The sequence below is a fragment of the Arctopsyche grandis genome, chromosome 5 (assembly GCF_051622035.1).
Source record: "Arctopsyche grandis isolate Sample6627 chromosome 5, ASM5162203v2, whole genome shotgun sequence".
In the NCBI taxonomy this organism is placed as follows: Eukaryota; Metazoa; Arthropoda; class Insecta; order Trichoptera; family Hydropsychidae; genus Arctopsyche; species Arctopsyche grandis.
Window position 1 is genome coordinate 10,092,450 of NC_135359.1, and position 144,179 is coordinate 10,236,628.

At 31.4% G+C, this 144,179-nt stretch overlaps 2 protein-coding genes across 5 annotated transcripts; one reads left to right on the forward strand and one right to left on the reverse strand.

The window, feature by feature from the left end:
* Positions 1-2,097: 2,097 nt before the first annotated feature.
* Dh44-R2 (Diuretic hormone 44 receptor 2) lies at positions 2,098-97,377 on the reverse strand. 3 transcript variants are annotated; one of them, XM_077431015.1, is made up of 11 exons: positions 97,005-97,377; positions 61,145-61,674; positions 22,117-22,306; positions 12,205-12,298; positions 11,818-11,911; positions 11,663-11,743; positions 10,789-10,871; positions 10,598-10,717; positions 8,209-8,394; positions 3,910-4,076; positions 2,098-2,958 (listed from the first exon to the last, which is right to left on the reverse strand). In XM_077431015.1, the coding sequence occupies exons 2-11, from the start codon at positions 61,356-61,358 to the stop codon at positions 2,946-2,948; spliced, it is 1,242 nt and encodes a 413-aa protein (XP_077287141.1). In that variant the 5' UTR covers positions 61,359-61,674; positions 97,005-97,377; the 3' UTR covers positions 2,098-2,945. The 3 variants fall into 3 exon arrangements, with proteins under 3 accessions (XP_077287141.1, XP_077287142.1, XP_077287140.1); XM_077431016.1 differs by lacking the exon at positions 97,005-97,377 and adding an exon at positions 62,007-62,098; XM_077431014.1 differs by lacking the exon at positions 2,098-2,958 and adding an exon at positions 3,006-3,314.
* Positions 47,669-51,317, forward strand: LOC143911918 (uncharacterized). 2 transcript variants are annotated; one of them, XM_077431018.1, is made up of 3 exons: positions 47,669-47,735; positions 50,032-50,785; positions 51,150-51,313. In XM_077431018.1, the coding sequence occupies exon 2, from the start codon at positions 50,319-50,321 to the stop codon at positions 50,781-50,783; it is 465 nt and encodes a 154-aa protein (XP_077287144.1). In that variant the 5' UTR covers positions 47,669-47,735; positions 50,032-50,318; the 3' UTR covers positions 50,784-50,785; positions 51,150-51,313. The 2 variants fall into 2 exon arrangements, with proteins under 2 accessions (XP_077287144.1, XP_077287143.1); XM_077431017.1 differs by having other exon boundaries at positions 47,681-47,735; positions 50,032-50,789; positions 51,150-51,317.
* Positions 97,378-144,179: the final 46,802 nt, after the last annotated feature.

A 144,179-nucleotide genomic window follows, 5' to 3' on the forward strand; every position in this document is an offset into this window, starting at 1 on the left:
CGAAAAAAACTGTCTACCAATAAAATAAAAATAAATAAATTTTAGTTGAACTATTTATTTTTATTATCAATCACTTTAATTAACTCGTCACTCTAAAATAAATGAAAAAAAAGTAAACAATTTTTTAAATTTAGTAAATAAAGGCTTTCTGTTTGGAAGGGATGGTTTTTAGCTTTTAAATATTATATTATAATGTATTCAAATAATTGTCGGGTGAAAAATTAGGTTTTTGAAAAAATCGGAGGCTTCTATTTGTTTACCGTAAGCTATAAATCAATATATGAGCCATTAAATTTGAAAATGTCATAAGTCTATTTTAATTCATTTAGAGAAATATCCAATATAATACTAAATATTTATTTATTTATTTAAAGTTTGGACCATTGTAGCATTACACGAATTCCTAATGCGCCACAATGGTCAAAACTATAACAAAAAAGAAAAGTTATTAAAAATCGTTATTTAAAAATAACGACGGCCTGTAATACGTTTATTCTGCTTTTCCGAAATTCTCTACATATCGAATTAAAAGTGATAGCAAATTGTGAATTAAGTCAAACGGAAATAGTGATTTTGGAACTGAAAATTGGACTTTCAAATATAACGGCTCATACAATGTACATATGTATGTATTCGGAAATTGTTTCAGGTATAAGTCTGATATTTTAAGCATACTTTTAATTTGAATTTGAATTTATGATACACTGAGCAGCTTCTTTGAATAGTATATCAAAAAAGGATGTTGACTGTTGACTAATTCTTCGACTAGCTTTAGGTCATCGACTTTAGACAGTCTTTAATTAATATTATGTACAGTGCCGGCCTTACACCCAATGGCACCCTCGGGCAATTTTTTCTAAACACCCTTAGAAAAAAATTTCGCCTTTGGCGTTCTAATCTAAAATTTTGTATGGCTTTTAGCGCTCTAGATTTAAATTTTAAAGCGTGTTTGGCGCATCGAGCGGCGCCCTAATTTATTTGGCACCCTTGGGCGCCGCCCGACCCAGCCCCCCCCTAAAACCGGCACTGATTATGTATTAGATGTATTATGAGCATTTATAAGAATTATAAATAGGTTTTTGAGCTCTTTTACTTATTATTCTGTACATTAACATTAGAAATATATAATACTATGATTACTAACAAAATTAATTTAAAATTGTAAAACAGAAAATGATCAGTAGATCAGTAGCTATTAAAATAGATATAAGATGTATTGTGAACATAATTTAGTAATAATAAAAAGCATTTAAAAATCAAAATCAAAATTCTTCGACTAAATCATACAAACTATGTAAATCGATAAAACGTTTTCTTCTAAATTCAAAACAATTCAACTGAAATTAAAATATTTCGGTACTACGGGTAGTCTATTTCGGTACTACCAGAAGAACCGAAGTTGACAAAACTGGCTTCGGTAGTACCGGTATTGGAATCCCTAACTACATAACATACACGCATTCATAAGTTGTGTCAATGAAACTTGGTTTTATGAATATGTGGACTCACCTGCAGCAGCTTGGGACTAATGGAATTCGACGGCCTAGATACCATGGTGGTTTTGATGGTGGCCGGAAGGCCTACCAGGGTAGTTGTGGTGGTTTCGGAGGCCGTCGACTCTCTCTTGTGATAAATGTTTGTCGGCTGACTGTACAGCCTGTGCAATGTCACAGTAACAGGACGGTTAGTTAGTGGGCTAACTCACATGTTAAAATCGAATGGATCGAGACAAATTCTCCGATTCGTAAAATAAAAACAAACAAAACCAAAAAATAAAAACATAAGTTTATTCATAAACTTGATAATTATATCAATTTTGTACAACAATTTGTATATATTTGGCATATGAATTACATATAGTACATCTTACAGTAGCACATAAATACACATAAATATTAATTATATTATCATTAAGAAAAATGCCCGGTACAAATATGAGCGATTATCGCTACCTGATCCAAATCTGACAGTTTTGGACTGAGGCCTGTTTTTTTTAACTTTAGACCAATTCAAACATATATTATATACATACGTATATATTATTGACATTGTATGTATCGTTCAGCAGACGAATTATATTTTATTTTCGCCACTTAAATTATTAAAACATCTATTTTAGTCTTAGTGCTAGAATTGTTTGATCATGCAACCTATTAATTAAACGTGCATTATTTTATTAAAAAATCGTTAATTTTGTACGAAGACCTTCGAATGAAGGTAGTGCGTTCAAGCTTGTAAAAGTGTGCATTAAAAATTCAATAGTAAATATTGAAAAATAAATAAAAATATACGTTAGAAATATGTATATTATAAATTTATAATCGCTCATATTTATCGTGTTTCAGCAACAGCAAAAGTGACACAACGCGACACTTTCCATGGCCTTCCTCTTTGCGAGTCTTTGTTCTTTAAACCAATTAACTGGGGTCTGAGATACCCTTCTTACCCTCGTCTAGACCTCGTTGACAACATTGAATTATGCATATATTCCAAGCGAGAGGGTCATACACTCATATGTATAATATATGCGAATTGAACGGAACACAATGGGACACGTGTCAAACAAAACACACTTGGCCATTTTGGAGGTTTGATTTTGTATAGGAAATGAAAGATTTAAAAAATAAACCTTATATTAATTAATTCAACGTAGTCTAGATTATATAGAAACAATAAACATGAATAGATTTATAATTTATAGCATAGACCAAATAACTTTGATATATGAAAGATCCATTTTATATAGCCAAAAAAGTTTTGAATATAAAATAAAATTTGTACCATAAATTAGATTGATAAAGTGGGTACATAAAAAAGGTACATATATTTGTAATTAACAATATTGTGGAAGATTTTATCTCTTTGTTTAAATAATTTCAGCAACACAATAGATAGACATCCTGTGGAAAATCTTGTGGAATGAAGTGAGCAGATGGCAGCTTCGTTCAAAAGGAGAGCCTAAGGAAAAGCGTTCGTTTTTGATAAAAGAATTTAAACATTTTTCAATTTCACACATGTATTTATGAATGTCTTATTTTCCTTGCTTTTTTTGAAATTTAAATACAATTCTTTTGATGTTAAATTTTAAAAATGCATAATTTTTCACATTTAATAATACAAGCATGTTTTAATAGTATAATATTATCTTTCATGCTTTTTAAACACATAAACATGCACGGTAATAAAAGTAAAGGAAAAATTGTGATTTTTTTCATTAGAAAGTTTTCTTTTTATATATTCAATATATTTTGAAATCTTAACATTTATGAACGTCTCCCCTTTCTGCCTCGTGTTTATTATTATTTGCTGTCAACCTAAAACATATACAATTCGTTTAACCATTCATTGTATGTCATTTAAATAAACATTGGACATTTGTTTTAATATATACACATTTTATCATTGACGGTTTGTACACATTTCGAGGATTTCTTAGAAATTGGCGGTGAAATTCTTTTGTAATTCAACACAACACGTGCGCTCATTTCAGATATTTCAACGCCATACATATGAAACGTGTATATAGATAATGTAAATTTCTTTCTCAACACCTGTTGTGCTGAAGGATTTCATCAGAAACCCCATAGGTACTTTTCCTATTGTAAGCCTTTGACGGCCGAGCTGCCAATTGTGCCTCGTAACGCGCATTCACGCCATTTTACTCGTGTGAGAAATGAACATTTGGATGTATATGTATACATACGTACAAGTATATGTATGTATATGTACAGGGGTACACGAAAGCGTCGAGCTTTTTCACGCAGAGTTTGAGTGGATGAAAGCTTCGCTTGTTTGCGAAACCCCTTTTAGTTTTTTTTTATATTGCGTCACCCTCGAATACTATGACCACTTTCGCACATGCAAATACGTATTTTTTCGTAAGTTTGACTAAAAAAATATATTCAGTACCTTATGCTTTCCGTTCTGGATCTAGGAGACCAGTCTTTGGTGTAGTTGTAATTGTATCTCCTTCCGCCGCCTACAGATCGCTTAGCTTTCCACCTCTCAATATGGTGTCTCATCGTATTTTGAACTTCCGTGTTGAGGAAACAGTAGAATAGGGCCACCGTGAATCCCTGAATAACAAATAAAACAACAGGCATATTATAAATGAGACCACATTTAAAATTAATGCTGGATTCTAGACGAAAGCTCAGATGATTTTCGCATGTGTAAGCACATTGTTATCGTTGCCCTAGAGACGGTTGAATAATCCCTTATATAGGCTACTTATGCTGGAAGCTTAATTTTGAATTTGTTTAGGCCGCCTGTTAAATTCAATAATGTAAAAGTTTTGGAAAATATTCTCGACTTAAATGTAATACATATTTATTTTAAATGCGGGTCATTGCGGAATTACATAAAATTAAGCAATAGATAAGCAGCTAAAAGTACATATAAATATGTTATTAAATAATTAATAATAGCTAAGTACTATATATTAAAAGTACTTTGTTTTGTATAATCCAGGGCTGTAGATTCGGAGACGGAGTCGTCAAAAATCAACAAACTCCGAATCCTTTTTAGTGTATTCTTTATTACGGTATGTGTCAACTAGAAACTCCAATTTTTTTTTAAATAAATTCACTAATAAATTGAAAGCTTATAATTTCTTTATAAAAATCATCAATTTAAATTACATCTCTGTATAAAAAAATTCGGGTGTGACCAACCCATGACTTTATCTATGTATTTGAGGAATATAACAAGGTTACAAAACAAAATTCGATATTGAACTAACAACTATGATAGCGATACAAATTGAGCGCAAATGTATGGAGACTTGCACAAGACAAAAGTTCTACATCCGGTTGTCGGATTTTGTTCAAATTTTTTTATTATTTAAAATCAGTATAAATATTATACACATCAAATGTCAAGAGGATAAAAATAATTTAAAAGGGCAAAATAAAATAATGAAATATTGTTTTAAAAAAAAATACTACTTCCGGTTTACGAATTCTGACCAAAACGTTAGCAACTCTAAGTCAGTACATAAATAATACAAATATAAATTTTCAGCTTAATACGTCCAGGGGCGTGGACAGGATCCAGGCGACAACATTTTTGACCTTTCTAAGAGGAGAAAATTCCACTTCCGGTTTATTAAATTTTGTCATTTTTTTTATTTTCATCACATTAATAGAATAATTATACTTAATTTTTTTCGTGAACATCACACGTGTATAAAGGGTCGAAAAATATAGTGGAAGAAAAATCGAACAAGAGTAAACTGCCACTTCCAGTTGAGGGATGCTTACTAATTTTTTTACATAGCTTGATATTACGCTTAAACTTCTAGATATGAAATTTCAGTTCAATAAACTAAAAGGTTTGAGAAAAACATAAAAAATCTTGATTCTCTAGAGTAAAAGTACTACTTCCGGTTCAGATCAAAATATTTAAAAAATATAAGGTTATAAAAATTATTATTTCTATTACATGTAAAAAAGATTTAATCCGAAGAAGTTAGCGGTTTGGGAGATAATCGAATTCAAAAACTTAAAAAAAAGAGGATACTTATAAGGGGAGGTACCATTTTCGGTCAACTTAAAAATTTGAAAAAAATTTACGTCATGTCGATAAGAATTTCAGTAACCGATACTAAGTTTCGGTTTGATAGGAATAACGGTGTTCAAAAAATCCCCAAAATACACAGACACACACACATTTTTTCTAGATCATGAAAATGTGATCAGTTATCGATTCAGTCAAAATCTCGAGTTAGAATTTTCGCATGATCACAAAACTTCATCTATTGTTACTACGTATGTATGTACATAGATAAAGTAAAAATGAATGTCTGTTTGTCTGTCTGTCTCGTATAGGCTCCTTAACCGATTACAATAGGACTTTCAGGATTTGTTGTACATATACATGCCCGGGAAGCTTACTGTAAAAAATCGCCCAAAAACGGGAACAGAAACGGGAAAAACGGGAAAGAGTGGCATTGCAACGCAATAATTTCAAATGTTTTCGCGTCGCCACCTCCGTTGTTAGGCATGAAATAAACAAACAATTGAATAATTTTAAATGCGTTCGCTGCCTGCATTTTTCTGAAAAATGGGAACGGGAACGGGAACGAGAATGCAACGGGAACGGGAACGGAACGGGAATTGCCTGCCTTATTTTGGCATTGCAACACATGCCGGGTTCAGCTAGTTATAAATAAAATCAATGAATTCACGAATTCACGAATGTGTTTTGGCTAAAAACAATTGTTTTCTCCGTATCATACTTGATGCTATAACGGCTTCCATAGTGGAATAGCTAAGTGGCAGGGGTTTCAACTCTTGCTTTGTGTATAATCATTGTGTAATGATTGGTAGATACATATGTACAAAAGTTTGATCTTACATAGGTAAACCACATGCTCGGGGCTAATATTTAATGGATAAATACATATATAAATATATAGAAAAATGTATTAGTTTCCATGTTTTGAAAAATTATTGTATGTTACCGTTTTTCATAAATAAATAAATGAAGAAATACTCTGATTTTCAAATATATAGAAACACTAGTAAATGTACAAGTGTTAGCGCGTTTTTAATTTGAAACATTAAATGTCCAAGTTTTTATATTTGTAACAAGTTTTTAATTTGAAACATTAAATTTCCGAAGCTCAATTGAAAATGGATACTTTCGTCATTTCTCGCTTGAACGAGGTCGCAATTTAATTAATGAAGATATTTTTTTGGTATTTTAACAAATTAAAGTTCAGTGTAATAACAAAATATTTTTAATGTTTTGGTGAGAAACGAAGCTGGTTTTTTGCCGCGAGATTAAAAATAGGGTCCGTTGGAGAAACATCAAAATTTATTACATTGTTATGGAAGGAAAGAATCATTTCCACCTGAGGCGGTTTAATTTTGAACGAATTGCGCTCCATCTGTCACAACGTCAGTCGGGGAAAACAAGAGGAAACCACAGCCAATTATAAACTTCGCATGAGGAGTGGGAGGTGCTTAAGAGGAAAGGAGGCAGTTTCGTCTTACAAAAAAAACCGTAACCAGATACAGCGACGACGTTGGGAAATTCGCCGGAAGAAAGGGAAAAAAGGGGATGAAAGCTCTTGCCTAGCACCGGTCCAAGAGCGTTTAATCACACCGGAGATCGAGTTCACTAATTTCGGCGGTAATTGTGTGAAAATTGAGGAAAAATGATTTTCTTTCGTTCTCTTTTCCTTCGACGAATCAAACCGGCCAATATCTTTCCTATTCGTATCGAATTGAAAGTGTTCTCTTATGTTTTTCTATCATACTTTATTTATTAGAGACAAGCCAGTGTTTACAAGTGAAAAGGTTGATAGCTTAAATCCCGACCGGAATCGAGTAATTATTCGATTTATATAAGATCTGGATAGTTTTAAATCCAGATCGACCCTCTCTTGTTTGAGTTTTCCATTTTATCTAACTTAATTTCTATGTCCGATTCAATATAAATAAACATCCTTCTTTCATTTCTCGCGAATTAGTCAGAAATTTGAATTTGTTGATTGTTAAAATATAGAATTAAATCTTAGAATTTACTTAAAAATACATTGAAGAAGTATTAATGTACAAGTTTGGCCATAGGTGTTACTTTAGGGCAAAGGTTTTGAATGAAGTAAGCAATTATGCTCCAATCGAAAAATAAGTTTTTATCGAAATCGTTATTTAGTTTTTGGTTGTCTAATAATACGTCTGTAAATATGTACTATTTTAAATAAAGATAAATGTTTTTTGGCCATTTTAACCACCAGGTACCTATTATTAACAACTTTTAGCTTCGTTTTTCGTCGGGAAATTCTATTACCCTTCGATTTTATTTGAATTTAAATTTTCGGCGCCTGAATGCGGTAGAGCTTTGCGTCATCATTTACTTTTCCAACCTATTTCTGCGAAAACGTCTGCTTTCAATAACTCGTCTCTTGTAAAGGCTATCCGGTTCCTTAATGTGATTGATGAGCATTTGGACCTGTTCAATTATCATGTTGATGAGCTGGTTAGGTTCTTGAGAATTAACACGAGACTATTTGAATGAGATGAATGATTGGAATTTTTATTGTTTTTATTTTGTTATTTTCGTTCTTTTGTTTTGTAAAACTAGTGTGACGCTTTGGGGCAACCTATCAGGTCACACTGGTCATTTTATTGTTATTATTTTTATAAATAAATTAGTGAGTAATACGTAGTATAGTTTTTAATTTATTACATAAAAACTCACCTGAGTAGATAAAAGTACGGCTCGGGTATAGTCGAATATTTCCGAAATGTATCCAGAAGTGGGTCCGTAGAATACAAGCAGGTTAGTGATGCCCAAAAGTGGAATGAGAACTAGAAGAGCCTTGGTTGCTTTTCGATATTGCTGGGTCTCCAGTGTATTCGCCGATCTCAGTTTCGTTATAAGCACCTGGTAAAACATGAAACAAATATGTAAACTGACGATTTAATCAACTGTCAGTCATTAACTAAAACAAGATACTAGATTTGCTTGGGTGTAGAGATTAATTTTGGCCGATGGCGTTGATTGATCGCGGCCTTTGTCGCACGAAGACGACACTAGTTGACGTTTATTAAATCAAATTTCACTAATGAGGTTAAGGTCAACATAATCTTATACTACTACGATAATGACCCACTTTCGAGGTCCCGAATTATCCCCCAAGTAACAAGCGAATCGCCGTGTAAATTGACTTCGTATGGGTTTGGCAGTCTAAATTTACGTTCACCTAAACTTTTTTATAATTCTATACTTAGATATACAATATGATTTAAATATAGGGTTCACAAAAAAACGTAATAAATATATGGCATTCCAAATTTAAGTATTTATTTTTAAAAGCTTGCGTAATGAATGAAACAATCACGTGTTGGGTTATAAAAGTTCCCGTAAAAAAATTCCAAATATAATTTCAGGAAATAAATAATAGGAAATGATATAAATACTCTCTGAAAATATGATCAACATATTAAAAGTGCAATGGCTTGATATTTTTTAAAGAGATGGATGCAAATTATTCATTACATATGTATGTATATATCAAATTTACTTTTCATGAATTATTATACTATGTATAAACTAATAACGAGATAGAACGAAATACGTGGGTGAAAAATATGACAAAGGTAGTGGATATATATAGAGGAAAGAGTGAAGAGGTGGTGGACAAAATAAGTGTGGACAAAAGAAGTGCTAGAATGGAGATAATTTAATAATTTAAAGGGTGGAAAGAAGATTGTAAGTAGGAAATTAAGAAGATGTGTGGGGTGAGATAAAATAGAACAGAATATGTGGTTGAGAAGCGTGAAAGAGTAATGGATAGAATGAAGAGTTTGAAATGATAATGGACGTAGCTAAAAGAATAGACAAAAGGTGGAATAATGGGTGATAGAATGGTACCTGAGAAAATATAAAAAGGTGAAAGGAAGACCGCAAGGTAGATGGGTATAAGAAATTAAGAAAATTTGTCGGATGAGATAGATGAGAGTTGCGCAAAACAGAGACGAATAGAAGCGTTTTGGAGAGGCCTTCATCCAGTGGTGGATAGTGAGTGGTTGTATATAATAATGATGATGTATAAACATAGTTTATAAATATATAAAGCATGAAATAATACATTGTATTTACTTAATGCACTTCAAAGGAAAACGGTATGCTCTATACAAGGTATACTATAACCCTCTTTTAGAATTTTCTGTGTTCGTCAATTTGTGTACTTCTATCCAATTTTGGAAAATAAAAGTGTCACGTTACAGAATACGCACTTATAATACAACCTTGGACTTAAATTCTCGTGTAAATATGTGATTATAGAAAATGTTTAAACGCAAAAAGTGTGTTTAATGTTTCGTTAGAATTTAGTTCACGCCATACAATTTTCTTCCGTAGATAATTAACGATCCATTATCGACGGCTTTTCCCTTTCGTCGACGGAAGAGAATTTGTTTTTTCAAGACTTAAACTTCGCTTCAATCACCCGGGGCTCTCTCTTCTTCATAAAACACTTTATTCGTTGCTGAAATGATGTCTGTCCGTTGGTCCGTGCCCGTGAAAACGAAAGAAGTTATTAATGACTGTAAAGTTTTGCACGAAGAGCTTCATTTTGTTCCACTAATTGAAATACGCGAGCGATTCTTATTGTTTTTTTTTTATATTGGAAAAGTTTGACTATCTGCGCGTTATGAAGTTATGAGCATCTCAATGTGGGTGTCTCATTCAATTTGACATTTCCCTTGAAAGATTGTCGTGGATACATGCATAATTATGAATGTTTTGATTTAGCCTTTAACGTCTCGACTCATTCAATAAAGCGACCATAATAATATATTTTCGCACGCCAAAATCAAGGTCTATTATACTTCAAATACATTTTTATATGTTCTAAGAAATCCACAGGATTCAAAGTCTAAAAATTAATTAGTGTAATACGGAAAATGTTTTTATTGTACGAGGAAATTCTAAGCCGAGACCTTTGTTCTGTTAATACTACGCTAAAACAACTACAACTCGACAGTCTATTGTGTAGAGTAAACAACGAATTTGCTTATGAGAAATGACTTGGATTATAGTATGAAGATTCTCGAAGAAAAACGTGACATGTAAAGTTACTGACCCACATTATCCTGACGAGGAAAAGCAAGTTCAAAGACAGTCCTGCCATTGCAGCTCCTTTATAAATCCAGTCGCATGGATTCTCTCGCATCCAAACGCACACCATTGATAAACCACCAAACTAAAAGAAGTATTGAATTCATGAAACATGCAAAGCAGATTTATATTATGATGGAAAATTTTTAACAATACCTCGTGTAGTTCCGGGGCATCTGGGTCCGACGGAATGAATATTCTCGCAACGGTCCATATGGTGATAAAAATGGCCGGAGCTCCTGAAAGATTTCATAAATATTATACGAGGTTATTCGAGTAGCAAAAATTTGTTGATCAAATATTAATACGAAGCTGCGCAAATTGCGTAATAGCGAAGGTGAGTTTAAATGAAGTTAATGCTTTCTTTATGGAGATTTTTGTCTCGAGACTGGTCCAAGCGAAAGAGATGATGCTATCTCGTATCTCGGATATTCGCTTTTATCACGGGATACCGACAACGTAAAGGGGTTTTAATTAAAAGAGATGGGAAATTTCAGCTACTAGTGGTGGGCGAAATGACCTTCGAGGGAATATGTTGACCGTGTCAATTTTGTTTACCGTAATCATGTTGTGAATTGATTACCTATTAAAAATTCAGCAGATGAAAGTTAAAGGTCGCCACAGTTCAAGGATTTTTTTTACATAATCGAAATAGTCTCAACTCGCTATAGAATAAAATAAAATGAAGGAAAGCGTTATAAGATTCGCGAAAAAAATCGGAAGCAACACGAAAATATTTAAGATGAAAATACGAATGTAATGGTTTGGTAAAATTTCCACCAGTAAATTTACTTGCAATACGTATTGTGTGAAATCGTGCGAAAATAACGAAATTGAATGAGAAAACTCGATAGCAATTCGACAATTTACTTAGATATACATATGTACATATGTGTGTATATATGTATGTATATGTAGGATGCCTTTACATTTGCGATCAAATTGATTTTTTAGACGTAAAAAATTGTAATGTATAGTATAAAATAATATGATTGAAGCATGTTCTTAAAATCAAATATTAATAACTTACCCCAGCCGATTGTTGCATATACCCTTAGTTTAATATTTTCCCCAGTGAACGTCTCCACAACTAACATGTACAGATATAGCCCTGAAATAAAATATAATTGGTTATTAATTTTTAAAGGCTGCAACTTTTTTAACATAAAAAAAAGAAAAACTCACCTTCGACTAACATCCAGAAGAAATTCGTCAGGTAAAAATATTGAACGAACACGGTAAGTATCAGACAAGAGACGTCTTCTCTTTCCACCACGAGCTGGAAGATAAACGAACATTTAAGAATACTTGCCTAGTATAAAAACATAATACATATTATATAAACATATCTCTATTTGGAATAGAGAAAAACTTTTTCTATTACGCGAACGAATCCCGCAGCCGTCTTCCGCTTGACACGTAACGAAATACGATATTTTGTATACGTAAATGTCAAAAATGATATTTCGCGCTATAATTTCGCAACAGACCTACGTGTATGTAAAAAATGATGGGAAATATTGTGCGAATGTGTGTGACATTTAATCAAGCTCACCATCGAACGAAACTCACCTGTATTGTCAGATTTAGAATCCACAAAAAGCTGAATAGAATATAAGTACACATCAGATTGGTGTGGATTGTGTTTCTTAAACAGCGCAAGTCTCTGTAACAAAAAACGCGTTAATCAGATTAATTTTCAATTCAAATGAATATATGGATCACTACTTATACTTAAATACTAGTAACTGTAATAATATTTATTTATTTATTTATTTATTTATTTATTTATTTAAAGTTTGGACCGTTGTAGCATTACAGGAATTCCTAATGCGCCACAATGGTCAAAAATATAACAGAAAAGACAAGAAACAAAATAATAAATTAGACATAACAAAAACAAAACATATATATACACAAACAACTAAAAATAATAATAATTATTATTATATATCGTTATAATATAGCATAAGGAATGCCTTGCACCTACAGCCAGTTTCAATAAATATGTAAGAAACAACTACAAATACAAAACATCCCTGTAAGGCCCAAATGGGAGAGAGTTAATCAAAATTTCACTCATAAATCACAATCAATCATGAAAACAATGATGAGCGCAGACTACCAGATAAATGGGTTAGAGTAATTTCCGACAATTTACGCTCACTAAGGTGGAAAATATCACATTCAGTCTCGGCAGCAACGATTTCATTAAGAAGACGGATAGCTCTTGGAATAGGAGCCATTCGAAAAAGGACTGTGCGGGCAGGAGGTACAGCCAGCAAATGATGATGTCTACCACGCACATAGTGATTAGGGACATAAAGCCCCAACTGCTCCAGCAACAACGGGCATGACGTATTACCACGTAAGAGCAGGAGAACGAAACGAATTAATGAGAAGTTTCTCCGAAGTTCAAGGGAATTATACCCAAGCATGCCCAAAAGAAAAGGAGTGGGGTAGAGATATGGGTAATACCCATATTCTTTCCTATATAGGAAACGAAGAAATGCTTTTTGCACTTTCTCAATCATCAGAGAGTAATTTGCTTCATGCGGATTCCACACAATCGCATTATACTCCAGCTTACTTCTCACAAGCGAATTGAAAAGTAAGCGAGAAGACAAAGGATTGGAGAATAATCTTGCATATCTCAAAACAAATCCAAGTCGACGAAAGGAAACGTCAGCGACTTTTTTGATATGGTTGTGAAAGGTGAGCTGAGGATCAAAGGTGATACCCAAATCGACAATAGATTCCACACGCTTCAACAAGACGGATCTAATGGAATATCCGTGACAATAGAGTGAATGTGCACGTCCATAGCTCATAATTGCACATTTGTTTAAATTAAGTTCAAGGCCTAAACTAGAACTGAACTCCAAGACAGCGTTAATATCAACTTGAAGGAGAGAGGCTTGCCTCTCATCCTTGACAGCAAAAAATAATTTAACGTCGTCAGCAAACAAGAGACATGATGCATTACATAAAACTCTAGGGAGGTTATTAATAAGAATTGTAAATAGTAATGGGCCTAAAGTGGACCCCTGAGTAACACCAGATCGAGTAAAAAATGAAGGAGATTCATAAAGACCATATCTAACAAATTGCTTCCTATCACTAAGATAAGAAGCAAAGAGTTTAAGAAGACGCGTTGAAAAACCCACTTCAGCTAACCTGATCAAAAGAGCGTCATTATTGACTTGATCAAAGGCTTTACGAAAGTCAAAGTAGGCTACATCAACTTGCTGACCAATGTCAACTTTAGACATGATCAAATGTGTGAAGCAGGCGAGATTAGTGGTAGTGGAACGACAGGGTGTAAAACCATGTTGCTCATCACACAATAATCTTTTAAACTGCGCAAGAATCAAACGGTGAAGGATGATGTCAAAAATTTTGGGAATAGCCGAGATAATAGCAATAGGTCTATAATTTTCAACCTCATTTTTAGAGCCACTCTTATGAATAGGATTGACTCTAGATAATTTCCATTTTTCAGGATAATTACCAGAAGCAAGAATAAGGTTAAAAATAAACTGAAGAGGCTCTAAAAGCGAATTACAGCATACCTTTAATACGTCAGGGGGCACACCGTCAGGCCCAACAGACCCCTTCAGCTTCATAATAGCCATCCTAACATCTCCCAGCGATACCCGCGGAATGTCTATACCGACACCCTCAGTACCAATTTGTGAAGCCAAACTAGCATTAAGGGATGGTTTTCTCTGGTCAAAGACAGAGCTAAAAAATGAAGCAAAAGCATTGGCGATCTCAGGACCGTCAAAACTTTTATTACCAAATGAGAATGAATGCTCAAGACCATGTGAAATATGCTTACTCTTAATAAATCTGAAAAAGTGGTTAGGATTAACCGCAATAGCACTCTCCATCTCATTAAGATAGACAGTATATCGCTCACTCACACCACGTTTCACGATCTTCCTAAGAGCCCGGAATTTCTCATAGTCACAAAATGATTGGCTACGTTTCCATCTTCTATGAGACAACCATTTTGCACGAACATCAGCTATAAGTTTGCACCCAAACCACGGCGGAAATACCCGCCGATGTTGTTCCGAATTAGGATAACTGATGAACCGAGGAACATGACTGTCAAAAATATTATAAAGTGTATAATACAAATATTCAACAGCATCACCAGTATTCATGAGGTACATTTGGCGCCAGTCAATTGAACGAACCTCATTATAAACCAATTCAGAATCAACACGAGCAAAATTCCATCGCAGTGAGGAAACCCCAACCGATGAACAAGCTGAAGCAGCTCTCACAGAAGAAATAAACAAAAGCTCAATATGTAATGCATCATGATATAGGTCCTCAGGGATGATCGCAGTTCCTTTTGGGCATTGGATCATCGTTGCTGACACAACGATGATATATAAATGATGATAATAAATAGTATGTATGCTAATAGATATTATGAATGTAAATATGTATATGTATATTAATCACAGCGTAGTGCACGGGTAGAGCTATTGAAAACCAGTAGAGAGGTCGTGGGTTCAAGTCCCGGTCAAATACGCTGCTGGCAAGATGTTGCGGTTATTAAAACTCAGATAGACCGTCTCTTGTTTGAATTTTCCGATTCACTAAGCTTAATTGTTGTGACGGATCCAATAAATTGTTATCCTTCCCCTTAATTTCTCATCAAATTCTAGTTAGAAGCATCTCGAATTTGTTGAATCTTATGAAATCTACTTACATAAGGTACTTCTCAAAAATTTTCTGTGTATTAAAAAAAATGGTTTTACCCGGCTTCGCTCGGTATTTTTAACAAAAGCTGCTTAAACTTCCTAATCTAATAGTAAACATTCATTTGTTTGTTTTTATTAAATTTAGTTGAATCCAAAAAAAAAAAAATTTAACATCAGCCAATCAGAAACGAATGGTTTTTTATTTATATATTGTATAAGGGAATCGGAACTGAAATTTGATACGGGAATTGGAACTGAAATCTGAATTGGAACTGAAAAAGGAATCCGGACTCGGAACTGAAACAGGAGTCCGGATCCAGAACTGAAAAAGGAACCGGGATTCGAAACTAAAACAGAAATCTGGATCCGGAATTGAAACAGGAACTGGGAACCGGAACTGAAAAAGGAATCCGGATATATATGATGATATGTAAGATATGTATGTACATATGTAATGTTATGTTTGAAAATTTGTTAGTACTTACATTTGTACAAATATAATCTAACCATACGAATCGGTATATTATATAAAAATGGTATGAATACAAATCGTTGATTTTTATTATGGAAAAAAATACTGAATTGAAATTGTAAGTTTGTTATTGTGATATTACCTTATTTCATAATTGTATGCATTTATTCAATTTCATTTGTTTATTTTAAAATATTTGTATGCAGTGAATTCTTGTACAGAAATGCTTTTCTAGTTTATTTAATAAAAGCTCTTGCTTTAATATGCTATATTTCTTTTTTGTGCATAAAACCGTAGAAACTGAGTTGCGAATAAAAATACTCGGAATACGCAAGTCGAGGGAAATTGGAGTTTGCGTTTAATTTTATGATTTACGTCTAAGTTTTCATTATGTGCTGGAAAACTCAACGACGAACACCCGCGTGTTCAAATTCTCCACAATTTCACGAGCATATTTATAATTTAATAAAGTTAAAATCTCTCAAGAATGTTTTCAAATATTGAAACTGATGAAGAAGGGTAAAATTTGAAGAATTAGGAACTGATTAAGTTGAGGGATGCAAGCGCACGAAGCGAGCATAATTCAAGAGGATGGCAGTAAAAAATAGAGAATAAAGTACGATAAACGGAGCTTTCAGGTAAAGAAGAGAATATTTAAAGGAGATGAAAGCCATAATCTTCTTCTCAAATAACCTCTAAAACGTAATAAGATCTTTGACGTTTGTTGTGAGCTTGCCTTACAAACGAAATTTTCAGAAAGTCACACTTTTTCCACTACATAGATTTTTTTGTATGAAAGATATAATAAATTTAAACAAAATATGCGGAATAATACAAATACTTAATTTGACAACAGGTAGTGGATTATTAAGAAATCTACGATAAAATAAAAGCTTCTAAAAAGTATTCCATTCTCAAGTACATTTTAATTTGGTAAATACAATGAATAAAAATAGAATTGCACTATGAATGCTATTATTTTGATGCATCTTATACATTGTATTTTTTTATCATCTCCGGCATATATTAATATAAACAACAAGATGCATTTTTAATATAAATATATTATATTTCAGATACTAATCATAAATTCTATAGAAATTCTATTCATCTTTATAAAATGTGTCTCGGGGCTATATTTGGCATATTTTATTATATCACAAAATACATACATATATACGTGGGTATTAAATATGTATATCTAATTTTAGTTATTCTGAATGGGATATAAAATTCTCATCTCACATTCAATAAAGAATGCGCATACTACATACCGGAAAAAATGTTAAAAAAGTTAAAAAATATTATATGTCCTCGTAAAATTGTAAATTTTGAAAGGATTTTTTTCGATGAAATGCGTTTCAACATCGAAGTGCTCAACTAATGTAGTTTGTGGACAAGTTCGCGGATAAATTGAATTACCATAAACGGTTTTGCTTTTCTGCATTTCTAATGTTTGAATAACAGAAGTCACTTATGTAAATTCAAAAGGCAAGCAGATCGAAGCACTCGTAAATTAATTTAAATTCTCAAATGTTTGCATGCAGATATGATATTATCAACCTGGATGAGACAGCAAAATTAGAAGCACCAATCCAATTTTAATTGATTTAAACGGCACTATAATATAGAGTTTATATATAAATATATTTGTAGTAAATTCTAGTATAACACAAAGGATTAATATTTCGAAATCTTTTTACATCAGCAAGTTTTCACAGTGCTGCTGTCGTTATTGTAAGATGCGAAATTTCAAAATTTGTCTTGTAAAATTTTTTAGGTTTGTCATCCGAAACGGTATTTATTAATCTGCGAAAAGCTTTAAAAGTGAGTCGCTGAAACTTTCGTCATTACCGACAAAGAAATGAAATATATTTACAACTCGAATTGTATAACTTTTTCATCCGGCTGCAAATTTTCGCTTTGTTCCAAAAGTTGAAACGATTTTCTTGAATTTACAGACGAGCTAAGAAAACGCCAAACTATGCGCTTTGCTTTTACCTCATTTAAATAAAACAAACATAAACCTAGAAATTACTTACACGTAGAACATTCTTGCAAAATCACCATTTGTGCCAACGACCACTTTCCAACACATGTCTATTAAATAAGAACGTTTGTTTGCAAAATGTTAGGGAGCTTCTAACTTATTATACAGTTGGGTTTAGTTAAGGGGAAAGTTTTCCTTTGGAGTTTCAAAGTTCAATGCAAATTGGCAGCTGCACGTTCTCAAGCTATTCATTAAATTGAAATGCAACTAAAACTAGAAATTTGAGTCACTTGGGATGTACATAGATGTACGTTTGTAGCTCTCGCCTCAACGTAACAGGGTGAATCTGAGTGGGTTCGTGTCTTTTGAGCAATGGCAACCCAGGACAAATGATCTCAATTGCATTCAGGTTCGTCAATTGCATCCAGGTTCGGAGAATGCAATATACGAGAACACTACTGAAACACTATTTGTCACCTGAAGTAGTGTTTGTGGTTTTCCCGATTTGCAATGATCGAACGCTCGGTCACACAAATTGGATTTGCCGTTCCGTATAATCAGGGATAGACAATTCTGAGACAATACTATATTAACTTAAGGTAGTGATATCTACGTATGTACATAAAATACATATGCATATAAACATATGTATATGTATAAATGTATGTAAACTAAGCCGCAGCGGAAAATGTAAATTTTGGATATCTCACGATAGACTCACATAGTATCAAGAAAACGTTAAATAAAAAAGTCATCGATTTTAAACAATGTCCTGTGCCGTCAACCAATCGATTTATCTCGGCATAAATTTCGAATTAGTTTTAAAAAAATGCTCAATAGTAATGTATTGAGGTTTAAGTGGCTCGATTATGATTATTTTAGATTGATTAACGAGAATTCAAAGTCAACATTTTGCCTTATAAAGCGAGCTACGCCCAAAATCGTCATTTTTATGGTGGAAACGGTTTTTTCCGAAAATCGTCATCTTTTTTTCTTGTTGCCATCATTATTTTGAAAATAAAAGTTGATAAGAGCATTCTATTTTTTAAAATAAAAATAAACATACGAAGGAAGTTTTCCAATAGGTCCATTTTTAGAAATCCAAATTTCTCATTTTTCGCTTCGATCTAATGTACAATACGTACACACATAGAAATCTCCAGACGAGTGCTTTTGCGCCAAATTGAATTCTGTCCAATTTAAAATACATTTCTATAGTATTTTATATTGCGAACGATTGAAAGAGTAACTTTATTTTGAACAAAAGAATAGAACATAAAAATCTGGTCTATTAAAAACTTTTTGAATGTAATATTATGTAATTTTAATTCAATCAAGAAAAAAATACATATCTATATCAATTGAAAAATCATTGACAAAAAGAATATAATATGTACTTGTTTTTGTTTACGAATAACTTTGTTTGTTTTCATAGACTATATATTATTGTTTGTTTTCATAGACTATATATTAAATAAAATCATCATCATCATTTCCAGCCATTCGTCATTAACTATCGGATGAAGGACTCTTTATCACGCTTCCAGTCGCCTCTGTTTGGGCAGCTCTCACCAATCTCATCCCAAAATATTTTTCTGAATTCATCCACCCGTCACCCCTTTGGTCTTCGTTGTATGTATCTTTTACATGCTCTCAGGTACAATTCGAGCACTTCTTACGTCCATCTATCATTCGTTATTTTAGCTACGTGACCCGCCCATTGCCATTCCAATCTCACAATTACATCAACCACCTTTGTCATATTTCTCACCCACGTATTCCGATTTATATCTTTCCTCTTTGCCAAATATACAGAATTTAATACTTCTTTGTGCACTGGACTTTATGCATGCAGCGTTCAATGCCAAAATTTCACATCCATCATCACTGGCAAGACACATTGTTCAAAGATCTTTTTCTTCAGGCACAGTGGGGTTTTAGATTTGCAAACGGCATTCATTCGCTCAAATTTATCCCATCCTAAGCTCATATATTTTTATTTCTTCTTTATTACCGGTCGAGCAAGCTGGATTTACTAAAGGCAGGGGCACACGAAAACAAATTTTAAATATACGACAAATAATCAAGAAAATTCGAAAATTGAAGGTTCCCGTAATACGTTGCTTCATATATTACACAAAAAAATTGAGTGCGTCAATTTGAACTGTCTATGGTATGTAAGTTGTAGAAGAGATGGGTGTCCCAAAATAATTAATAACACCTAATAATGAGTTTCTTACGGAAAAATAAGAACAAAAACATAAAAGAGGTTTGTAAAGAGGAGTCCGACAAGGATGCATTCTGTCTCCTGATCTTTTTAATACATTTATATATGTACATATGTATATGGGGACTACATAATGAGAAAAGTACTCGACGGCTGGGAAGGTGGAATAACAAAAGGTGGCAAAAAAAATGTCTTACATAAGATTCACGGAATACACGACCTTAATGGCGGAACTACTTCGTAGAATAGATGTGAACATATATAGAGTAGACACCTAGGTCTAAAGATAAAAAAAATAAAACAAAAACCCTATTCGTTGACAAATTTGAAACTTTCATTAAATCTAACGCCCTAAAATACTATGAGTAAGTTGACGACTTTTAAGTTGAGTAGGAATGGCGAAAACGGCGATAGTAAGTGTGATAAAAATATGCAAGAACCGCTCTATTATGAGTAAAATGAAAATACGTCTGTTACGATTTCTAGTGTTTTAACGAGACGCACTAACATTTCCATCCTCAAAGAGCTGGCAGTCTCATAGAGACTCTCCACAATATCTAGGAAAAGGGTTTTTTCTTACTTTAGCCACATGGCCATGAAGAATGTAGAGAGTCTGGCTGACACCGGAACGTTGGAGGGAAGGCAAGCGAAAGGACGGTCTCCCAAGAGATGGTCAGACCAAATCAAAGAACTGATGGGATCATCCCTTAACGCTGCCTTCAACTTGGCAAAAATGCAACCGGTAGGAGTGGAGGCATTCAATAGATTCCAGACACCAATGGATACCCCGAATTTTGCGATAGACAAAAGCGCCTCGACATAAACGCCTTGACATTACCGCGCGGGGACAAAACCACCCCAGCAAAAAGCGCTCGGCGACAAAACCACCCCAGAAATAATGAAAATATTAAAATATCAATTTCAACTTTATGTCTCTCGAGGTTTTGTCACCGCGCGGTAATGTCGGGGCTGCTATGTCAGTGCGCTTATGTACCGAGCGGTTTTGACTGGACACCCACCACTGACCACGATACTTAGCATTGAGGAATAAATCAGCTGATAACTAAAAATAATTTTATGTGATGTATGCATGTAAGCTTATTGTAAAAAACTAAATGTATGTAAGCTTATTGTAAATCATATTAACAATTAGATACAACATAACTTATTATTGAATACTTATCTCGCAGATAAAATCCAGTGAAGAGATATACTTTTAGCCGTGAAATGTCAAATCTGACATATTTGGCCCAAAATCAATATATATCGTGTATTACCCTACAAGAAGCTACACGCCAAATTTGAAATTTATATATACATATGAGAGTCAAAAGTATAAATATTTATATATTAGAGATAACGAGAACCAATAGAGAATTTTAATAAAATATAGAGTGAATTATAGGCGTTTAAACAATTAAAATCTTATATCGCCATATCAAGGCGAACAGGTTGGAAGATACGGGACGAACGCTTATTAAACGTCAGGAAGATTTACTTTCCGCGTGTTTAAAACGCGTTGTATACGATATTTTATCTCCAACGTAATGGCAGACGATACATTAACGTGTATTGATGACCAAAATGAGCAATATGGCAAAGTATGAAAACGATCGGATAAGAGATAAAAATGACCACTGACACGAAAGCCATGTGAAACGTAAAGGAGGTATGTAAAAATAAGAAGAATCACCAGAAATGTCAATGATTTGACCCTAGATATAAATAATACTAAAATAAACTATGTACTTCAAATGTCATATTGTCTAATGTAATACTATCGGGAATGCATGTACATATGAGTATTTTTTTTTTAATTTTACGTATTATAAGCATTTGTATTGTATGCTTTTTGAGTTCCTAAGAATGATACTTGAAGTTTGAATATACATATGTATCTACAAACATGAATGTGTGTGTATATTCTTGGCCGTTTCTAATATTTGTTTATAAACAAATTAAATTTAACCAATGTGTGATTGAAATAAAAATTTTAGTAGCATGCATACATATGTTATACCATTAACATGATAAAGAAAAAAGCAATCCAAATATGTTAAATTAAGAAACTTACTTGAAATAGACGAAAATGGTGACTGCCAAAAGTAATGCCGCTAAACTGAGACTGTATCCAGCCAAATACAGGTGGCTCGTAAGTTCTGTACTGGGTCCAACGATGGTCGGATGAGTTTTCTCTTCGCATCGCGAATAATCAGTATAATTATCCCATTCTCCATTTTCCGAACAGAAGCGGGTTGCATTCTCTGTAAAACAAAAAGAAAAATTAAAAATAATATATATGTAATATATAAACACCGTATTTAACCCCTGACTAGGGACAGATCACGGCCAAAGATAAATGTTTGAATCGGGCTTATTGAATACGGGGATATGACATTAGATACCAGACAATATATAATACGAGCCGCTTTGACATTGTACCTATATTATGACGCAATTGAGAGGGCGGTTAAAGGGTTGGAATTGGAATAGTGCCGACTGATTAGAAATATATGCCGTATATATTATATGTATGTATATCAAATTTTTGGATCGATATTACTTTAATTGACGTAATAAATCTGGCATTATTTTTTGTATAGGAATATAATAATACTATAATATATTGTTTTATTTCGTTCAAATCATTATATTAAATACAGAATTCTAGCAATTAGGAACGTACACGAGAAACGCGTTAATTGTGTGCCGTTTCTGAACGCTCTGGTAGACGTGTTCGTACAAAGCATTAAGTAGAACCGAGGCAGCCGCGATTATAGGGTTGAAAGCTTCGGGACCCACAAACGCAGAAATGTGGCACTTCGGTTCATTACAGTGCCGTGTGAAAAACGAACTGTCATATTTCACGGAAAACCTGCGCATGTATGTAGCGAGAATGTTGGATGCTGGGTACATTAATAAATGCGACTCGCGTATACCTCCAATCAATGCTAACAGAACGTGTGACACGTGCAAATGTGTAAATGTACACGTGGCGAGTGAATGTCGAGACGATTCCTCCTACTGTAATTGTTTTGTTTTTATTTCGTCGAAATTAACCTACTTTCGGCTATTAGAGCTAAAAATAAATCACAGAATGTTGTATTGATTATACCGCTAAATTAAATATTTACCTCGATGTGATACACTTATGGCAGTGTTTCGAATATTGACTTAGCTACTGATAATATGATACTATTAGAATTATTTTTGGCTATATATAATATGGGTGTACCTCACGGGCCGGAATGTGAAATTACCGAAAACGCAAATATCGGAAGGCAAAGATCGAAAATCAAAAGATCTTAAGTCGAAAGATAAAAAAAAAGGGTGCATGGTAAATGGTACATACTCACTTAATTTGCGCGAGCAGGATACAACAGGAACAAGAGGAACAGGATTTTCCTCCCGTTTTCTGCGCGTGCACATTGATACGGGAGGAAAAGCCTGTTCCTCTTGTTCCTGTTGTATCCTGCTCACGCAAATTAAGTGAGTATGTACCGTTTACCATGCACAGGAACAAGAGGAACAGGATTTTCCTCCCGTTTTCTGCGCGTGCACATTGATACGGGAGGAATTTTAACATACATATGTATGTGATGCAACATATTCTAAAATTATATATTTATAAATTTATGTATGATCATATGTACATACGAGTATTTCGAGATATTTGTATTTGTTAGTTTGTCCATTTTGTAAATTACAGTTTTAATTTAAAAACACAAAATTTAGTATACAATTTCATAGTATATATAATGGTATGCAAAATTTTCTGTTTCATTTTTAAGTCTTTCTCTTATTTTTTTTTCCGATGTTACTCTGAGCAATTCCAGAAAGTTTTATATAAAAATAAAAGCAAAAGCCAGTTTTGTTGTCATTCATCATTTATGAATGTCAACAAAATATACGTATTTTAAATTATCTACAAACATACGAGTGTATTAAGGATTCAAAAAATACTGAAATTTATACCTACTGATTTTTTTTACCGTTTCTATTTGTAGTGGTATCTACCGGTTATTGATTTATTTAAGCAATTTATTTAATTAAATTAATTATCAATAAAATTTTAATTAATTATATGTAGGTTAATTAAAAATGATTTAAATCAATTAATTTGTAATTAACTACTTTCTTAATTACAGAATAATGTGTCGAGTCCTTCTACATAGCCTTAATTATTGACAAACGAGTGTCTAAAAAAGGCATTCTTTTTATGAAGATTTTAGTGGAAGGGATGATTTTATTCGTATAATTTAGAATAAATCGGAAGGTAATGAGGCTATTGTTAAAAGTCTGTTATATAGGTATATCTATTATACATACATGTATTCGAAAATAGTCTCGGGTAAAAGTACAATATTTATGGTTTACTTAATCTTTGATTGTAAATTTAGAATATACTTAGAGGCTCTTTTGAATGGCAAATCAAAAAGGATGTTGAATGTTCACTCATTTTTCGACTATTCAATACAATTCAACTAACATAAAATTGAAATTAATATATTTCGGTACGAACGGTAGTTAGTAGTGAATGACGACTTTTGACTAAAAGTTGATAGAACCGGTTTTGGTAACTTAGAGGCTCTTTTGAATAGCAGATCAAAAAGGATTTTGAGTACTGACTCAACTATGTACATAATCCATAATAATTAACCGACGTAACATTTCCTTCTAAATTCAAAACAAATGTTCAAATTTCTGTCAAAACAACTGACATACATTTTAAATTATTATATTTCAGTACTATTGGTAGTACCAAATGTCGAATTTTGACCCAAAAATTGGTGGAACTGGTTTCAGTAGTAGCAGTATTGGAATCCCTAATGTGTATGTGTGTTATGCAATAGCAAGGATCAGCTTAATTTATTTTTGATATCTCAATTTGGTCGATTTATTCATTCTATATATACCTATAAGTATATATCAACAAATAATAGTTCATAAAAAATTCCAATACACACGTGATTGAAATTTTTCCTTACTTATGTTGAAAAATGTTCATAGTATAATCAAATAGCTGTTTGAAAAGTATTTGTACTGAAAATCAAGGTCTTTCATATATATTTTTTTTGATTGACAACTGTATTGCAATTTGTCTGATGGAAATTTTTATCATTGTAGTATACATAATAGAAATTTTTTAATATATGGTAGAAGGTTAAATAATAATAGCCGTTTTATCTGCCGCGCCTTTAGCTAAATGACCCGAAAAATATACCTACAGGAAATTTTTTACAAAAAGCTACATAAATTTCACACATCAGTTGATGTATATATTTTTCAACGTACGCTTTTTATACACACATTAATCAGATTAATGTGATCTTGCGTTAGATAGCACTGTTTATCTTTAAAAACGAATGCGTGGTTTCATATAAAATAAAAATTTGAAAAAAATTTACGTCCTATCGATAAGAATTTCAGTAACCGATACTAAGCTTCAGTTCGATAGAACTAACGGTGTTCAAACAATCCCCAAAATACACAGACACACACATATTTTTTATAGATCATGAAAACGTGATCAGTAATCGATTCTGAGTTCAAATCAGTCAAAATCTCGAGTGCGAATTTTCGCATGATCACAAAACTTCATCTATTGTTACTACGTACAAAGATAATGTAAAAAATTGTCATCTAAAATTAAAATACACGAATAACACTTTTTAATCTTACATATATTTGTTAAGCTCGGCACAAGGCACACGAGTCTTTCCGGGATTTCCCGACGATAATTTCCACAACGTGATTTTCCCAGGGAGTACAAAGTTGTTGAAACGAACATTTTAATCCACCGCACGCATTGTCCGCACAAAACCTTTTATTTTTTTGACAAAGGTACTCAACAAATTTGAGTAAAGCGAAATGTGGCAAAGCTCTCAGATTATTATTAAGTTGGACATAATGCGGATAAGCCTGTTTTTCAATATGGATAATTTTATTTTGGATTTAATTAAGTTCAGACTTCAGATTAAATACACACAACTACATATGTATGTAGTTAATGTTTGAACAATTACCAGAAACAAATTATTATTCATCTCTTGTACAAACACATATGTATATACGACTCCGTTTGATGATAAATTAATACCGGATAGGGAAAATCACTAGCCCGGAAAATTGCTGTGAATCACTGTAGCACAACGAACGTTTAACGGTCCCTAAGGACGCATGACTTAAATTGTGTTGCAACCTAAGGCTAGAAAAGCTTTTGACATAAATCACCATCTAAATGCATTCAATAAAAAATATTTTTAATTTAAATTAAAATTTGCTTTGATTCTCTTCTATTCTATATGTACATATGTATGTGAATGTTACAGTCCAAGTGTACATTTCTTTCATTCAGGAACATACCATTTTTTTCATACACGAACGAATCTGGCTATTTATAGTGTACACAAAAGCACAAACTATGTTGTTTTTTTATGCATAAGTTTGAGTATTCTCAATCAAAGTATTATGCTTACCCTGGGTTGCAATATTTTTAATATCAGCGGAAACAGGTATTATGACAACACTGTGATGTGGTTTCCATAAGATTTCCCTTTGAAATTTTGACAGCTCAAAAGTTTTGATAGCTAAAAGTTTCATGCTACACTGGTGAGTCTATTTGAAGATAGCTTTTGATGGTTAGTTATATATTGTATTATTGTTATTGGTTTGTGTATACTAAAATCAATGTTTGTATATATATTTTTTATTAATATACATATATCCCAGGAAAGCCTAACAGATAAACTCTTGTGCGAATTTCTGGCCAATTGCATAGTGACAATTATACAGTATCATAGACACAGAGTGGGTATTATTTCAAAATGTCAGCAAATTCAAGATGCTTATAAACTCGAATTTGCGAGAGATAAATAAGATGGGTTTTATGTACATTATATATATATACAAAAATACATAAAAGAAACATAATATACATATATGTACATATACATATACAAATTCATATATTCTATTTATTTTTTAAAAACGTTGTCATACATTTATTTATCCATTATATTTTACTAGTGTTGTACCCGATGGAATATCATTGCATGGTTGTTGGCATATTAAAATAAAAATAAAAATAAAATAAGAGAGAAAAAAAAGTAAACACGAAACAGAAATAAGATATTGAGAAAGAAGAATTACAGAAATTATTTAAGTTTAAGAAATACATCAAGCTTATTCATTGGGAAGACTATTCCAAACTGAAACCACTCTGTTTGAAAAGACGGAATCTCTGAACAATTTAGTAGATTTTTCTTTTTGGAATCTAAGCGAGTGTCCTCTGAGGTGATTGTTTTCGTTGAATGTAATAAGATTGGACATTTGATATTTATAATGATTATTTAGTATTGTAAAGACTTCGATTAGTCGCCTCTTATTCTTCTCGTCTCCAGTGTAGTGAGATTCATTCTTTTCAATATTTCGTTATAAGAAAGTGAATTAAGTTCAGAAGGAATCTTTGTAATTCTCCTTTGAACCCTTTCGATACATGTAATATATTTTATAAATGAGGATTCCATACGCTAAAAGCGTATTCTAGTTTAGGTCTGATAAAAGTTTTGTATATTTTTGATAATATACATAGTTATGTTGAGAAAATGGAATACACGTTTTATTACATACAAACACTTTTTCACAATATGGTTAATATGAGAGGACCATTTTAGGTCGCAAGTGGTGATGATACCAAGGTCTAATTGATGTTGGACGCAATTGATGAAATGGTTGTTTATTTTGTAGAAAAGATTTGGGTTATTTTTGCCTAGGTATAGTATAGAGCATTTTTTAATATTTAAAGTTAAAATCCAAGCTTTTGACCACGTGTCAATTTTAACCAAATCGCTTTGTATAGGGTTGTTACCTTCTGTGTTGGAAGGAAAATAAAGTTTAATGTCGTCGGTGAAAATAGAATATTTACAAGTGAGGTCGTTGGCTATATCATTAATAAAAATTAACAAAAGAATTGGGCCTAAAACTGAGCCTTGATCAACGAAGGCAAGATCTTGATCAAGGCCTTGATCAAGGCTCAGTTTTGATCAACGAACAAAAACTTACATACATACAAAGTCTTTTTCGAAATTATATATTAGATTATATATGTATTAATGGTCTAACTCAATAATGCTACTGCTACACTCAAATCAGCCAGGAAGGTCAACAGTTCCAACATTTCAATGACAGTCAAACTACAAAATGTTGACATTATTGATGGTAATTAGTAATTGCGAAACACTAAAGGTTTTATTCAATTGTTGAATGAATTTTTCACTATCACGTATGATACGATTATATGAATGAACTATGTAGTATTTTCATGAATGAACCGGAGTGAAAATTTGGACTTTGTCATATTTATGTACATACATACATAATTAAGTATCCGAGTCTGAAGAGAGATGAGCCTCAAAAACTAATCTTGCGTGCTGTTCCCGAAATCGGATATGGAGACGGATGTAAATCAAAATTGTTTTCTCGTATTGTGGAATTAGATGATACGCGTTTATTTCTCGTCGAAAATGTTTGCGTTCCATTACAAGACAATGCTGAAAATTATTTAACACGTGACGAGACCCTGAGCGTATCGGAAAAGTAAATATTTGCACGCAGATCGTCCGATATTTGTTTAAGGACAATCGCACCGATTGAATTTTCCATAAAGCAATTTCGTTCATTTGTTCTACCGGGTGAGTGTGAGATTTTATTTGGTGCGCCTTTGATGTAATCGTTCGATTTTTCCATCCCTTATTTATTTTATTATCGTATTTGCTTTTTAGAAAATGAAAACAACATAAGTACATATTTACAATGAAAATAATAATAAAAATGTATTGAATATATAAATTGGCGTTATATTTTCGCATTTAATTATATAAGTTCTTTAATTACTTTTAAATTACAAGTTAAATTTAATATATGTATATATATAAGACCTATGGCAATTTTAGCATAATTACTTACAAACTTACTTGACTAGTTCTCTTTGAACGGAAGTGCTTTTTGATAAAATTTATTTTAGTAAAATTGTATCTGTGTAGTTCATTATTCAATTATTTATTACAAAGATTTAATCATATTTTCTTTAACTTCACTTCAACTGAAGGCTGTGGGAGCAAAAATCTTATCTTTTGTACATTATAAAATGAACATTATTCACGGAAGCAGATTGCGCCGAGTAATTGCTTCCACATTAACAAAGTTCTTAATAAAATATTTACGCTAAAATACTGAGAATACACAGCAATATTTTCACTAGAATGACTTATAGAATATGTATTTTTTTTCTATTTAAAAATAAATTGAATAAAAATATATTTTCATATACGACATAATTTAAATCATTGGGTTGGAAAAAGCATTGGATTGAAAAAATTGACAACCAGCATTTTAAATGAAATTATATGTATTGAGTTTTCTTATTATATTATATATTCTTGATACTATATTTTCACATGAAGTACAAATTATATATATAATACATATATGTATGTAGATATTGATCCAATTGGGTTTGGTTTATCGCAAGCACAAAAGCTTCAATTTTATTGTCTATTATGAATATTTTTTGTAGCACAACTTAGGTTTCACAATGCAAATTTTGTGCTACTATCTCAAATAGACGTACATACATACATATATACAACTATAATTTTTATTTTAACAATTAAAATGATTTTTTTTACTATTTAAAATATAAATGTATAAATACGTAAATATTACCTGAATGTGAATTCAATGTAATACATTAGAGCAAGAATATTTTTCTTTTTATTTTTTATTTATTTTTGACAGGAAGACCGCAATGCACCTTCCTTGATAATTAATTACAAACAATGCAGCATTTTATTATTAAATAAATCACTGTATTTCCAGAAGCTGAAGAACACGATTATTTAATTAATTAATTTCAGAATTAATCGATTGAGACATCTATGGATTTTAGATTTGTACAATTTTTTTACAAATTGTACATACAATAAATACAGAAGATTGGTGACAACAGGAAAGATGATATTTTCCAATTTTGAGGAACCGTGTCAACAATGATCAGATAAAATTGGCAAACTCTGATAAGAAACGATCGATTTGGAGTCACAAATACCCCCAAATCTAACCAGCAGTATAGCGGATCTAACCTACTGATCACTTGGTGCTATATACATATGTACATACATTACAGTAAGAAAACTTTGTAAAGACGAATGACTCGAATAATTTATCCGCTCTCCAATCACACCTACAAGTATATCCACTTTCCTATTGGATTGGTCCAAGTAAGAGAGCCATGCGGAACTAACTTCAAAAAGCACTTATTATATAAGTGTAAAATGTTCCACTTACTAGTTTTTATTCGAACTTAAAATGAAAATCGAGACGCATATAAAATTTGAATTGAAGCGTCTATTTACATTCTAACCCGGTGTAAAGTTCGAAGTTTAAAAAGCTGTTTTAAATTCGCAGAAGTTCTTCGTACACGTTACCCAGTAAAAGTTTAGATAATACTTATACGTGCTCGATCAGAATAATGTAGCAAGTTTGATTGGCCAAAATCCACATGAAAACCTTTTAAAACACGACTTCTGACTTTTGTCCGACTTACTACAATGATATATGTATGTACAGGTTTAATTCTACTAAAAGTGAACGATTGAGATATTATGCCTAGACGAAAAAATTAAGGTGAAGTTTCTGCCGAAGCTCGTATTTATTCAACGTATATGAAAAAGTTACGTGCGGAAAGAATTGCAAAAGCTTACCGCTTGCGTCGTCGGAAAGTTTAACAATTCAATTATGCGTCTGAGCTTTCTTGTGAACTCTTGTTTTTTTATTTTTCCTGAAAAGGGAACGACGAAAAAAAAAGCTTTGTTGAGAAAAATAAAACAACACTTTGAGCCAACAGAACGAGTTTAAATGAATTTTAAACGTTACCTAATATTAACACATCAGATGCAAACTCGAATATTACATGAAAATTATAAAACGAACGAGTTTCTGCTTAGCGTCGAGAGGCACCGGTTTCGATCCCATGAGCTGACCTCGATTGAAAAGTATTTTTCTAAATACATCTGTAGTGCTGCTGGTCAGACTTGGATATTTGCGACCATCGTTTCCTATTGTTCCTTGGATATTTGCGACCATCGATTTCATTGTTGAAACGGTTCCCGTTTAAAAATTGGCTAAAAATCCTTCCTACCTACTATATCACCATTATTTGAGTATGATTAACGTACAAAAAAATTAATGTACAATTCATAGATGTCTCGATAATTTGCGAGTTTTTCAGTGTCTCGTAATTCAATGACTTGTAATAAAAATGCTGCATTGTAATTGTAATTTGTAATTGGCCAGAAAGGCGCATTGGGGTTTATATGTAAGGCCGTCCTGGTAAAAAAAAAGAAAAAAAAAGTCATACCAGAACTTCTTTATTAAATATTAAATAACACATAATCCATAATGAAATTTGAAAAATACATAATACAATATTGAATTTTGATCGTTAAAGGTTTGATTAGGAAGAAGATGATTTATTTTCAATACATTTATTTATATATTATACATACATAATATTTGAATTAAATTATGTAAGTCTAGTTTGATGGTAAAGGGCTCTCATGTTAACGTTGATGTGGCTTTGATCTTGCATTTTACTCCCACATAGCCTGACTTACGTCATATCAAAATGTCACCATTTAAAAACGCAATTTAATCCCTTAAATGGGTCTTCTAAATCAAAGTTGAGAACCATTTCGTGGAATTTTTAAGCTAGAATTAGAGGTTGAGAAAAGGTTCCGTCTATTTTTTTAGAAAATAACTGAAAAACATTCTAGCCGAAAAAAAAATTGTGTTTTGTCAGTGATGAAGTATTCATACGATTGACGGACAATTGACCGAACGGACACTTGGCCGAACGTTCATAAAGTCGACGGGCATTTGGCCGAATGAAAATTTTTACTGTTTGAATTTAAAAGAAATATCAAATGTTTATGATATGTGGAAGTAATTCTTAAATACATATGTATCTATTTTTAGTGATTTTTGAATAATATCGATACATAATTATGAATTTTTATCGTTTTATATATATAAAAATAAAAACAATTTGCACTTTTTTTTAAATCATTTTCAAATAAAATTTGTATTGTATTTAGTAAATAGTAGTCGATAATAATGGCGGAAGATCCATTTACTTATATTGATGACCAAAATGACCAAAATGACCAATATGGCAAAGTATGAAAACGATCGGATAAGAGGTAAATTGTCCTCTGAATTGTAATCGTAAGTGAAACGTAAAGGAGGTTTGTAAAAATGACGTTGGCTGGCGGCACCAAAAGTATGTGTGCGCCATTATTGAATTTTGCTTTATTTTTTATACTATTTTTAACACAGCGATTATATTAGAAATAAAATAATAATATGCAACGATATTTTATCTTTTTACAAGCATCTTCTATGTTGCCTTCGCTCGTTCGTCTGACAACATTTGGATTTGATATCCTACATTCTTCTGATCGTTTTGAAACTTTGCCATTTTGCGCGGTTTGGTCAACAATATATATTTAAATCAAATCCGCCATTACGATGGTGAAAAATAATCGTAATAGACAAGTTTAAAAAATGCTACAATTTTGACTATCTTGACGTCTAATGGTAAGTTGCCGTATTTTTTATTCCTTTCCGCCACCCTCTCGCTTTGTCAGATTTTAATTGTTTAAACGCTTATAAATTTTTCTTTTTCACACTATATCTTATAATTATACTAGCTGAACCTGCATGCGTTGCAATGAAATGCGTTGAAAAACGCAGGCAGCGAACACATTAGAAATTATTCAATTATTTGTTTATTTTACCCTAAAAGCATTTGAAATTATTGACATTTTTGAAATATTTGAACGGTTTCAATGAAAATCGGAAAAATTGGCAAACTCAGATAAGAAACGATCGACCTGGAGTCACAAACCAAAAGACCTTAGTGGGACTCAAACCCGTGACTACTCTGCATAATATGCATAACTATTATGCATATTCACAAAATGTCTATACCCTTCAGGTATAAACACAGATTACCTAAACACAATCTGCTTTGGGTCATCCACTCTATGAGTCTTTAATTAATATTATGTATTAGATGTATTATGAGCATTTATAAGGATTGTATGTAAATAGGTTTTTGAGCTCTTTTTCCTATTATGCTGTAGATTGACATTAGAATAATATAATACTATGATTACTAAGCAAATTAAATTAAATTGTAAAATAGAAAATGATCAGTAGATCAGTAGCTATTGAAATATATATAAGATGTATTGTGAACAGAATTTCGTAATAATAAAAAGCATTTAAAAATCAAAAAAATGCATATTATGCAGAGCTAGTCTACGGTGCTGATTATATAAAATTAGTTAATTATGTTTATTATAATCTTTAAATGTTTTTATGTAGCAAAGTATAGAGCAGAAGTAATCAATTAAGATAATTCTTATGAACTTTTCATTATTTTTTTGTATTCTTTTGATATTTTTTTATTTGGCAAATCCTTCTTAGCTAGTTTTATTTTACTCAGATTTTTCATGCTATCTGAAGATACTTGTAAATGGCTCAAGTATAACTATTCATTTTATTATTTTTGTATTAGCTGTAAGTTTCTCTAAAAAAATGTTAAAATAAAATAAGATTAGTTAGTTTGGCAGCATTAGATAATATAATATAATATTATTTGTAATAAACATTTTTATAAAAGACTGATCTTATATATGTATGTAGTATGTTGATAACTGCTTCGCCTTTCAATTTATGTTGAGTGTCTGGAGCAGAAATTGAGAAACATATTTCGTAATAAAAAAATTCCAAGTAATATTAAGGGTCGAATTCGTTACAGGAAGTTTTATTCGTATATCCATTTTTATTTCATTTTTTTTTTTTTTGAATGGGTTTCTTTGTGTCCAAGGAAACGAAGTTAGGGCACGAATACCGGACGCGGAATTTACGACTCCCGCCGGAAGAACACTAAAAGCCGACGGTCGGGAAAGGGTTAACCGCATCGCGTTACTGTCAGAACAGGGAAGGAGAGCTCAGACGATACCGAAGTCTAGAAAGGCCAAAGTCGGTAGGTGTTCATTTCGTCCGATTAGCATTATTAGGTCGCCGAGACGAGCCGGGTACTTCGACGCCCTTTCATTTCCTGTTTTCAGAGCTTTTCATCCGGCGAAGGCGAAAAGCTCTCCGGTTGGCGCTGTAGAGCACTTCCGGTGCGTGGCAGGAAGTCGATTTTCCATAGATGCTTTTAACCAACCTTGCTACCGCTCAATTATGACGTGATCTGGGACAACTCCCAACTATTATATTATATTAAGTGCCCCTTTATGGAAAGGAATACTTTATCATACATTGTACATACATACATACATATGTATGATAAAGTATTCTATATCAATAATATTCTTTAAACTTTCATTTATTTAATACTAGCTGTATTACCCGGCTTCGCTCGGTGTTGGTAATATAAACCGCTTAAACATGACTAATCTAATAGTAAACATTTTATTAAATTTATTCGAATGGTTTTATTTTATATAAATTTATTTGAATACTCGTTTGTTTTTTTTATTAAATTGACTGTCACGAACAAGCAAATATATATAGTAAGTCTCTTATAAAAAAATATGTGTACACCCCCGGCGTCTGCGCCCCCTAGGGCTCCACTCTCAGCGTCTGCGCCTCCTAGGGGGCGAAGCCCTAGGGATTCGCCCTCGGCGCCTACGCCCCCGGAACTTCGAATCCTTTGAATCGGAAAAAAATGAATTATTTGTTCGATGACGTCACGGATTTCTACGAACGAAGGATACATTCATACATACATACATAAAAAGTCTCTTTCAAATTATATATTAGAAGTGATATTTTGAATTGAATATTTCCATCAAAATATGTACATATGTACATGATCGGTCTCCGTGACGAGACAGAATGTTAAATTACAGAAAACGCAAATTTCGGAAGGCAAAGATCGAAAATCGAAAGATCTTAAGTCGAAAGATCAAAAAAAAAAAATGGTGCATGGTAAACGGTACATACTCACGTACATACTCACTTAATTTGCGCGAGCAGGATACAACAGGAACAAGAGGAACAGGCTTTTCCTCCCGTATTAATGTGCGCTTTACCGTTTACCGTTTACCATGCACCATTTTTTTTTGATATTTCGACTTAAGATCTTTCGATTTTCGATCTTTGCCTTCCGATATTTGTGTTTTCTGTAATTTAACATTCTGTTTCGTCACGAAGACCTGCACATGATCACATACCTCTTTTTAGTTCAGAAACGATTTGGCTTGAACGAAAGCTTGGGTTTTTATCCAATCGTTTTCAAACTTTGCCATTTTGCTCGGTTTGGTCATCAATTTAAGTGGAAGTCTAATCCGCCATTACGATGGTGAAATAATCGTAGTAGACACGTTTGAAAATACTGCGTCGTATTACACGGTAACGTTTATCTATCACATTATTCCTTCACATCGGTAGTCTTCATTACTTTTCGCCCTGCCATATCGCTGTCAGATTTTGATTGTTTAAACGCCTATAACTTTTTTCTTTTTTCACTCTATATTTTATAAAATTTGCCTCATAGGTTCTCATTATTTCTCATATATATTTTTAGTTCACTCAAAGTGTTAATAATGAATGTTATCGCTCTTACAGCCAAAATTTCTCGTCTCACATTTGACAGGTATAGGTTAGAATTAAACGTCACTCGACTCGACTCACTGTAACCGCGTTGGACCGCTTTTATATCATCACATACGTACTTACGCGGTTATAGTCGAGTCGAGTTCACGTATATAAAATATACATTTTGTTTGAAATGACTATAATAAATGAAGCTATTATTATTTCTAACGATGTTCAAAGATAAAATGTACAAAATAATTTCAACAATAATGAAATAATTGGCTTGTATTTTTTACTAGTACTAGACTGTTCTTACTTGACTTTCGACTTTTTCGTCTGATTTCGTCTGACGAAATTTGGGTTCTTATTCCATCGTTCAAAGTTTGCCATTTTGCTCGATTTGGTCATCAATATATATGGAAATCAAATCCGCCATTACGATGGTGAAAAATAATCGTAATAGACACGTTTGAAAATATTCCATTATCGTTCTCGGTGACATCTATTTGCCGTATTTATCCACTTTGCCGGATTTATTCACACTGTTCCGGTGAATAGTGTGAATAATTATTTTTTTTTGCCACCCTCTCGCTATGTCAGATTTTAATTGATTAAACAAACGCCTATAACTTTTTCTTTTTTCACTCTATATTTTTCGGGTCAGAATTTCAATGTGCTTGTTGTCAGAATTTATATTACATTGGTTCGAATTTATATCATACGGTCAGAATATAAATGGCCAAAATAAATATTAGTTGGTCAGAATTTATATTTGATTGATCAGAATCTGGATTGGTCATAATTTACATCAAATGGTAAGAATCATTCCAAATGAAGTTCATAATTTTTTTTCAGTTGGAAATAGTGTTGATACTGCTGCAACGTTGAAGATTAGTACAACTGGTCGATTTGTCATTTGCATCTCGGTTCGGCAGTTTCGTTAACTCCTACTCAGAATTGAAAACAATTTTCAACAGTTCAACTATTAAACTTTCACTACAACCTCCCCACGCTCTTCGACTTTTGACTAAATAATTTGATGCCGACTGCTCATTATGTTGGACTGTTTTGACCTTTTATTATAACCATTATGACCATTCATTATTTTAATTATGACCATTAATTATTTAAATTATGCTCATTATTTTTGAAAATTCTGGCCAATTATTATTACCATTCTAACCATTTATTATGACCATTCCGACGATTCATTAAATTAATTATGATCATTCATTAGTTTTATTCTGACTATTCTATTTGTATTCTCGCCAATTGATTTTTATTCTGACCAAAAAAGTTGATTTAAATTCTGACCATTTAATTTGTTGCCGAAAATATAATTTTTGTAAAACGGCAACTCTAGTATTTTCTTTTCCACATAAAATCTTAAGATGGGAGTGTGCAGTTTCATTTTAAAGTACGGTCAGGTATTTTTTGATATATTTTTAATAAATATTAGCCTCTTGTTACCATTCTACATATACAGGCTAACTAGAACAAGAAAAAGCAAAAACAAAAAATACCATATTAGACAAAAAATTTTATTTATATGAAACTTTTGTCCATCCAACATATAAAAATATACTTATTTTTACAATATTTCCCAAAAATTAATATTATATTTATTTTATGTATAATATGCACATAAATTTCAATATTTATCAGAATATAAATTAATATTGTATAAACAACATTTCACTGCGTTTGAACCCATTGTATATTATTACACCCATTATATAATATTATACATCATTATTTATACCGTTTCGAATAATGTTTTTCTTTCCTTGCGCGGATAATGCATACATAAATATACTAAAACGAGCTTTTCTTCGAGAAGTGACATTTTGTTTACGAATATTTGATTCCGATAATGACAAACGATAGCATGATTTATGTTAAACGTGTAACAATAATCTCGTTTGGAGGCGAGCCATTGGCAACACTCCAGAAAATGAGCCTTTCAATAAATTTCAATCAAAATTCAACTGAACCAAGAGGTGTTTCGAAAAAAATCTTCGTAAATTCATATTATATATTTTTTTTTTTTTTGGTAAATTGTATTCGCTTTCCTGTAAGCGCACGGTCTATGGGGTGTCGAGGCAATCCGATTGAAAAATATTCGTCCGTTTCAATATTCGAGATTACATCGGAAAGTAGATGTTCCAGACGGAAATAGGTGCTGACAAAAGCTTGTCGAAGGGGTTCACAAGGGCTTATTTCACCGAAAGGTACGATTTGCCCCATATACTGTGGCAGACACTCGACCACAATTGCGTCATCCGACCGACACTCGAGCTTTGCTGAGGCCAACCATGTTTGTGACATTATTATCATCACCAAATATCAACCCATATTCTGTACTTCTATCTATGTACATATGCATACACATATTCTATGTACATACATATGTACATATAATAAGTGTGTTCGTTGTCGCGTTCGGTCGTGTCGCCAAAGTGTGTTTTTGCTACTTCTTCATTGTTACTAAATAAAATATAAAATGGCCAAGTACGTGCAAAGCGTCTCCAAAATATTAGAGAGTATGGTCCAAGTCCTCATGGACCCTGTCAATAGATTTAGCAAGGACCAAATGGCCAAATTGATGCCTTTCACCTCTGATATCTCGCAAACTGTAGGCGAAATGTCCTGTAATATTGCAATGCTGGAAGGAGAGCTGTCAGCTACCAAAATTTATATGTCTAAAGATACACCCACCACGATTGAATCGACATTGGAACTTGTTAGTGAAATGGAAGAAAGAAAAAATAGAAAAAACAATGTTATCATATTTGACATTACTGAAACAGGTAATAATGACGACAATAATGTAATCGCAAATTTATTGTCAAAAGCCGAGCTACCTAACCACAAATTCACCGCTCATAGAATCGGATTAAAACAAGGTACGAAGCCAAGGCCCCTAAAAGTTAAACTCGATGTACAGCAAACAGCAATATCATTACTTAGAAAAGGACCCAAATTAGGAATTAAAATAAAAAATGACCTAACGTACATGCAAAGACTACATATAAACAATTTGTGGAACGAAATGAATACCAGAAAAGACAAAGGTGAAAGTGACTTAATAATAAAATATTTTAATGGAGTGCCTAAAATAATAAATAAAAATAGTACAAAAAACTAACAATATATTACCAAAATGTCAGAAGCATTATATCTAAAATACAATTCCTTAAAAATGCTATAGCTGCTTCCGCATATGACATCATATTATTAACAGAAACGTGGCTAAACAACCTTATAAATGACTCCGAACTAATCTTTCATACATACAATATGTATAGATATGATAGAAACATAAACACCAGTACGAAGACTCGAGGCGGTGGCGTGGCAATTCTTATTAAAAAAGTTCATTCATCATCTGTCATCATCAACACAAACAATTCCATCGAACAAATATTTATATCAACCCAAATTTTCAATGTAAAGTGCATATTCGGTTGTGTTTACATCCCTCCATCCTCTGACATTAGTGTATATAATAATTTTATAAATAATATTGAAACAATCAGATTAAAATATCCTGATTCAAAATTCTTAATAACTGGTGATTTTAATCTACCAAATTTGGACTGGCAAAACCTTGAAATGAATGAAAATTCTCCAATTCATCAAGAAATTATAAATTTATCTTTAAATTTAGGTCTTAAACAATTTAATACTATTTCCAACTTGAATGATCGTGTCTTAGATTTAGTTTTTTCCAATTTCAAAAACACTAACGTTATGAAATCTCATGATGTTCTATCTCCAGTGGATGGCCATCATCCACCCCTAGATATTATTATTACTTTAAATAAATCTACTAATCTACCTTTAATTCAGCAAAATATTTTTGATTTTCACAGAGCCGATTATAACGAAATCATGAACCAATTAAATGTCACTAATTGGTCGTTCTTAAACGATAACATTAACTTTGAATCAAAAGTCATTATGCTGAATGAATTATTAATCTCTTGTATATACAACCATGTTCCTCAATATAAAAATAAGTTGCATTTTTTTCCAAAATGGTTTAGTCCCGAATTAAAAAACCTAATACATAAAAAAAAAAGTGTGCACAAATTATTCAAAATTTATAACTCTACACACATATATATTGAATTCAAAAAACTAAGAGCTTTGTGTAAACTACATATATCCAAATGTTTTAAACTTTATATTAAAAAAACAGAATCATTCATTGATTCAAATTCCAAATATTTTTGGTCATTTACCAAAGAATTAAACAACAATAAAACATATATACCAGAAAACATTCAACTTAACGGTAAATTTGTTGACAATACTAATGATTCAGTCAATCTTTTTGCTGATTTTTTCAAATCGATCTATGTCAAAAACAACAACAATAATTCTAATTATAGCATTGTAAATAATAATGTCCTGATTTCACCTTTACATTCTATAAATATATCTATTCAAAAATTGATTAACAAAATAAATGCCTTAGATATATCTAAATCTGCGGGTCCTGACAACATACCCCCAATTTTTATCAAGAATTGTGCCAATGTATTAACTTATCCTCTTTTTAATCTCTTTAATCAATCTATTTCCACTGGTATATTTCCCAATTCTTGGAAGTCTGGCTATTTAATGCCTCTCCATAAAAATGGGGATAAACATAATGTAATGAACTATAGAGCCATCTGTCAACTATCAACTATTCCAAAACTTTTTGAAAGTTTAGTATTAGACGAATTTATTCCTTTCATTAATAACATTATTATTCCACAACAACATGGTTTTACTTCTGGTAGATCTACCTTATCCAATTTATTATTATATGAAAATTTTATTTCTAGTGCCTTATCTGTTAAATTGCAAGTTGACTCAATTTACACTGATTTCAGTAAAGCATTTGACAAAGTTGATATTGAGATTTTATTATATAAACTAAACAGTATCGGAATCAGCGGTGTATTACTAAACTGGTTTCGGAGCTATTTGTCCAATAGATCATTATTAGTTAAAATCGGCCATTCTAAATCTTACTCCTTCAATCCAACTAGTGGCGTTCCCCAAGGATCTCACATGGGACCAGTCCTATTCAATATTTTTATAAATGATATTATAAATATATTTAATGATGTTAAAGTGCTCTTATTTGCAGACGATTTAAAAATATTTAAATGTATAAAAGACACTAACGATTGTGCTACTTTACAAACTAATTTAAACTCATTAAACGATTGGTGTTCTTTTAATAAATTATATTTAAACATTAAGAAGTGTTCTGTTGTCAGGTTCAGTAGGTCAAATAACAAAATTATTTATAATTATCATATAAATAATGAATCATTACCATCATCATCGCTAATTAAAGATCTAGGAGTTATTTTTGACGACAAATTAACTTTTAATTCTCATATAAATTTTATCACAAAAAATGCCATCAAAACACTTGGTTTCTTAATAAGAAATAGTACTCACTTCAAAAATGTAAATACGATTAAAATTTTATACACCACTCTGGTTAGAAACCAATTAGAGTACAATTCTACCATTTGGTCTCCTTATTTAATGAAACAAATTAACATAATAGAGTCAGTGCAAATAAAGTTCACTAGATTCATCAAATTTAAATTTTTTAAAAGTCATAATCACTATGTCAGTAACGTTATTATTTATAGGAAACTTAATTTGCTAAAATTATATGACAGAAGGAAAATTAACGATATTTCAGTTCTGTGTGGTCTTCTTAATGGCACTATTAAATGCTCTGACTTGGTGAGTTTAGTATGCTTCCATGTGCCGGGTAGATCAATTAGATGTAACCATCTTTTTGATATGCCCAGGTTTACCACTAATTACTCATTGAACTCAGCTATGTTGAGACTGCACAGAGTTGGAAACGAATTATCCATGGTCGATTTATTCATTGTTAGTAAATATAACATGAAATCTATTTTATTTAAATATTTTTTTAATATAATGTAATTTATTTTGTAGTATATGAATGTATGTGTATTTTTCTTTTATATTTCATTTTAATTTTTTTTTTCTTTTTCTTTCTCTATTTCCAACATGTAAAATGGTCAATTTTTTCTTGACCGTAAAATAAAATAAAATATGTGTTTGTTAAATACAGGGCCGTGGAATTGGAGCCAGAGTCACTTAGAATAAAATGACTCCAACTTTGATTTCACATTTAAATCGTATTTATTTATTTTCATTTTTTTACTATGTCTAATATATAATTTTGAAAGAGATTTTGTATGTACTATGTATGTTTGTTTGTTTCGTAGAATTCGTGACGTTCAATTTATTAAAAAAACAAATAAATATTCAAATAAATTTAAATAAAATAAAATAAAGCCGGGTAAAACCACTAGTATTCTTATATGTATATGTATACACACACACAATACATATGTACATATATGTGAATATTGAATAACTAAGAGTGACTCTACAATATATGCCGATATAAGACGTAGTATTTTGATCATTGTCTTTTTATTATTTTAAAACAAAATTGAGAGGACTGATATTTAATTATTTATATGCCTGAAATTGGACTTACATATATAAGAAAAAATAGCATTCAATTTATTTTCAATCAGAGTTGGAATCGTGTTTTTATGACGACTCCATAGCCATGGTTGGATATGATGTAGTCAACGCAAGCATTCCACAGCTCGTTCTAAACATTATAATAGCTGAGGAACAGACTAACCTTATAATCAAAATGTGTAATTTGATATATCTGCATATTTATATTATATAGTGCCTGAACAAAAAAATCAATATGTTTTTCCAGTCACGATTTATGGATGGGAAACTTGGACATTGAACTTCAAGATGCTACATATAATTCAATGTACTGAAGTAAATATGAAACGTTTCATGCTTGGCATAACGAGGAGATAGGTAATGGAATACGTGGTTGAGAAGTATGACAAGGGTAGTGGATATAGTGGAGAAAGTGAAGAGATTGAAATGGCAATGGGTGGGTCACGTAGCCTGAAGAATGGACGAAATATGGACAAAAGAAATGCTGGAATGGTACCTGAGATAATGTAAAAGGGTGAAACTAGACCGCAAGGAAGATGGGTGGACGAAATTTGGAAAATGTGTGGGGTGAGTTGCGCAAAATAGAGACGAATGGAAGCGTTTTGGAGAGGACTTCATCCAGCAGTGGATGGTGAGTGGACGATATGTTATAATACAAAAGATGATGATATATTATAATACAAAAACTATTAACCTAAGCTTTGATTGTAAATAATATCGTATAAAAACACTTTTAAGTAACACGGTTTTTTATCTATTGGAAATCACAACACTCTATAATTAAAATTGTACATAGAAACTATCAACTAAATATTTGATAGAATATTAACTGCCAAATTTCAAGAAAATTATCTCGATTTAAGTAGTCCTTTCTTTTATACATATGAATTACAGATCAACCAAAAATTGGCTATTTACACCTTTTTTTCTTTACAAATTTTATTATAAATAAATAAATATGTACACACTTATCGATGAGTATAATAAAACCGTGTAAAATACTCATACGAATGAATATTGTATTGTCACATATTAGCAAAAATGAAATACCCAGTGAAGTTATATATGTATGTAACATACGTATAATTTAAATATTTCGTGCTTATTTTTTATTGTAATGCCACTATGGCCAAATTAAAAATAAATAAAAGGCTTAAAAATTGTAATGAAACATCAAAGCTGACCTATCGCTTTGAGAAGAGTTTTTGATATTGTTTTAATACGTTTTTTTTTAAATTGACCCACAGGCACTTTATATGTGTTCTGAGTTTCTAGTGTATCATATTTATTATTTAATTTAAACAAAGTATTTAAATTTTAGAAATTTCCTTTTTTTTTTACTTGAAAATTCTCATTCAAAATTTTTGTGTTCAATTTTATTCATCCTTTATCAAAAATGAATTTCAACAAAAATTGTTCTTTTATCATTGAGACACACTTTCTAAATTTATTATGTTTATTCTATAGATACTAAAAGCAAAAATTAAATTATTAAACTTTCACCGAGAAACGCGTTCAGAGCTACTATGTTATACGTATAAATATTTTTTCATCAATTAAGCCACAATTTTCCTCACGCGAGCGTTACGTCTCTCCGGGATTTTTCCCGCTTTTCTGCGCATCAAGTTTGTTTGACAACATTTTCTTCGAAATTAGGGGAGCCCTCGCAGCAAAATGAGGATGTTCCTTCTACTATTAAATTAGTCCTCCCTCTACGACAATTCCTCTGTCCAAATGTGTTATCCCTTCCCAGCTCCGTACGAAATGGGTGGAGTTTTATTTTGTACGAACACCTCTTTGATTTTCCTACGCTTCGTTGTTTTATCCTCGGCCACGTCGTTTTCACATTACATATACATTTTCTTATACATTTATTTTCCGAACACAAATACGCGTACGTTTTAATTAACGATTTCCTTTTGTTTGCCGTTCAGGATTGGTTTCGCGTTTTCAAATAACGATTCGCATCGTCGCGTCGAGCGATCCGGACCACTGGATCCATTTCCAAATGTATGTATGTTTTTTGAAACGAAAAAAGGAAAACACTTTTGTAGTGAGCTCAGCGTAAACAAAACTATTAGCAACCCTCCCGCATTTTCTCACCGCGTCGTCGTCGTAATGGCTTGTTTAATAAGACGGCTGACAAAATAAGGGTGGGCCTTGTACTTTACTCTATTACAATGTTCCAAATTGTAGTAGCGACCTGGGAAAATATCCAATGATTATAGCACAATAAAGGGTTATTTATACGTAAAACGTTTTTCTGGACTTTCTACTATGTAAAATCTTCAAATATAATGTAATGAAATATTTTAATGAAGTTTCATAGAAAACATATAAATTTTATCATTTGAATGAATATTAATCATAATTTCAATTTATTGACAAATTCAAACCGAAATGGATAAGCCTATTATGTAGGTGTGTTTAACATACACTCAATAATTATTTTGAATACAGAACTATTGACCCATTAGCATAATGTTTATTGCGAAAATGAAAATACCAGAGTTAATCTTGTACACATATTAACTCATTCAATTGTTGTTACCCTGCTTTGAAAATTTTCCATATGAACATTATATATGCAAATTAACAATGCGTTTCATTTAATCCGGTAATTTGCGAGAATTCATACATATTTTGCATAATTTTTATGCAGTTCAATGGACTGAATGAATGTAAGACACCAAACTTAATAATTATTACCACCATAAAACGACATTCTTGCTTTACATCGAAGATCGAGAGCCACTGTTGGGATTCATACTACGTATTAGACCACCTTTTCAGAGTGATTTAGTGCTTCGAATCGTTAGTACAAAGCATTCTTGAATATGTTTCTATTATATGAAACCTTAAGGATAGATTTCCATGGACCGCAAGACGCATGAACATTTCCATTTTGAAATAGTTTTAGAGATACTATCCACAACATGTAGAAACATGATTCTTTCCTAAGTTGACAGTGTTTCCAGGAAGAATGACAGTTTTAGGAAGGTGGTAGTCATCGAAACACTAGAGGGAAGGCACGTGAGAGAACGGTCTTCTACAAAATGGTCAGATCAAATCTTAAAACTGATCGAAATTATCTTGGTACAAGACTGGGAGGAGTAGAGGCGGATCATCCACTGGATTCTAGATGTCAAAAAATTACCACTACGCTCAGCATTTTGCAAACGAGGGAGAAGAAGAAGGAGGGATGAAGTACACTGCTGGCAAATGCAGAAGAGGTTTCTCAGATATGCACATAATTTTTAGTATCTACCTTTGGCTCTATTAAAGGGCCTACCTGCTAGGAGCTAGGAGTCTATAACTCCCTCACAAGTCACGAGGTAGGTTGTAGAGTATATCTGGGAAAACATTTCTATAAATTGTTGGTTGGTTTCATAAGCAGTCCTCAAATTCTTGCAAAGACGACCTTCAATCTTCCCAGCCAACTCTTAGATGCCGCAGTTATATATGTATATATAGTTCTCTTCTACTGTCACAATTCGATAGCTTCATCACCAGTAGATTGCTGTTAACTTGTATTTGTTTGATTTACAATATTCTGATCTCGTTGAGAGATTGTTTATATTAATTTGTTCTCATATATTAATCTATTTTGTTACTTATTTTATATTTGTTTCCTATTTTATTTATATTTTGGTATATTTTTCATTGATGTATTTTATTCATGTGTTAATAATATATGCTCAGCCATAGTGACACCCTGAAGTAAATCTGCAATGTCACTGTGACAAATTGTAATACATAAATAAATATCAAATGATATGAATATTATTTCTATGCAAGATATAATCTTTGATTTATAGCGTTTCTAATGGCGACATACTTTCATGTCATAAATGTACATATGTAGTTTAAGGTCAAAACAATATTTTAATACCCCATATATTATAATAATCCATCGTATTTGTTTTAGCACACGTATCTATATGTACATATAATATATCAAAATTTAGCATTGTATCTAGCATACAGGACCATGTTCAGTTTCCTAAAGCTTCTAACGCTAATGCATGATTAAGTCAATTCGGTTTGAAGCATAATCTCTTTACAATACAAAACAGTACAATACATACGTTTCAATGCATTAGTTTCAGATTGCATCGTCAAAATTGAATTACCAAGAGGGGAATTGTTTGCAAACAATACATGAAAGATTTAGCACGCAATTCCATCCATCCGTTTATTTTATTTTCGAAAATTCCTTAATATAATAAGTCGGGAGGACAGTATTAGAAATTGAAATAGTGGAATTTGGGCCGTAAGTAACTGTGATATACGATCGATCCATTAGCGAGGATTTAATATGTCGTCCGTAATATCGTTAAAGATCTACATCACGACAAATGTATTTCGTATAATATATAAATTTATGTCTATAATAAGTATGTACCCATAGAAGCAAATAAAATGTAGAATTTCATCGAAAGCAATATCCGGGACGAGGGATCACATTATATACGAAATTTTCATTTTGAAATAATTATCTTGTCAAATATTTAATACGCGGTTTCATGTCTTCTACTTGTATTTTCAGATTAAGTGTGATAGCAAACGAAAAGTCGGAAAATTTGAATATTTATACGAACATAAATAACATAATATTTTCTTATATTTAATGAACGTACTGATTGTTTACATACATATAAGATACAATTAAAATGTCACGATCAGTTTAAAGAAAAAAAAGTGTGTTCAATTACGGTTTTGTGATTATTTATTGTTTTTATGTTGAAACATAAATGACTTTAATGAGAATCATAGTGAAAGGAATAAATGTTGAATATAAAATATGAATAAACGAAAACAAAATTTCCATTTAAAGTCTCGAGAGAATAATAATAAAGGTAACAATACAATTTGCGATATTGAAAATTGGTTCATTATGTATATTACATATATCTCAATGTCAAACAAAAATGTTTACAATTCAAAGATCTATCATATTTTTGTTTTTTGATTTAATCGAATAATTAATTTGCATAGATCGCTTACAATAGCAAGAGTTCGTTCATGAGAAATCTACATAAAAGCTTTAAAATACCGAAACATGAAATATGGAAAAACAAAACAATATTGTTATTGAGACCAACGTTGTATACACGTAACGTTACATAGAGAAGCAAATTGAGCTTTTATGAATTCAATGATAACAATGGGCTCGCATTATCCGAAGTACAATATATAATTTTGCGTCCGGCAATGAAACTGCATGCTCTTTGCAAATTTTCATTGGAGATAAATTTAGTTAAGCAAACACACCGAGTCCATAGTGCCCACACAATTTTACGTCGAAAAGAAAATGTAAATAACAAAATCAACCTTGGCTTAAACGCTGCGATAACGCTTTTCTTTTTTTTCTGGTTCGAAAATTTTCCGCATTGAATAACATTTTAATTTGTCAGTCTCATGTGAGATTAGCGTTAGAAAGGAAGGTCGCTCCGAGATAAAAAAAAGGTAGAAAAGAGTGCTCGAAAGTGTTTACCGATAAATTTTGCATTCAATGCTTTGACCTTTACGCTTGTTTGTATCTTCATGTGTACATATACATATATTATACATATGGGCCGCTATATTTGAAAATGGCGGAAGCCTAATTTTCAGTCCCAAAAACACTATTTCTGTTTGATTTAATCCACAAATTGTATTCACTTATTTTATTTATTTATTTTTAAAATTCAGACCATTGTGGCATTACAGAAATTCCTAATGCACACAATGGTCAAAAAATATAACACAAAATAACAATTAAACATAAATTAGTACATAACGAAAATAATATACTAATCAATTATACATAAAAAAATATACATTTATACATAAATATAAATACATCCATACATAAACATAAAAAAACAATAGCATTTAATAATAACAGATAAGCTAAAAATATCAAATATCAAATATAACATAAGGAATATCTTGCACCTAAAGCTTGTTCAAATAAATAAGAACTAACTGCAAATACAAAACATCCCTGTGAGGCCCAAATGGAAGAGAGTAAATCAAAATTCCACTCATAAATCACAATCAATCATGAAAACAATGATGAGCGCAGCCTACCAGATAAATGGGTTAGGATAATATCCGACAATTTGCGCTCACTAAGGTGAAAAATTTTAATTCGATATGTCCAGGATCTCAAGAAAGCAGAATAAACGTATTACAGACAACCACTATTTTTAAATATTGCTAAACGCAAAAGATTATATTTAATGTTTTGCGACACATTTCTCAAAATGAAGAAAAGTCAACTATAGCGGCTCATATATTGTTTGCATGATTCAATTTTTTAAATTTATTATTATGTTTATTTGTATAGATATACTCGGGGTACAGTGTTTTTATCTCATTCGTACATATCTTCTTTCTCGTTTTACTCAATGCTGAGCGTCGTAGTAATTTTTCCACATCTGGTATCCAGTGAACGATCCGTCTCCATCCCTGTGCTAAATAATATTGCTGTCAGTTCTTTGACTTGATCCGCTCACCTTATGGGGAGACCGTTCACTTGCTCGTCTTTCCTCTAGTACTATATTTTTCTACATATTATAGATAGTCTCTCTCAAACTGCCTGTTCTTTGGGGTCATAGACGATCATGAATGCACCGCATCCACCTTCAACACCGCATAAAAATTTCAAAGGCATCAAACATGCACCTTTATATATTTTTCAGCGTTCATATGTATCTAGACTCCATACAAAGCAATGGAGATTACCAGGGATCGTACTAAATCGTCTTCTTTTATATGCACATAATGCTTTCAAATAGAGTGCTGCAGGCCAGACCTTGGATATGCTGCAGACCAAATCGATCGTTTCCTATAAGAGTTTGCCTGATTTATCTGATTTTCATTGAAACGGTTTATACAAATTGGCATCTCCTGTCCTATATCACAATTTTTTTTATCATTTTAACATTTTCTAATCAGCATCTCGATTTTCGCTGATTAGAAAATGCTACAAAAAATGACCATATATGTCTGTTTGGCTGTTAATCGTTTGACCATAGATTTCGTGTTTAATAAATTAATTTATACCTAAAATAATTAATTAATAATTCTTAATATGTATTGCATAGATGGACGAATGAGCATGATTGATGATTGAATAAAATAAAAATATGTACTTAGTTAAGGGGGACCACTAGTGTGACATTTTGAAAAAAATCGTTTTTTTTTTTTTGCACATTTCGATAGTCCATACCTTTAAAAATAACATACTAAATTTTCAAGTGCATATCTCGAATAGTTTTTGAGTTACAGCCATCCGAAGAGCAGCTGACGTCGGTTCGAAAGTTGCGTTAGCGTACGGATCATAATAACTGCGTTATGATTCATAACGCAGTTATTGTTCGGGTTCTGTCAGCCAGAAAAGTCATTAAAAACGGGTCGTATACCTGGCTGTTTTGGAGATGCTAGACTTTGGCACATTTAAACTCTCTTCCAGTGTTATTGTGACCGTTATAGTGAGAACATCGTACAAAATTTTAGCAAAAATGAGTTCTCAGTATTCAAAACAAAAGGGTTCCCATGTTGATCCCACGCGTAGATCAACTTCTAAAAAACGAAAATTTTCGGCGAATCAACATACATGTGAACAGTCCACCGCAAATACCAGTACGTCAGCTGACAAACTTTTACACAATAAGGATGAAGAAATTGTGATTGATCCAACGCACGGTTATAGTATTCTCCAGTTTATTTCTGTTTTTTCTGATCTAATACGTAAATTCCATACTCAAACTTTCAGTGGATGCTTTGCGAATTTATGGACATCAGCAGAATCAATTTGTAAATTTAGTATGCAAAGAGCTGTAGAAGAAGAGAAAAAGTTGACACTGGAAGACTCCGAGACAAATTTGACGGTTTCTGGAGATGGCACGTGGAAGACACGTGGCCACACTTCACGGTTTGGCGTAGTAACTCTTGTTGGAAAGTTTAGTAAGAAGATCATCGACTCGTGTGTCAAGTCAACTTACTGTCAGAGTTGTGTTTTATGGGAAAAGAAAAAATTATCGCTGTGCGAAACAATTGGACATGACCAAGTTCAAACACGACTACGTTCCACTTGATCCAAAGGTTCAAAATGCTCTGAAACCAATATTTGAAGACTTGAGTCGGCGTGATTTACTCGAAAGATGTCTGGGTAATAATACTCAGAACAATAACGAAAGTTATAATGGCTTGCTATGGCACTTTTCTCCGAAACACCTCCACAGTGGTCTCAAAACGATAGAGTTATCAAATTATTTTGCTACATCAATATTTAATGACGGTTATTCATCAATTTTAAAAATGTTCAATGTAATGGGAATTATAATTGGACCTGCAGCGAACGATTATGCCGTTGACAAAGATGATACGAGGCTTCGAATGTCAGATCATCGTCAACAGGCTGCTTCAAAAGAGGGCCGATTAGCTCGAAGAAAAGCTTTAGCAGACAAACAGCTGTCTTTCGAAGAAGAGGAAGGTGCACTGTATGGGCCTGGAATAGCAGATTAACAGTAGGTATGATATTTCTTGATTTATAACCATAAAATCAGTAACTTAAACTTCAAACGCGTTTTTCTCGAAACTACATTTTTCAAATTTGCTGCAGTTGTAACTCGAGAATGAATCATCCGATCGATTTGATTTTTTTCAGCTTCTTTTATATATGTTTCTGCGTGCCATGAACCTCCAGTTTTCCGATTGAATAAAAAATGTAATTTTGGCAGGCCAAAAATCAACAAATTTATGCGCGAAATTTGATTTTTTTTTTTAAAACTCCGCCATTTTGTTAAATTTCAATTTTTTTTTTTTGATCGAGGTTCATGGTACGGCAAATATCTTCTAGTTTAATAAACTTTTTGAATTTTTTGATTTCAGGCACTGTGAAGGTCGCTATCACTGCAGCAGTGGGGGTACTTTTTTTTTTGGAGCCTTGGGAGATTACGTATAACTCGCTGAATTTTCAATTTTTTTGTCTAAAAACTTTTATTATGTATTTAGTTTATATCTATACATATATCCATAAAACGATAAAACATTCCATCCAGTAGTTTTTTTTATTTTAATTCCCGAAAATCACCTTTTTTTCGCGTGGTCACACTAGTGGTCCCCCTTAAACCACCTTTACATTAGACTAATATTTTTCTCATTATGTATTCCTCATATATGTATGTATTATAAATATATTAAAAAAACAAAAGTGTGTACAACTGTATGACTGATAAATTATTGTACAAATCTTATATGTACATATATAGGGTACGATAATAGATATTGTACAATGATGGAAATTCGAAATGAAAAAGTTTCTTTTAGCTGTACGAATCGTATATAATAATACATCGCTAAAAAAAATACTAATGTATTGTTTGCATGTTTAATAAACCCTGCCGATAATTCTCATGCTTGGGAAATAAATGAGGATATAATAAATTTTATCCCGGAATAAACAGACTTACACACTTGTAATGGACAAATTTAAAGGTGTACATACATATTTACCTACAATATATAAATATAAGTTTGTCTGCAGTTTTCAATTAAGATTTTGATAAAGTATCGAATTTGTTATACTATCTCATTTTACACGTTACAGTCGAAATGTATTTGTAGTTGTAATATATTCCAACTGGCGATTTAGGTCATTCATGTCCGAATGCAATTCCACTAATAAATTATAACTCTTCAAGTGCAAATACATTATCAACAATGTGCACCAGTTGTACATAATATAACAGTTGAGTTTTGAGAGTTTTGGTGTTTTTACTAATGCTTTAGAATTCAATAATGCGTTAATATTTACTAAAATTTGACTTTCAAACTCAATTTACTAGTCGAGTGACGTTTTCACTAAAACCTTACCAAACCTAACCTAACCTGGTAACAACTTATGTATAATTAAACTGTATTTTCAGTTGTATATTTTAACCAGTCGGAATTTAATTCGCCATATGAATGCACTTACGTCGTAGACGGATTATATTCTAATATATAACTAGTCTAAATATATTACAGCCGAAAACACACGTCAACTATAACGGTAATTGTTACTAGGTTAGATGGAATATATTCCAACTAGTCAAAATATATTACAACTGGAAGATACACTTCAACTGTAAAATATACCTACACTGACATTAAAATAATATAGTACTAACAACATCAATAATTCGTAAAATAGACGATGATAATTGGATCATAAGCTATAAGATAAGACCTAACATAATTTATGAACAATAAAAAGTATTAAAATAAAATGAAATCAGATTAAAATTCCACTAGGATGACATCATTATTATTAGTCAAAATTTTTTATTGAAACTTAACATTGATTGATTTCGTTAAGTAAGACGACGAATTACTCAACAAAGTCAATACAAATTTTAACCGAGCTACATATATGCCTGCACAACAACAACCTATTAAACTTGCAACTTTGAATAATAACAACCTATTAAACTTGCAATTGACGATTGAGCAAAATACTTCATTGTAAATATACCCAATTGTCAAGTGCAAACACAAATACACCCGGACACATTCAGACAGGTTAAAAACGATCGACGTCATCAGGTTATTTAACACAACAAAAAACGTTTTTCAAACGAATACTATATAATTTATCACGATAGATATGACGCAGTACGAAACCATCTGTTTGATTTTTAACAAAAATCACGAGTTAATTTAACCATGGTATTGCTTTTCAAACCAAATCCATGGTATTGATTTTCCGATACGATAGAGGTCTTCATTTCGTCCCCAACATTATTTTAGATGGACTTAATCTTGAAACCGTTAGGGAAGTCAAGTACCTGGGACACCTACTGACGGAGGATCTCTCTGATGACCGTAACATCGAAAGACAAAGAAGACCTATTTGTGTAAGGGCAAATATCCTGGCAAGACGGTTTTACCACTCCAGTGTAGAGGTTAAGAGACAATTATTTATGTCATTTTGTACTAGCCTCTATACTGGAGAACTATGGACCAGATACAAGCGGGAGACGATGAGGAAGATAAAGGTACAATATACATATGTAACAACTGCTACCGTGCTCTCTTCAGGCTACCTAGGGGCTGCAGCGCGTCGCAAATGTTTGTGAAAAGGCATGTTAACCAGCAGCGTGGTCTAGTGGCGAGTATTGAATTCTTTCGTGCTTGATGTCACGGGTTCGATTCCCACTAAGAGTCTAGTTGTTGGCCAGACCTTGGTTTGTCGAGGTCGATCGTTTCTTATCAGAATTTGCCAATTTTTCTGATTTTCATCGAAACGGTTCCTGTAAAATTGGCTTTTCCTTCCCAATTTTCTGTTGCAAACCTTGAGTTATTGTTATGTATATCTCCGGTTTCGCCAGATTTCTCACCATAGATATCTCTGTGGTTGTTTATCGAATGTAAAAAATCGTATTGTTACATGAAAAATGTTATTAATCGTATTTATACGATGTTCGTAATATATGACTATAGATGTCAGGTATTGTTTCGATTTACATGTGTATGTATGTAATAATTGTGTATTTAGATGTCTCGTTAATTATCAATTTTCAATGTCTTGTAATAAAAATTAGCCATAGTGACGACCTGGAGCTAATCTGTAATGTCACTATGGCGAAATTGTAAAAAACATAAATAAAAATACAATGTGCCTCACTTTGGGGCTATTCTCAGGATAAAAGCGGCCTCTCTACGTCTTCGTATATTTTTATCGTCTAATTATCTTCTTACTGCTGCATCTTCTCATTTGCATTCTTCACTGTATGTTCGATTGATGGAACTAATCCACCAACCACCTTAAATAGACATTAAATTCATTAATTAGTTATTCTTATTATTTATTATTATTATTATTATTATTATTTATTATTATTATTATTATTTATTACTATTATTATTTATTATTATTATTATTAGTATTATTATTTATTACTATTATTATTTATTATTATTATTACTGTTGCGTAGGGGTGGATGGAGGATCCAAATAAAAGGCCAAAGTCGCTTCACAGCATTTATTGTGTGATCCACACACAGCCAGTGCTCCGTCCATAACGCCTTGACATGGCTTAAGTACCCGCTTATAAAAGGCAGGTCGCTCACTGCATCTTCAACGTCCGTTTACTTCCCCATTGTTTAGGCAAGTACACGGATATGCAGTCCCACGGTCCAAGGCACTCAGTCCCACGCTTTCGCGCTGTCAGTTCTGAGAACTCTAGTGGGAAGCGACCGAGTGCCGTTACCAACTACTCAGTCAATTCGGGGGTCTCCAATGTTAGCCGACTTGCACTTAAGCCTGGAGTTAATACTCAAAACTTTTTCGCATACATTATATTGTTATTTATATATTTATTTATGGTTTTTTTTTTACTATTTTTCAATAATATTGTAACGTACGCCGCGGATTAAGCGAATAGAATCCCAGAGACTGTGTGACCGTTCAAAGATTATCTGACACGGATATCTGTTAACGGATTAACTAAATGCATACCGTGAGACTGGTATAAGTGGGTTTTAAGGATTAGCGACAAGCTAAGTGCATGAAACAATGATTGCACTTCTCATGCTGTGGGAATACATATCCGAATACGTGACTATACAGTAGGTAAACAGATTAGGCGTCCTGAGACATCTACCCCTTATAAGGCGGTACGTAAGCGATATCAGGTCAGTCTGGACGTAGCAGTGACACTGCGTGTATCTCCTTAATCATCAATAAATGCTGTGAAACGACTGTTGGCCTTTTACTTGGATCCTCCACCCACCCCTACGCAACAATATTGATTTTATTATGTATGCATCATTTATATGAGCGTCGGGGATTGCACTATCCTCCCTATCGTCTTGAATAAAAAGTTTTTATTATTAGCCTGTGTATATAATTAACCGACCCGACCAAGTCACTCAAGCGATACTTCAACAGGGGCATACGTAGTACATAAGTATGTATGTATGTACCTTATGTAACATACGTAGCTACTCGTCACTGGCGAACACGTAATGTACATTATCGACTTTTTAGCGTCACTCTGGCGAGCAAATTGATGACTTAATTTGTTAATTGCTCGGTTAACCCCTTGCTTGCCAACGCCAACGGCTCGGACACGTAGATCGGCATCCCACGTAGAGGACCTCGTAATTTCTCACCCACCTACTGCGTTTAGCCCCAGGACAGACTAATATACGTACGACATACATACATACATATGTAGAGAGAGATTCTGTGATATGTGCATGTAAGTACATACATACATACATACATAGTATGTATGTAAGTAGTGTTCTAAGTACTGAATTTGTTCGACGGGCACTTTTACGACACGCTCGTAAAACTTTTAATCAAGCCGAGCCATGAATTCTAATGGGGATTAATTCGATTATTCAATCACTGCGGTCGGCCGCTAAGTACGAAACGACATTTTAATATCGTTACTTTTTCTTTCCTCTCTTTTGTACACCTTTCGTGCCGTTTTTAACGAGTTTTAATCCTATCTGATGGATCGGAAGATTTAATTGCATTAACTCTCAATTATATATTATACATTCGTGCGCGTGTATGCCCTCTAATGAAGCGACTTTCATTCGATCGATATTTTCGCATACGCCATCAAATCGGAAAATTATACATTTTTTCACATTAATAATGGCAAATTTAACTAATAAATTTATAATATGTTCAGTACATATATTATGTATATATTTATTTGATTTTATTTTACAAAGCCAGTAGCAAGAACTAGTGGTTAGCATATCAGTCAGTGTGGTTATGAGTTCGAGTCACACTGGTTGCTGCTGGACCTTGAAGTCAACCACCAAATTTAAAAACCCATTTTCAAATTTAGAAAATATAGCGGGAAATCAAAATCGTACATATCGTACTGAAATGTGGGAAACAAAATCGTACTGAAATGTGGGAGCATGAGAGAGAGGAAGAGTATCCACTGTCTAAGTGTATTCGTGGGCGAACAATAGAGACCTCCGGATTAGGCTAACGGGATTCAGTAAGTGCCCCAACAAAGGATACGCTGGAGTTCTCATAGACCCGGGCAAGTGCTTGCGATTCACCAGGGTAGACTACGTGCCTAGACAATAAGTAAATTAACGGATCGGGGAAGCTATGCTCCGCAACTTGTCCTTTATAAGGAGGACACACGGTATATCAGATTGTTCTGGAGTGAGCGGTGGTTTCGTGTGGATTTACCGAATCGTTGAATAAATGCTGTGAAGCGACTTTGGCCTTTCATATGGATCCTGAACCCACCCCTACACAACAATACCAGTAGTTTTAATCTGCGCGTTTTGTTGGCGCATTTTTGTCTGCCCGCTGTTGTAGGGGTTGTATTGCGCGATTTAGCCTTATGGCATTATCGGGGTGCTTTATCTTTGTACTTTAAAAACATCAATTTTAGCATTATATATGTATATTTTTCTTAGTAAAAAAACTGGAAAAAGCCGTCAATCATTTTTTTTTCATTAATGAAAAAATGATTGACGGTACTCATTTTGTACATACAATATTATCAAACGCTGAAAGCTTTTGGGTTTATAAAATGATATTTATGATATATCAAACGAAAATATTATTGTAATGTAATTAATATTGAGTCCATTCCATCGCGACAAAATAGTTAATGGCATATAAAATACCGGTCTCCGTGACGAGACAGAATGTTAAATGACAGAAAACGCAAATGTCGGAAGGCAAAGATCGAAAATCGAAAGATCTTAAGTCGAAAGATCAAAAAAAATGGTGCATGGTAAACGATACATACTCACGTACATACTCACTTAATTTGCGCGAGCAGGATATAACAGGAACAAGAGGAACAGGCTTTTCCTCCCGTATTAATGTGCGCGCGCAGAATACTGGAGGAAAAGCATGTTCCTCTTGTTCCTGTTGTATCCTGCTCGCGCAAATTAAGTGAGTATGTACCGTTTACCATGCACCATTTTTTTTTTGATCTTTCGACTTAAGATCTTTCGATTTTCGATCTTTGCCTTCCGATATTTGTGTTTTCTGTAATTTAACATTCTGTCTCGTCACGTAGACCCATAAAATACATACATAAAATTCATTAAAATTAATGCGAGTTTTCGACTAATCGGTTCATATAATTTTGTGCCTTCACACTATCGGCATATTTGAAAAATCACTCGTATTATACATATGTACATACATATGTACATGCAAAAATCTCCAAACATCTAAAAATATACATATCTTTGTATATTTAACGTTCATAAAAAAATCATAAAGCGAACGTTCGAAGGTGTTGCCGCTGATGCTGCTCTAGGTATTATAATATTAACACACGAGACATTTTCGATAGGGTTATATCGTCGGTAAACGACGTGGAAAATACGCAATCTTCTCGTTAAGCGAACACTAAAGAATCCAGGGCCAAATCGCAGATAAAATCGGTCGTTTTCACCGGCCGTATCTGCGGTCGTATCTCTTGACCGCTGTACACATATTTGAACGTGCGTTTTTGGAGCAAACATACATCGGAGAATGGCTCAATTTTGTTCAAAACTAACAATATAAAGACTACCGAAAACCATCTCAGTATACATACATATTGTACCTACATATGTACATACATACACTATTATTAGGCATAGTGAACGGAGTCTGTGAAGTGCCGCTTTGAACTAACTGTTCGCCGTTATCGTTCAACGTGTTGTGTTTGTCCATCTCGTCTAGTGCATGGCAAACATGTGATAAAATTATGTCAAGATTAGTTTCGCGTTGCACATATGTACAGTGCCAGTTCATAATTAATTGCCTAAAATAGACTCATATATCGAGTTGGATATTGTATACATATCGGCTATTTGTGGTGTGATCTGGATGTTTTGTCTGGAATTTTGTCATTTTCTCATGATAAATTGATTGGCACAAGTATTCGATGGTTCTACTGCTCAATTGACAATTTGATCATGCGATTGAGTGTGTTCTAAATTTGTTCAATTTATTTCGAATGAGGCGTAATTCATTTGAATTGGATTGGAATACATTGTACATGTGTACATTCTAGTGGTGTTTAGAATTTTTTGTTTATTAATAAGCGAAAAAATCGTGATATTATGTATGGATCTTACAAAAAAGAAATTGTAAATCCGTGTTTTCAAGATTCGGGTCGAAAAAAGCGCGCCTTGAATTGAACGAGATTTATTAATCGCAAGTCGAATTAAGTATTGTCGTAAAATTTTTTATGTCGAGATAAAATTGGGCCATTCGTTCTTCGTTTCCGCTCTTCTGGTTTCAATTGTATTACAAAAAATTAAATTAATTCAATTCCGCGAAAAAATTCACAGGTATATTTTAAATGATATAATTTTCATACAGGAAAACTATAATTGAAAATTATATTGAAATTTTTGAAACACATGACTTGTGTCAAAAAAAAGCAATATAAACATTAATTCAGCTTAGCAGATATGTATGTATATTGTGAACGTTTTATTATTTATTTGAAATATGTACATGTGATCGACATTCATATTGAAGTTGAGATAAATATTTGTATACATATTGAAACGTTAAATCTTATTGATATTATATAAGTCAGTGTTATTAAAATACACCTAGAATTAATCGGAGATACACATAAACGAAGATAAACTAACTACACTTAAAAACTTTAACCGCTCATTGTACAGAAATCTAAAACAATCCGAGCAAACAAATGCTCATATAATCTAACTCAAAGGTCAAATTCGAACCGCAAATCAAAACAATTTTCAATTAAATTTTAACTCCAAGAAAATCAACTGTATTCACTGTTTAATATACGTTTTATTTACTCTACAGACTTTGGAAAAATGTGAAAAAATCTTTTATTAAAACTACATTGAAATTCCATTTCGAGAACAAATGCATGTGTACATGAGAGCTTTTCATCTTTTGCTATTTATCAACCTTGTAAATATTATCACGTTTACCATCTGCACCTTTCTGACAGATATTATCATTTACGACGGTTTCGTCTTGTCATAAAATGAGGCCTCACCATTATTCTAATTTTTAACACACGTTTTTATTGTATTTGTGATCAGGTGGTATTATAATGTGAACAAACGTACATACCTATAATATATGCGTGCAAAATAATTTAAAAAAAAATACACGTGACTTTTGCAAGTACTTGTGTATATTTATTTCAGTAGGACGCGAACTGTACCTTTCTGAACTAGTACATTCTGTCAAGAAGGGCATCTTATGAGAAACCTCTGAGCTGATAATGGCTCAGTTTGAGTATTGAGCATGCTCAAGTGCGGTTTGTTGAAGCACACAGTGTGCCTAACGATCGCTTTTGTTCATTGTCTGGAACCTACATACTTCAACCATTTACATCATGTCTTTTATATTTTTTTTTTAGTTACATTTCAGAATTCTTACTCCAGAAATTCTGTGATTAAATATGATAAAATTGTATTATTTTACGAGTATATGTGAATAAATATATATGTACATATATATATATTCATAACCTTTTAGCTGTAAATCAAATTGCATGTGTTACATTGCACATCGTCGATTGATGTGACTAGTTATCTATTATTCATATGCAGTGCTCCTTTAGCTCATTCCATCGGTTCCATCGGATAGTGTTACACCGAATAAGATCTACATATTTCAATACTAAGGTGTAAGATGCAACCTCACAGAATTCCTCGAGAGAGTGCTTTTAAAGTTCTCAAGAATTTTCTACGTACATATGTATGTACATCTGTGTCGATGGGTGTTTCATTATTCGTATAAGTTCAAACGAGCTTGGAAGAGCAAATTCACAGAAGGTCTCGCTATTTTTGTACGTTTCGATAAACAATTTTGGCGCGAAAAGGTTAACACCGTACTTCTTTTTTAACGAAAAAAGCAGATTAACCTACTGTCCGGATATGAATTTTAATGGATCGAAGAATAATTTGATTAAATTTTCATACATAAATGAGATAATGCAATATCAATATTCATTTTAGAATTATTGACGTTCATTTTCCGGATAGATTTAAAATAAATTAACCAAAAATAGCTATTACATATTATATACATATACATGAAGTAAGATAGTCTAAAAAAATTATATGTATTTAATTCATCAAATCAACATATCTTTTGCGTGGATATTTGCTATTAAAAATAATAATTAGTGTAGAAAATCATTTGAATTGCAATGTTATGTATTTATATGTATTATACGTTAGTACATTATATTCATCAACACAATTCGATCCATATAATAAAATATGTCAATATTTAGAAAAAATATCATTTGTGAAAGGAAATATGTAAAATATTCTTGGACTATCGTTGAACATGATCAAATCGCTTTAAGCAATATTTATACCAGATCTAGTTTCAATTTGAATATTATACAGATAAAGTAGGTTACAATGGCTCCGGAAATAGCATAGTCTCGGTTTTCGCGTTATATTATATTATATATGCTATCGCGCTTACATAGTTGTATTAAATCAGAGATTTGGCAAAACCGAAGGCCAATTTACATATTTAATATTATTGAAATTAGCACGATCGATAGTCAATTCATATTAAAACGTTCAACTAAATACGTATTCAAAACGACATGCAATTGAAGCATTCATAAATAATTGAATATTGCTTGTGATAATCGATTTTTCATTTCTTAATTTTTGAAACATATGTATGTATGTATAATATTCAATTTAAGCTTCAATACAATAAAAAATGACGGTTTCGTTTTTATATACATATAAACGTACTTCTTTGAATAAATAAAAAATTTAAATTTACATTCTTACAAATTTTACGATAAGCTTTAGTGTTGTTTCAATGACTAACATTATACGAGACCACAATTAATACCATACTAAAAAGCAAGATTACTCACGTGACGAGTCGTATTTGACTCCTTGAAGTTCCTCAAAGCATTTGAGAACCGCAGTGGTGCCAGGAGGGGTATACGGCCAGCACAGGACTTGATCCCAAATAGCCGAGCAGAAGCCTTCAGGCTTCGCAATCTCTCCTCGGAGTTTGCAATTGTACTCGAGACTCTGGTTCGACAACATAACCAAGTCGTTCACCAGTTCTCCTTCGCCAGCCATCTCTGTAGGTTTTTATATATTTTATTCGGAGATCACCCGAGAATTGTCGCAAGAAAAACAGTCACATCACGTCACAGTTTAGAAGACCGGAGGCTGAGGACCGGTTCACGCCCCGACAGAGAAAGACTAGTCGAACTCGTGCATCTGTTTGATATTGATTTTCCGATAAACTTTTCTCATAAACACGAGGCTGACTTCCGTTTCCGATCGGTCTCGACGAGAGATCACCACATACTGACTCAAGTGGAAAATCTTGCGACGCGTCAGTTATCTCTACTAGTGTTTAGAGTGACTCTGTTTATTAATTGTTTGATTTCTGAAACAAAACAAACAAAAGAGTAAATATTAAATTAAATGCAGCATTTAAATAAATATAATATGTTAAGCTTGTGTGTAAATGCAAGTGATTTATATAATATAACACTTAACCGGCGCTTGAAAGTTTCAGATAGAAAACATTTCAAAAGGTTGCAGAACCTTCAAAACCCTTAATCTACGTTATAAATTAGGATATCAAATTTGGTAATCTTAAGTTGAAAATTTCGGATTTGCATAGGAGAAAAATAAATATATTAATATTATTAATTACATACAGAGCAAATATTTTTTTTCTAGGCAAATTTTTTTTCTATATACATATGTACATACATTATTCACATTAAAAAGGGGGACCCGTTTCATTTTGTAATTATAAAAAATTAGGTGAGCTCGTTTTGACCGGTATTTTCTGCAAACACTATGTGCTTTTTTTTAGCATCCTTCCCCCCTCCCCCTTACATTTCCATTTTTATGATACGACAAGATGGTAAATATTTGTTTCGTTTATCGTTTTGAAGAATATCGCATGTGCACACACACATATTGATAAGACCACGAAATTTATGATTCAAAGTCTTACTTTTGTCGTCGCATATTGTTTGGTTTCCCGAGTTATTGCAGTGGTTTTCAAAGTTATCTATGTAAGTTCAATTCGAAATTAATATCTTCTCGAAAATATTGGGTTAACCCAATAGTGAAGTCTTTTTAGCTTCCGCATAATATTATGAAATTCTGAAAATAATGTATTTCATTTTATGATGAATTCAGTTTGATGCTAGGGTATCCAACACAGGATGAAACTGTTGAATTTGCAAAATCATCTGTTTTTAACATCCTTGAAACACGGATGAATTAATTCGGGAAATAAATTATTTGTGATAAAAAAAGATATGACCGAATATGTAAAAATCGATTTCGCCGACTCAAACAAAACTTTTTCATCATTCGGCAAACGAAGCCAGTTAAAATCTTTTGATACGGAAAACGACTAGAATTTTGAAAGGAAAGCCTTACCTAATTTGCACGTGTTTTTTTTTTAATTACAATATCACTAGAGTATTCGTGGCGTGGTATTCATAAAAAACGTGTTGATGAAATGAAAATTTATAAAAATAAACATTAATTATGACATACATTTCTTTTTATTATAAAATGTATATAAAATTTATTTTATTTATAGAATAAATACATTGTTTAAAAACTTTTATTTATTATTAATTTATAATAAAATTGTTATAATTACTTTTCATGTTTATAAATTAGGTACCTATCATTCTATCAATAAGAAAAGTTTGCTCATTTATTCAGATTAATCAGAATTTATTCTCGGTATGACGACGTGATGAGTTATCACAGATTACTGTTTTTATAGGTTCAAATTGAATTTTTTACGTTCAACGGAATTCTCTTTCTCGATTCATTTCTTTTACAATTATACATTTTCCGGGTGACGGAGTTTCCCGCTAATCTGCTTTTCCGCAACCGCAAAAATAATACGCGCAAGAGGGAAAACTCCCTATGGGGTACCGGCGTTTTCTTCGGATAATCGCTATCGACAAAGGTACATCATCTCCTCCCCATCTTTTTTTGAAAATAAATTTCTCTCGGGGCTTGAGCAGAAGAATAGAAACCCGAAATAAAGAAAATTTTAACACAAAAATCAAGCCGCCGCGATGACGACGACGTTCTAAACCGATTTGCGACGAACATTTTAAAGGATATATTTTTCTTCCTATTTAATTTCTAAGACATCCTGTTTACGTCAACCGACTGATTGATTACGTCGAAGGTATTCAATATATATACAAAGGTACATAAAATTTGAAACTAACTTAACTTGATACGGGCTGGCCTGGAAGTATCTCGAGCGTATTCTCGGAATTTTTTCGAGCAACTCGAAGTGACCTAGCTAAAATATACACACGTATATTTATTATGTGGGTGTAGACGTTTTGTACTCGTGTAACAACTAATTGATTGATGTTTGACCATCCATCATATTTTGATGAAGTATGTACATATGAGTGCACTACTCGTATTGCGTTACTTCCTTATAAAAATCGCCCACTTCTTTCTTTTATTATACCAACACTTCGCACCATTAACTGTGAACGTAACGATACTTTTCATTTCTTTTAAAGAAAGAACACCGTCCTAAAAAAAATGTTTTATATTTCAATTAGTAAATAGTCAGTATGTATAACAAGTAACAGCAATTGGTTGCATCAATAAGTTTACAGCTGTTAAAAAAACATTAAGAGACCAATAGAAATCAACAGATCAAGTTCGTTATTATAAGTTTTACGATATTTTATGACTAGCTATTGAACACAATCAATCAAACCACCATTTTTTATGTATGTATGTATCTGTATTATCATCATCATCATCATTTACATCCATTCACCATACACTGTGGATGGAGGCCTCTTAAACACGCTTACACTATTCTCTATTTTACGTAACATTCATCTATCACACCTCACACATTTTCCTTATTTCATCTACCCATCTTCCTTGCAACCTTTCTTCTTTTCTTTTCTTTTCACCACCTTTCATCCATTATTTTAGTTACGTGACCCGCCCATTGCCATTCCAATCTTTTCACTAACTACATATGTCTGTCATCAATATAGTATAAAACAATTGAAATACGAACTGTATAATTGCAATTTGATTTGTGCAAGAATTAATTGATTTTATTTAACATAAGTAATGTCATCAAATTTTCGTTAGAACGGCTTTCTAATAAAAAAATCTTTAAATCATTTAATTGATCAAAAACAATTTAATGGTGTGAATTTTTCCACTTTGATTTTCGAGGGAAAAATATTGTAATAAATATATCATTTAATGTTTTCAATGATATTATAGGTATATTCAATCGAAGTTTGAGCTAAGATTATAGGAAAAGATGCGCCGCAGGCATAAACATTTTTCGAATATCCTTTTATATTTAATTTACAAAGGCATGTGTATGAATGAAAAATTTATAACTTAAGGTATTAACGAAGACATTTAATAACAGATATTGGAAAATTCCCGGAAAATTATTGAATTATTATAATTTTTATACAAGATTCAGATCAAACGCTGGGTAATTACGTTTTACAAAATATTAATCATTTTTTAATACAAAATATTTCAATTTTTTAATAATCTTTATCAACTTTTTGATGCCGAAATTAATCTGTACCTTTTTTTTCTGGTGTATATTTTATATATTATATAAAATATACAAAAATATTTATATATCTTTGACTACATCTGCCAAAATGATAATTTTTTATTATTATTTACATACATCACATCCAGGCCACAGCACAAAAACATTTAATGTACTATAATCGTCGGTTCTTTGTCCGCGCAGAATCCGAACTAAATGATGAATTTTCGTTTGAATGGAAATTAATAAAGCGTAATATCAAACGTCACTGACAATGGCCGAGCAAAGAGAGAGAGAGACTTTTTGCCCGTTATAATTTCAAGGGATGGCAAATGGAATCAAAGACGTGGAATCAAGGGTGCGTCACCTGTTCAGTCGGAATCGGAGTCGGTAACTTGCTATATATGTATAATCCATTTATAGAAATCTCATTAGTCCAGATAAAACGAGAAGTTTCCCTCTGAAGGGACGGGCAGCAGAAGACCTAAGTTAAATGGCCGTTGGGTAACCGGTGCTTGTACTTCTTGTATGTAAGATAATTACTAAGGGATCGTGTGTGTAAACTGGTGTGATTTAACTTCGAGTTTAATCCCACGGTTAGTGCGATATATCTACATTTATGTACATACATACATCCCAACCATTGCATTGCCAAAAAACGATTAATTACGTTTAAATTAATTTAAACCGGTATTAAATACCAATTGAAATTATATATGTATGCACGGACACATTGTAAGCTGTTACGTGACATCGTCGTATGTGTTTTTACAACTGAAATGTAATTTACAACCAGGGTAAAACAAGACCGCAAAGTTTCCCACTGGGTCGTTGATCATAAAACAAAAATTAAGCCAAAATAAACGAACCATATCGCATGCGATTCACTATATCGAATAAACGATAATTAAATAACCATCGTTTGAATTGCGCGGTTGTAATATCTCATTTTTAACGACTTTATGATATTTATACAAAAGTTTATTTCATATTATAATTAGACGAATTTCATCATAACTTATGTTTATAAAATATTTTATCACGTACAGACATTACATTATTATAAATAGATCTGACCAAACAAATATTACTATTATTAAAAAAAAAACAGTATTACAACGTAAATAACATAACATTGACACCAAAAAAGATTCAAAAATAAAATTTAACAATGAAATAAAATAAAAAGCAAAGAATAAAAGCATTAAATAATAAAGATATGGGATATATAGGATACTATATATATGTATATCCCATATCTTCATAATCAATATAATAAGAAAAATAAAGAGAAGAGAAGAGCAAGATCTATAAAAGCAAGGTATAAAAAAAGTAAATTACATTAATAGTTTGTAGAACAGGGAATAATAATGAAGGATTACGGAGGGATCTGATTGTAAGCTGAAATAGGATCTTGCTTAATAAATAAGGACCATCGATTATACATATAATACATATGGTATATAAATTAAATAAAACAAATTTACGCGCTACCTATGTGTATATGTATACAGTCACATATCGGGTATGAATACGAAACTACGGCAATTTTGGGTATGAATACGAAAGATTCTTCTATATATGTACATACATATATAATATATTGATATACAGGGTGTTAAGTGAGGATATATAGCTACATATGTATGTTCATATATACATATACATATGTATATATAATTAAAAGAAATCAATGGAATATTTCTGAAAATAATTTATAGTTTGAAATGTTTGTGTGCATAAAAAGACTTATGTATAAGGCTAAAGTACATTTTAAAAAATGTACTATTAATACTTTTAAATTTTAAAACATGATACAAATTGTTATGTACATATGACAAATAATTGTGAACTTTTATAACACAATATATTAAATCGTTTTCAAAAATGTGTACTCCATTACTGTGGTAACATTCAATTAGAATTATTTTTTTCTAAAAAGGTTTTAAACTATTATAATATGTACATACTAATAGCGTGTGAGAGTTTGTCCCGTTCACAATTTTTTTTATATTTCATTTCTCCGTGATGTCATTATGGGTCTCCCCTGAGCGACATCTTCGGTCTTAAGCTTTTACATGTATAAATTAAAATATCATAAATTTTGAAATCTTATTCAAGTTGTGGTGACATAGTGAGTAGGATGGTTTATGACAATATGATTGAGGAATCGATTCAACAATAGCAAATTCTGATAGGATACGATCGACTTATATATCGATCACAAAAACCCAAGTCTGACCAGCAGCACTACAGCTTATACACGGGATCGAATCCGGCAACCTCTTAGTAGTTAGAATTGAAGTAACCACCGAGCTAAGCTGCTGGCTGAATGCATAGATCTATCTCTTAGATTTGGGCGAATAGATCACGTACGGTGAGCATGAACTGAATTGAGGGACGAGTGAATTTGAATAAAGATATGATGAATTCTTAAACATGAATTTTCCTATTATCATGAGAGAATAGTCATGGCTTTTGCCGTGCGAAATTTATAACCCACACGTGTTATTTGTGGCGCGCGTGTTGAATTTATGACGGAGCACATTTGCCGATTCATTGAGTCGAATGAAATTTCATCCGTCGACCATACACGGATTGAGCGAACTAAAAACGAGACTAGATTGAGATCAAATTCACGAATACAACCACGAGCCGTAAGGCTCAAATGTATGTAAGATATGGCAATAAATATTACATACATATTCACACTTGTATACACACACATACATACATATGTCGTAGATTCGCGACTGGTTTAACTTTGTTAACCCAATTAGACAACGTGGGCGAGGCGAGTTCCGTTCCAAATAATAATACGAGATTTTCCGGAAAAGCGCAAGCTCGCCGACTATCGCGAACGGAAACTTTTCCGGCGCGAGTGGTGGAAAATATTTGAAACGGCGTTTCAGTTGTGTGCCAGTCTTTGCGATTTGGGAAAATTCGCGGAAAATGTACTCGGGAAAATCGCATTAGCGCCCTTCGCGAAATTCGTCGTTCGCAATGGAATTGTGCCGTCACGTTTAATGTTTTCGTATTTAATCCTTATCTACGGAAAATACCGAATATCTGTAAACATTCTTGCAAATATGGCCAGCATATTTCTGAAATTATTATATCTATATTTTTCATTGAAATTTAACGTGCAGAAGACGACCGTTAGATAAGAATATCATAGTTTAACTAATACAGACGAGCTAATTTTATACGAATGCGAGCTTGCGATATATAATTGTTTTATAGTATGTATATAGTGAAACTTTGCATTAATAAAGTTCGAAGTTCTGCAAAGTTCGAACCTTTTTCGCCAAATAAGAATCAAATTGTCTTTGCTTATAATAATTGTTCGATTATTTTTCTTAGTAATACATACATACATACATATGTAGGTACCTATACATATACCCCATCTCTACCATTATTCTTATTAATCTTGAGAAACTTTTTTGGTGTCAATTTATTAATAATATCCTGTAATGTTTTTATATTTTTTTTAATAAAAAAAAACATACATATGTAAGTATGTTTTGGAAGGCCATAGAATTTTTTAGTTTAATTAATTTTTTATACGTAATAATAATCAACTTATTGTTGACAAGTATAATTTATTTATTTATTAAAAGCTTGGACCATTGTAGCATTACAAGAATTCCTAATGCGCCACAATGGTGAAAAATTACTTGTATTATGGTTTGCATATTAATATATGAACCGTTATATTTGAAAGTCCAATTTTCAGTTCAAAAACACTATTTCTTAATTCACAAATTGCTATCACTTCATTTCATTCGATATTTCTCGTCTAGTAGATAAGTCTCGGAAAAGTAGGATAAACGTATTACAGGCCACCAGCATTTTTAAATATTTTTAAATGCAAAATATTTTATTTAATGTTTTGCAAAATATTTCTCGAAAACAATAATCAAAAAACTTAGCAGTCTTCTGTTTAAGTAAGGATACCATAGTAAATATATAGAATAGAAAATAGCGTGATCTAAAATTGAAATCTTTAACTTTGTGGATAAGCAAATCAAAACAAATTTATTTCATTCGCCTAAATTTAATATTTAAATTTTGTTAATTAATTGATACAAAACTTGTCATAATTAAAAACAATAATTTTATATACTTATATGCGATAGGATGTTGTGTGCTGTTTTGTTTTCAATCAAGTTTCATTAATTTTTACAATCGGATTCATCATTTAGTCTCTAAATAATTTTTCTATAAACTCGATCAATAGAAATGATTAAAATTATATGAAAATTACACATCAAATTCTCGGTATTTTCCATTACATAATAATATTAGTAGTCTTTACATGATATAGGGCCCTTAGTATTCTGTGATCGAGAATAAAAGGTCAGATAATTAGCAAAAATATTTCCTCCAATAATTCTATGTGCTTGAGTTCCATACATATGTACAAATGTGTCCATATATGTACATATATATATCCACCTACTTATGTATTAATTTGTGAAAGTGGACAAATTTGCTCTGAAACGAAATTAATTGCCGAACAGCAAGGCTGTCGAATAATGAAAGTAGCAGTTTGGGGTTTTAATCCTGTGGGCGGTGTATCCGATCACGCACTCTTCTAATCTTGAACACGCTGTCCACACTGTGGATATTCGTTTCATAGGGTTTTCTTTTCCTCTTTTTTCAAGAAAATCCCTCCTAAAAAGTGCTTAGCGGAAATTTTCACCCTCTTTTTCTAGTGATTTTGTTTTATTTTCGTCGCCTAGATACAGCGATCGTGAACAATATCACGTATGAGTTTGACTAAAAATGTAATTCGTTTCCCAGCTATTGTAAAAAAGAGAAAGAAAGGCGTTTTATTACTTTATATTATATATATACATATATTTTACTAAAAAACAAAAAATAAATATGTATACATTTTTTAATAAAGCGAAAAAAGTCTGCCATTACTTACGAGTGGTACTTTACCAACTTTGCACGTACGGGGTTGGTCGAAGTGGGATTTTCCCCGGCCGTTTTTCACCGATGAGCATTATCGGCACCATTGTACCCGGTCTGTCATCCTTTTGACGAAAATTTTCCAAATAGCAAAAAAAAAAAAGAGAAAAACCATATTGAATACGTACGATCAATGCGGTCGCTCTGAGGGACAATGGCATTTTGATATGTGGTTTTTTTTTTTATTCAGTTGAAATTCATACATATAACGCAGTCTGATTAAACGTCAGATAGCATATCATCGTATGACAGAACAAATCCAAAAAATTCCCCAGAGATATTAGTCATGTTGATATTTCACAATTGTGGCGATTTTCTACCAGAAAATATCGTACACGGAACGTGTGTGATTAAATCGTCTGTTTTCATACGTAATACTTACATATGTATGTATGTATTCGAATATAATGGAAAATATCGAAAGCTCACATGTAATTTTCCAATCATTTTAATCATTTCCGTTGATCGAATTTTATGAACAATTCCTTTGAGACTAATAAACTAAGATAATCAAATAAATTGGCAAAAATATCTTATCGCATTTAAGTACATATAATATGTATGTACATACAAACATATGTAATTTTGTTGATTGTAATAATATTGGTCTTAAATATGTATGTAGTTTCGTTTCAATTAAATCGTGCGGTCAATTTGATGAATCTCACTTTTATTACTCAAATACCAAAAATTACCATTTCATAAAAATTTAAAAATTATAATTAGTAATTTCGTAGACAAAAACATATCTTCAAACTGCAACTAATCTTGTAAAAGTATGCCCACTGACCAAAAATATGGAAAATAATTACATATGTAAAACACATATGCAAAAAATTTTATAAAATATTCAGAAAAATCGATCACTGCAAATATCACATTGGTATTGAACATCGTATACCATTTTATATCGTACTTTTCAAAGAGGACATCCATGCACAATATTTTCGTTGAATATTCAAACCCATTTTGGTACACGTATTGATCGCCTTGTATAGGAATTTTTCCCATTTTTCCGTCTACTTCAATCTAGCGGCCACACATACATACTATAGGTATATATGTTTGTACATATATTCGAGTATATGGCACAACATAATGTATGGCAGAAGTGGAACATAAATGGGTTGATTACGAGCGCGGTGATTCTGAAAGATAACGACCGACGGCCAAACTATGTATGTATGTATGTAGTATTCCATAGTACGCACACTTCAGCCCTTTGCAAAATATATCATTGAATTGTTTATGGAGCGAAAAACCTCCCTAACTCCCCGATTCACCCTTAGACGTATTTTCACGCCGGAAGTATCAAATTTAACGCGGCAATAAAGGATACAATATCGCGTCGTAAAGAAGTTTATAGACGCTAGCAGTTCGGCGCTTAATGAATTAAACAATCTTAGAAATTAATGCAGTGGGCTCCATTAATTAATTCGGTCATCATTCGACGTCGCACAGGAGAGGAATTACCGTTTAAAACCCTCTACATAGTACTCAATATGCACCGAAATATAATTTATCATAAGTTGTGCGTACCATGTATAATATTTTCATAATAAATAAATAAGTATCGTACTGTGTCAGAGTGAGCTCGCGCTTCATTAACTCAAATACGTTTAAGAATTTAAGTTAACAAATGAACGGTAGCGTTGATTGAAAGCAAACTCAATTATGCGACGCAACGTAATTTTAATTTCGCACAAAAATATAAGGGTACCCAGAGAATACGTCAAAGGTTTCTCTTGTCCATTTTGACGTTTCGCAGGGTCTCTTTATTGTCGAATAATAATTAATGATAAGAGAGCGGGCATATTTTTCGTTTCGCTTTGAGATCATTTCAAATAATATTTCATCGACGTTTCGTACAAGATATGAACGGGGAGCAAGCGGACTAATTTTGGCATGAAAAGAATGAAAGGAAACCTTCTAAAAACACTAATTTTAAATTAAAAATTCTGCTGCGAATTTATTTTTAAACTATTCAATTAGCCTTCTATTCAAAAACAAAAATTCGTCTAAACATTTTTTTGAAAATTTTGCGAAATAGTATCTAGCATTTTTAATTGTACATTTTTTTATGTAGGTTTATTTATTTTATTTTATAAAGGTATATATTCACTTAGTTATTTTATTTCACCCATGAATGGTCAAACATTGTATTAAGCCAGCAGTATAGCTTAATGGTAGCGTATAGATTTAGCACCAAGTGATCAGTGGGTTCGTTCCGCCATACTGCTGGTTAGATTTGGGAGTATTTGTGACTCTAAATCGATCGTTTCTTATCAGAGTTTGCAAATTTTATCTGATCCTTGTAGAAACGGTTCCTCAAAATTGGCAAAAAATAATCTTTCCTGTTGTCACAAATCTTCTGTATTTATTGTGTGTATAATTTGTAAAAATTATGTACAAAATATAAATCCATAGATGTCTCAATGGATTAATTATGTAATTAATTAATTAATTAATTGTTATTTTGTGTTCTTTAACTTCTGGAAATACAGTGATTTATGTAATAATAAAATGCTGCATTGTTTGTAATTAATTGTCCAGGAAGGCGCATTGGGGTCTTCCTGTCAAGCCTTCCTGGTATGTATATATATATATATATATATATATATATATATATACATATATAAATAAATAAAAATAAATAAGTATTGCGTCTTATTCGAAGAAATTACAAAAATAGATTAGCAATCGTAGACACTCTCAACATTTTAATGGAATCGAATGTTGGAACCGCTTCAATGGAATCAGATAAATTGGTAAACTTCTTTTTAGTATTTATTAATTACCTAACTTTTTTTTAATATTTTCCCATGACGCCATTACGGGTCTCCCTGGAGCGACATCTATGGTCTTAAACTTGTATATACATATGTACGTATACAAATTTATAGATTATAAATAATATTCAAATAGTGTTGACATAGTGGGTAGGATGGTTTTTGGCAATTTAATAGAGGAATCGTTTCAAGAATGAAGTCAGATAAATTGAAAAACTCTGATAGGAAACGATCGACCTTGGAGTCATATATCCAAGGTCCTTAAGGATTTAACCAGTGACCACACAATTGAAAGCTGATTAGCTATAACAATTATGAATTGGGTAGTGGATATAGGGGAGAGAGTAAAGATATTGAAATAGCAATTGAATAATGTTAACTAGAAGAAAAACACGTGGGTGAGAAGTATGACAAGAGTAGTGGACATAGTGGATAGAGTTAAGAGATTGAAATGGCAATGGGCGGGACACGTGGCTAGAAGAATGGCCGAAAATTGGCCAAAAAAAGCGCTAGAATAGTACCCGAGAGAATGTAAAAGGGTGAAAGAAAGGCCGCAAGGACGATGAGTCGACGAACTTAGGAAAATGTATGGAGCGACATGGATGAGAGTTCCGCAAAAAAGAAAATAATGGAAGCGTGTTGGAGAGGCCTTCATCCAGCAGTGGATGGTGAATGGCTGTAAGTGATGACGATGATCATGATACATATGTACATAAATAAATAAATACTCATATCATTGAATATAGAAATAATTAGTTAGTCTGGTGACTTAAAATCAATCTGCAGAAATGCAAACAAATATGTATATACATAAATTCATACGTACGTATATACATATGTACAGATTATATAAATTTATGTATTCTAGGGAGCGTTTTGAATATTTCGTCGTCTCATTTAGCAATAATGTATTGTTTGCACCAATTTCACGTACCATAGCAATCAGACGACAATACAACGACGTGGTCTCCGTCTGGATAGATTGGATATTCTGTGACGGAAAATCCCGGGAAATCTCGCTTCGAAACCCTTCTCATTTATAATCCATTCAAAATTTTACGCCTTAGGAAAATTTGAATCGACGCATTGATAGATAATTAAATATTTTCACCAAAGTTTTCTGATAAATGACGTTTTCTCAGATTTGAACAGAAAGTTTTCCGACTTTGTCAACTTTTAGAATGTCAACATCGATTACTTTCTTGGAAATTTGTCTTTGATTTTCACACTCTGGCACCAATTAGGAAACAAATTACTGCATTCAATATTAATCGAATCGAACATATGACTCAGTATTAACAGTATTAAACAAAAATATACTAAGAGTCCTCAATCAAAAGCTATAATAAATATTTTAAATAAAGCATAAAGCATTGACACTTTTGTATAGTCCCCTACGATTCCCTAAAACGTCTGCATCAGCTCTATGAGGGATTATGATATTGATTTATTCTACAAAAATTTGCATTAGATATCAAAGGGTTACAGAAGGGTGAAAAGTTCATTTAATCTATAATATAATGCGAATTAACCTCTTCTGCAATTTACCTTTCAATATTGATAAATCACGAGTCAATATGAACTTCCGTATGCTCGAATTATCGGTAGTAAAACTTTTGATTTTAACAAGCACACAGTTTTCCAATACTGAAACTAAGCTTTGGTGTAAGCGTTCATAAAATATATAGGTATATATGTACATACATACAATGGAAAGATATCTCTTTGGGTGAGAAATTTTATGTGCTAAATAAAATAAAATAGTTACAGCGAATTTTATTGTTGTTACAAAGAATGTGTTCAACGTGTCTAAAATGCTTCTGAAATTCTACGATTCTCCTTTTTCACATCAAGAAACTTTCACGAATTACGTGAGATATTAGAAATAATGAAAATTTCTAAGATTCCAATTTGGAAATATTGAAAGGAATGTTGTAGTGAATAAAATTTGAAGTCAATCGTCTCAAATTTTAAGCTATTAACACACCTTTAAAATATTAAAAAATATATATTCAAAAGTGAATTCTTACTATATTTTTTTAATAGTTAATGTTTATCTCGTAAAATAATTATATTACTATGTGAAATATTTTCGTATACGTGTTTTGAATATACAAAAACTCAACGACGAAAAAGTTTGAAAGACGAGTCTTGGGTTATTGCAAGTTGGTGGAACAAGGTAGCCTATATATACAATAATATGTATGATATTCTTAAGGCTAAATTTAAACGTAAATTTCATGTATGTACATACAAACATACGATCATACCTATAGGTATGTGTATAGGTAGATTAGCATAATTAAATTGGATCTTCTGACAAAAAAATACCCAAAAATGGTGACTATATATTGACATTTCATATTAAAAAGATTTAAATTCCAATTAAGATATCAAGCACCGAGCAGCCGCTGAAAGACTAGATACACTGAAAAGGATTTTTTTTAAATATATTTCAAGAGAGATTATCCATTATATCGTCACTACCCTCAAATTTCAATCTATATAAAAGGGGCAGGGGGAAAGGGGAAATGATAAAAGCTCTTCACTTTAAAACTTGAAAATCCTCAAAAAAAATTTACTTTATAATGATAAGAATCGAGCTCGCGTATTTCACGACTTAATTAAAATAATAAAGAAATGTATCAACTACATATTGGCAAATTGACAGACACAGAAGTATGTTTGAAATTTTGGTATGTTTGAGCGTCGACGCCTGGGGGCATTCAGAAGTCCATAAGTTTTGAATTTTCAGCAAGAAAAGAATAACCGTTCGTTTCATCGAAATTTCTCACGAAAACAGTAAGTTATATATTATACCTAAATGTAAAGTGATTAAATTTATTTTGCGTAGGTCTGACAAGACATCATTCATATCAATAGAAAATTGTTCAAAACTTCGGCAAATTAAATCGAACAATTTGCGATATTCATTAAAACTTGTATGCGAAATTTCTCCGCTGATTGAAGGGCTCGGTTCGACTATTTGAAACATTCAAAAGGGCATGCGCGATACGTAAAAGGGTACTTATCTGTAAAATTTTTGACAGGTGTAATTATGGTTCAAGTAATCCCTTATCAGTGAGCGGACTTTGAATTATTAACGTTTGACGGACAGTTAAAACCGCTGTATAGTTTGATTATAACTATCTCTATTACATTTCCGCTATATGTAATATAATATTGTATTATAACTAAGGTTACCATACGTCCCATTTTGGTCGGAACACTCCCGTTTTTTACATGCTTATCATTTACATAACATTCAACCTAGCGATATAGTGTTTATTTCCATATTTTTCGGCGTTATTCCAAAACAGTTTACTTATTCAAAAATACACAATATATACATATAATCATTTTAAAGTAAAATTCAAATATTTTGTTACATGAAGCATTTACATGTTTCTGAAAAAAAAAATTACTCTGTGCAATTATTTTCATCATGGTTATTTTTAAACAGCTGTAAAATAGAATATTATATTATATTCAATTATTTAATTTCTTTTCTTCTTTAAAGAAATTATTTTTCTTAACAAAAGAAGAAATGAAAATTATAGAAATCATAATTTTCAGTTGGGCATAATTTTTGCAATTGAAAAAAACCAAGAATATCTTTTAAGAATATTTTTAACTATTTAACCCTTTCCACTCGTATGTCGCCACTGAGTCGACAAACTGATTTGAGTCGCCAAAACTTTAAACTCGTTTATAAACCATGTATAATGTTCGATTAATTATTTTTGCTATTTATTATATTATGCATATTTACACAATATGCATAATATAATAAATATTTTTATTATTAGTTTATTTTCATTTTAATTTTTCAGTATGAATGCTGAAAAACGCACAAAATTCATTATGAGCTGGGGCTACCCCCATACAAATAAAATACGAGTGGAAAGGGTTAATTTATTACACTTTTCAGGAAAAAATTTCAGCCTGTGGTGCATGGACATATTATATATTTGTTTTACCTTGTTTCTATTTTCTTTGTACACAAGAATTGTACATCTGAGAATAAATTACAATTCCTTGACAGTATTAATGTTCATTTTAGGGAAAAATTATAAAATATTGGACTTTTTTATATAGAGAAATATGGTCACCCTAACTAAAACCGATGTGTGTTGAAAATGAAATCTCTTTGGGGAACAAATACGTAATATATGTATACATTGTTATCTTTTCAAACTGAAATTGAAATTAATACAATTACGGATAGGATCCAAATGAATTCTAATTACTATTTGCTTTGAATTCGCAATTTTGACCTAGATTATACGACATGGCCACGATCAATCGACAATCATCATTATTTCATTAAAACACAACCTATAATTTCAGAAAAAAAACAAACATTCCAGTTTTCAAAAAGTATTTGAAATGTGATTGAAAATAAAAATATAATATTCATTTTTTATATACATATGTATCTAAGTATGTATGGATTTATATGTGTGTACATATTCATCTCATAGTTTCAGTGGTTGTGCCAAATGATATTCGCCGATAAGATGACGACTTAAAAACAAAACCTTAAAATGGTATATTATACATATATACAATATATATTTTATAACCTATACATATATAAGTTAGCATATTATGCTTTCGAGGAGAATGGTCACGGTTCAATTCTCATTAGTAGCTTCTGGCCAGATCTTGGTTTGTGACTCCAGGTCAATAGTTTCCTATCAGAGTTTGCCAACTTTTCTGATTTTCATTGAAACGGTTCCAGTAAATTGGCATCTCTTTTCCAATCTCTCTTGCAAACCTCAAGTTATTCAGCGTCTTGAGGTTCGCCAATTTGTATAATAAAATTCCTTTAAAATTTCTCCATAGATGTCACTGTAGATGATGTTTTTATGAATTCGCATTTCATAAATGCTTGTATTGTATGTATGTATTGATCGTAGTGTGTTTGTTTTAGTACACTCGTTGCTTTGGAGCGATATGTAAAGTTGGGTGTATGTACATACATAAATGTTCGATCGAAATCAAATAATAAATATGTACCTATGTATATGTACATACATACATATATTGATTAAAACTCATAATGAAACTGAGGATGATTCTAAATTTAACTAATATGTATGTATGTAGCTAGAAAACGTCGGTTAGAAGTATGAGAAAGGTGGTTGATGAAAATTGAAATTAGCTACGTAGCTAGAAAAACGGACGATAGATGGACAACAGAAGTGCCCGAATGGTATCCGAGAGAATGTAAAAGTGTGCAAAGAAGGCCACAGAGAAGATAATGGATGAAATCAGAAAATTTTGAGGGATGAGATGTACATATGAGAGTTGCTCAAAGCTGAGATGTGTCGGAGATACTTTGATTCAGCAATGGCAAATTACTGCAAATGATGATGATATTTATTTAACATACTTGGGGGAGGCGGCAACGCCGATATACCCATTCGGTGTGACCATAGAAAATAACGAAATAAATAAATCATAGAATAAAAATAAGAAACTAAACAAATAAAAAATAAGAAAGTAAAAAGTAAACAATAAAAAAGAAAACACAAAGAGATAAAAAAATGGAACAGTAAAATGAACTTTATATAGGTATTAAAAGGTTAAGTAACTAAAAAGAACTTTATATAGATATGTGTATATATTTTTATTTTATTTAATTTGTTTTGGAATTTCCTCGTATCTTGCGTTTCTCCGCTTGTATTCGAACCACGAAAAAAGGCTAAGCCGTAATTTTATTGCGTGGAATAATTTATGTGCTTTTAACCCTATTAAAAACTACTTAATGCCAAAACTCAAAAATAAACTCGCGCTTTTGCTCCGAAAAGAACTTTTTTTCAACGTCCACGAACGATAAGAAACTGCTGTATTCAGATTCGTTCGAGCTTTTTTCTCGAATTACATTACACCCTTTCTAATGCCGAATAAAAACCGCCACAAACTAGAATCTGAGGTTTTCGTTCAACGAATTGACTGTTATTTAGTTGCGAAAACTTATTTCGGGACGACACAGTTCGTCTGTATAATTAGTATACAGTAGCCGAAAGTTCTCTTTATAATAGCGTAAGTTTACAATCGTTAAATATCAAACATGTACGAAATTTCACATATTACGCACAAAACCCAACCATACGTACACGTTAACGTTATTTTAATAGTATTTCATAGCTACGCAGATAATTAATCGAATTTCCTGCGAAAACAAATTAGGAGGTTTTGCTCTTAAAATGTTTAAGATTCGAATTATAAATATGCTTTCATGTCACAAGTAAATAGACAAAGAAGACATGTAGTGTGCAAACTGTTTATATATCATTTCCAAAATAAACATTGACAGTACATAATAATATTGTGAGGCTGAGAGCTACGAGTTCGTAAGTACGTATGTACATAAATACTTGAGTCTTATACAAAACTCCCCCGTGTATACAATATATAAGATTTAAAATTATTCCGGAAATATATTCATATCGCATAAATATTTGCAAAAACTGTACGTGAAATAATACTTGTATGATACATATGTGATTTTTATTTATTGCCAAAAGCTCAGAGTAAACTGAAAATTTCGGAAAAAAGTTACGTATTGGCCACGTTTTGTAACATATTGCGTATGCGCTCGTTACGAACATCCATAAATTTTGGAATATCAAAATGCGACACGACATCGTATGCTTAAATATTCAGCCAGATTCAGCATTTTTGAAATATCGCAATGCTAAAATAAACTTCTGAAATTAATGTATTCACATTCAGATCATATTCGAATTTTCCTCCAGATGAAAACTTGGAAAATCTACTATTAATAGCACATGTATCAAACATCGTATTCAAACATATGCATGTATTGAGTCGAATATTCAGTTCCAAAAACACTATTTCTGTTTGACTTGATCAACAAATTATTATCATATATGTTGATTAATTCGATACTTCCAGATTCTCGGAAAAGCAGAATTAACTTATTACAGGCCACCAGTATTTTTAAATATTGTTAAACGCAAAACATTATAATGATTTGCGAAATATTTCTCTTATAAATTAACCGATTTGCGAAATATTTCTCGAAATGAATAAATACCACTTTCAAATATAACGATTTACGAATTCTAGATATTTCTATCGATGCATATATTATACGATTTTTTGCTTGAAAAAAATCTTATACTTAAAATGAATAATTCTGGTAAATTCGGTTAATAGCCCTATGTTGGAAAGTCTCGATTTTATGCTTTCAGTTCGAATCGTGCGATTGTATGGTTTTTGCCTCGGATGATATTCGATATTGTCATGTAGAGTGTCAAAGTGATATTGTTAATATGTATAGTGAATATTCTCGTGCGAAGATGAAGATGGATCCGAAAGTCTTAAGGGTTATATATTTCTCATGCTACAAAATCATCGACACGCTTACACACACATTCGAGAATAATCTAAGAATTTTTTATTCATATACATACATAAATACCACGATTGTCTTTTCGAGCTCGAAAAGGAAAAGCTTGTTCACGACCACATAGATACAAAAAAGATTATTCTTTTAATTTGAAAAAATATATAATACTTTCTCTCTTTGAAATTTAACGTAATGTTTAACAAAACAGTCCTCTGTAGATTTCCATTAAATATCATAATATTGTCTTGGGTAATAAAAATTCAGGGCGAAAAAAAATATTCGCGTCCACTGAAGTTTCTTTTTAAGCAATTTTAATTTTCCAGTTAAGGACTCTTTATTAACTCTCTCTCTATACTCTCCTGGATCTTTTTCACGGAAAAGCCCAACGCTCTCAAGAAAAAAAATATTAAGATAAGCTGCGGAGTAAATGTCAGTATTTTCACCAGGCTTTGAATATTACGGTCAAAGATGTAAAAAACAACGTTTTGTTTTAAAATGTTAACAAAAAACATCATATCAGAATTGACGTCGATAGTTTGGCATCCCAATAAAACTGCAATTGCGATTCAATCGAAAGCATAACGAGCTGAAAAAAATCGCTAAACATTTAATACGATAAAAACTATCGCGGAATTACATCAGGCAAAGTCGGCAGTTATTTATCTGAAATTTACGGTCCAGAACCCGTTTTCAATACACGTTTAAAAAAACTGTATCCACATGTGTTTGCGATACGACGCTTTCAATTTAATTCGTTTTCATTTCCGATCGTTAATATCGAAATGGATAAATTTGTTTCGATAATATTTACGCGAGAAAATTCGATCCTTCTGTTTGCGCGCAATTTGTCAGAAGCTTTATTTATAAACAATCAATCGAATGGCTGCCTAAGCCTTTGAATTTAATTCCCAAATATACATATATTATATGTACATATATCGGAGGGACTCACGTTTTAAATTTAAATCAAAGCATAACTAAACAATTAATAATCTTATAATTTGGAACGATCGGCTTCAGAGGCCTCGTTTCGCGGCCTTTCAAATATTTTAGGAGTACCACTTGACCTGTTCGCGATCGCCGCGCTCAAGGGGTTAAAAGTCCGTTCAAAACGTTTTATTATCTTCCTGAGAACATTCACTCAAGTCATCACAATTGTTATCGAGATTTTTTTTTAATTTAATAAATGATATTATATACGTAGGTATATCGCGAAAAATAAAATTAGCATGGATACCAGATTTCGGCTAGAATAATAAAATTGTGAAAGTCACCCTCACCAGAGACCTTTTTTCCTCACTTCCGTTCAAACTTTTGACAGGTTTATTCCGGTGTCATTGTAGGGGGTCTATTTTTTTATTTATTTTTTCCACTTTTATTCAAGTTTAACATCTTCTCACGACATTTATTCACTTGAGTGAGTGAAATAAGTTAGAAAGATACGCGAAATTCAAGATTTATCCTTTTTGATGAGTTTGATTTAAAATGGTAGCCGTTGATTTAGAGGCAAACTTTCCTATCGTAAGATTTATTTTAATTCACGTTTATAATAATCACAAACAATATTTTAAAGCAAACGGTTCCGCAATAGATCAATGGAAATTTTGCACCCGGGGAAAATGAAAATGTATGAAATATATTTCAAGAGTGACAGGCTTTATTTTATAGTTAGCGAGCTCAAGTCTTTCCCAAACAATTGTGAATTTTATATCCGGCAAAAAAGATAAATTTGTTTTTCTTGGCTGTCAGCTTTCGGTGAAAGAAAACATACAACAAAACCTAATTTTTCCATTCCATTTTGACCATCTCGTTATTTTCATGAAAATGTATGCACCCTTGTTTATTTACTCCGTATATAGAAAAAAAATATGTCGGAAGCGATTAATATTGTTCTGCGTTAGAAAACTGGAATTTATTAACACACCCTTTCCACATTCAATGCATATATTATGAAAACGTTCTAATTAAAATAAAACGAAATACAAGAAAGGAAAAATTTGGCTTGAGTATGCGAACGTTTCCAATAAACCTTTTACGGCTCGTTGAATATTCATAATTTACACTCGGCGTATTCTGTTGTATTATACTTTCGCTTATTTTTCACTTTTTGTATAATACCTTGATATATATACATACAGGTACATACATAAAAGGTACATACATACATAAAGTATAATACATAAAAGCCACATATAGAAATCCAAATTTACTATACTATTTCCTATTATACAATCTGGTTTAGATTCTCGACTTTAGAGAGTCTTTGGTAAATATTATAAATAAGTCTTTGGTAAATATTATAAATAAATAGTATAGGTTTTTGAGCTCATTTTACTATTATGCCATACATTAACATTAAAATAATATAATACTATAATTATTAACAACAAAAAAAATGTAAAATAGAAAATGATCAGTAGCTATTAAAACAGATATAAGATGTATTGTGAACATAATATAATAGTAATTAGAAGCATTTAAAAATCAAAAAAAAAATACCAACTACCAAAAATATTAGCTAATTACAATATTTAAATATTATTAGTATTAAATTTTAATTCAGTATTGTATTGGACTCAACTTTCTTCGCGTAACAGGAAAACATCTACATAGGTACTATGTAAGATCAATTAATTGCATCCATTTATTTCGAAACGAGAATGACGGTAAAAGTACACAAAGAATCAAGTTTCTCATAAAATTATTTTTGTACGGCTCGAAAGTGCTTTTTTTTCAGAAAAACTTACGGCACGCCTTGTAAAACGTTTTAAATGTACTATACATGGGTACTGGTTTATACATGCATATGTACATATGCAGTTTTGTGATTTTACGATATTCCAAAATAGACTGTCTTAAGGTGGGTAGGAATAACGAAATTTCATTTGGATACATACACACATTCATATGTGAACATTTTATTAGACTCAATTTTATGTGTCGACGTAAATACGAGCTTAGTATTGACCAGAATAAAAATCCGAATATAAAATCAAATCGTATTTCAACACCCGAGTTTATTTTAAAAATATAAATATACAAACATGTGTACAATTATAATATAATATTTGCATCGCAAAATTGGTCAAAATACTACGAAAACCTCATATTTAATAAATAAAAAAACACATACAAAACATAAATTGAAATAAATGCACTTAGTAATTCTGTCCGGATTATTTGAAAGCGCATTACATACATAATTTCAAATCACCACAATGAAAGCATAAATTAATTTATTAAAATCATTATATTTATGACAAATTAATTTAATTTTAGCGCGTTAAAAGAACATACTCGATTCAAATAATTTAAATTCAAAAAGTTTCATAATTATATTATTCAAATTCATATCATTTAAATCACATAAAACAGAGGTCTTCAATTTAGCCGCGCAATAAAATTATACGATAATATTTTTAATTCGGTACCATTTATCGGCCCGGCAAATAAAAAGAATTCCCCTCTCAAAAATAGCTCGCCCGACCGGTTCGGCTTTCTCCCGTCAAATAAAACGTCAAATGGGTTGCCAGTAACGAAAATAAAATTTGACAAAAATAAATGCCGATCCTAACAACCTAATTTTAAATGAATAGGGCCAACCCTAACTTAACCTAACCTAACCTAACCCCTAAATAAATAAGTGTTGGCTGCTAAGATATTACGATTACCCAGTGAAAATGTAACTGATTATGATTTCACTGACACGTCAAATTTTATTTGCGTTCCAAAAATATTATCCCGTTTTAAATCCGAATTTGTGTTATAAAATTTTCGTTTTAGTTTGGTAGTGGTAGTGGTTCTCAAACAGTATTCCACGAGCTTGGGTATTCCTAAAAAAATATTATATATTTGTGGGTGGGAGTGAGATGGGTGGTGGCGTATTATTTATACATTCTAAGGCATTTCTATATATATATATATATATATATATATATATATATATATATATATATATATAAACATATACATTTATATATATATATATATATATATATATATATATATATATATATATACATTAAAAAGATTCAGAACCACCGGTTCATGGCCTGTTGTGCAGACTTGTAGACCATTCCATAATCGCATCACGTATTGCGTCACATGTTGAAAGAAAATTTATTGTCAAGTACGAAATATATTCCAATACAACTTGAACTCGATTCGATTCCTCGGTTTGACTGTTTATAAATACTATTGAATAAGGCTTTACAGCAAAAACATAAAGTTATTTGAAGCGTGTTCTTCTTTCTCGTAGTTATTGTATATAGAGGGATCGATACTCGTACACATCGTTGCTCATCAAAAGATTTAGATTTGAAATTTGTTTTTCTATATTTAGTTATTCTGCATTTGAATCTTTATTTCCAAATGAGAAAAAAAATAAAACCGCCGACCAACGCAACGTCCCTAAAATAAAGAGTGTTTCGCTTACTCACGCTTTTCATTTTTCTTTTTTCGCTTGTACGATAAAAAGTTTCGAAATAGACCTCTCAAAACGTTTTCCCATCTATTCGATTCTCATAAAATATATCTAGCATACACATATACGTACATACATACCTATTTTTTATGTGATTGATGCGTATCGTCTGTTGGACGCGTGTCAATATCAATCTATTTATTACATACGATATATTCGTATATTTGATTGGCGTTAATTGTCTTAAGTAGACCTAATGTAGTTGTTGTTCTAAATCGACGTCACGAATTCAAATGATTCGAAATTATCGCCGAATATATCTACATAATATATTGGACGTTTGATGTTTGATTATGACAAATGAAGACACGTCGAAATTTAACAGCTATACCTAAATACTTTTATAGATCGATACGCTATACAATACAACATATGTATGTATGTATATTTTACAGTGAAACTGTTATTGTCAGTGAGATTATAATTTCGCTGACTCAAGCAGTGAGTACAGATGTAACAATAGAATTAGAAATTCACTTCTCAATGTCAGTGAATTTGTAATTCGAACGCTAATGCACCATGCGATAGTGCACATCGTACTACCAACCTTAACTTAACCTAACCTAACCTTATCTTAGGTAAATAAATAAAACCAACCCTTTCTTAACCTAACCTAACCTAGCCTTAAATATATAAAACCCACTCTAACTTAACCTAGTTAAATCTAGCTTTAAATAAATAACCACATATATTAACTTGAAAAAACTGCATGCCATAAATAATATTCCATTTGTTACAGACATTACTAACAAAATCTAACCAGTAGATTCTATGAAAGATTCACTAATAACCATACTAACACACTTGTGAAGAGTCTCGGTTATTACAAAAAAATGTCTATACCCTTCAGGTATAAACACAGATTACCTAAACACAATCTGCTTTAGGTTATCGACTTTAGAGAGTCTTGAATTAATATTATGTATTAGATGTATTATGAGCATTTATAAGAATTGTAAATAGGTTTTTGAACTCTTTTTCCTATTATGCTGTACTTTAATACTAAAATAATATAATACTATGATGACTAGCAAAATTTAATTAAAATTGTAAAATATAAAATCATCAGTAGATAGATCAGTTGCTATTAAAATAGATATAAGATATATTGTGAACATAATTTCTTCTTCTTGTTAATACCTTGTCCGCATCCGGACGTTGGCGACCACCTCGTCGATTATTTGAATATATCCGCATCGGTCTTCAGCGGCTCGGAACAGCTCTTCGGCGCTCATATCGGTCCACATGCGCATGTTTCGAAGCCAAGATAACTTTTTCCTGCCAATCCATTTTTTTCCTTCTATTTTCCCCATGGTTATCAAACGGAGAAATTCGTATTTTGGACCCCGTATCATGTGTCCGAGGTACTCCATCTTTCTCCGCTTGATGACAGAAACAAGTTCCCTGCCTCTCCCCATCATGCCGAGGACAGCTTCATTTGATATCTTTTTGGTCCACGGAATCTTCAGCATACGCCTATAGACCCACATCTCAAAAGCTTCAATGCGGCTGATCATCTTGGTTTTCAGAGTCCACGTCTCACATCCGTGTAGTAATACTGTCCAGACGTAGCTCTTCGCGAATCTCAACCGCGTATGAAGATTGAGATGCTTGTTTGTAAGCGCCGTCTTCATTTTTACAAATGCTGTTCTAGCCATCTCGATGCGGATTCTTAAATCTTCATCTGGGTCCATCTCTTCATTCAGCCAGGTACCCAGGTATTTGAATCTTTTTACTCTTTCTATCACCTCTCCATCCAAGGTTAGATTCCCGGTGTCTGTTTGCATTCTATCTACTATCATAAATTTTGTCTTCTTTAGATTTATGCGCAGACCTCTTCGATTGCTTTCTTGATGTACACGGTCTAGAGATCTTTGCAGGTCTGCTAAATTTTCAGCGACTAGTGCCGTGTCATCAGCATATCTTATATTGGTGATCGTCTCGCCGCCCACCTTGATGCCCTCCGCCTCTTGGAGAGCATCGTGGAAGATGGATTCGGTGTAGGTGTTAAAAAGAGTAGGTGATAGGATGCATCCTTGCCTGACGCCCCGTTCTATAGGAATCTCATCAGTGAATTGATCATCGACACGTACTACTGCAGTCTGATTCCAATAAATATTTCGTAGCAATCTGACATCTCTGTCATCCAGGCCAATATTGTTTAATGTTTCCATCAGGCGAGCGTGTTGGACACGGTCAAAGGCCTTTTCAAAGTCTATAAAGCAGATGTACACAGGTTTACGGACTTCTCTGCATCTTTGGAGTAGTGTTTTCATACAGAAAAGGGCCTCTCGGGTACCCAAGCCTTGTCTGAACCCAAACTGCTCTCTGCTAATCGCCTCTTCACACCGTGAGTAAATTCTGCCCTGTATTATCTTTAGTAGGATCTTCAATGTGTGACTCATTAGGCTAATTATTCTGAAGTCGCTACACGTCCTCGCGTTACTCTTTTTGGGCAACGGGATAAATATGGATTGTAACCAATCGCTAGGTACTTCGCCTGATAAATATATTTTATTGAAGAGTTTTGTTAGATCTTATATGTTATCGTCGTCCAATAACTTGAGAAATTCGGCAGGAATCAGATCCGGTCCAGTAGCTTTCCGACTCTTTGCTAGTTTTATAGCATGTTCCACTTCGGATTTCAATATATATGGTCCCGTTTCTGGATCTTCAATATGCCCTCCGGTTTCTCTATTGTCTTTAAAGAGCAATTTTGTGTACTCGGTCCATTCTGATTTCTTCTCATCCATATATATATATATATATATATATATATATATATATATATATATATATATATATATATATATATATATATATATATATATATATATATATATATATATATATATATATATATATATATATATATATATATATATATATATATATATATATATATATATATATATATATATATATATATATATATATATATATATATATATATATGAGTTCGGTCTATCGTGTCATGCGGGGAAGACGTGCTTCTGCGTTCTCCCTGCTACTACTCGCTTAAACCCGGCTATTGCACGAAATTAAATCTAAAAACTTAACCATGCACTCACTTATTTTACTAATTGCATCCTAGTATAATTTAAGTGTAAAAATAATCAGCAGATCGGTCGTAAAGCGTATTTATATCAGTGAATTCGTAAAATTTTGTCATATTAGTTTTTTTTTTTGTGTCTAAAATCTGTGCAAAGTCAATACGGCCGGGGTATATTCGTAATATCTCCCTACCTGAATACAAAAAAATAAGGTCCTTTCCCGTCAGTCAATAGTTTGTCCCACAGAAGCAATAAATCTTCCACATAATTGCTTCCAGCAAAATTTTTAACGAACTTTATTTAATAACAAGCAGAAACAGTGTTTCCCAACTGTCTATCAGTTCTTTTTCATATTTAAATTATATCAAAGTAATTCGTGTAATTTTATATTCTTTACTAAATTTATTATTAAAATATTAAATTGCAAACCGCACTCACACATATATAAATCCGTTGTCTCCAAAGAGGCGTCTCACGATAAAGATCTGTAAAAAAGTAGTATAACAATTGCTAATCTATTATTATCATAACTAACTACTTTCACTTACAAAGTAACCCTGTTAAATGGCATGTAATAACCCATAAGTGATCCAAGTGATACCTAGGATGACTATCTGTCAAAGCTGACCACAGAGAAGAGTCTATGGCGGTAAGAACTCACTCCTTGAATGGAAATCTCTCTCAAGTACCGCCTTTTTCTCAACACATCTTGGATAAATGCGAGAAAAATAATATCCAAACCTCCAACAAGGTAAGAGTGACGATGAATGATAGCTTAGCTAATAGAAACCTGTATTTAGCCACGTACAATGTAAGAACGTTATCGAGTGAAGGAAGTGTGCTTGCATTAGAGAATGAATTAGAAAGTATCAAATGGGATTTAGTAGGACTTAGCGAAGTAAGACGAAAACAGGAAAACCAAATAATCCTAAAAAGTGGTAACTGTCTCTACTGGAGAGGGCTACCAAATGGTAGAATAGGAGGAGTAGGGTTTCTTATCAATAAGAGAATAGAAAGAAATATTATAGAAATAAACGACATATCGGAACGTATATGCTATGTAGTATTAAGAATCTCGAGCAGGTACACTTGTCAAATCTTCCAAGTGTACGCCCCCACATCTAGCCACCCAGACGAGGAAATAGAAGACTTCTACGAAAAACTACAGGGCGCATACGATAATAGCCGCCACCACTTTAAAATAATAATGGGCGACTTTAACGCAAAAATAGGACAAAAGGCAAACACAGAAAGAGCAGTAGGCAATTTTGGTACCGGCCAAAGAAACGACAGAGGCGATCGCCTCATAGAATTCGCAGAACACAACAGGCTCTTTATCACTAATTCATTTTTCAGGAAAAACACCAACAATAAGTGGACTTGGGAGAGTCCTAAAGGAGACAGAAACGAAATCGATTTCATCCTAACAAATGCCCTGCACTCCGTTAAAGACGTTAGTGTTTTAAGTAAAGTAGATATAGGTAGCGATCACAGATTAGTCCGTGCCAGGATGGCCATTAATATAAATTGCGAACGTAGGAAATTAATAAAAGGATGCAGTAACTCTCCAGATTTCGCTCAACTAAGGTCTAGGAAAAAGGAATTCGAACTCGAACTTGGAAATCGATACGGGAAATTAAACCCAGAAGCAGACATCGAGGAATTGAACACTGTAATTAGTTCGGTTCTAGCCTCAACAGGTAAGAAATTAGTTGGACTCAGGAAACAGATTAAGCTAAGTAAAATTTCAGAGGAAACCAAAAATCTAATTAAGCATAAAAGGAAGTTAGATAGGGATAATAATAAGCAAGAATACAATCTAGTAAATAAGGAAATTAAGAAGAGAATAGTCAGGGATGTCAGGGATTTTAACAGCAAGCTAATAGAAAATACCATTAAGAATAACCGTAGTCTGAAAAAGTGCAAACAAGATCTTTTCTTAGGCAAAAACCAAATGATCGCAATCAGATCAGAGAGCGGAGTAATAATTAGGAATAGAGAAGAGATCATAGACAGAGTTTATACGTTCTATGCAAAACTTTACGAGAACAACAACGGTCAATTTCCCGCTCCGGAATCGACACACGGCCAAAGGGTTCCTGCAGTATTGCCTAGCGAAGTAGAGGCCGCGCTAAAAACTGCAAAAAACGGTAAAACCCCAGGAGAAGATAATATTCCCATTGACTTACTAAAATGTGGCGGCCCCCCCCTAATTAATATCTTAGCTAGGCTTTTCAGCAAATGCATCCAGAACCAAGCTATACCAGAAGGATGGAATAACGCAACTATCATTTTAATATACAAAAAAGGAGACAAAAGCGATATCAAGAACTACCGACCCATTAGTTTACTTTCAGCGGTCTACAAGCTCTTCACGAAGGTTATTACAGAAAGGCTGAAGAATATCCTCGACGAGAACCAACCTATAGAACAGGCAGGGTTTAGGGCAAATTTCAGCACAATGGACCACCTCCAAGTAGTTGGCGAACTAATCGAGCGCGCCAACGAATATCAACGGCCATTGTGCCTAGGTTTCGTCGATTATGAGAAAGCCTTCGATACAGTTAGTCATAATGCAGTACTTAACGCTCTACAAACACAGGGAGTGCCGGAACCCTATGTGGGACTGTTAGCTGCAATATATAAGAATGCCACAGCTTCGGTTAAAATTTTCTCAGGTACAGATAGATTTAGCATAGGAAAAGGAGTAAGACAAGGAGATACAATCTCGCCCAAGTTATTCAATGCGGTGCTTGAGGGAGTTTTCAGGAACTTGGATTGGGATACAGCCGGAGTAAGCATCAATGGTCGCTTTTTGAGTCACCTTCGGTTCGCAGACGATATAGTTTTAGTAGCTCGTGATTCAGCTGACCTACTTATCAGACTAACACAGCTGGACAGGGAGAGTAGAAAAGTAGGATTAAAAATTAACGTAGATAAGACTAAACTAATGTTCAATAGTTATTGCATGCCTGATAGCATCCCCTTAGATGATAAACCAGTAGAAGTAGTAAATAATTATTTATATTTAGGTCAAATAATTGACATGTCTGGTAGTAAAAATGAAGAGATAAAGAGACGTATGAAATTAGGATGGAGTGCATTTGGACGGATGAATGCTGTTTTTAAATCAAAAATGCCACTCTGCCTGAAGAAAAGGATCTTTGATCAATGCGTTTTGCCAGTGATGACGTATGGATGTGAAACTTGGACACTGAACGCCAAGATGCTAAATAAAATCCAATGCACTCAAAGAAGTATGGAACGCTGTATGCTTGGCATAACGAGGAAAGACAGAAAGCGGAACACGTGGGTGAGAAATATGACAAGGGTAGTGGACATAGTGGATAGAGTGAAGAGACTGAAATGGCAATGGGCGGGTCACGTAGCTAGGAGGATGGACGAAAGGTGGACAAAAGAAGTGCTTGAATGGTACCCGAGAGAAGGCAAAAGAGTAAAAGGAAGACCGCAAGGAAGATGGGTGAACGAAATTAGGAAAATGTGCGGAATGAGATGGATGAGTGTTGCGCAAAACAGAGACGAGTGGAAGCGTGTTGGAGAGGCCTTCATCCAGCAGTGGATGGCGAATGGCTGTAAATGATGATGATGATGATATATATATATATATATATATATATATATATATATATATATATATATATATATATATATATATATATATATATATTTTATTAAAATCATACGGATTTTGGATGAACCACATAAAAAATGATGTCAACCTTAATCTAAGGGCGTGAAAGGGTAACGATTATAGGACTAGGAGGGCGTATGGTATGCGGAAACATAAAATTACGCATGTTTTGACCCCGCATTTACGATTGTCTCCACATTCGGGCACTATCTTGGTAAAATGGCATCATATGGCCATCGGGATAAATGGGTTTTCCTTCCGTTTCCTCGCCCCGTCATCGGAAAAGCCTCCCCCTCTCCCACACAAACATGTACCGACGGGAAAATACATGCATAAGTTTCGATAGGCGGTGAAAAACACGAAGATTTTGCTACTCTTATATATGCGATCCTTTTTTTCCAATAGCGGGTCATATACATACATACACATATATATATATATATATATATATATATATATATATATATATATATATATATATATATATATATATATATATATATATATATATATATATATATATATATATATATATATATGTATGTATGTCAAATATACAAGTATAAAATTTCTGCAAATTTCATTTTTTTGCAAGTATATGAATAGTGTTGCTTTAATTCAAAACGCCATTTAATTACACGCACTTGTATTATTTGCACAGTGAATTATTCAATCATTCTACCACGTTTTTTTATAATTTATGATTCGTCTAAAAAATTTTTTATGATAAATAGTGAATGTACATACATATAAGCAATCATCCAATATAAATATACATATGTATTTGTATTTTTGTAATATTTAAGCATATTAAATCTTATGGAACAAAATTATAAAAAATGAACATACCGATGTGAAACTACCGAGCTGTATATATGTATATTATTTCAATTATTTCGGATACTATAAATTTTTTATGATTTTTTTTAAATCTTGTAAAATTTGAATGTATCTGAAGAATACTTATTATGCGTTTGATGAATTTTTTGCACATAAAAATCATTGCGATTAATAATATGTTTCATTCACTCAGCAGCTATCACACTTGAATAACATTTTTTTCAAAAATAATGTAATATTTAAAATTTAATATGAAAGAAAGAAAGTCTAATGAAACATTTTTTTATTGTTTTCAAATGACACTTTCGAAAAATGCAATTTCGATTTTCAAAGTAAATTATTCAATCATCGTACCACGTTTTTTTATAATTTATGATTCGTCTAAAAAATTTCAATTTATAAGAACAAGTCAACAGCTCTGTAATTTTCATCACGTATTATATGAATTTTGAATCACGAACCTACGAGAAGTTGAAGTTGATGCAAAATTTCTTCCCGTTGCATTAAAATGCAACGTTGCATATTGCATTTTTATAAAATGTATATTAAGATTTGACATATATTGTATAAAAGTTTATAAAATCAGATTAACTTCAAATTTATATCTGCAATAAATGCAATATGTACATGTGTATACACTGAAGCATTATCATCACACAAAAGGGGATTTTAAAACAGAACAGAGGGACAGATTTTAGATGTAAAGAAAACATCGGAATTATACTTACCTACATATGTACATAATATAGTATATTAGCGAATTGTGATTTAAAATATACCGCTACGAGATAAATATAATATATATACATACGTTTTTCACATTATTAGATTTTTTATTTATTTAAGAATACTTAGGAAAAGCGGCTTAGCAGATGAACCAAAGGGGTTTATTAGTACGTAGAGTTATACAAAAATAATATCAAATGAGATAAAATATAAAAAAATCAACAACTAAGAAACCTAAAAATAAACATAAATAACTAATAATAAAATAAACGATTAAAAAAAAAGAGAAAATACGAAAGATATACCGAAAAAAGGAAGAACTACAAAAAAAACATTTATTTAAAAAAGGATTTAGATACTACAAGCTACAAATTCATTGGATAGACTATTCCAAATTTTAACCGCTCAATTTGAAAAGAAGGATTCTCTAATTCCCATGAAGTAAATATCTATATTTTTGGAGTCTGAGAGTTTGACCTCTCAGACGATTGTTATTGTTAAACGTAAGAAGGTTTATCATAGGACAATTGTAATGGCTATTTAAAATTTTATAGATTTCAACTATATCACCTCTCATTTTTCTCGTCTCCAAAGTGGAAAAAGTCTTTTTTAATCTCATATCATATGGAAGTGATAAATTTTTATTTTTTTACATACTTATATATGTACATATATACCAGGAAAGCCTAACGGATAAACCCCAATGCGCCTTCCTGGCGAATTACAAACAATGCAGCATTTTATTACACAAGTCGCTGAATTTCGAGACATCTATGAATTTTAAACTTGTATGCATATAAAGACAATTTGAGTATGATTTATAACATAAATCATACTCAAATTGTCGTGACATAGTTTTTTAGCCAATTTAATAGAGGAACCGTTTCAACAATGAAATCAGAAAAATTGACAAACTCTGATAGGAAACGATCGACTTGGAGTCACAAATATCCAAGTCTGACTAGCAGCATTACAGATAATATACTCGGAATAATTTTTTTTCAATCGAAGCCAACTCACGGGATCGAACCCGGCGCCTCTCGGTGCTAGGTAAAAGTTCAACCACCGAGCCATGCTGTTGGATTTAAGTTCGGAATGCATTTTTGTAATTTAAAAAATACAGAGCTGTATATGTATTATTTAAATTACTTCGCATACTATAAATTTTGTCTTGACATATTATATGATTTTTTTTAAATCTTGTAAAATTTGAATGTATCTGAAGCATACTTATTATGCGTTTGATGAATTTTTTGCACATAAAAATCATTGCGATTAATAATATGTTTCATTAATTCAGCAGCTTTCATACTTTAATATCATACAACGTATTTTGGAAATTGTTGAAAAATAATGTAATATTTAAAATTTGAAAATTTAATATGAACGAAAGAAAGTCTAATGAAACACTTTTCTTTTGTTTTCAAATGACACTTTCGAAAAATGCAATTTCGATTCGATCTTCATTCAAACGGCCCGCTTTGTATTACGGAATCAATTAGGCTGTCGAAGAATGGAAATGGAAATTCAAAATGAAAAAATTCATCGACTTGGAATCGACACCGAAGAACCCAATAATGAGCAGCTCAATCGCTCGTGGCGTAATTAAAAAATAACGAATTCATTTCCAAATAACTTGTTATTGAATCTTAAATACTTAAGTCCACACCACACACACACACATATCTATACGTAGCGCAAAAAAGCATAAACATAAAAGTCATTTATAGAGGTCAAGTGCTCCCGTTAAAGTTCTGACTTGTTTACAGTCTCTGAAAACGACCGTTACTAATAGTAGACGGGTGAAATATTGCCAAAATTCATTTAGAAATACATACATACATATATACCAATTCTATATAAATAAAGCTACGGATATTAAGTAACCCGGTGATTTTATCTATCGATAAAATCGATACAGATTTGAAAAACAAATTAATTTACCTTTGCAAAGTATCTGCCGATTCTTTTCCAACACAGGTTGAATTAAATAATTTCAATTGTTTTATTTGAAAATTAAAAAAATGAACTTTACGTTATTTTATATAATAAATCAAATCAATAGCTTAGTAGTGTATATATAATATTTTTTATTTTTATTTTCAGCTTTCATAAAATGGTCCACGACGTGAATGATCGAGAGCATCTAATACGAGCCTGTATGTAAGTGATATTTTAACATACTATCGAATTTTTCCGATACTATCATATATCGATATGCGATATATGTGCGTTATCACGTTACATACGATTGTAAATTTATGTATGTGGATGTATTGTTGTTTAATTGGTGGCATAACGAAGTATAGACAAAATCGAATAAATTTACATTTGATTTGTGTGAAAAGATCGAGTTGTTTGTTCCGCAAATATTTCTCGAGGTGTCGTGTTTCTGTAGCAAATACACAATTGCAGACAATCCGATGACTCCTAATTATGTTTATTAGAGGGGTGATTTCAAACAAAAGCCCAAACAAATTTTCAATGTTTTCTCGGATGGTCGGAAGTTTTCGAATAATTAATGTGAAATTGAATATGTTTCGGTTTGGCATTATCATACATGATTTTCATTAGGTCGCGTATGTATAAATATCAAAATGTCTATCGATATTAATTGAGATGCGTTATTAAAATAAAATATTTAATAACAAAGTTACTTGATTGTTGAACGTTAATAAAATTTTCGCTTTTTTTATCTTTTTATCTTGAAAAGTATAATGAGGGAAGCCTGTAAGCTTCTTATCTTTTTTCTAGCAAAATTACAATGATACATGTATTTAACAATGAACTAAAACAATACATAAAGAGAAAAACATAAAAAAATTCGATTTTACTCTTAAGTGTAAAAGTAGGTACTACTTCCGGTTCAAATAAAATTTTTTTTAAAATATTAGAGTATAAAATTTATAATTTCTATTATATGTAAAAAAAATTCAGTCTGATTCGGTTATCGGCTTGGGAGATAATTGAATTCGAAAACTTAAAAAAAGAGGACACCTACATGGGTCTACGTGACGTGCTAGAATTTTAAATTACAGAAAACACAAATATCGGAAGGCGAAGATCGAAAATCGAAAGGTCTTAAGTCGAAAGATTAAAAAAATGGTGCATGGTAAACGGTACATACTCACGTACATACTCACTTAATTTGCGAGAGCAGGGTACAACAGGAACAAGAGGAACAGGCTTTTCCTCCCATATTCTGCGCGCGCACATTAATGTAAATTTGAAAAAAATTTACATCGTATCGATAAGAATTTCAGTAACTGATACTAAGTTTCAGTCCGATAGGACTAACGGTGTTAAAAAAATATTTTTCCCACATTTGTTCATGAAAACGTGATCAGTGATCGATTCTTAGTTCGAATCAGTCAAAATCTTGAGTTCGAATTTTCGCATGATCACAAAACGTCATCTATTGTTACTACGTACATAGATAAATTAAAAGTCTATACAATTATATATACCTTAGCTTCATAAAATTGGCAAATTTTAATTTGAATTGGTCTCAAATAAATAAAATATATCTACCTAATATAGCATTAATTTAAATATCAATATTTATCTATTAACTTCGAATAAAAGGGTTGAAAATTTGTTTGAGTATCTGGATTATAATACGTTTTTCGTAAATCAAATCAAATCTTAAGTATGTAACTGTATAATAAATTCAGAGCGGACTTTAGCCGACAATCTTTCCTGAAAGTATTATATTTGCCATAAACCAACATGATAAAAATTTTATAGTAACTTTGAATAATAAAAATTTAATCGTAACTTTTAAATCGTATCAAAGTCTTCAACTGACGTGAAATAGGGGTATTTTAGTGTATTCAAGAACATTTTTGAGAGCGTGAAAGGTCTTTTGAAAAATAACTTTTATAGGGACATAATAGGGTTATTACCATCATTGTGACCGATTTTATTACTAGAAATAAATTTGACCTCATATGCATACAAACCTATACAGTGTACATGTACATACGTATACATATATGTGGCTAACTTGTAATTGAAATTCAATTTAATAATTCTGTTCCGCTCCTGGTAAATATAATATACATATACATAAAGTCTACAAACATAAATTAATATCGATAAAAATTATTTCCAGCGTAAAAATATAATTTGTATTTTGTTTGATTGTTTGTATAGTATGTACTTATGTATATTTGATAGATTTTGATTTATTTTCAAATGTAGAAATATCAACTAATTCAAACGCTTACACGGCGTATAAATGTGTACTCACCTATTTCGAAAATTTCGTTTTAATATGCCATCTGTTGAATGCGCACACCTCTGTGTTGTGTTTGAACATTTTATTTCATTTCAAATGGTAATATTTACGTTATTATTTTGTTAAGTGTTTATATCTAAATTAAAAAAAAAAAAACATTGTCCAATTTGATTATGGTCCATGGGAAAATTTAAAAGTTCATTTTTCGGTCGTTAATTTTTTTTCGGCGTACAAATTCATAGGCAGTGTTTTTAGTCACAGGTATGGGTTTTATTTAAACGTCAGTTTTTGTTTTTAAAATGAAGTTTTATGTTAAAAGTTTGACAGTTAAGCGGCGGTGTGTATAGAGAACGCGTGTTACCCGCTCGGTGGCCCGTCGTAAACTGGTCCAATGCATTTCTGCTCCCCGTAGGCCGACTCATGTGGAAAATCGATGATGTACTGTCTCGGAAAAGCTGAAAAATAGAACGGTGTCGTAGATAAAATAATGTTAACTCGATGGACGACAGTTTGCCGTTAATGAAAAATTAATATTGCCGTCGGAAAGGCCTATAAAAGAATAACGAATTAGGACGCGCCTCGATTGGTTTGAATTGACGTGACTTTTCAAGTAAATGGTTTACTTTTAATTATAGACAGTCTGACGAAAAAGTACAAAGATTCATTATACTTCAGAATATGATTTATATTAATATGCATTTAATCTATAAAAACTTTATACGCAAACAGATGTATAAATGTATATTAATATGTTATTTATACAAGCTTAACATATTAAGCTGTAATGGTATACATATAAATGGAAACTCATGTTTGTTATAATACTGTTTGAATTAATTTTGATTGAAATGCTAATATTTATGTACTAAACATTCATACAATGTAAATATACATATGTATTTGTATATGTATGTATGTATATGTTATCGTCAAATTGTATTAACAGTTGTGATATATTATATCTGGCGTTTAGATAATTCATATTCGAATAAAAATTTGGTAGTAGATATATGTATGTTTCAACAGTTTGAATGGTCAGATTTTTTTGAATAAATGGTCAGTAGCCGTTAAAAAAATGTTGTGATTATATTTTACTGTACATATACATATATGTAGATAAAAATGAACGATTATTCAACCGCTTATTGTTTCAAGTATTTTTTTATTTATTTTATCTTTAATTTATACCAGGAAGTCAGGTAACAGGTAACCCCAATGCGCCTTCCTGGCCAGAAACATTGTACATTTGATATAAATATAAGTATTAGTCAAAGTACATAAATACATATCAATTAATATCCACAGAGACATATATACATATATGGTCATATTTGTAAATTTGCAGCATTTTAAACAATTTAGTGAAATTCAGTAAATACATATCAATTAACACCCACACAGACATTTATGGTCAAATTTGTAAATTTGCAGCATTTTATACAATTCAGCGAAATTCGAGATTGCTGAACACTCGAGATTTTGCGGGAAAATGGGTAAGGTTGCCGGTTTTTTGGAACCGTTTCAATTAAAATCAGATAAATGACAAACTCTGATAGGAAACGATAGACCTGGAGTCACAAATCCAAGGTCTGGTCGGCAGAAACCAGTGGGATTTGAACCCGTGACCACTCTGTTCAAAGCATTATATGCTAACCACTAGTCTATTCTGCTGGTTTTAACAAACAGTGGCCCAAAATATAACTTACTGATCATCTATTTACTGGCCAAATCAACTTAAGTTACAAACCAAATAAATACAGGCTATACACATGTATGTATAATATGTATATTAGCTTGTACAGTTTAGATTAATTTTACTGAATAATTTAGGATTCAACAATACGTTAATATAACTTGCTATTGCGAATTATGAAACGGAGTTTCATTTATCGATAGCAAGCATCGAAAGCCTAAAAAATGTTGTACCAAAAAAGTGAAAGCCTAAAGAAACTTCATAAAAAAGTGGATGAAAGAAACGGAATACAACGAATAACAAAATACATATTGACTGATTCTGACCAGGTAGATTGTTTATTTTTTATTTATTTATATAGGTAAGAACATTCACATACAATTGTTCAATAAGCATACATAAACAAACAGACCCAAATTACCATAATTTTTTACAATCTTATAAATATAATCGCCAAAATATAAATGGCAGTCGAAATTAAACTATATACTTAATAACTAATTAAACTATGAAACTAATGCATCATAAATTGGATTGTAAATCCATTGTGTCATATGAAATTCATACGTGAACTAGTCAAAATATATTTCAACTGGTATTACACTTTGGAATTAGATTGAAACATCGCTATGCTCAAATTGTGTTAATTTCTCTGCAATGCAAAAAATTAAAGCGTATTCGACTTGAATTTAAATCTATTTGGAGCACCTTCATTTAAGGGAGTAAAATACCCGTAGGTATTTGCTCATACTTGTGCGTGTCGTAGGTAGGTATGTATGTATGTATGTATCAGACGATTTAATCAGATTTTCCGACTCTCGACGAATTAAGTCCGCATTCAAGAATTTTTGACGCCTTTAAATCCAGTTGATTATACATTAAGAGTGTAATTTGCACACGTTGTATGTATTTATGTATAAAAAATTGAATGTCAGGATGAATACATATGTAGCTACGTGTAATAGAGTTGCCATTGGAAAATTTAATTAATTTTACTTCAGTACAATATTCTGAGTGTATATTTTTTAACACTTCAAAACTTACTTTGAACAGGTAGTAAATTTCTCAACGTTTCCGATGTAACTCGGAGCTGAATTAATTAAAGCGAATTACAGTCGAATCAGGTTGATGTTGAACTTAATCGCAAGAAAGTTTCTTTTTCGTGAAATATATACATATATATCAGTGGCGTGCCGTTCATGGATGCTGTGGATGTTTTCTGAATTTCATAGTTTTATTTCTCTGTCATTTATTTTTGATTACGTGATTATGATTTATATGATCTTTTGTCTGATCCAAAATTGTCATAAACGAACATCCCCGTTGAAAGGCCGTAGCCGTATGCTCGACCGATGCTTGTTTCACACCAAGCTCGTATCGCCTTAGATGCTGAAGTTCTCTACAAATCTTTTGCGCATGCGCACAAGTGAGCTGTCACTCTTGCGTATGCGCATAAGTGAGAAGACTCTACAGCCGTCTCGCTCACGCGACACTTGCTCTGGAAGCAAAATCTCCTTTTTCGTATGCATGGACTTGATTCGCTTTTTATGTATGGACTTTCGCTTGATTCGTTGATTGATATTTCGTACGTTACGTCCTAAGTTATTTACTTTTACTATTTTATTGGAATTTATTACGTCCTAAATTATTATTTATTATGGCCCTAAATATAGATAGCCAAAGTAACAATGCAAGTGGATTTATCGCCGTTGTTAAAAATAATTGCAATTTTTTAATTAAAAATGTACTAAAAAGGACATTTGCTTCTCTACCATATAAAGAAAAAGAGATTATTGTTAAGAGCCCAAAACCCACACCGATATTGAATATTCGTTCAATAAAAAACGACATCAAAGACATTGTAATAAATATAAATATGACAATGTTTAGAAGAATAAAATAAAATTTAAAAAAATAAACTGATCGTGTTTTGGACAGCACCCTCTGGTTGAAAAGTCACCGCACGCCACTGATATATACATATGTATGTATATACGTATGTATCTACGTGCTATATTCGAGTGGAAAATTCTTGAAATTCAATCCAGGGAAGCGGAATTATTGTCAATCAATAATATAAGAATTTAATCCGGAGATATTCTGGTTAATTATTAACATTTAGCGGCAGAGCAGGAGCTGCAAACATTTTGTCACAACAAAGGCTCCATTATGTGTGTCGCGAACTTAATTAATCGCCGAGTTAATTCTGGATAATTCGCGCGCTTCGTCTCAATTTGATTAATTCAATTTTGCACCGGTGCTGTGTTGGTGCGATGCGTGGAAATAATTGTCGGAAATAAAATTTGGTATGCACATACATACATATGTATGTATGTATGTGTGGTTGTATATTTTTATTATTTTATTTATTTCGTTTTTGGTGTGTTTATATATTGTACATAATATTTACATTAGCATATGTATTGTATGTATGTATGTATGTGCTTGTGAGTTCATTGTCTTGTTTATTCACGTGTATTGAGAGCATTTAAACGATTCTCATTGTATTATATTTCATGTTTTTATTTGTTTTGGATGGCAGGTGTATATTTTGCATATATTATATAATATAATATCTGGAAGACTGACCTTCAATCAATATAGAAGCCATACACAATATTAAAACGATTCTTTCAAATTTAATGTTGATTTAATTATTTTCAATTTTTACGTTTCTAACCGTACTTGACCAATAATAGGCTAGAAGTTTTATTTTGTTTTTTTTTTATTTAAATATATATGCATATGTATATCAGGAAGACTCCAATGCGCCTTCCTGGACAATTAATTACAAACAATTCAGCATTTTTTTATTATTACATAAATCACTGTACATATTTCCAGAAGCTGAAGAACCCGAATTAATTAATTAATTAATTAATTACAGAATTAGTCCATTGAGATATATGGATTTAGATTTTGTACATAATTTTTACAATTTATACACACAATAAATACAGAAGCTTTGTGACAACAGGAAAGATGATTTTTTGCCAATTTTGAGAAACCGTTTCAATAATGATCAGATGAAATTGGCAAATTCTGATAATAAACGATCGATTTGGAGTCACAAATACGTCCAAATCTAATAAGCAGTATGGCGGATCGAACCCACTGATCACTTGATGCTTAACTTACATGCTACCATTAAGCCATGCTGCTGGCTTAATGTATGTAATGCATGTAAAGCATTCATTAATTCTTCATTGTAAATCGCTTTTTTCTTTATATATTTTGTATTAAAAATGTGTATTTGTTTAAATTTACGTGGTTTTTTGCCTAGTTGGTTTTGCGTGGGAATTTCTATGGGGTTAAAAATAGTAATTTAGTCTGTTAGTTAGTTTTTAGAAAGTCATTTTTTATGAATTTTTTGCACTGAAAAAAGTAGAACCAGACATTTAATCATAACATTTGTGCCGTTTTAAATAATAGAATTGAATATTTAATGATAAAATATCACCAAAAACACTCTATGATGAGTTTTTCTCAGGATCGACAGTACAGATTGGGCGTGCGAAACTATATAATTATTTTTCACCATTGAACTATAAAAATCGATTGAAATTTCGATCGTTGAACAAACCGCGCAAAATGGCAAAGTTTCAAAATGATCGGAAGGCTGTAGGAATTTTAGCTCCATCGTTTGCGAAGTGAAACAGAAAAAAACCTAGTAAAAATTCCACGTACCACCCTGTTGTATTTATTTATCTTACAAGAGGCACATATCTTTGTAATTTCGTACCTTTACAACTTTGCCTACTATTAGGAAACATTCCATATAACCACTTGAAAAAACTGCATGCCATAAATAATATTCCGTTTGTTACAGACATTACTAACAAACTAACCAGTAGATTCTATGACAGAATCACTAATAACCATACTAACACACATCTGAAGAGTCTCGATGATTACAAAAAAATGTCTATACCCTTCAAGTATAAACACAGATTACCTAAACATAATCTGCTTTAGGTCATCGACTTTAGACAGTCTTTAATTAATATTATGTAATAGATGTATTATGAGCATTTATAAGAATAGGGTTTTGAGCTATTTTTCCTATTATGCTGTACATTAACATTAGAATAATATATTACTATGATTACTAACAAAATTAAATTAAAATCGTAAAATAGAAAATTATCAGTAGATCAGTAGCTATTAAATAGATATAATATGTATTGTGGACATAATTTTGTGATAATAAAAAGCATTTAAAAATCAAAAATCAAAAAGCAAATAACCAGCAGCATTGATCAGTGGTTAGTGTGTAATGATTTCAACTAAGTGGTCATGGGTTCCATCTCGTTACAGTTGGCCAAACCTTGGATATGTGACAGGTCGATCGTTTCCTATCAGAGTTTGCCAATTTAACTGATTTCAGTGTAACGGTTCCTACAAATTGGCAACCCTGTCCTATTTATCACAAAATTCAAATTTTCAGCATCTCGAATTAGTTGATTTATAACATGCAAAAATTCTTCTCAAATTTATCCATAGATGTGATTGATGTTTATAATTGGCCAAGAGGGTGCATTGGGGTTTACCCGTTAGGCCTTCCTGCTACATATTTATGTATATTACAGTCGAAGTGTATCTTTCAGTTGTAATATGTTTTGATTATTGGGAATATATTCCATCTAACTTGGTACTTTAATTGATATATTAAATAAAGTGTTTGGACTTTGTGTTACTAGTGATAATGTGCATGAGAGACATCGTCATTTGATGGATGTACCTCCTGCCCGCGCACTTTTTTATAGGATGGGTCTTATAAAAACACATGCTATCTTGATCATGAAAATGTTATCAGTGATCGATTCGAGTTCGAGTTCGAGTTAAAATCAGGCAAATTCTCGAGTTCGAATTTTCGCATGATCACAAAACTTCATCTATGTACCTAGTACATAGATAAAGTAATTACCGGAGTGGAGACTAATCAATATTTACTAAGTTCGACCCACTAAATTTGAATATGACACTGATTCTTATTAGTTTGCTATATGAGAGTTTTTAAAAAATGCGTGATTTTTACAGTTTAGTGGCTTTTGCAGTCTTTAATTCAAAACTCAGTATTGCTCCAATAAAAAACGTGTTTTAACAAAGCAATAAAAAAAATCACAATCATTAGAAAACCATCTGACTGTTGGTTTCAATATTCACTTTTGACAAAGCAATACTAGATTTTCAGTTAATGATTGCAAAAGTAAGAATTCTCTTATATTTCATTGACGAGACAAAACCAACAAAAATCATTGTCATGTTCAAATTAAATGGGTCAAACTTAGTTAATATTGATTAGTCTTCTAGTTATGTAAAAAGCCTGATTTTTTGTTGCTCAGTGATTCTAACAAAGGATTGAAAGATCCATATGATTGATTGATTGATTTACAATATTTTAAAATAACAATTAAGGCTTCCAACCCCGGGATACCGGTGTTTTCTGGTACCGTTAATCCCGGTGCTGAAACTAGTCTGAATACCGGGATTACGATGCTGGCAGAAATTTCTTTAAAAATATTATTTTTACAAAAATAATATGGAAAAAATATAAAACAACATTATATAATGAACAATTGTGGGATGAGCAATGACAGTCATAGTCCATTTGTTTGCTCTAACCCGTTTCGACGCCGGCTTGCCGTTTCCACGAAATGGTATGAACGGCCTGTATTGTGTCGCAGATATTGTGCTCAATCGCAATGATATTTGATGCATATTTTGTCTGATTCGAACTCAGAATCGACGATGATCACGTTTTCATGATCTAAAAAACTGTGTATTGTGTGTCGTCGTCAATACGTCGTGTGGTTAGGCTTGGGGATCTGCTGGTTAGGTTTGGAGATTTTGTGACTCCAAATCGATCGTGTCTCTATCAGAGTTTGCCAATTTTATCTGATCATTGCTGAAACGCTTCCTGAAAAATTGGTATTAGATCATTACCTGTTGTCACAATAATCTGTCTGTGTATAATTTGTAATAATTATGCACAGTAATCTGAAATCTATAGATATCTCTATAATTTCGTATTTATTATATGTATAAAAAATTGTACACAAAATCTAAAAATAATCCATAGATGTCTCTATGATTATTATTTCTGATTAATTGTTATATGCTATGTATTCTGATTGTATATGTATTCTGTATTTCGTTATAATACACCCGTCGCATTGCAGCGATCTGTAATGACGATGTATATTGATTTGCAACAATAAAATAAAATAAAATAAAATATGAACATATATATGTTTGATTATCGAATTTTGTTTTTTATCCTTCTTATATTCCTCAAATACATAGATAAAGTCGTGGTTTGGTCACATCCGAATTTTTTTAATAAGGCAATGTATGTAATTGCAATTTTTATTTTAAGTGCATTGTTTCGATGAATAATTACTAGATGGTACATTCTATCACGACGGAATCAAAGTTATGTTTTGTTTTTTAATTTATTTATTGTGTTTTATTTAATCTTAGAAATCTATGGATTCGAACTGAAAATTTAAAGAATGTAGCCAAACTCTCAAAATAAGAACGCCAATATGGGAGTATTTTTTGCGTGAAACATCGGGAAATGCAATTGAACGTTTTTGAAATATGAAAACATGCAATTGAACTTTTTTTCCTTATACCTTTGAAATCCCGGTGCTGAAGTAACCTTTGGGGATTGGAAGCACTAATATCAATAGAGATTATACATAAATATATATATATATATATATATATATATATATATATATATATATATATATATATATATATATATATATATATATATATATATATATATATATATATATATATATATATATATAATAATAAAACTCTCAACCGTTTACAAATTTTTGTTTACAAAAAATTAATTAGATTTAGGGAATTTCGGCATTAAAAAAATTAGCTTATAAAATTTGGAATTTTATTTAAAAATCTTTACCTGGTCATCAAATTTTAATATTTTGTAGATTCGATTAAATTTTCTCCATTCTACAAAAATGGGTGAACAACCACGGCTCAAAGCACTCTAATTTTTAGGTACGCTTTTTGATTCACCAAAATAATTTGGAAAATGTTAATTTAATAGATAAATATGATTTGGATGTACATATGCATGAAACGGTAATCCCACTAAAGCCGGAAAGCTTCATCATGCATACCGACTTAACAAATTCGTTCGTGGAGAGTTTTACTTTATGATGTAAAAAAAACGATGAAAATAAACCTAATATTTGCTAAGCTCTGTCTGTCGGAATCATTGCAAAAACTTCGTTAATGTAACTTTTTCGAAAAAAATAAATCTTTTTCTATTAAAACATATAATACATCAGCTTTTTACTCACATACAAACGTATCATACAAACGAATATATGTACATACATATATGCGAAAGCTTTTTCACATTACAAAGAGAATTTTGGAGAGATTTTCCTTCTCCATGATGAGGCATATTCTAATTCGGAAAAATCATCTCAAAATGGTGTACATTATAATGATTATCGATTGTATGAACACGTTTATTAATTTTGAGGTTCTATGAAGAATTGGTTTACAGTACATTATATTATACTGGTTTTTCGGAAAATCTATCGGAAGATTTTAGATGTCACTTTATCTATGTACGTAGTAAAAATAGATGAAGTTTTTTTTTGTGAAAATTGTTTTTTATTTACCACGAACAAATTCACATATATATTCGAAAATTTATATACCATATATAGTCCATAGGAAAATAATTAAAGGCAGAAACTTGAGACTGTTATTGATATTGAAGAATACGACTCGGATAACGATTTTATTTAAAGAAGATGAACTAAAGCAGATATAAATACATAAATTCGCATGATCGGCGTTCGCGCGAAGGATTCATTGAAATCAGAAGAAATAAAAGCGGAAAAGAAAAGATTGTATTGGAATAAATACGTGTCTCGTATATTCTGAGCACGAATTTGATGGAGTTTTCTCGTAAATATTTGCGTTTTCGTGTAGAAATCGATAGGCATCGCATACGCATACATAAAAACTATAAAATATTGTTGTCGAAAGTTTTCTTTGCATTACAGCCCCGTCAGGGAAAGGTGCTCTCGGAAAAATTATTGTCGGGGAAAAACTTTAGGTCCCGGCCTTTTGACTTGTCGCTGTATTAAATTACACGAAATCCATCTATCTTATCGCTATGCGACATGAGACGTTAAGAGTCTACTATAGCATAACATACATATTTCATTATAGGTATATATGTATGTACGTGTACAGGCAAGTGTACGTGAAGGCATGTTTGCAGATTTAATCCCTCGGATCTCAGGCCACATCTGCAGACCAGCAACTTATTAATGTTCAATCTGAGAATGCAGATTCTCAAAGACTGCTGGGATCGTCGCTTAGATCAAAATACTGAAATTGCTATTACGAAACGTTGTAGGAATTGTAAACGTTAGTAAGATCTTACATATATAGTACGTATTGTATATATTTATGAAAGCTTTACTCGCAAATCCCAGGAAATGTAGAGGCAAATGAAAGGAACTACTGAACAATTGAGTGCTAGTGCAAATTATATAGATGAAAGGTGAATCTCCGGTGACTTACCGGAGTAAATTAGCGAAAGGAAAGAAAATCTCGAAAGAGAAACTCCATAAATTAGGGGCTTGAGTGTTGACGTATCTCATAAAAAATGCATTTTTAGTCTAAAAAACAAAACTGAAGATGAAGAATAATAAGGACACGGATTTCTAAATATTTTAATTTTTTGATAAATTCATATTTTTTTAGCCAAAATTAATTGCATTTATTTTGAAGGCATCGATTTTCATAACAATTGAAATATCTTGGGCTTGGTTCACTGTTGGGGTAGTTGTATTTGAGTTCGGGTCAAATTGCTTACCTCACAGTGTGATGAAGATTGCGGTCATGTTTTCCGATTTAAATAAAAATATCCTCGAGCGATTTTTCGACATTTATGATAATTTCCTGCCCTTTAAAACCCCCTTTCTTTGTTCCTTGCCGCCTCATCACCCTTATTCTTTGGAATTGTAAATTGTACAGAGAAAATCTTTCAACCTCAGATATTATTTCGTTAAAAGTGTGTCGCAATTTCACCGCAATCGAACTTGAAATTATTCTAATTTTATTCGATTCGAAACATAATTCAACGTGAAATTTCACTCCATGGCGCTTTCTGCCGTTTTGTATTCCGAAATTATACAAATCGTATTGCAATTAAATAAAATAAAGTAAAAAGAAATATTAATAGCCTTGACGCTCGATGCGAAATACAATTTGATTATTTTGACTTTTTATTTTTATTACTGTAATATTATCTTGTGTAATATTCAGAGTCGCTTTAAAATTTATCGATTCCGATTCCTACTCCGACTCTAACTTTATCTTATGATTCGATTTCAAGCTCCAACTAATTGTTAGTAATACAAATAATAGCAATTTTTAAAATATAAAAAAAATTAAAGGAATTAAAGAAAATACTTAAAATTGACATGTTACCCAATTTTTTGAATTTTTGGTAATGAAATAGGTATAAATAAAAATTAAGTGTTTATGTACATACATTCATAGTGTATGTGTATGAATTTTATATATAAACAAATCAATTCAATAAAAAAATGAGACGGAAGAAACAATCAGTTTTGGCCACAGCACATCAAAATACGTGCAATTCAACGATTTTATTTATAATGTAATTTAAATTCATGATTTTTATAAAGAAATTATTGAATTTCAATTTATCAGCGGATTACAGTCAACAACAGTCTTCAATAAAATTGGATGCGTACCGCAATACTATTAATCAAAGTAGTTGATGCATGGCGTAATACTATCAATCAAAGAAAATAATAAAAAAAATGAAGTCGAAGTTGATAGATTTTTTATGACTCTGACTCCGCTTAAAATGCTCCGACTCCACAGCTTCATTAATATTTGTTTCTTTTTAAATTTTTTCTGAATATTTTGAATCTTCATTGATTCATATTTAAAAAATATTTTGTAATCGTATAATTTATATACCTATTTGACTTTGAATGTATTAAGTAGTTTTTTCTAAAAATAAAAAATAAGTTGCTTTTGATCACCGTTTTCTTTGTTGGGTAACAAAGACTTTTGAAGATGCCGCAAAAAGACATAAAAAATAAAATAACGTCCTCAGGCAAGCTATAATTAAATTTTACAACGAGGCAGAAGTGAGTTGTATCATTTTGATTGGACTGAAGGCTTCCAGTGAGAGGGATGTAGTAAAAAAATTACGCGACATTAATCGTAAATTTTCGTACCAGTGAAAATGTTAAATTATTCGCTGAAAATGTCACAACAGGCTACGGATTCGAACGACACGAGACAAAGTCACATATAAATATTATATTACATTTTTTGTTAGTCACGTAATTGAAGTGCTTTTACGGACGATGGGACGTTCTATTCTGGAATATACACACATATGTCTCGTTCAATAATGAAAAGAATTAGAAAGAACTTTTTTTTGAAAAAATCCAATTAAAAATCAGTGATGAATTGTGCTCGATAACAATCACAGTTTTCGTTTCGTTTGGAGGATCCCTCATAAGCGGCTTTTGTTCGTGATAACTCTTTACGTTGTAAGCTTCAGCTCTTCAGCTCCGAAAATAAAGGCCTTTACACGTCACGCTTCGATGGACAAGTTATTTCCGAACTGCTATAATATTGTATAACGTCTTCCAAAGGTGACCTTTTATCCCCATCTTTATGTTTCTTTCGCACCTTCCGACGTAAACAATTAAACGTTTTTTTGCCTCTCTCAGCTAAGAAAACTTTCGACTTTTCTATCTTTGAACTTATTGATAAAATTGAGTCAGTAAAGCTTCAAAGAAAATTCGTAAACGACAAATAAAAGACATCAATTTGAGTCACGACGTCATTAAAGTGTATGTATTTACATTTTGTAGCGCTTCCTTAATTAATTAAAAACGAGTTTAATGTTTCAAACTTCATTCGCATAATAAAATATTTTTATTTATATAGAAAAATTGCTTCCTGTGATTGAAATCGTTAGAGAAACTTTCAAGAAAAGAAGAGCAGAAGTTGAAATAAAAATAAATTTTGCTCATAAAGTTTTAATGATAGATATGTACATTTTTTTACCGAAAATATTCACAACAATCCACTGTTTATTTATTAATGAATGTGTCAATATACTAGACAGCTTTCTGAAACGATACATTCATTATACAACAGCGTTATGTGTATAGTTTTCGCTTTTTTCAGAATTTTGACACGTCTATCAATAATTGAGAAACATCCTTCCGAGAATATTCCTTTTTATACGCGTTCTTTTTATTAATCCTTCACTTGCGATATCTTAGGAACAACGTCAAAAATATATGGAATATGTCATCCCTTCGTCTTTCCGTCATGTTATATAATATGTATGTATGTATATACGAATCGTATATGCCATTTGATGCATATTTTATGCTCTGTACAAAAGAACGCCATCGCCATTTCATTTACGAAATTCAGCGCGTTCAAATGCGACTAGAGATCTCACTTCATCGTATGTCTGCTATATCTGAGTAAGTATACAATTATGATATAGTGAATAATTTTGATACATAAATTAGCATATCTTTCATCAACAATGAAAGCAACGTTTCATTTGGTCGATCGCGCTATCTGAATTGCAGTTAACTCGCTAAAGATTCATTCGCGGAAAACTTGGTGAGGAAATTTATGAAAACCACCCGTCGGAAATCTCACCGAGCGTATATTTTACGAGCTCGTATTAAAATTCATAACATGTATTCGAGAATATTGCGCGCGGTATGTGGGTTGACACATCGCAAGATTTAACTAACTGTTACGAACGGCTCACATTAAGTTTGCTGGATAATCATTTCACGGTGAAATTTTCAACTACTGGCAATGAAAGGGAAACGCACTTGAGTGAATGGTAAAACGCATTAACGTGTTAAATATTTTCTGGGTTGCTTTTCAAGTTTGGCCGGGTCGTTCTGGTAGAAAAAAAGCTTTCAGCTTTGCCTGTTCTGAAAGGCGGAAAAAGTGTCCACGGCTTTTATAAATGTCGATCAGCACTATTCGTACTGTTTTATATATCAAGACTATTTTATATATATTTTAAGAGAGGACTGGATTTAACTTTCATGCCTTACGTACATTTATACACATGTTTTTCTTTGCAAGTTTCAGAAATTGAATTTCAAATGATCATTCGATTTTTTTTTTTTTTTTAAATGCTTTTTATTATTACGAAATTATGTTCACAATACATCTTATATCTATTTTAATAGTTACTGATCTACTTATCATTTTCTATTTTACAATTTAATTTAATTTGGTTAGTAATCATAGTATTACATATATTATTCTAATGTTAATGTACAGCATAATAGGAAAAAGAGCCCAAAAACCTATTTACTCTAATGCTCATAATATATCTAAAACATAATATTATTTAAAGACTCTCTAAAGCCGATGACCTAAAGCAATGACCATTCAAATGATCTGTCGAGTATAGATTTATATTTAATTTTTAAGATATGTGTGTAAATTAGGGATTTCATTACTGGTTTACCGTTAAATCGACAAAATTTCACCATCGGAATTACCACTAAGTTTTAAAATTTACCGGTTTTTACCAGAAACTATTAAGTATATATATACGCATTTAATTGCATAAGACATTAAAAATCGTGGCAAATGGCGTATTGTGGATTAGGTTGTCTGGAGTTTGTTCTTTTTTTCAGTATTAAATGTGGCAATTTTAAATTGATAAATTCACAGACCAACCAATTCGCAATAAATACGATAAGACGATTGTATCATTTATGATCTAAACTTTCAAATGGATCAAATTTTAAATAAATAAACATGATTGGTAAAAATAAAAAATATTTACTTTAATTTATATGACATTATTCACCTGAAATTTATTTTTAAATATTTATGATTCAATCTAAGCTAACGTTTTTAGGAAAAGTAAGCACATATAGTTATATTTAATCCATGAAAATAACTATTTTCATTTACTGGTAAACCAGTATTTGGGTAGTAGACAAATTTCATAAATCGTTTCCGGTTTATGAAATTTGACGGTTAATTGCAATCCCTAGTGTAAATACATAAATAATCTAAATCAAATTAATGAGCTTTATACTTGGTCCATGGTCAAACGATGAATGTTTTCACTTTTTAGCATTTATTTAATAAAATTCTCATTTATACTAATGTTTTGTTCATATTAGCATTTTTTGGTAATATGCCGAATCAATTGAACTTTTACTTTAATCTGTTGAAACCTAAAATAAAATACGATAGTATATTCAATATATTTATGTATGTATAATATTTGTAACTGAAAATTTTGCGTCTTGCTTGCTTAATATTAATGTTATTCCTTTTTAATATTTTTTATCGCCAGCGTTTAATTTTTAATTTAAATTCAGGCAAACCGTGTTGGTGTTTCTTTTCGGCTACGAAAATTACTTTTATACGCACTTTTCCATTTTAATATTTGCCCGTCGGTTTATTCATATGTACCTATATTAAGGTACGCATCATTTTTATGTGATGCGTAATTCTTGAATTTCAAAACAATGAGAATCAATGTCATGGCTGAAACACTGATAGACAGTGAAGAGAATTTCACTAACACGACAAATATTGATAGAAAGTAACGACGAACAAAAAAAACGAAAAGAAAAGAAAACCGAAAGCTTGTGATACATTATGCAGAACCCTACTCGAACTTTCTCCTCCTTTGAAAATTTGATTTATATGCCTACACGTTACGTTGACTTTTCAAACGTTGAATCATTTAGTTATTCAGTAATATAATATACATATCTTAGCTTCAGCGAACTAAGACGGGATTCGAATGATAAATAATACATTGCAGTACATTTTGTGTTATGTGCTACACAATTTTTACGAAGGCGATGTGTATTTTTATTACGATGTTGTAAATCTGGCTGTATTAGTTCTGTGCATTGTGTCTATAATTCAATTGCGAAATAGTGAATGTCTCGAAAATAAAACAGAATTATTTCTACATTTAGGTATAAATGATTTACGATGGGACCCATTAGTGATGAAGCCTATGAGAGCTCCAATGAGTGTTTCATAATTAAAGCAATAAATCAACATTTATTTTACGGTTAATATTGTATGAAACAACGCTTGGTCATCCATCAAACATTTTGTCGGTTCAACACCACAACAAATTATATATAAATATGAACATCGATTTTTCGGCATTTTTTAAAATAAATTCTCCGAAGGAACAATTTGCTGTTACAACTTATTAATTTATAATTGAACAATGTAGTCATATGAATGTTTCGAATAATAGCGTATGAGATGTATATTTAATGTTTCCAATTATTCAATTAACATACATATATACATACCTATAAATAGTTGAAACCATCAGCTGCTTTATTTCACATTGTAATTTAAATGCTATGTCAATGAGACTTTAATATTTAAATAAAAAATTATTCATAATTAGTAGGTTTGGTCTGTTATTTTCACCTCTTAAGATCAAATGAAATCGAATCATCGATATTTGATCCATCTATTTATATGTATTTAAAATAACCGATCGTAAAGCTTAATGGTTAAGAGGGCTGGACAGCAGCGCCTTGTCCATACAAACATACTATACTTCTCCCTTCCTCAATTATGGCACTAGAGAAATTATTTTTTAATATGCTATGGATATCCACCATTGGGGTGCATCTATCGTTTTATTTTTTTGATTAATTATTTTTTATAGGAGCTAGGAGCCGCCAATCATCTATAAAATCGCCTCTTTTTCACACTCACGAAACGAGTCCAGCGTGCTTATGTAACGGTCGATTTAAAAAAAAATACACCGATAGATGCACAGAAAGTATCTTTCTCATACCGATGATGAATTTTTTTTAAAAATTGGTCCAGTTTTTGAGGAGAAAATAGGAGAATACGAAACCTCGATTTTGTCAATTTAAAATACGTTTTAAAATAATCTGATCGAAGCGTAACTGTCGCATTCACTCAATATGTACATACACTCAATACATATATCGAAGAAAGGAACGGTAACAAAATTAGGGTTTCGGGTGTACAGCCCTCTTAATGAATTATTTTTAAATCGTGTTCATGTGCCTATTATGTGACGAATTTAATATAAAATTCTAATCAGTAATGGATTTATAATATATATATATATATATATATATATATATATATATATATATATATATATATATATATATATATATATATATATATATATATATATATATATATATATATATATATATATATATATATATATACACATTAGTATAAAATAAAAAATATCTCGCCGTTTTGAAGAGGCTTATTATGCTATATGGTGAAGGGGAAATGTTGGTTATTTATTGTCATACGCTTGACATTCCCCTAAGAACCTAAAAAATGTTGCTTTATTTTTATCCATTTTTAACGAAGGGATGTCCAACCTTTTTTTGGCAACAAGCCAGGCGCAACTTATATGTTACTTCGCGGTCCGCGTTATTACAAATGTTTTGCTACATTAACCAGAATATAAAATGAAAAAAATGACCCAAAAAAAGCCGAACTTTAATTTAAAAACTTTCGTACAATTTCGATTATTTCAATGTCACGAAATCCGACACGTAGCACCGAATCAGTTCAGAGATAACCCTTTAATCCATATCCTTGTGATAGTGCAAAAAGCGTCCGTAATCCCTTGACGATTTTCACCGGCGATTTTCCCGATTTTTGAGGATTTGAGAAACAGCATTGGCAGATTGGAGTCTGTCATTTTGAAACCCCCGAGGGAGCATCGTTGAGTTCGGATGGTGTGATCGAATGAAAAAAATATATATAAAAAAGACGATGCGAAGACACTGGGGTATTCTTCAACGGAAGGAAATGTTTTATCACCCTTAAAGCTCGTACGGGAGTTGAATGATAGCAATTTGCCTTGTTTACACTTTGAAAACTACTCAAAAATAATTTAAAGTGATAAATACGCACACGCATTGAATTTATTTGATTCATTTAATTTTTATAATATTGAATAATTCAAAATGTATAAAGTAAATTGACGCTTTCGTTGTACATACATACGTATATTGAGCAAAATCAATCTAAAGTATGATTGAAAATGTACAAAGTAGCATAATGTAATTTTTTTTATATAATTGTACATATAATATATCACGGTTGTAGCCAGTAGGGGACTATGGGGGACACTACCCACCCCCCCCTTAATTAAAAAAAAATATATATCTCTATTTTATCTGTCTGAAATAACGCTCGCAATACTATAATAGTCGTTTCGATTCGACAAACATATGTAATTCATAGCTAAACCACTGCCAAAACGTATATATGTAATACCTATAACAAAAGAAAAAACTTGTATATATACTGTTCGGTACCAATGTTTCCTCTAGGTAAATAGACGGCGCTAAATATCTGAGAATTTACCGCGATATATTGAAAATTTATTTAATTAATTCATTTTTTAGGTAGGTAGGTAATTTTTACCATTTTTTTTTCATATTAAACAATTAATTTAAATATATTTAATTAAATTAAATATATTTAAAAAGTATTTGAAAAATTCGATCGCGTGCGGATCGAACACATGACCCACGATACATTTCTATTATTTTTTTATTTATTTAATAACTTAATATGCCAACAACAAATGCGATGATTTATTTATTTATTTATTTAAAGTTTGGACCGTTGTAGCATTACAGGAATTCCTAATGCGCCACAATGATCAAAAATATAACAGAAAAGACAAGAAACAAAATAATAAATTAGACATAACAAAAACAAAACATATATATACACAAACAACTAAAAATAATAATTATTATTATTATATATCGTTTATCGTCTTGAATTCATTCTATGTTTACAAGGTTTTTGTATTTCGTAATATTCTTTCTCGATTATGATTTTCAAGTTATGAATTCCATAAGTCCTCACCAGATAGAGTTTCAAAATTTGTCATCCGGACCGACCGAAACCAATCACGACAAGCAAATAATACACCACCACCACAATGATATTTCATGATATTTCATCGGGTACAACACTTGTATGATATAATAAAAAAAATCGGGTGTGACCAACCCATGACATTATCTATGTATTTGAGGAATATAAGAAGGTTTCAAAACAAAATTCGATATTGAACTGATGACTATGATAGCGATACAAATTGAGCGCAAATGTATGGAAACTTGCACAAAACAAAAATTCTACTTCCGGTTTTCAGATTTTGTTCAAATTTTTTTTTTATTACTAAAAATCACTATCAGTATTATACTCATTAAATATCAAGAACCTACGAGCTCTAAGTTAGTACATAAAGGATAGAAATATAAATTTTCAGCTTAATACGTTCAGGGGTGTGGACAGAGTAGTGGGCACAAAATTTTCAACCTTTCTAAGAGAAAAAAATCCCACTTCCGGTTTATAAAATTTAATATTTTTTTTTATTTTTATCACATTGCTACAAGAATTATACTTGAATTTTTTTGTGACAAACACACATGTTTAAGGGGTCGAAAAAAATAGTGGAAGAAAAATCGAACAAGAGTAAACTGCTCCTTCCGGTTGACAGATGTTTACTAAATTTTATAAATAACTTGGTATTAAGCTTAAGCTTCTAGATATGTAATTTCAGTTCAATAAACCAAAAGGTTTCTGAGAAAAACATAAAAAAACCTCGATTCTCTAGAGTAAAAGTACTACTTCCGGTTCAGATAGAAATATTTAAAAAATATAAGGTTATAAAAATTATTATTTCTATTATATTTAAAAAAAATTCAGTCCGATTCAGTTAGTGGTTTGGGAGACAATTGAATTCAAAAACTTAAAAAAAAGAGGACACCTATAAGGGGAGGTACCATTTCCGGTCAACTTAAAAATCTGAAAAAAATTTACGTCATGTAGATAAAAATTTTAGTAATCGATACTAAGTTTCAGTTCGATAGGACTAATAGTGTTCAATAAATCCCCAAAATACACAGCCACACACACACACATTTTTTCTAGATCATGAAAATGTGATCAGTGATCGATTCTGAGTTCGAATCAGTCAAAATCTCGAGTTCGAATTTTCGCATGATCACAAAACTTAATCTATTGTTACTATGTACTGATTGATAAGACTAAATTTGAATGTAACAAAGTTAGCAAGTTTTTAAAATTTGCACCCAATTGTGTCTTTTGAATAAGTTTTCCTGACGACAATTGAAATTTGCCGAGTTACGTTCGTCAAAGGTGCGTAAAATGAAGTAGAATTTTCCGTTACAGAATCAACAAGTAGCGCGTGTGGTTAACGAGTGAGACAGGTGTACAAGTAAACTCTAACGAGGAAAAACCACCTCACCTGTGAGAGGAGCACCACTCAAACGAACAGAGGCAAGCTTTTAATTTAAGTGACGGTACAGGACCAAAAACTCAAATTCAAACACACGAGCACACACACACACAAACACACAAATACACACTCGCCTTCATCAAAGTAATTAAGCTCGGAAATACGTGGAAATAGTAAAACCAGGAATTCGATATAAATGAATTACTTCAAAAAAAATACCGGTACTGCTGTGGGTTTCTCCACTCAGCTCTGTTTCAATGCTACATACATACATATTTTATTTTATTTCAATTAATCATGCACACTCGCCTAACAGATTGCTCCAAAGCGGCAAGTGTGCTAAGCATATTAAGATTCGAAAAATTATATATTAAATAAATAATTATTACATACATACACATGTAAATCGAAACAACACTTGACATCTATGGTCAGACATTGCAAACATAGTAAACAGTACGATTAATTACATGTTTCCTGTAACAATACCAATTTTTCCATTCAATAATCATCCACAGAGACATCTATGGAGAGAAATCTGGCGAAACCTGAGATATAACAATAACTCAAGGGTTGCAATAGAAAATTGGGTAGGAAAAGCCAATTTTACAGGAACCGTTTCAATGAAAATCATAAAAATGGGCAAATTCTGATCAACCTCGACAAACCAAGGTCTGGCCAACAACGAGACTCTAGTTGGAATAGAACCCCTGACACCTTGCACGAAAGAATACAACACTCACCACTAGACCACGCTGCTGGTTAATATATACTACCGCTGCTGGTTAATATATTTAAGTATTACCCAAGTCTTAGTTTAAAGCTTAGTACGGATATGAAAATATATGCTGGAATATATAAATTTATATTGGTAGTCCAAATATTTATAAAAAAAATCAAATAATAATTGACGAATATTTTTACTTGTTGAAATTATGATGTATTTTTTAATATTTTATAAAAACTTCCATAATGCATCCTCTTCAACATCTTTGATTTTGCAAAACCCGTGTTCGTGTGTCAACAGCAACATTTGCTTTTAGCAATGCTAAAACCATGTATGTACATACATATGTATACATATGTCAAAAAATCAACAGGTGAATTTAGACATGACTATGCATTTAAGCTGAGTTCCCTCATTTTATCTATCCTCAAGTGTGTATGGTCAATAGTTCAAATAATGTTTTCTTTCGAATTTTTGGGTGGTTTTAGATTAAAAAAAAGCCAATAAATTTCATTAAACTTCCTAGATTACTATTCGATCGTGGTCATCGAGTATTAGAACGAGAGTCTGCTCACAATATTTGGAATACAAAATTTTATGTGACATTTTATTCAAAACAATGTTTGTATCAATCAAAGTTCCAGGTCGGTGACCTAGCTCAAAAAGAAGTACCCGGGCGGTGACCTGACCCGACTACACCACTGATTATAGTACTGAAGGTACATAGCTATAGCCATAGGACCAAACGCCCGTCACTTTGTTTCAGATGCAAATAAACGTTATTAGTTTTAAAATTATATTCAAAAATCCTTGTCTTCATTTTCAAACTATCTACAATATAAATTTTAATCTCTAAATTGACATGTTAAAATTTTATGGATGATTTTTGACATACATATGTATGCATACATACATATGTATAATTTGGGTATAATTCCCTTGAACTTCGGAGAAACTTCTCATTAATTCGTTTCGTTCTCCTGCTCTTACGTGGTAATACGTCATGCCCGTTGTTGCTGGAGCAGTTGGGACTTTATGTCCCTAATCACTATGTGCGTGGTAGACATCATCATTTGCTGACTGTACCTCCTGCCCGCACAGTCCTTTTTCGAATGGCTCCTATTCCAAGAGCTATCCGACTTCTTAATGAAATCGTTGCTGCCGAGACTGAATGTGATATTTTCCACCTTAGTGAGCGTAAATTGTCGGAAATTACTCTAACCCATTTATCTGGTAGTCTGCGCTCATCATTGTTTTCATGATTGATTGTGATTTATGAGTGAAATTTTAATTAACTCTCTTCCATTTGGGCCTTACAGGGATGTTTTGTATTTGTAGTTGTTTCTTACATATTTATTGAAACTGGCTGTAGGTGCAAGGCATTCCTTATGCTATATTTTATTTGATATTTTTACTTTATCTGTTATTATTAAATGCTATTTTTTATGTTTATGTATGGATGTATTTATGTTTATGTTTAATTGTTATTTTGTTTTTGTGTTATATTTTTTGACCATTGTGGCGCTTTAGGATTTCCTGTTATGCCACAATGGTCTGTTTAGAATAAATAAATAAATAAATAAATATGTACATGGAATGTATGCATACATTTGCTAAAGGCAAATGTTGCTGTTGACACACAAACACGGGTTTTGCAAAATTAAAGATGTTGAAGAGGATGCATTATGGAAGTTTTTATAAAATATAAAAAAATACATCATAATTTCAACAAGTAAGAATATTTGTTAATTATTATTTGATTTTTTTTATAAATATTTGGACTACCAATATTAGGATACAAATTTTTAGTAAGGACAAAAGCGGGGGGGGGGGGTCTTAAAAATTAAACACTGACCTGGTTCTTTTTTATTTAGCACTACACACACTACTTACTACAATGAGTGGTAATTCGAGATTGAAAAGAATGTGTACCTGCTGAAAGCTTCATAGATGATTAAACTTTTAATTGGAAATATTCCACTTTGAAGACAAACTGACGGATATCTATTTAATATGGGTGTAGATAGGTTAATGTACATATGTACATACATGTTTATTTTGATTAAGTAATTCCGATCGTGGATGGCGCTTTGATCGCTTTGTTCCAGGAGATGTGGCGTTCACATCAAACGCGTAATTGGACTGAGAAGTTGACAACAGATTTTCAAGCGTCTCCCGTGTGAAATCTCCACATAATTACCGCTTTGTGAAACACCTACTACCGTATACTTTAGATCTTAGGGGATTCAAGCTTAGCCAAAGAGCCAATGTCTGATTGAACTATCACAATTTGCAAAGGTGCAGTTACTATGCATGTGAATATGTCATTTACATACTATGCATACATTATCTTTCAAAAATCATAGGACATGTGTAGTAGATATGAGACTATCACTGGGAAACAGCATATCAAATTCTAGAAACCATATTGGCTCTCGGTATATAGGGTTGTCAGATTTCATGCCAAAGTCAAACCGGGACACCCCCCCCCCACAAAAAAATCAGATCAAACAATTTCTAATTTATATTAAAGAATTAAATTACATCTATTAATTACTTAAATAGGAACAAAAGCAGTCATAAAAATTTAAATTTAAAAACAATTGACAATATAATATAAACCAACGAATAGCAACAAAATCAACCATAACTATCTAAATTTTAAAAAATACAAATAATATACCCATAAACATAAATGATTCATCACTGATGAATCATTCTGAGTGTGATAAAATTATTGATTCAAGATAAATTTATTGATGCCTAATAAACATTTTTTTTCTCCCTTCTACACACAGTTCTCCAGAAAGTACATACATATAAGACAGAGACAAATAGTTCATTGTTGAATATGGCTGTAGTTTGTACCCGACTGTCTGGTCCAGACATCGAATTTTTGTTTATAGTTTATGTTTCATATTTTTTAAAAACTTCTGTAGGAATTTAAAAAGTAGCAAACCGGGACATTTACGCGTCCCGAGAGGTTTGTTCGCGACACCGGGACACGAGACTAAAAACTGGTGACAATCCCGATTAATCGGGACGCCTGACAACCCTTTCGGTATAGCATATGTATATGTAAATGTCTCTGTGGATGTTAATTGATATATATTTACTATGTAGAATAATACTTGTATCAGATGTACAATATTACTGGCCAGGGAAGCGCATTCGGGTTACCTGTTAGGCAATGCAATTTTCATTTTTCCAAATCATAGTGGACAGTTGGAATACGCAGTTCAAATAAAAGGCAGAATATTTGCGTTCCAAACATTATTTCAAGTTTGACCAGCGCTATAGAAACAGAATATTCAAAATAATGAAATAATAAATTATTAGAATATATGTATTTATGTATAACACATCATAATATCTTAGCATCCAACTCTGATTTAATATTTAAGGTTAGGGTTGGTTTTATTTATTTGAGATTAGGTTGATTGGGTCGGTAGAACGTTGTACATCGTTAGAATTCGTATGTGGTGATTCGAATTATAAATTCACTGACATTGAAAAGTAAATTTGTAATTCCATTGTAAATTTGTAATTTGTAATTCCATACTCACTGCTTGAGTCAGTGAAATTATAATCTCACTAGTGATATTATAATTTCACTGGCAATAAAAGTTTCACTACTGATATTATAATTGTAGCGGTTTCACTATAACATATATAATGTTTGCTACCAATATTTCTTCTTGTAAAATAGTGCTACGAATATTTAGCGCCATCTACTGAAAATTCAATAATAGTTTTGATAGGAAACGATCGATCTGGATGTGAATACTGGGCCAGGGAATGTACCCATGACCACTCATTTGAAAGCATTACACGCTGATGTTGCTGGTTAATAAGGAATTTTAAATAATAATTTGACCTCAAACTATAGTTGACAACAACGGATGTGTGATATTAACTTTATTATTATATATTTATGTATGTATGTACATATGTACGTCTATTGTGCATTAATCACATGCGTACGTTGAATGTCAATGTTATCGTATATTTTTGATGCTATTATGTGTATCATGGGATTGTGAAATATCATTTGAATTCAAAAATTATATATGTAAAAGACGTATCCCTGATGGGCATTTTTTTTATAGATACGTAGCAAAGTACTGAACACAGACTGTGAAAACGCTCTTGTGTGTCGTTAATATAAGTATTAGGGTTCAGTATGCGTTACCTTTTTTATATCACTCTCTGAGCTCATTCGTAGAAACAAAGGGTTTTCTTAGAATAGAATTACTAAGGCTTGTACCGTATAATAAAAGATTGAATATCTTTGTTGCGGAATTTTCATGTACAATAATACTAATGAGAAAATTAATATTTAATTCGAATCGAGTTTCGACGTATGTTCCATTGATATACTGTATAAAGCATTTGTGAAAATTGTTCTATTCATTCGAAAGTCTGAAATTGAGGTGGCGTTTTGCAAATGCGTTGTTTCTTTTTATTCTTGTTCAAGTTTCTCTTTATTTATTTGAACGAGGAAATGTGTGCTTCCATCAAACGTTAACGTCAGATGTTTTTCACATGGAGCATTTACACATTCTTCTATTCAACATTTTTATCCTGCTTTAGTTATGGTGGAAGTCCTACGGGGAAATTCTAGAAAAAATTCTATTCATATGTGTGTACATATTAGGCCGGAACGAAAAATACGAATTTTGGACTTTAACACCTAGTGGAAAAATTTTGTCGCATCAAGGGATCGATAAGTAAAATATTTCATTGAATTTAAACAACCAATCAATCGAGTCCTGTGCCTCCAACCAATCGATTTATCCTGATAAAAATTTCTAAAAACTTATAAAAACCCTGTAAAAAGTATATTTCTTTCATATACATATGTATACATATGTTTCATGTATTATTTTCATAATTGAATGTGATCCATGAGTGGAGTTTTGATCCTCTCTCTTCCATTTGGGCCTCGTAGGAACGTTTTGTATTTGGTTCTTATACATAGGTATATTGGTACTGGTTGTAGATGCAAGACATTCCCAACTTTGTATATTATTATTTGATATGTTTACTTTATCTGCTATTATTATAATGCTATTGTTTTTTATGATTAAGTTTTTTTTGTCCGTGTATATGTAAGTATATGTATATTTTTTATCTTTCTCATTTTTCTGTATTTTTTCAACCATTGTGGTGCATTAGGGACTCTTGTAATGCCACAATGGTATAAACTTAAACTTAAAATAAATAAATATAATATATGTATATCTTCTTCGAATGTTCCCGTGATTATTTTAAAAATAAAATTCATTGAGAGGTACCTTAGGTACGTTACTTGAATTTGAATAGAAAAAATATGCAAAAAATTTATAGACTTTATGAAATACAAGGAGGCGAAAAGGACCTATTTTAACGCAAAATGTCATGTGTTACTATAAAAACAAACATTTTGGCATCCTCACATTTATTCAATTCGTAATTTTTCATTTTTTGTGTTTAAATTCATGGCATATACTCAAGAAAGCTCAAAATTATTTTTTTTCAAAATAATTACGGTAACATTAAAAAAAATTGAGTTTTTTGAAAAAAAAAACGATTTCCCCATACAAACACCCATTGCGAGCACGGTGCGCTTTATATGGGGACTTCTGAGTGAAATGGCGAATTTGAATTCTCTTTTATCAGTCAAAACTAATCTAAATTAACCCAAATAAACTCTTAAAGGTGAATATTTAGTTTCTATTTTTTTTTCTATTAACTATTCTCGAATAGAGATATGTATGTACATATATGAAAAAAACGTACTTTTTCGAAATTTTTGTCGAGACAAATCGATTGGTTGGAGGCACAGGACATTGTTTTTATGCAATAAAATTTTTTATTTTACATTCTTTTGATATGACAAGAGCTTTTCACTAGGTCAATCGATGAAAATCCTAAATTCGCATTTTTCGCTCCGGCCTAGTATATATTATACATACATACATACATACGCTATTGAGGACAATTTACAACGTTTCCCCTAGAAGAAACATTGTGCTTTCAAAAAGCACTTTTCTATTGAAAAATATATGAATATGATTCAAATAATATAAAAAAATGGAAATGTTGTTTATACATACATATATTATAAGCTTATAATAGTTGATATTTCCTTTGTCTGTATTAAATTGTAAAAAATGTTCAATTGAATACACCAGTATTTCTCGCAACAAATTTCCAAGGCTACAAAATGTCATTTCCGGTCATAAAAGATTAATTTTTCATAAAAGTGCTCGAAACAATTCTAATCATTTATTTATTACAACACAACGAGAATAATGTTTTTTATACATTTTAATCAAAATAATATTCTTTTATACATTAATTAATTTTGAAGAACATAAATTCCACCTTTTTCTTTGTCAATGGAAGCTAAATAAATATTTCCTAGGTGATCGAAAAAAATCTTCGTAATATTCGGAATGTCGAGAACTTTCACACGTTTACCGGTAGTGCCTATTTCATTGACGTATAATCCAGTTCCAGTGCCGAAGAACAAATTACCATCTTTATCCACAGCTACACTCTTGACATCAGCCCATTGGTCTGAAGTCTTAATACTCGTCGTAAAGTCCACATATGATTGCAAATAACCTAAATCGCCAATGTAAAATATATTATGCTTTGAATCGACTGCAAAATCTCTGTGAACTGCTTCAGCTTCCGGAAGTGGATGCAATTTACGATGTGTCAGATGGTATGCTTGGTCTATAAACGAGTCCACGTTCGCCAATACTAGCAAATTTCCTCGGAAATCGAAAACCATTTTTTTCACAATGGCATATTCATCGTTCATCAAATCTTCGACAATAGAACTGCCGGCCTTTTTCACGTCAATGTGACCATTCGATCCAAAGTAGACGTTTCCTTTAGAATCTGCAGTTACATCCTTCACAAACCGTTCATGTTTGAAGTTCTCAAAAGGCCAATTGATTTTCCCATCCTTCAATACGAACAACTTGCTATTTTCCACGAAGTATACGTTATCATCTAAATCCACAGCCACCGTAGAAATTCTTCCGCCCGTTAATTTTGATAAATTCCAAGTTCTATCGAACAACTTCACTGATTTCAGACACTCTTCGTGAGCTTTCGTCGCTAGAAATAAAGTAAAAATGCACAAAAAATGTAAACAAAAAAAATACTTCATATTGACTATTATAACAACCACTAACTAATGCGATGTTTGGTTCGATTCACTACTTATATACATACATATTTATCTTAGCATTTAATACCTATGAAAAACCGATTTTGTAATCTGTTGAGTTTTACCTATGGCACATTAAATAATGACTCATTTCCACTAGTTTATTATGCGATTATTTACAAAAATAAGGCAGTTTAGGTAGTGTACATATATGTATATATTATTGAATAATTAAAGATTGAATTAACGATTTTTACGTCGGAAAAATTGTGGTTTTCCCTGTCCGATAAAATTGGTAATCCAACAAAGGAAAGCCATTATGATTCCAATTTCATTGCGTTAATGTGATTTCAGTGTTGCATTCGAAAGGCGTACAATTTTGAAAGAAAAGCATATTATTAATTTTCACGTGTCAGAATTTATATTTTATCGCATGATTGCCGTCGCAAATACAATGAACTCTATTAATTCGATAGTGTGAAAATTTGAATTTTACTAATGGTATAACTTGCATGATGTCAAACGTACAATTGTGAGTATTGTTATTAAAATGAATACAAAATAGTATTATTTATTTAAAACCATCGTTGTGGCCGTTGATATTTCAATGGGTAGTTTCGGAAAAGGAATTGATACATGGATTATAATAAAGTTATATGTACAATAATAATAACAAACAACAAAGATAGTCGGAATCGGAACCGGAAATCGGAACTGAAGTAAGAATCGGGAATCGAAACTGAAATTGAATCAGAAATCTAAATTGAAATCAGAATCAGGAATCGGAATAGAAATCGGAATCGGGAATTGAAACAGGAATCGGGAATCGGAATCAGGAATTAGAATTCGAATTGAAATTGGAATCAGGAATCGGAATTGAAATCGGAACTGAAATCAGAAATTAAATCGGAAATTAAATTGAAATCGGAATCGGGAATTTGGAATCGAAATCTGGAAGCGGAATTAGGAATTGAAATCGGAACCCGGATTCTGAACTAAAATCGAAACTGGGAATAGGAACTGAAATCTGAACCGTAATCGGAACTGAAATCGGAACTAAAATCAGAACTGAAATCAAAATCGGGAATCTGATTTGAAATCAAAATCGATATCGATGTCAAAAACAATTAGATGTCTTAGATATCACAGATGTAAGAACGAAAACACCAAAATTATAAAGTATAAATTTAAAAGTCTCTTTCGAAAGTATATATATATATATATATATATATATATATATATATATATATATATATATATATATATATATATATATATAAGAAAATTATATTCAATGCCTCACCCACATGCCTCATATCGGCATAAACAAATGTGGTTTAAATAATAACACCATGATACATCGATGTTTATTTCGATGTGATCATTAACTACACCACTTTCATTTTCGTAATTAAACACACATTAAGGCACAACTATGTGTATATATGTATGTATATACATATACATATATTGATTTTCTGTTCCATACGATATTAGTCGCGACCAAAATGAGACTGTTCGTTTTGTTATGTCTCGTAGTGTTTGTGGTTTCGGATGAAGAGTGTGCTAATTCAATCTATTTTCGTGGAAAACATTGGAGTTTGACGAAAGTTTTAGATGGACACATTTCTTCAGCAGCCGTTGACATCAAGGATAATTTGTACTACATCGAAAAACAGGACGCTTACTTGCTAGCAAAAGGAGAAAAAATGGGCAAGAAAGTGGAATCAGGTCTGATTGGAAAAAACGTAACCGATATCTATGCTGATTTAAAAGGAAACGTTTACTTTAGCACAGATACAATTTTTTACGTGATCAAGTCTGGGAGGGACATCACGGAAGAAATTTATACCGATGACAGTCTGCTGAAGACAATCCTGATAACGTCAAATAATGAAGATTTGATCTACTTCTTGGCCGATCGGGCTAAAGTCGTAAATGTTTTACGCAAAGATGGGGTGGCCAAATGCGTCAATGACTTGCATGACGTGGCGGGAAACTTAGCTGTGGATTCGCACAGGAATTTCTACTTCTCGAATTCAGAAGGAGAAATCCTCTTTTATGACAGGGTTAATATTTATCCGGTTAAAGGACTAAAAGGGTTGAAAATGACGAGTATAACCGTAGATAAATACGACAATGCCCTTTTCGCCACCCAAGATGGTTGTGTTTACGATATGGAGGTTGGTTGTTTAGAAGCTAAGAGGATAAATAATTTGAATGTTCCAGGTATATCAAAAATATTTGTGGATAAGAATGAAAATATTTATTTATCCTCAGACGACCCCGTCAAGGGTGGAATTTATCTTCTGAAAGATTAATGAATCAATTTATTTTTAATGCTGATTTTTATATCGAATATTGTGTATATACTTTATCGAACGAACTGTGTAGTGAATATTAAATAAAAATATACAAATGAGTCTTATTACTTAATCAAAGCTGTATTGTACAATATTATGAAAATATTTCTATCTAGATAATAGCTGTCGAAAGAAGTAGATTCGAATTTAGGATGATAATTGAAAGTCGGGCTGAAATACTCAGGATTTTTTCGTATTATTAAGCTCGGATCATTAAGGCCATTGTGAATATTCAAAGGTACTACTAAAGTATAAATACCTTTGAAAATTGTTATACATATATAATGCCCTGGAAACGTCTAGAGTTGGGATTACTTGCAACTTGCACGAGATTAAATTGCTTCTTAAGCGCATTATTGCCTCGCTTATGGTACTTGGATAATTACTTTAATTATCATGTAATCATTTTCAACAACACATTTGTTAAGCTTCAGAAAAATAGACTGAGATATTGCCATGTATGAACAAAGTTCGTTGTTTGAATGACATCGAGCATTTTTCACATATTATGTATTTAAAACGTCTGGGATAAAATCTGAAATATTATATCGACTATTTCGAAAACAAAAACTTTCAGTAAAAAAATTCGGATGTTAACATGGGAATATAAAAAGTATAAAAACAAAATTCGATAATGAAACATACATACACGTTCACACATACCGATTACGAAAGCATTTTCGATACAAATTGAACGCAAATATAGGGAAGCTTACACAAGACAACAGTTCTATTTCCGGTTTCAGATTTTGTTCAATTTTTTTTATTACTTAAAGTCAATATAAATAGTATAAACATTAAATATCAAGAAAATAAAAATAATTTAAAAGGTCAAAATAAAATAGTGAAATATTGTATTAAAAAAAAATTACTACTTCCGGCTTACGTATTATGATAAAAACCTTATCAACTCTACATAAGTTAGTACATAAAAAATCCAAATATAAATTTTCAGCTTGACACGATCAGGAGTGTGGGAAAAATCGTGTGGTAGCAACATTTTTGACTTTTGTGAGAGGAAAAAATCGCACTTTTGGTTTTTTTTTTATTTTCATCACAATTTTCTCGTGAAGAGCACACATATTTAAATCGAACAAGAGTTAACTGCCACTTCTTGTTGACAGGTGTTCAACTAATTTTATACAAACATAACTTGGTATTAAACTTATGTAAGCTTCTATATATGAAATTTTCGTTCAATATACCCGATGTTTTCTGATAAAAATATAAAAAACCTCGATTCTCTAAAGTAAAAATACTACTTTCGGTTGGGGTAAAAATATTTAAAAAATATACATAAGTATATAAAATTTATAATTTCTATTACATGTACATTAAATAAATTATAGTCTGATCCGTTGAGCAGTTTGGGAGGTAATTGAATATAAAAAAACTACAAAAAGAGGATAACTATACCATTTCCGGTCAAATTGAAAATATACGTCATATCGATAGGCATTTCAGTAACCGATAATAAGTTTCAGTATGATAGAACTAACGATAATCTTCAAAATCTTCAGAACACAACACAACACACACACAAAAATCTTTTCTACATCATGAAAATGTGATCAGTGATCGATTCTAAGTTCGATTCGGTCAAAATCTCGAATTCGAATTTTCGCATGATCACAAAACTTCTATTGTTACTACGTACTAGGATAAAATAAATATTCAAAAGTTGAGCTCGAGACTATATAATAAACAATGTTTTTTTACCCTAGCAACGTGTTATTATAATATATGCATTGTATGACGGGCAAAGCCGGGATCTACTATTTCATAATAAATATGACAGTGTCCTTGAATTTTCTTTTTTTATCCCTTATTTTTTTACATACATGTCCTTTCCTATTTGAGAACTTAACGTTTCAACATTTTATGCCCTTTTTTTTCAAGAACATCACTTTTTCCCGGAGGCTATATAAAGACCCGAGAGACCCTTCACACGAGCACATATTTCCACGTTCATTTTGAAAGTACTTTTTGATTTCACCTCCTTATCGATTTTTCATCACAGCTGGAGTATCGGACGTACATACATAGCTCCACGCGAAATATATTGAGTTTTGAAAGTACGTTGTATCCTAGTATACATGTGTACATACATACTTGTACGTGTAATATAATATAGGTATATCCGGAGGCGATACGAAACTCTCACTATGATTTCATTAAAACCTACCGCGAAGGGGGAGTATTTTCAACCTCCTCTTCTCCTGCTGATACGCTCTTCCTTCGCTAAACTTTAATTCCATTAAACGTGTAATCAAATAACCCCCCGACTGATAAATAATGCGCTTATCCGAAAACAATTACGGCAAAATATACGGAAGCGAATTCCAAAGTATCGAGATTATACCTCCATATGTCTGTTTGATCTGGATTGCGTGGCCCTTGGATTGAATTGGTAAAAATTCGAATTGATTGAATCCCATGTGATTATTTCTGATATAAGAAAAAAAATTCTAAAAATAAAAAATAGGTTTGTTTAATTTTTTATACTAGTGTTGTATCCGTTGAAATATCAATCGGTGGTTTTAGAAAGGAATTGATACACGAACTGCATGTACACCCAAGGTACAATACAATACATCAACTACTACCCTGTTCTCTTTGGGCTAACAAGGGGTTGCAGAAGAGCACGTGCATCCTTTGAGGTCATTATCAAGATGAGAGAGGCCTCCCTACGTCGTCGTGTATTTGTATCGTCAAATTGTTTTCTTGCTGCCTCGTCCTCTCATTTCCACACATCACTGTATGTTCAGTGGATTTTAATTAATTATAGTTATAATTATTTATTATCTTATATTATTATTGTATGTATGTACATATATTAGAATTATCATTGTTACTATATCATTATATTATATTTATTTGTATAATCTATGTATTATTTATACGATGGGGATTGCTCTATTCTCTCTATCATATGGAATATAAAGTTATTATTATTGTAACGTGGGAACATGGGAGAGAGTATCCACTGTTTAAGTGCATTTGTGGGTGAACAATAGAAACCCCAGATTAGGCTAACAGAAGTGCCCGAACAAAGGATACAGTAAAGGGGTAGACCTACGTGCAATAGGGTTAGATCTACGTGCCTAGACAATAGACACGCCAACGGATCGGGGATGCTATGCTAGGCAACTTGTCCTTTATAAGGAGGTACACATGGTAGATCAAGTATTCTGGAATAAGCAGTTACGTGTGAACCACCTGAATCTTCGAATAAATTCTGTGAAGCGACTTTGGTCTTTCATTTAGATCCCGAATCCATTCATACGCAACATTATTTTTACATGAAAATTTATGATTTATGTTTTTTTACAAGGCTCTTTTGTGTTTACTTTGGTAAATAATTGAGCTAAATATCCTACAGTCTTCCGATCGTTTTGAAACTTTGCCATTTTGCACGGTTTGGTCAACGATGAAAATGTCAATCGATTTTTATAGTTCGATGGTGAAAAATATTCGTAATAACCACGTCCAAACTACCGAAAATTTTAATCACGGTGACGTTTAATAGTTATGTATGTAGTTGCCTTATATGTTTGACTTTCCACCACCCACTCGTCTTGTTGGATTTTAATTGTTTAAACGCCTATAGCTTTATCGTTTTCACATTATATCTTATACAATTTGCATTATATGTAGGCTCTCATTCTCTCCTATATATAGTTTTACTTAACTAATGGGTTATTAAGCTTTTGAATTAATTCATTGATGCTAATTATTTATTAAGCAAAATCATATTTTTATGTCCAATCAGATCTCTCTGTAATCCTTTATTATTTCACTTATCTAATAGATTTTCCGTTACCAAGTTATGGAATTCTCGACTGCATAGATATATATATATATATATATATATATATATATATATATATATATATATATATGTTGTTGCAACTGTTTGAAAAATTCCTTTCTTTGGAAATGAAATATTATTATTATTTTTTACATTTCACTCTGTCTTTAAATATACTGATAAAAACATCAGTATAATTTCATTTAGAAACAAAAAAGTAAAATTTTCGCCAAAAATCACATTCTTAATGAAAAGGCAAATTTCAATAGACAAATTGTTTGAGCACTAACCGTCTTTCAACGGGTAAACCACATACATAATTAAATTTAATTTAGTCTGCCAAAAACATTTATTCAATGGGCATGAATGGTAATTGAGTGTTTACGGTGAATATTTCAACAAAACATCGGGACATACATATTGTATTACGATTATACATAATTAATTAGAATAGTTTGATTAGTATTATACATATATTCGTGTGTTGATGGTAAATTTTAAGTTCCACTACTTTCGTAGCTAAAGTGGGTAATTGCAATCATGTATAGCCTAGAGCAGTCTGACAATATTGCCGGTGTAGTCTGTAGTGACGTCGGTTACCAAATTATGGAATTTTCAATCTGAAACCATAACGAGAGCGGCGTTTCAAAGGTGAAATTTCAATCTCGTCGATATTAGTTTCGGTATTGAAGAATAAGATAATGTTATGTTATATAATATAAGCTTCTAGGCAGAAATATGTAGAGTTATAAGCACGTTGGCTGTACGTAGTTTGATATTTTTCGTAACACGTAGTAGCGTTCAGTGACAGCGCGGTGTGTGCAATACAAAGGGAATTTTATGTTTTTTGAAACAGGCACGTAGTCTCGACAATGAACTAAAAGAAAATTGAGAAAATGTGAAAATACCACGCTGGTTAAACCCTGTACTGAATGTGCCGTAAAAATAAAACCAAACAATAAAAAGCTTTTGAACTTTCGAAACTATGTAAACAATGATGCCTGCGTTTGCAGTGTTTTTATATAACACGTGCATGTTTAAAAGTTCTGTTAGGCAGGTGGAAAATGTACAGGAAACAAATTTTTATACATTTAAATTGTATTATTGACCGTTAATTATAAAATACTATATTGATGAATATTTTTATAATGGTAGAAATTACGAATCGTAATACATGATTCGTCGTTGTGATATGTTTATTTCTTTTTTTTTTTTAATTTATACCAGGAATGCCTAACAGGTAACCTTAATGCGTCTTTCTGGGCAGAAACATTGTGTATTTGATACTAATATTATTAGTATTATACATCAATAAATATCCACAGAAACATCTATGGTCAAATTTGGAAATTTGCAACATTTTAAACAATTCAGATAAATTCAGTAAACATTCATGGAGACATTTTATTCTAATGTCAAATTTGTAAATTTGCAGCATTTTCCACAGCACAGATCCAATACGCAATATCTTGACCAGAAACATTGTACATTTGATAAGTAAATACATATCAATTAACATCCACAGAGACATCTATGGTCAAATTTGTAAATTTGCAACATTTTATACAATACAGCGAAATTCGAGATTGCCGAAAACTAAGGATTGTAAATAGGCTTTTGAGCTTTTTTTCCTATTATGCTGTAGATTAACATTAGAATAATATAATACTATGATTAATAACCAAATTAAATTAAATTGTAAAATAGAAAATGATCAGTAGATCAGTAGCTATTAAAATAGATATAATATATATTGTGAACATAATTTCGTAATAATAAAAAGCATTTAAAAATCAAAAATATTGCCGAAAAATGCGAGAAAATGGGTAAGGTTGCCAAATTTGTTGGAACCGTTTAAATGAAAATCAGATAAATTGGCAAACTGTGATAGGAAACGATCGACCTGGAGCACAAATCAAGAGGAACCAGTGGGATTTGAAACCAGTTGGCCAGCAGAAACCAGTGGGATTTGAACACGTGACCACTCTGTTCAAAGCATAATATCATCGATAATATCATCAAAGCATAATATCACCAGAGGATCGATTCATTTTACTCGGTGATTACAATCTTCCCACTATTGATTGGACAAAATACGACTCAAATCTGCATCTATTTCCTTCCAATTGTATTAATTTTTCTTCCCTTTCCTTTACTCAATTCTTATCTTATAATAAACTTTATCAATACAATTATTTGTCAAATACTAATAATCGTATTCTTGACCTAGCTATTAGTAGTTTCCCCTTATATATTTCTCGTGCTGACTCTACGCTAATCCATGAAGATTCTCATCATTTATCCTTTTGCATCTCAATAATTTACAACAAATCTTCACCCTTGAATTATAATTATAATAAAACTTTCCTCTTTAGAAAAGCTGACTATGCTACAATTATTCCAATTTTAAGCGATATCAATTGGAATTCACTTTTGTCCAATTTAAATATTGATTTAGCTTGTAAAAAATTTTACGATACCTTACAAAATATTATTGAATGCCACGTCCCTTTTACTCTTAAATCTAAACGTACCAAATATCCCCCTTGGTTTACATCGTCTCTTATTAAAATAATAAAAGAAAAAAACAAATTCCATAAAAAATTTAAAATTTATTCAAATCCCTTAGATTATCAAAGTTTTTCACTATTAAGAGCTCGAATTAAAAAATATTCTTTAATCTGCTTTAGAAATTATATTTCTCTTATTCAAAATAATATTAAAACTAATCCCAAATCATTTTGGTCATATATAAATTCAAAAAAAAATACCTCCTCTTCATATCCTTCCGTAATGTATTATGGAAATAAGTCGGCTTCACATGGTTCTGAAATCTGTACCATTTTTGCTGACTATTTTGACTCCACTTTCAATAGTGATTCTACCATTAACCTTTCTATCTCTAATACAGATACTTCTTCTTGTAACTTATCTACTTTTCATTTTGACTTATCTACTGTACTCAGTCACATCAACTCTCTCAATGTTAATCTTGGTGCGGGTTGTGATGGTTTGCCTTCTTTTTTCCTTGTTAAATGTGCTGTCCCATTATCTCTTCCCATAACAATCCTTTTCAATCTTTCTATGTCGAACGGTAAATTTCCTGACTATTGGAAATTATCTTACATCACCCCTATTTTTAAAAAAGGTGATAAGAATCTTATTGAGAATTACCGTCCTATATCTAAACTATCTGTCATTAGTAAAATCTTTGAAAAAATTATCTATAATTTCCTTTTCTCCAATTTCAAAAACTACATTATACCTGAACAACATGGTTTTTTTAAGGGGAGATCGGTAGAGACTAACCTGCTTAATTTCACTAGTACTCTCACATCTTATATGGACAAACGAATCCAAATAGACGTCGTTTATACGGATTTCTCTAAAGCTTTTGATAAAATCAATCACAACCTTTTACTCAATAAACTTTGGTCCCTCGGAATCCGAGGAAATTTATTTCGTTGGATCTCTTCGTATATACTAAATCGTCACCAAATCATAATTCTCAATGGTTTTAGATCATCACTTAGACATATTCCTTCCGGTGTCCCACAAGGGTCGCATTTAGGTCCCTTATTCTTTTTACTCTATATTAATGATATCTCATACATCTTCAAACATTCCTTTATACTTCTTTACGCTGATGATTTAAAAATTTACAAACCTATATACACCATAGACGATTGTCATAAGATACAAGAAGATCTAGATAGATTCTCTATATATTGTTTAAATAATGATCTTTTTATTAATCTAGAAAAATGCTCTATTTTAAATTTCACTAGAAATAAGTCAATTATTACTAATCAATATCAATTAAATCATTCAATCCTTAACACGTCATCTTCTATTAAGGATCTTGGTGTAATACTCAATGATAAACTAGATTTCTCTGAACATATTTCTTTTATTACCAACAAAGCATTTAAATCTCTTGGATTCCTACTCCGCTCAACAAAACCCTTTAATGATCCTTACGTACTAAAATTACTTTATTTTTCCTTTGTAAGGTCTCACCTTGAATTTGCCTCAATTATCTGGTCACCTTTTTATTTATCCCATATTAATTGTATTGAGAAAGTTCAACTTAAATTTATTAAATCCTTACGCTACCTTTTTCCTACCTATACCCATTCTACTGTTTCCGACATTTTAAAAATCCTTTCTTTTAACAATCTTTCTGTCAGGCGACGACATTCTGATGCTATATTCTTCTTTAAGCTCATAAATGGTTTCCTTGATTGTTCTGATTTACTGAATAAGGTTAATTTCAGAATCCCAGTTCGATACCCTAGACGCGTTGCACTCTTTTCACTTGATCCTTTCAATACTAATTCCCAAAAATATTTTTATCTGCAGCGCGTTTATCGTATGTTTAACGGAGAGCTGAATGAGGTTGATCTGTTTGGTATTTCCCTACATCAATTCAGGTCTAACATCAAGAGAATCTTGACCGATTGATTCATTTTTTCTTCTATTCTATTTTTCCAATATTTCCATTATTTTTATACTTTAGTTTAGTTATGTAATGTGCTATTTAATCATATTATAGCTTTCATTCCTTTCCATTTCATTTGTTTATTTTGTATTTACCTTTTTCATTTGTTTTTTATATTTGTAAATTTCAATTTCTTCTTATATTCTATCTTATAACCTTTTCCAATTATTTTAATACTATAGTTTAATTATGCAATGTACTACATATTTTGTCATGCCTTTATTCTTTACTTTTTAATTTGTTTTCCTTATATTTATCTTTTTCATTTTTGTAAAAATCTATTATTGGACTCGGGTGTTACATATATTATTTATTTACTTTTTGTGTTTTTTATACCTATCTCTGTACATCCTGTCTGTTGATTTTTCAATTAATAAAATAAATAAATAAAAATAAATAATATGCTAACCACTAGTCTATTCTGCTGGTTATATAAAATATTACACTTGATATAAAACAAGGAGTCAATACACTACTAATTCATCACACATAGTTAAAATCAATTGAAACGTTTTGTCAAGGAATTTATGTACTTTGTGTATGACTGAATTTTTGTAAAGTTTTTCTTTTGTGATATTTATTGAAAACGTCATGTAAAATTTTTCACTATGGTTTGCATGTATTTCTGTTTTAATTTCAAATATTTTTCATTTTGAAAGGAATTTTTATTTCAATTTCCTCTATTTTTTTAATTGAATACATATACATAATAATATTAAGGTAATTTTCCTTTGCTGCTTATAAATCGGAAAATGCTAAGTTTCATTTTATTATCGATACAATTTCTTTTCGTCTGATAAAAACATATTTGAGTCACGATTTCCAATACAGAGTCTTTATAATACCAATCTCGCATCGATGAAATGCGATACATCTTTTGTTTTATACGCAAGAAGATTCTCAATGTTGTTTTATTTTTGGAAAATTGCGCGAACACCTTTCCTCCTTGCGAATAATACGTGTATAATGAGATATTTCGTAGCTTAATTGCCTAATTACGTAGCATTTTCGGCATAGAAACAAAGACCCCATGTATTTTTGTTTTCTTATTTTTATATTTGATATATACATATGTATAATAAAATAAAACACCTTTTTGGGATTTTCTTTCATTTTCCGCTTCATCAATCAAATATGCTGAAATTACAGTAACTAAGATTGACGTACAACATTAAACGAAAATCCTATACATAGCTTTGAATGAAAACGCAATTATTTCATCGCAAGGTTGATAAGTACTACTACCCTTTACCCTTTGCTGTATGCTGCCTTAATCACATACTATGATCTTATTCAAATATTTAATGCATGGAAACGTAATGAATTGAAGATTTTCTTTACATTCTGTATCCCTAGCATATTGGTATTTAAATTAAAATCAGTTTTCTTTTTTTAATAAAATATAAAGTACCTAATATCAGGCTTTTTGAACTGAATTGATGACTAATTCTTGCTCCTTAAACTTTGAGGAATATAAGCCAGTAAAATTTTTTCGTACATGTTCATATTGGATCAAATTATTAAAGGAAAATATTTTTTGAATTTTAAGTCTTTCAAATCAGAACACTCTGCATCATAAAGGTTGTCGGCTGCTGGGATGGAAAATGTTTAAAATTGTGTAGACTTTGGACGTACCATGTGTGAAATGGAATCCTTTTATTATTTCTGTGGATTTTCAAAAGGATTTTAATTGGATTCTGAATTAAATTCCTTCCTCTGAATTCCTAAAAAAACATAATCATAAAATCGCGTAGTGAAACTGAAATTGGAACCCTTCACAGGATGCATAAACCCTTTTATATATGTAGTTTACTTCGGTGAAATAGTAAGCCGATCGTAAATACAAAAAGTAGATGCAGTTAGGCAAGCTCTGAGTTTCCTTTCGAAAATGAAATATTTGAGAGGCGCTCTCTCACGAAGTATATGACGCGATTTACATCGCCTCATTTTTCTTGTTATTTTCCGGTATTTCATCTCATCCGAGGCGAATACAAAAGACTTCAGAATTACTTTTTCAAAATTCGAGAGTCAGAATCGAACGAAATACACTTCAAACATTATAATTATATGAATTTTATTATTCTTTCCGTATTATAATATAATTTTATAAGCATTTTCATATCCAGAAACGTACCTGAAATTTATTTTCGAACATCCGCATGACAAGTTAATGTGTTATTGAATTAATTTTCACTTTCGAAAGCGTCCAAATACTGTTATAACTTTGAATTCGGGGACATTATCATACTTTTCCGACATTAATTTAATTTACCGTTGAAATTCGACGTAAATATTTAATTTTAAGCACTCATCGTACGTGTCATCATACATTAAAAGTTGGTTTACACACAGAACAAAGTTATTTCACCACATTTAACATACGGATGTGTACACACTGTACCTAATATATATATATATATATATATATATATATATATTAGGTACAGTGTGTACACATCCGTATGTTAAATGTGGTGAAATAACTTTATTTATTAATTATTATATATATATATATATATATATATATATATATATATATATATATATATATATATATATATATATATATATATATATATATATATATATATATATATATATATATATATATATATATATATATATATTATTTATTAATTATTTATTAATTATTATATATATATATATATATATATATATATATATATATATTTATTAATTATTATATATATATATATATATATTTATTAATTATTATATATATATATATATATATATATATATATATATATATATATATATATATATATATATATATATATATATATATATATATATATAATAGAATACTAGTAGTACTTTGTTCATTGACATTCAACAAGTAGTTTTGAGAAATTATTAAAATAAAAGTAAATTGTAAGTAATCAAATTACGAATGTGCTAGCAGCAATACTTAAAATACAAATGTAATCACTATGTACATAAGTATATACATATGTACACGTGTATAGTGAACTTGCCGTCTTGAAATTTAATATTAATATGAGAGCATATGTATATATGTATGTATGTTAGAGACACCTGATAAATATGCAAAGGAGACACCTATGTGTGTATCTCGGGTTATTCAGCTGTAAACTTGTAAATACGAGTGACGTCTCTGTGATGGGGATTTAACTGACGCTCCTTCAATATTATATTTTAAATAAATAAATAATAGAAAAAAAATTGCGACAGTTTCTATGCGAGATATTGTACTCTTTGATACAAACTTAGATTTTTATTACTATACAAGTATGCACGTACTTACGTACTTGTCAGTTTTGTATTTATGAATTGATTTTTGTACGAGCGATAGATGTAGCTATACTCATAAATATTCATAAATAAATATCTACATACATATTTACGTTTCATTATTAATATTTTTAGTTCGCTTTTATCTAACAATACAAGTATGCTGTTAAAGAAACGTTCACTTTTTTAAAACAAGGAAATAAACTTCGCAAACGCGGGATTAGATCGTTAATATCCTTTTATCAATTTCCAACCACGGATATGAGTGTCGAACGTTTTGCAGACACATTTCGAAAAACCGGAGATATATAGTTTTCATATTTCCATAATTCGATTGTGCATGTATTAAATTCATTCTATAAAATCAAAGTTGAACCTCGATTGAAGTGTTATATCGATACCTCGATTTGCGTATTTCTGTATCCGTAATTTGTAATGATAGTCTGTTTTAGAAAATATTTAAAATAAATATAGGTATGTATGTACATATATAGGAACACAACTTTTATTGTATTTATTTATTTTAAAATATTTGGGAGAAGCGGCAAAGCCGATAGACTCAAGGCGTTTGTTAGTTTTATATCACAAAAATTAAAAATTAAAAATTAAAAATTAAAAATTAAAAATTAAAAATTAAAAATTAAAAATTAAAAATTAAAAATTAAAAATTAAAAATTAAAAATTAAAAATTAAAAATTAAAAATTAAAAATTAAAAATTAAAAATAAACAATAAAAATAAACCAAAAAAGAAGAATAAAAGAAAAACCAATACTTCTTTAGGGAATCACCAAGTATTGTTTTAAGAGGTTTACCTTATTAGAAGTAATTAATTCATTTGGTATACTATTCCATATTGGCATTAAAGCAATAAAAATGACGTATTTTAAAGCAATAAAAAATGACAATCAATAGAAAAAACATCTGACTATTAATTTCAATACTCACTTTTGGCACAGCAATACTAGATTTTGAGTTAAAGACCAAAGCCAAAAATCTGTAAAAAATTGCGCATTCTTTGAAATGCTCATATCTCATGAACGAGAAGGCATCAACAAAAATCGTTTTCATATTCAGTGGGCCAAATTTAGAAAGGATCGGCTTTGTAAGTAAAAACATGATTTTTTTTATTGCTTATTGTTATTTTGTATTAAACATATTTTTGGAGTCTGAAAGTATGACCTCTAAGATGAGTATTTATGTTTAACGTAATGAGGTTAATCATTGGACAATTTTAATGGATATTAATAATTTTATAGACTTCGATCATATCACCTCTCATTCTTCTCATCTCTAAAGTGGGGGGATTCATTCTTTTCAATCTCATATCGTATGATAATGATTTTGATAATGAAGTTTCGAAGATATTTTTGTAATTCTTAGTTTGACCTTTTATTTAAATATATTTTAAAATGAGGGTTTCAAATAGTATTAGCGAATTTCAATTTCGGTCTATTGTAGATTTCTTAAATTTTAGCCAAAAGCTTGCCATTGAGACAGTTAAAAACTCGTTTTATAACATGAAGAAAAGAATAACAATTATTAATGAATTTATATGAGTTAATATTTTCAAACCGCAAGTGGTAATAACTCAACGATCGGAACAAGCTTGGAGAGGAGCAACTAAATTATTGGAATCTTAACTATAATTTATTATTTAACCTGCTTTCTGGGAGCCTTGATGTTTTTACTGCATCATACAGTTCTGTCAGGCAGCATATTTTAAATGACTTCTAGCTACATACATATTTACACATGTTGTTTTCATTTTGTTATTTTATTATTTAGCATAATGTGTATGTATGTTGGTTTTATCTTTATTTATATATGTATGCTATTTTTTATTTTTATATATATGAGTAATTTATCTTTATTTATGTGTTTATGTGTATATGCATGTATAATGTTTGTATATATATATATGGATGTATGTATTGTATGTGTATATGTATATGTATATGTATATATATATATATATATATATATATATATATATATATATATATATATATATGTACATATATGTATGTATATGTGAATATATATATATATATATATATATATATATATATATATATATATATATATATATATATATATATATATATATATGTGTGTAGGTGTGTATGTATGTATATGTATATATGTGTATTTTTATATTTATGTATGTATGTACATATGTGTATTTCTGTATACGTGTAAGTATTTGTGTATATATGGATGGTGTACATATGTGTTTATATAATTGTCTTTGGCCAGGAAGGCGCATTGGGTTTACCTGTTAGGCCTTGTTGGTGTGAATTAAATAATAAAATAAAATAAAATAAATAAATTTTAAGTTATTAAATTCTTGATGAAGAATATAACTAGTAATAGAAGACTGTATATTATAAAAATTATTTATTGAAAGTTTCTTCGACATTTGTTTATGTTATGAAGAAGGCCGCCATAGGGGCTTCGCATTGTTTGTCAAACAATACAAATTCCATACAAAACTGAAGTACTTTGACAAATTGAAGTAGATGAATCTGCGTGCAGTGCTCGCCTCACTTCAAAACTCATTTCCTTCAGAGATAGCTTTTCTTGATGTTATGTATCTTTATATATAATGTATGATGGATACGTATGTTTGAAAATATACATAAATATTTATATGTACCTATAGATAGCACTGATTTTCAATATTATCATAACCGTTGTAACTTTATCATGTACGTTAAATTGTCCATGAATTTTAGAGATGTTTGCATTCAATCCAATTTACTTCGATCGATCACTTATGAAAGCTTAATTAACACAATTTATGCTCAATCTCTCGTTCATTACTCAAGGGAAACCTCAAAGTAGTTCCGATAATCAACGTAACTTACACTTAAAGTAATAATCCAATTATGCAATCAAAGGAATTGTAGCGTTTCACAAATATGTTGTAATTTAGGTGGAAGAAAGACTTTAATGTTAAATATTCGGATACTTGGTAACAATCTCTCTACATAATATACGGTAACCTGATTTATTATTTATGTACTATCCGTCGTGATAACTAGCTTTGCCCGGGTCTATTTCGAAATATGTATTCAATCCCTCTCATTATGTTCACATATCAAAATTTTATTTAATATTATTATAATATGCGTATACATGTTGGATATGTTTTGATTGAAAAATAAATTGAAAAACTATCTCCAGTTAAAGAAATATCAAATATCTTTGCTTCTGAGATTGATATTTCATTTTCATTTTTAAAAATCCCTATCATTTATCTTGCTATATAAACAAAACGAACCGGTAAAATGTATATACATAAATATATGTGTTACATATGTACATCAGTTGATCTGAATAGTTATCTCTGACCTTTCTTTTATCCTGTTTTGGTCCCCATAATCCGTGCTAGCAAAATGTTTTCGACATCACATGTTAATCCGATGGGTTCCCTCTGGAGAGATAGGTTTATCTGTTAAGACTTGCAATTAGTAAAAGTCTGATTAATTCAATCGTAATATATACAAACAAAAATAATAGTTGAATTATCAAAAATGTAAATTTAAAATATAACTCGTTTAAGTACCAATTTAAAGCGCTGCAAACTAATGATAAGAAATGGGATGTAATTATTGACCAAAATCACTTGAGCCATTCACTCACAAACGTATTAGAATAAATGCGTAGATAAATTCAAATTACATATATGTATATTGGATAAAATTTCATTATCGATAAAGTTCTAATGGAAATTTAATGTTTGAATTTGCATGTGTTTATATTGTTCGTACGCGTGTCTTACGTGATGAATCCATAAATCTTAAATCAAAACAACTAAAATTGTGTTGATGAAAACTTTTTGTGAATCTAATCCTACCGCTGAGCAAGCGATGTTTGGTTTCGAATTTTCCGCAAAGTTTCCGTTTAACAAATTTGTAAAAGTAAAATTTTCCTAAGTGAAATTTCCCTACACGCTTCGAACAAACATGAACGAACAAATTCCAGCATTGTGCTTAAGCTGTGATCGATACAAGAAACTTCAGATAGGTGTGCATATACATATGTATGTATAGAGGCATTCATTCGATCTATCAACATGGTGAAATGTTTCTCAATTTGTTTCGGTACCCCCCATTTATTAAATTTAATACAATTTCAATTACAACTATCCGTATCTCTAACTTCAATTTACACTGACTTGATAGTAGGTATTTTCTTCAATTAAAATATATATTTAAATTCTATTAGCACGTATTTATGTACATATATGTACATAAATGCATGTATGTAGTTATATTATACAATATATGTACATACCACTAGGTATATATACAACATCTTTAAGTTACTGGTCGTGTTGATAAGTACCTAATATTCTTGTAGAATTATTATTTAATTTTCTAACCAACGTGGTATGTATATTATGTACATTTATTTACATACATTTATTTACTTACAATATATTCATTTCAAAGTAACATCAAAATATTGTTTCATGAAAAAATATCGCATTTGTTATTATTTTTAAATAAATGTAAATACAATATTATATTATATTTCAATCTTCCTTTAAAGAAATGTACGTTCTGGTAAAAATAATATTATTAAACAAAAGAAGAAATGAATACTAAAGAAACCAAAATTTTCAGTTGCACATAATTTTTGCAATTAAAAGAAACCAAGAAAATTTGTATTTATTTTATTTGTTAATTTTAAATGTTTCATGAATATTGAATATCATGTTAATAATATTTATAGGACACTTTTTGTTTCGTAGCGTCCCGGAATCCTGGGTAACATGGTTACCCTATCCTTTGCCAGATTTCTGTAAACTTGGATTTATTCATTCTAAAATATATTCATCTGGTTAAGTGATTGTTCAATTTAATTTATCTTATTTTTATATTTGTTTCATATTTAGGCTTTATATTTTCTTATTATTGTATCCTTTTTTTTTAGTCATAGTGACGAATTGGAACTACTATGAAATTTCACTATGTCAAAACTATAAAATAAATAAATTAATATGTATTATACAACGTGCATTTTATACATACATTTTTTATTTGAATATACATATGTGCCCATAATTATGAAAGTGGTCTCAGTCAAAAGAAATTTGTGCATTATATTAAAGAACTTACATAATTCTAAAAACAATCCCAGTATTCCATTGAGGTTTCTCGTATTTCAGTGTTTGATTTGTTAAAAAAAAAAACATTTTTCTATTTATATTCTCGTTTTAATCATTTTAGTATTATA

Coding starts and splice junctions, on each gene's coding strand:
- LOC143911918 (XM_077431018.1), top strand. CDS start 50,319: ATGACCAAGTTCAAACACGACTACGTTCCACTTGATCCAAAGGTTCAA.
- Dh44-R2 (XM_077431014.1), bottom strand. CDS start 61,358: ATGGCTGGCGAAGGAGAACTGGTGAACGACTTGGTTATGTTGTCGAAC. Junction 8,395..10,597: donor TCCTCGTCAGGATAATGTGG/GTCAGTAACTTT, acceptor ATGTTTTACCAG/GTGCTTATAACGAAACTGAG. Junction 4,077..8,208: donor CCGTACTTTTATCTACTCAG/GTGAGTTTTTAT, acceptor TTTGTTATTCAG/GGATTCACGGTGGCCCTATT.